We start from the raw sequence: 110416 nt of genomic DNA, 5'->3' as shown, positions 1-110416 counted from the left end.
ATGCCAATATCGAGAGGAACCGAGATCTTTGGGAGATAGACCTATATCTTAAGTTACGTCCACATGAAAATTCTGGGCGTCTAAAAATTGTTTGCCTTATTTTAACAAAAATATACTATTAAAAAAAAGTAGGGGATATTTGATTTTTAAGTGTTATTAAAGTCACCTAATGAAACTGACGAAGAAACAAATGACAAAATGAAATGAAGTTCACATTCATCGATTTATTCCAAATGATCGTTAGACTAAGTAAGGCACATACTGACCATTATAAGGGTAAAATGATACCCGGGGTCAAACAGCAAAGTTACCACAGCATCACAGCCAAGTCAGTAACGGGTAAATCCTCCTCTGTTTGCCAAACAAGCATTGATCCGACGTGGCATACTCCTAATGAGACGTCTAAGGTCATTTTGGTCCAGATTGTCCCATTCCTGTTGCAACGCAGCAGCAAGTTCTTGGACATTGGCAGGACGTTGTTGACGTTGACGTAACCTCTGGCCAAGCATGTCCCAGACATGCTCGATGGGGGAGAGGTCGGGACTCAGTGCTGGCCAAGGTAATGTGGTGATGTTCTGTTGTTGGGGGTAACCTGTAACGATCCTGGCCCTGTGACATCTTGCGTTGTCATCCTGGAAGATGAAACGGCGGCCATGACGTCGTGCGAACGGCACAACATGGACTGCCAAGATGTTGTCCCGGTAGTACTGGCCTGTAACACGCCCTGCAACAACATGTAAAGCCGTTCTTCCAGCAACAGTGATGCCTCCCCACACCATAACAGAACCACCCCCAAATCGATCATGTCTGATGACGTTAATGTCTTGGAAGCGCTCGTTTCGACGACGCCACACCCTCAGGACTACGTCTGTCCAAAAAATCAACAGTGAACCTTGACTCATCTGAAAACATCACATTGCTCCAGCGTCGATTATCCCAGTGTTGACGATCCCTACACCAACGACGTCTTGCCTGAATGTGATGATCTCTCAAACAAGGGATCACGCGAGGACGTCGGGCGCGAAGGTGACCCCTATGCAGTCGATTCCGAATCGTCTGGCCACTCACTCTCACACCAGTGTCTGTTTGAAGACGAGCGCTGATCTGATTTGCTGTGATGACACGATTTCTCAAGGCCAAGGTACGGATAAATCGATCCTGGGCTTGAGTTGTCGCCCTTGGTCGACCTGAGCGTGGTCTGTCCTGTACAGATTGTGTATCACGGTATCTGGACCATAGCCTGCTTATGACAGACTGAGAAACATTCATCGTCCGCGCCACAACCGCCTGTGTTGTGCCGATCTGTAGCATGTTTCCACCCTGGAATTCAATGCCACAATGACTGTAACATTCAAAGTCAGAGTCGTGCAAATCTTGGGTTGGACCCCCATGATGATCCCAAGCATCACCTGCATTCCATGCGGTAGCTATTGGTGCGTTTGGGCGTCACATGTAACTGGAAATGTTTCTTCTGTTAGGTTCTATAGTGACTTTTTTCGTAGTCATTTGCATATTTTAGTATTATGCCCCCAAAATCAAATATCCCCTACTTTTTTTGAATAGTATATAACTCTTTATAAAACATTTGTTCTTTTAATGTATCAAATACATCAATAAGAAACCATGTGCAAAGTTTTGTGTTACTGGATCAAAAATATTTTCCATAAACAGTGATTGAAAGTTGAGTAAATTCTTAACTTAAAACTGAGAATACTTTGTGAACTCAGGGCCTGAAGAAACTGTCTGGATTTTCAACTTGGGAATTTCCATGCTAAATAGTCGTAGTCAAGACCATTGGCAACAGTACCATCACAGTTATCTCCCTGCTTTTTGTCCCAGCACTTAATTTATGCAATTCTGTGTTTAATACCCAACTCACATGTTAGTGAGAGAGAGAGAGAAATGGGGTTTAATGTCCACTCGACACAAACTAGGTCATTTCGGGACTTACATATGGTTTAATTTTATTTACATAATTCGCTTGCGCGTAGGGGTCTTTAGCAGTGGGAGGAAACCGGAGGACCCGCAGAAAACCCACGAGGTTGGACAGGCAACCCTACTCCTTGCCACGTACAACCGGGGATTCGAAACCACGCCAGTCGACTCAATGACAGACTTTATGATACAGCGCACACACGCTAACCATTCAGCCATCCAACCCCCCAAACAACATATTAGTTCCAAATTCATATTCCAGAGCGGACACACCTGGGGCTAGAGAGAGCGAGGGGGTGGGGTGTTCTTTAGCAGTGGGAGGAAACCAGAGGAAACCCATGAGGTTCGACAGACGATCCTACTCCTTGTCACGTACAACCAGGGAATCGAAACCACGCCAGTCGACTCATTGACAGACCATATGATACAATGCACACATGCTAACCATTCGGCCATCCACCCCCACCCCCCTAACTGGGGCTAGAAGAATTTAACTTTTGCTGTCACAACAACAGTTACTTAATGAATAGGTTCATTTTCAGCTCTTTCAGAGTCTGTGAGTAAAAAGAATCGATTATCTGACTAGTCTAACGATACTCACAACAAATCGCCATTTAAATTTGTGACAGAATCTAAATCATATCTCTATAACCCTCTTCACTGGCGGATAAAACATTACATTTCACAAAAATGTCTGCCTTATATCCACATATCAAAAAGCAAGGCCGAACACCTTCAAATTTAGATTACTGTATTTATCAACTTTTAAGGTATCTAGTAATGTTTTTCCCTTTGGTTATATGGCATACAGAACTGGGAGATTAAAATAATGAAATCTTGACTCAACAATGATATAGAGAGATAAAAATTCTGACCATCAGTGACCCAACCCCAATCTACCAATTTCATTTAACCTACCAGTAAAAGGCCATCTAAGAATTTTACAATGAAACATTAGTTTTTTTAAGGGACTTCAATGAATAACTGCTGTTTAAAATGATTATGTGGACTTGATAAAAGTAAATAACTAACGGTCCAAATTTTGATCAATTATATATTATATAGAGTAAAGATTTCCTTTATAAAATTGAACAAAAGCCTTATATTGTGTGTATCTTAACAGTGTTTCTTTTTTTTTCAATTCTGAAGTATGAACATTACTGAACAATGATATAATAATATGTATGAATTTAAAACTGAACTGACAACACTGATAAAAATAATGAAATCTAAGAAATCTAAAAGATATTAAATAATGAATATGAGGAAACCATAATGTACAACTTAACATGAAGTAGATGCAACAATGAAAAAAAAAATTATTAGATATTAACAGTTTAAAAGTCGTTCGCATATCAAGCAAAATATTCTATTGTCCAATAAATAAAAAATATGTAACTATATATCATACACTTTTATACGAACTGATCAAGAAAAAAAAAGGTCATGTTGATATTCACACTGATTATTATATATGTATTTTAACAGCATTAATAAAAGTAATAATATTATTAACACAATATATATAACAGTTTTTGTAACACCTGATTTGCGTTATTTATGTCTATAGTTTTATCTACATTGTAAAGTCTGGGTCATCATCATCATCACTTTCATCATCACTACAATACTTCTTCCTCTTTTTCTTCTTCTTCTTAGATGTTGGAGTTTTGCTAATGGAATCTTTACTTGATCGATGGTGGTGGGATTTTGTGCTTGACGTAATAAGGCGGCTCTTCTTGCGCTCACTATGCGGAGTTCTCGATTTCGATATACTCAGTGTTAATGGTGGGGGATGATGCTCTTTTGGTGGAGTCGTTGTTACAACTTGATCAGATGAACTTGCCCCGGTTTCTTCTCCTTCCACAACTACAGCATTTCCTTCTTTACCCTCGTCCGTGGCAAGAAGTTTTGAGCCGGATGAACTGTGTGGTGGTGTCCCTCTTCCAGACCCCTCATCACCACTGTCATCTTCATCTGATGGATCAATACTCATCATCAAATCTTTAAACTCGAGGTAATCTTCTACAAGTTTTGTTTTGGCTTCCTCTGCATCCAAGTCCATCTTTTTTTGAGTCAAGCATTCAATGGTGTAATGTGGGTTAAACTTCAGGTTATTTTTCTTTGAGAGTGGCTTTTCATGAACCTTTGCTTGTTCACTTGGTGAGTATCGATGTATCTTGCTGTCTGTAAAACCATACATATCTTTCAGGTGTTGTTTGAGTACAAGCAATAACACACAGCCTCTTGAGAGATCTAATATTTCTTCAAGAGGTTGGATGTTTTCAGGGAAACGAGCCATTAGGGCTTCGCGATCGTCATCATCATCATCATACCTAGTTTCAGCACCTGGTTTTGGTAATAAAGCTTCTTTAAATGACTGGAGGAGATTGGAACCAGTGACTGACACTATAATATCTATTTGATGGATGATAAATAATGGTTCATCTTGGAATTGGTATGGGTAATAAGCTAGATTATCTGCTGTATATAGCTGTTCTGCTAATGATATTCTAGCCGAATCATCAAACAGGTTTAAGATGGTTGTCAAGAAACCTCTACGGTGTTGTCTGTTACCCCTGATGACTTTGTAGACATGCGAGTTAAGACCAGTTGGAATATCATCTTTTACAATTCTCATACCACGGATTGGACCATCCTTGTTGTTTGTCAGGACTTGCTGTAGTTTGTAGGAAAATTTCAGACCTTGTTGAGCTTTCATATGGGTGAATCCGGGGTATTTTTTCTCAATTTCCAACATTTGTTGATCAGCTTTTATTCTTACCGCAGCTTCCGTATCGGTTCCCATACAAATTAAATAGGGTACACACTGCACTGGATGAACAAGTCCTTGTTTTAAAATCAGTTTAATAACACCAAGTGCAGTCAGACGAACCGAAGAATTTTCGTGAAAGAATGATTCTAACACTTGTTTTAAATAAACCTGCATGATAGCACTTGCCATTCCAGACTGGATATCACCCATTTCCTTCAGATCTTCATTCTTTGACTGTTTTTTCCATTGTTGATCGGCCAGCAACATACGGTTTTCTTCTTCCACCAAATAACTTTGTAGATTTCTCAAAACCTGACATCTTAATTTAGTTGGAGCATTATTATCAGTTAAAAACATATTGTACATGTCTTTCACGGTTGGCCCTAACATGTAATCATAATGCCTGATAAGGAAAAAGCCAAGAGCATTTAAAGCCTTAAGTCTTACATCTTCGTCTTCATGGCACATAAAATATGTAAGAACATCAAAAACTTTTTCTCGCACACACACTTTTGTTTCCCCCATTTCTTTAGCGTCAAAGTCAAAATGTTTGCATAACAACCCAACAGTAAATAATGATCGTAACATAGTAGGTCGTCTACTTTTTAATGTGGGATTATCAGGATCTTCGCGATGATCAGTCATTAATTTGGAAAGCACACTGAAGAATTTCTGAAAACAGTCTTTAACAAGAGCAAAATTATAGCTAACCATATTTACAACAGCACCTAAACAACTAACACAACTTTGTAGAACCATCATGCCATGTTTTAATACAAGTTTCATCATGTCCTCTTCTAATTGGGCAAGAAAAGATTCACTTGGATGGTTCATAAGAGGAACAACTAGTTCTAATATACGTGCTACATAATGAAGCACTAAATAATCTTCCTGTGTGCTACATTTAATATCCAGATAGGGTTGAAGGGTTGTAGCATGATTTACCATAAGATCTGGTTTGATTTTACTGAAGAGAAACAGTGTAGAGAGACAGGCACATAAACGAGTTTTGGTACTTTTTGAAGCAGATGTCTCGGCTGTTCCTTCTTCTAGTTTTAAGACATTGTCAACAAGACAATCGACAATTTGACGACAAGCAGTCAGAGCAGATTTATTATAGTTGCCATCTTCGTCTTTTTTCAATAGATTTTCTAACATTTGTTCAAAGAAATCATAACCAATTTCTTTTGAAGCTGCAACAACGTCAGTAATGTTCATCACTTTTAACAAAAGTTTTCCAGAGTCTTTTTCTCGCGTACTTATGGGCGAAAACCACATTGTCTGAAACACTTCGTTAATCAGTTTTTTGATACCTTCTTCATCATTAACTCTCTGAATCATTTTAACACACATTTCAGGAATTTTGGGAAATTCAGATTCTTCTATGCAAATGTCTTTAAATATACGTATGACACGTTTACGCACGCTGATACCGGTATCAAGTATACGTTCGGACAGCATTTCGTAATATTGTGGGATTAGTTCTGGACGTATTAAAATAAACTTTCCAACTAACTCGACAGCTGCTTCACGCACAGATGTTGACTGATCTAAAAATCGACCATGAACGCCGCGTTGCATATCGTCTCTTGCTAATATGCTAGGATCTGCCTCGATAACAGCAGTAAGACATTTCATTGCCTTTGTTCTAACAGCAACGGCAGTTTCACACAACACTTTCAATATTTGAGTCAAATAAATGTCAAAACTTTGTGCAAATGGTCGTTTAGAAGACAGATACCTTGCTACTAAACATGCACTTTCATAATCTAATTTACTTGGTGTAGGTTTATATGAAGGTGCCATTGTGATGCCAGCTTGTGCGAATAGGAATTCTTTTCGTTTCTCGATGTCTTGCATTTGCTCGGTCACTCTATCCCCTTCAGATTGGTCACTGTCTGGGTCTTGAGCAGAGGACTTCATATTTTTCTCAGCTTTGACGTTTGTATCTCTGAACCATTGAGCAATATAAAACTGTCGCGCAAACATAAGGGAGGGTTCCTTTTCACCATTAAATGCTAAATATGTTAACATGGCCTCTTGTAAATTTTGTGTTACATCAGAGGTTCTTTCCCCTGTCTTGTTCTTCTCTTCGTCATTATCATCATCTTCATCATCATTACCATTAACCTTTTCCACTATTTCTTGGATAATGTCGGGATTCATTCTACTGGAAACAGCATCTTTTCTCAGCCGAGCTGCAACAATACCAAGGTATTCAAGGGAGGCAACTCGTAAAGACATGTCAGTGGATTTATTGCTAAATTGTTTTACTAATATTCCACCCAATAAACTGAGCAGTAGTTCTGAAGCAGGCCACTCTGGTTTGTTGACTGTTGATAGAAGATCTTGCACAAAATTTTCAAATAATGGTCTGTAATCTTCTTCATTTTTAGTTGTACATTTCTTCAGAAAAACAGACAGGAAATTGTAGCCTGTTCGCATTGCCGTTTCATAACTACTGATGACAAGGACTTCATTGTCGGTTTGTGCTCCCCCTTTCTTTTTTGGCCGTTCTTCAGATGGTTCTTTGGGCGTGCCATCAGATTCTAGCTGAGGTAGTTTTATAACACATTGTATTAACTGAAGAGCAAGAGCAGTTACCATTTGAATAGACTCTTCTGAATTCAACCGATAAATTCGTATATTTCTCTTACTGGAAGGAAGTCGTGCTAAACTGGCAAAAATATCTTCAAGAATAAGTTGTCGGTGTTGATCATATCTAGAAAATATGGTTGTGACTAATTTAATAGCATTTAACTGAAGTTCACTCACATTTTCTACAAAAAAAGGAGAAACACCAAGCGAGGATGCTTGAAGTATCACAGTGTCAGTCAATTCTTGTATTTCTATCAGTTCGCCAAGACAACCAACCATTTCAGATATTTTGTTGAAAAGCGCAATGGTTGATTTATGTTTCACAGATCCTGCCCGCGCTCTTTTCAATTTTATGCTACCGTGATATCCATCTTTTGAATTGGCATCTGTTTTATATACTGGATCAAATTCTGGGTAAATTGTATTATGTAACTGGAATTTACCGAAAAATAAAATCCGTTCAATAACATCTTCCAGATACACTTGTTTTGGCATATTAGGAGAAGTCATTATGAACAGGGCAGTTAATGTGGCATCCATACTTCGCATTATTCTCTCCATTGTAAGTTGGCGCCATAATTTTTGTTCGTCTTCATCTGCATCATCCTGGCTAACATTTGGGGTGACACTGCTACCGTCGCGTATATTCCACTGAAGAATTGTTAGCAATTTAACAAGTCTTTCTGGAGGCATTTGATTCATTGCACCCATTGACCGTAACTTTGCTGCCTCACCACATAAGTCTGTTAATATACCCTTTGCAATTAATGATTCTGGAGGGCATTCTGCCTGATCATCATTTGGATCAATGGCAGTAAAGTTTACCTCTTCAACACTATCAAATATATAGTCCACACAACTATTAAATTTTTTAAATGTGGGACTTTCCATGAGTTCTTCAAGCGATAAATGGGCTTGGACAGTTCTTTTATGTTTCTTTTCTGTTTTCCGTTTTTTAGATGTTTGTTGTTGCTCTTCTTCATCGTCATTCCAAGATTCGTCACTATCACTATCTTCTGCATACTTTTTTCTTGAAGTGTTCATATTATAGCGTATTCCCTCAGTAATACGTTTTCTTTTACGCGAAGCGTCGGTTTTAACTGACCCTGCAGATTTTATTTGTTGTATTGTCTTTGGGTCTAATAATTGTAGCACAACAACTGGTTCTGACTTTTGTTTTTTAGCAGATGAGGCCTCAGGCTCTTCTCTAGTTTGATGTGAATTGCTACGACATGATCTATTACTACGCACTAAATCATCCGAAAAACTAGATGGAACTGATGAAGATGGCTGTCGTATGTTTTGTTGGCTTGATAACCTTTCTGCTGATGTGGCTTGCGCTGGGGATGCAACTGCTGCCTTTTGCTGTTCGGTATTATCATTTTGTTGTTGAGAATTAATAAGGGCAGCATCTGGGAAGCCATTCACAACTGATATATTCCGATTTATCTGATTTTGAGTATGTGAGTTAATTTCTTGAGGAAGATGACCAGTACTTTGTGACTGGTAAGGGCTGTTGTATGGTTGATATGAACTGTTGTTTTGATTTTGATGTCGACTGGACGGTTGATTTGCTTGATGACCCATCTGGTGATGGTTTCCATTGAAGCCCATGGCCTCTGCTGATGGGTAGTTTGGTTGTTGAGGAGTGAAGTTTGCATGCCGTGAATTATACTGTGAGGAGCCAGGTCTATTTCCATTGAAAACCTGCGGATCACAGGTTAAAATTGTTTTCAATAGTTGTGGCATGTCATCTCCCATGGAAGTGTTTGAAAAACCATCTTTTAATTCTATGTGATCTGTAGATGTCTGCCTGATGGCTGCCACTAACTGCTGTGCTAAAGCTGGGTCCCTAGAATGAAGACGATTTTGGGCATCATCGGCAATCAGCGGGTTGTATAATAAACTTTTCTTGTGCATATTTTGAAGCAAAGGTGATGGCAAGGGCAGTTCTGGCAACATATCAGTTAAACTTGCCACCCCCGCGAGGGTAGTTATCGGTACACTTGGTATTTCCCCGTTCATCATCATTTCATAGAGATATCACTTCATCAAAATTCCTGCTACATGGATGAAAAGTCCCGTTATTATTCATGAAAATAGTTCACAAACAGCAATCATTGATAAGTTCACAAATTTCACCAAAAGTGTACAGACCATAATACTCAACTCAATTTCCCGTCAATTTTATAACCTTCCTTGCGGTTGGTCGTTTGCGATGATAGTTAACCAATCACAGAAGTCCTTACGTTAGACTAAGGTATATGTTTACAAACGAAGCGCGGTTTGCCATATTGACACTTAGGGAACTGTCAAATTTACTGCTTTTTGAACATGCTTCATTAAAATTACGTGATTTTAATCAATTTTCAGATATCCACTATTCGTACCATGTTACATAATAAGTACATTTTGGCCAAACAATCGCTAAAAAAACGTTTTCTAAAAGATGAAGAGACAAAGACTGTCCACGGACGATAAACAATAGCCATGATTGTCAAGTCTCTTCAAACTGAGAAAATAAATAGTTATTATCGGCCAACGCAGGTCGATATATTTTATAGAAATTTGTCTAATTATTGTAGATATTAATTTCAAATTATAATTTAATATAATCTAACTTGGCAATCTGCTAGGTATACCGCAATATTCTTTTATTAGCTTGTGTGTAACGAGATTTTTGTTGACACTTGCCCCTGACGTTTATATTAACTGGGCCAAGCCGAATGACTGGTCATTCGCTGCATATAATTTGTAGACTACATCATCCAGCATAGCGTTGATTCACCAGACTCGAAGCATAGACTAACTGACACGCTTTATCAGCAAAGATTTATTTTACACTTTTCACTGGGCTGGGAGAGGGGGCGAACTGCTAAGACATGATATAAGATCAACCTATTATATTTAACCTAAGTTGTGAGATGATGGACCTAAATCTAGTAAATGGGTATATAATATAAATGGAAAGGTCGGAAAAAATACCCCCCCCCCCCCCATTTGGCGTAAAAGAAGGGTGTATTCCAAGTCCTAAATTAACGATATACAATTAACGGACAAATTGTAGATGACCTGCGGGTTTCTCGCCTTCTTTTTGCTGATAATTTGATTTTAATATCCACATTATCCAGTAAATAGTTTCAATATTTTAAATCAATATTGTGCTGAAAATTAAATCTAGACCCCGAAAAATTCAAACCATGATTTTTACAAACAACTGATAACCTGAACCCCAAATCCATTTCTATTTTGGGCATGATTTGTTAAATTCCACTAATTCATACCTTATCATCTGGAAGTATTTATCAATAACAATGCCACCTTTAAAATTACAGGAACAGATCTGCGGGAAAAGACACCACGTGCCTGGTTTTCATTGTGTCATAAGCTGTTCACCGAAGGTGCCTTACCGACATAAATATATAAATGATAGAACTCTGTGGTAAAACAAATCATAAATGCTTATGATATCTGGGGAATGGAAATCTATAACCCACAGTAAATAATTGAATTATTCAAAAATGGAATATATATATTTGATAAAAACAAAATCACTAACAAAATATGTAAATCAATACTGTCCCAACCTATGAAAATTACTAATATAATATATATGATGCGTATAATCAGAACTTGGTATATTTCCAAAGCACATGGACATCTTTAAAATAATGATATATTATATACATGTATAGATAAACTATATAGGCCTACTTTTGGAGCCCAAAACTGTTCAACCAGCGCTCTTTTGGGGTTCAAACCTCAAGCCCCTGTTTATGGAATATTCTACCATTTAGTTTTAGATGTTGCACATCTCTATATTCTTTTAAAAAACAATATAAACACATTTATTTAAACAAGCTTTTAACTGTATCTGTTAACATGTCCATAATCGTCTTGTTTGTTTATGAGTGCTTTGTAAAGTGCCCCTGATATGAAAGACTTCCAATCAATAGAAACAGGTAACACAAACCAATTACAGACGGTTTGATAGGGTCAATTTTGACTAAGTCAAAATGATGCATTTGATATTCAGATAAGTTGATATACAATAATTAATAGAATACAATATCAAAAAAAACATCCCTTTATCCAACGTTTCGTCAGTAAAAATATAAACTCCTTCAGGGATTAAGAACTAAATACAAAATGACTGGAAGTCAGTTATAACATCATAGGAAGTTATGACATTATGGAGCTAGATACATAACATGAAAGGTTAGCTTATAATAATAAAGGTAAAATTTTACAAGTAAGGAAAATTATGCATGATTATGATTGATTTTGAAACCTCCTGGATTTAACACATTTAAACCGTTAGGCCAAACTGAATCAAGTCTATGAATCCACAGACTTTCTGCTGTGTTCAATTTTTATACACCCACATTTTCATGTGGACGTATATTGTCGTCGCCCCTGTCCGTCCGGACGTCCGTCCACAATTTGTTTGTGGACACTCTATATATAGAGGTCACAATTTTTATTCAATTTTGACGATTTATCTCCCAAAGATCCCGGTTCCTTTCGATATTGGCATACATCTGACCATAACTTCATGAATTATGGCCCCTGATTGTACGAAAAATCACGTTTTTAGCTTTTGTACACTCTAGAGGTCACAATTTTCATGTGATTTTGATGAAACTTGAAATGCATGTTTATAAAACAAAGATCTTGGTTCCTTTTGATATTTGCGCATATCGGATCGTAACTTCCTGATTTATGGCCCTGATTGGACGAAAAATCTTGTTTTTAGCTTGTGGTTCCTCTAGAGGTCACAATTATTATCCGATTTAAAAAATAAGTTCTTGAATATATCACCGTAACACTGTAATGACGTCTGAGTTCGAATTTCGTGAAAATCTGACCAAAATTGCCGAACAAAATGGCCGCCCCGCGTACGCAAATAGTGTAAAAATATGGTATAACAATGTTGTGGACCCGCAAGAGGTCATAATTTAGAACCGATTTTGATGAAATTTGAAATACTTGTTTATAACACAAAGATCTTGGTCCCTTTCAACATTCGCGCATATCGGATCGTAACTTCCTGAATTATAGCCCTTGATTGTACGAAAAATCACGTTTTTAGCTTGTGGTTACTCTAGAGGTAACAATTTGTATCCGGTATATAACAAATCGTTTGAATATATCACCGTTACATCCCAATGATGGCTGTGTTCTAATTTCGTGAAAATCGGACCAAACTTGCCGGACAAAATGGCCGCCCCTTGTACGCAAATAGTGTAAATATATGGTATATCAAGGTTGATGAAACTTGAAATATATCTTTATAACCCAAAGATCTTGTTTCCTGTCGATATTCGCGCATATCGAATCGTAACTTCCTGAATTATTGCCCTTAATTGTACGAAAAATGTTTAGCATTGAATCAAAATTTAACAATTACGGCAGGGCAAACATAGAACTAATGGATTAATTAAACACAGAGGAATCACTTAACCACTAAAATATCTAAAATGGATTCAGCTACCTCGAAAACGTATATTTTGACACCAAACTTTTGTCTTATGTAAGATTCGAATTTTCCCGCCAAAACTGACCGCCATCTTGAGTAACCCCCAATATTGACTCGGCGGTAACACTTAGCACAAAAGTGTATATGGAAATGGATTCAGTTACCCCGAAAACGTATATTTTGATAAATGGCGATCATTTTTGATTTTTTTTTTAATTTGACTCATTTGGGCACGGATTTCGGACTGGGACTTTTTTTGTGATAATGTAGTTTTCGACCGACCATAAACCGTGGTCGGCATTTCTATTGCAGCAAGTGCCCGCATTTACACGGGAAACTGGGATCCGAGAGAAGATGTAGGTCAATTCAAGTCCCGGGTTAAGAGAGAGAGAGAGAAAAATGGGGTTTAACGTCCACTCGACACACGAGGTTGGACAGGCGACCCTACTCCTTGCCACGTACAACCGGGGATTCGAAACCACGCCAGTCGGCTCAATGACAGACTTTATGATACAGCGCGCGCGAACGCTAACCATTCAGCCATCCAACACCCCCCTCCCGGGTTAAGATTGTGTTGTAGTGGCGTATAACTGGTGTTCTTTTTTATGCCTTAACCTGGGCCTCTTAATTTAACATTAGCGTTTACACCAGTATATACACTAGTATATACACTAGAAAAAAAATTAATAAAAAACACTAGTTTTATTTTAAATGCTCAACCTTTGTGTTTGTCCCCTGATTTAACACATTCAAATCTATTCTGATCACCATCATCGCAGATGCGAACGAATTGGAAGCTTGACAAGATTATTAATTGCATACAGACCCTAACCAGTAAGGTTGATGCATATTAGCCATAAGTCCTCAATAAGGTGGAGCCACGGTGGTTAATGAGTAAGTGTTGGCCGAGAAAGTTCATCCAGATTTTCCGGCGTTGTTTCCCCTTGTCAGTATAGTGCAGCACGGAGGGCATGACAAAGACAGCTGTCTAGTCGTTGGGATGGTATGAAAAACTGAGGTCCCGCGTGTAGATGGGAGTGGGAGTTGGAATTCGATAAAAGAGTTACACCAGTGCTGCACTGATCTAACTAGAGTTAAATCCCACAGCACCTTAACCCACTGGGTCAATTCAAGTCCTGGGTTAAGGTGGTGTAGTGTTTAACACCAGTTGATCAGTGTAGCACTTGTGTAACTCTTATATCGAATTCCAACTCCCACTCCCATCTACACGACGCTGCAAAATCCCGGGGAACTTTCAGTGTACATAATCATAGTATTGAGAGGAATATGGCTGATAACCCGACACCACGACAACCCGACATCACGACATTTTAACCCGACAATACGACATTTTTACGCGACATTATGACATTTTTAATGTAGTGGTGTCGGGGGGAAAATGTCATATTGTCGGGTGAAGCGCTATAGAAGATGAATAATAATAATGAAATTCTTAGACGGCATTTAGTAATTGAACATAATAATATGATATAAAACACAAATTTATATGGAAAACAATCACTGGGTTTATTTCACACTACTTGAGAACGACAAGATGAACTTGTTGAAACGTAGTGTGAAATAAACCCAGTGATTGTTTTCCATATAAATTTGTGTTTTATATAATAATAATAATAAAATGTTGATCGCTGACCTACTGATTTACGAGAAATTCCAGAAAGGAAATTTCGACTGAATAACAACTATCTAATAGATGAACTGTCTATTGAATATAATACATACAGACACAAGACATTCAACATAGACCCCAGTTACTTAACTTCCCGAAAGCGGTTAGAAGTGTTTTTAATTATAGTCAGCCATCCCTTGCATTTGGGATTGCAGGGAGTGCTTGTCATTTATGTACACACGAAATTGTTGATTTTTTGTTTGATATTTCGAACAGATTCATAAAATTCCTCAACATATTGAATTTGCCAACCTTAGAGGTCCAATCCATTTGGCCGATGGCAGAATTATGTTTTCAGTATTGTATATTGATAGTATAGTTGTTAAAGTACAACAACTATCTTATGCTAGAGATGCTTTCTTTTTTTGGTAAATCGTGTAATGCCCTGAACCTTCAATATATTGTAGATCTGAGAGGAGTGGTGAGACACCCTAAAAAGATCTTAAGTGGTGGCTCCCCCACTTCAATGACAAAACTGCATCAGAAATGAAATGAAATGGGGTTTAACGTCCCACTGTTCTGCTCCGACTGGGCTAATGAAGACATGAAATGAAATAGGGTTTAACGTCCTACTGTTCTGCTCCTATACTGGGCTAATGAAGACGGGCATGCGCCATACAGTGTGCTATGAGGGAAATTTTGCCCGGGCAGCGGCACTATCGCCTACTCTTGTATCGGACAGGGGATCTTTTACGTGCATTCCAATATATACACGGGACCTCGGTTTTTCGTCTCATCCGAAGGACTAGACATCTGTCCTTGTCAGGCCCTCCGTCCTGCATCACAGACAAGGGGGGACCACGCCGGAAAATCTGGAAGAACATTCTCGGCCAATGCAGGGATCGAACACCTTGTATAGATCCCAATTGTTTACATCTGCAACATGACAGTGATCAGAAAAGAGTTGAATCTGCGCCAGGACAGGAAACAAAAGGTGGAATATTTAAAACTGACACTAGTGTTATAATGTTTATTTTATATTTTCCACCAGAGCTAACACTGGTTTTAGGTATAGTGTTTATTTTTTTCATCAGAGCTAACACTGGTATTAAACTAGTGTATAGTCTGTCGGATTTAGATTATTTCCTGGAAAAAAGTCTCATCAAAGCAAACTTGGTCTCAAATGAAAGGTGCTCAGGTGGGGTCCGTAGGTACTCCAGAAAAAAATGACCTATCATGTTCGTTCAGGGAATATTTTTAGCACGAGGTCAAAGGTCAAGGTCGACCAATCAGAAAACAGCAGTCAATATCTCAAAAACTATCAATTAAATGTTAGACCTATAAATGTATTATCAAGATATAGGAACTCTATATCCCCGAGTCGAATAAAGCAGTCTGTACTAATGGACTCAAAAGCCAGTGGGGTTGTCCCAAAATGACCGAGGTAATGTGTCGACGAAACGTTTAACTCAATTCTGTTTTTTTGTTTGTTTTTTTTTAAATTTAAAGGAGCATTAGGTAAGATTATAGTAAGGGAGCTAGAAAAGACATTGGTGGAGGCTTTGGATGCTCCTTATTTCGGCGGACTAGGGTCGTTTGAATTCACCAATGTAATATTCTTTACATCTACAGTTAAGAGTGTATCCGCGAGAAGACTAGGCAAAAATCGCAAAATGTGCTAAGATAGGGGGTCGGAAGTTTTTGATCAAACTTATCGTATGACACAGCCTAGGGGCAAGAGGTGATATGCTGAAGTGGTTACAACCTGATCTCGCTATAAAGGACTGTACTGGAAATAGTTATTTTATGGGTAAAATTTTGGTTTTCACATGTGTATTTATCGCCCTTTTTAAACATAGATTGCATTCTATGGTGCAATAGCAACCTATTTTGACCCTATCTAATAAAGCGGGTGGTCAACTTCCACCCCAGTACTAATTTGAAAAAAAAACCCCAAAAAACCAGTCCATACTAATTTTTTGTGGACTTGTTTTAGGGTACCATGTTCACATTGTCACTGTAGTACAGAAAAAGACACACTGTAACTTTTTCTTTCATGGTCGCGAGTAGAATTTCTTTGGATGGTTTTGAAGTGCACATAGTATCAATAGGTGTACAGAATGACCGGAATAAAACATAAGCCTTTGTGGTACATGTTTTTGCAAATTATACAGGTTCATCATATCCATAGCCATCATTTGTACAATGTGGTACTGTATATAAGTGTATATTTGCATTTATTGTATATTTTGTATGTATTGTCGTATTGTCCCTTTAACATATTTGTTGTATTGTCTCTTTAAGGTTTTATTTTCCAACAGGTCACCGAAAATGGCTACAATATGTTCAATTTCAGAGAATATTTCCACTATTCATTTTGGGACACATCCACTGATTTCTACAATTCTGCAATACAAAAATGTGGAAGCTTAAATTTTAACGGCAACGCAGCTTTGCGTCGAAGTGGGCGACGTTGAACAGTGTAGCATGGTAGCTACGGTTCTCGAGCGCCGTCAGCTACACCTTCAGGGCCGGATTTAGAATAAGAGAGGCCCTGGGCAATCCCCTGAACAGGGCCCTCGACATGGACATTGGGGCCCTGGGACAAGCAACTCGGTGAGGGGGTGGATCGGGAGCAATCATGCGGTTGGTGGTTCGAATCTCACTTTTAGGTGAATTTTTCATTTTTGTTTGGATTATTTTATTTAAAATAATGTCTATTTGAGAGTAATGGATATGTTTTGTTAAGATCATTTCACTGAACACGTCGATACTCCAATGGAAGCTCGTGGATTGAAGCCATAGCACCTTCTGCATGGTGTTCTCGCAGTCACGATCTTAATTTGGTAGACACCGCCTTTCGGGAAGGTAGGCTTGGTTTGAGGTCAAAAATGGTTTTGGATCTTTTAGTAAACCTGGTGATAAAGCCTGCTTTTTATGCATTTGGACGATTAGATTTGTAGTAGATATGTTGGTTGATGTGTGTTAGTTTCCTGTACACTGAGGTGGTGACATTGGAGTTATCTCTTCTTACCATTTCATTAAGAAATGGGAGGCTGCAGTTTCATTCTCCAATGTGAATTTCATTCTTGGATGTTGGTTGTTCAAGTGATTCAGTAGGACAACAATATCATCTTCTTTTTGTAACATGACGAAGGTGTTATCCATCTTTCTGAACAAGAAAATAGGTTGAAAAGGAGCGGTTAGAGTGCCTTCTTCTGGTGACATCATGTAAATTTCGGAAATCAGCGAGGATAAAGGATTTCCCCTCGGTAAAGGAGCGGCTAGAGTGCCTTCTTCTGGTGACATCATGCAAATTTCGGAAATCAGCGAGGATAAAGGATTTCCCATCGGTAAACCATGAATCTGCCCATAATAGTTTTTCCCCCATGTGAAATATGTGGATTCCAGGCATTATTGCTTGATCAAAGGAATGTATCCAGTGGTGTAGAAAGTTGTCGAATACGGGTTTCAAGAACTCTGAAATCAAGGTTTCACCGTACGAGAGCAATTCAGTGGAGACCTTAATGAAAATATCACTATGTCTGGAAGAGCTAGGAATATCATGAGTATGACAAATCCTATAGATTGTATTTAGGTGAAACAGAATGGACATCGGGGACTTTTAGAGTCATCAACTAAATCAGCTCCCTTCTCCGAGAGCCGAGCTATATAAAACCCGTACTAAGCCGAAAAAATTAATGTTGTACGCGGAATTTGAATTAACTTATGTCTAAAGGGGTGTGGGACGAGGGGGGGGGGGGGTAAAGGGGGTGTTCTTAAAGGAGGAAGGATGGGTGGTGGGTCTTCTTCAGCAGTGTTTTTGATGGCATCTGAGACGAATTAAATCGTCATTTTGGTCATTTCACCCATGGGTCACCCGTTTTGTTGTTCTTATCCGGGATAGAAGGGGATTTCACGTTCTTAAGTTAGTGTTGTGTTCTAGCAGACCAATAGTGAAACTTTTAACGAAAAAATTAAATGTTGTACGCGGAAGTCGAATTAACTTCTCTCTCAAGGGGCTGTTCTTAAGAGAGGAAGGAAGGCTCGGGGTTCTTCTTAAGCAGTGTTTTTGGCGACATCTAAAGTTGGTCAGACCCCCCCCCCCCACCACCATGGGAAGGGGACCCACAACTTAAGAATCAAGGTTCAGAGTATCAGACACCGCTCCACTCTTTTTGCACTGATTGGAAACTTAATATTAACTCTGCAAAAACGAAAGTGATGCTTTTTAATAACAATAAGATAAGTCTGAAAAACAAATCCCAAGTGAAATTCTTTTTTAACAATCAACTGCTCAAAACTACTGATGAATATCTATATTTGGGAGTCTATATAACGAATAACGCATCCTTCAAAAGTGCGATAAATGAATTAAGTAAAAAGGCTAGGAGGGCATGGTTTGGTATCCGTCAGAAAGTGTGCACCGATGATCACCTGCCAACCGAAGTACTCATAAGACTGTATGAAGCAGTAGTGAAACAAATAGCTCTGTATGCCTGTGATGAATGGGGGTCGCAAATAGTAAATAGCAGAAATGTGAATTTACACAGATGGAACTATGTGGAGCATAATAAAATCACAATAAAAACTTGCAAATACATTTTACTCCAACCCCAAAAATCTTCAAACATATAGGATCATTGGCTGAACTAGGTATCTTCCCAATTCAAATTGATATTTACCAACGAATGTTGCTATTTTATAAAAGATTAAATACACCCGACATAAAACGTACAAATTCGTTACTATCCGCCGCATATGTGGAAGATGTAGAAATAGGCAAATCCAATCCCAAATTATCATGGTCAGCAGCAATATCCTCCCTCATGGACCAGTTCAACTTATCTCCCTTGCAAATTCAATACTATTTATAAAACCGAATATATTTCTGGCAATTCAAAACTTAGAACTTATGGCACTGTAAAACCTACTATAGACTATCCAGCTAATTATTTGCTTCGTGTACACAATACAAACTTAAAGTCTGCTATGACCGCACTACGATTGGGTTCCCATAAACTAGAAATAGAGAGGGCCGGTACAAGAACGTCCCCCCTGATATGAGACTATGTGCACTCTGTTCCCTCTTTAAAGTAGAAACCGAATTTCACTTTTTAATTGAATGTCCACACTATCAATCTCTTGGGCTAAATATTCTTTCTGCTACATTCAGAACTTAACACAACCGTAACCCACTGTTTAGTGACATGGTCATTAAATCGAGTAATGTCCCTTAGTCCACTCCACAAACACGTTTATGCGGCATGATATAAATATATAAATATTCTTATATTTATATGCAATAAACACCGACTGTTAGTCAAATTGTGTTGACTTCATTGATGTCAAAACTACGGTAACATTTAATTCTTTTCGTGTAGGCCGGAGATAGAAAACAAAGGTTCAATGTGATGCATTCTGAGGTATATTCTGGGCAAGTAACACATTAAATACAATAGAAATATTGAACATTTTGTGTATTAGAACATAAGTTTCAAACTTCGATTTATAGGTACAAATCCTCCATTTAGCCCCTTTAACGACAAACAGTCTATGTTAAAAGGCTATATTTATGAGAAACCATTAGCCAAAAGTCGATTAAGTTAAAAAAAAAACCTGTCAATCTATCAGAAACTTTCGTGGTGATTTTATTGTGATCTTCATATTTTAAACCAAATCGAATAAAAATTGTGACCTCTACAGTGTTCACAAGCTAAAAACATGATTTTTCGTACAATCAGGGGCCATCATCCATGAAGTTACAGTCCGATACATGTCAATATCGAAAGGAACTGAAATCGGATAAAAATTGTGACCTGTAGAGTGTTCACAAACAATTGTGGACGGACGGACAGACAGGGGCGACGACAATATACGTCCACATGAAAATGTGGGCGTATAAAAATTTTAGTGGATGTAAAAGAAAACATTAAAAAAAATTCCATCCCACAGCATGAAGTGCCTGAAATCCGGGACATTTACTGACCATTGGGTGGGGTGATGCAATTCCAAACTGGAGTTCAGAGTTTCAGAAAATCACACAATTCGTATTTGGATTCAGGGTGTCTAGTTCTCAAACTGCATATGATAATTAATAATTAAGTATGGTGATGAATAATGTGTATTATTCTAGTTCTTAGCAACCTTCACTGATTTTTGATCGGGTGCTAAAGTTATGTACCTGTAGGTTCATTTTTCTGGCAAAAATGATACAGCCCTCCCCCAAGAAAAATTGGCCTGTATGCCTATGCTTCTTTGAATATGAAGTTGACAATATCTTTCTTTATCCCCTCCTTAGAATTTGAAACCTGGGAATTCTAAGAAAATAAAGAGATAAAGTTTATGTTTGGAATTTATACATTTTATTTTGTTTTTATTACAAGTTATAACAAGTATAGTACACGACCACGTGCATATTTATTGCTATCACTTTAGTGGCTCGTTTGTTCTGGATGGTAAGTCTACCCGACTAGTAGACTAAAAAAAAACATGCTATTTTATCATTTTGTTTCATACAATCTTCATATCTATAGATTAATTTAACAAAAAAAATTTATTAAGTACAAAATTCTGTACATAATTATATGTATAAAGCATAATATATATTTTACATAAATGATGAGATATGAACACATTCAGAAGATGAATGACAATATAAACATTTTCTTGAAGAAAAAAAAAGCTAATGAGAGGAGAGTGCTTACAATTAACATGCCATGTATAAAATTATCATTGTATAATTAAATTCTTCAAATAAATTTCAGATTTTTTGAAAATATTTATTTAAAATGAGGATAATCTGCCAAAAGATACGAAAATGTCTTTGTGGATTAAATTTTAAATTGAGTTGAAATTTAGACGTAAAACCTATCTAGCAGTACTTTTTATACATAAGCCACACATACAAGAGAAATTTCTATGTTTTTCTAATTTAATTTATTTACTATATGATATGTAAATTCCTTCAAAATATCAAGAAGGAATATAAGTATATATAATGTTAATTTTCTAGATTAGCTTGTTATAACAACAAGATGGTGTCTCTTCAAAGAAAGTCTATCAACACTAGTTGAATTTTCTAAAGAACATTCATGATGAGACATTAAGTTATAAAAAAGTGAAGAAAAACAGTTACAAAGAAATTTTTGTTTTAAATACAATAGATGTATGTCTCCCATCCACTCGACCAACGTTCAAACACAGCACTCGCACTAAATAAACACTATTCACACCTTACATACATGTATATTTACATTATTACATATATTATTATCACCCCTTATACTATTTAGTTGTCATAAATGTGAGAAACATTGTCTGGTTCATTATGCTATTAACTAAGAATGTGCTACCTTTTTGAAATAATACTATATTGAATAAATAGTAATTTTATGGAACCAATCCAGATCTCATAGGAATTTATTCTACAATTTCATTTTTATAAAGAAATTAATTTTAAGAAAGAGATTTTATTAAGTACATTACACAATATGGAGACCTAATTATTGTATATTTTTTTGTAAGTAATATTAAAGTTTAAATGAAATATTCTTTAGAAATGGTATTTTTGTTGGGAGTGATAATGTTTTAATTTGGTTGAAGATGAGATATCACTTATTTTAATATGTACAAAAATAAGACACACAATATATACAAAATACATATTTTAATTAAAAAAGTCGTATCCATGGGCCAAAAAAAATCAAAAAAAATCTAACAGAATTGTCAATAATGCATCAATTTAAAACACAAGTTAAGAAATTTTGAGAAATATTTAAATTAAAACTACAATTTCATAAACAGTTGTAAAAGAATTTTTTATAAGGCTGACTACTAAGCATATATTTTAAATATATTGTAGTAGTTCACATAAAATCTAACCAAATTGAGACAAAAAGATATTTTTTTAAAATTAAAAACTTATTTTACGAAAAAAAAGTACACCAAATAAATTGTTACATCAATAAAAAGATACATTTACATGTAAAATATTTGGCTGCAAGAGTTCTTTCATACAACTGCAACATCCAGATCACCAAACATGTCCCCTTGTATAGTGTTTGTAGTACCACTAGCCAATGTGGAACCATTGCTTTTTATGTGAGGTTTTTATCAATAATGACTGCAAGTCTTTGCATAGCTCAAGGCATAGCACTGTTTGGCTGACATACTAAGATAATAATAATAATAATATACAATATCAGTAATAATATAGCCTTCTGGTGCCATTAAAAACTCTTGTTCAATAGCACTGCATATATTGCGTACACTACAATATTGCTGCTTCCACTTTGCATAATGTAACGTCTCTTGCGGTTGGATACCTTCCATATTAAACATAACACAATATGAGATTCTGCACTATAATTGTGTCTGCAGGAATACCTTTATCGTGGTTATAGACTCTTTATAACCAGTTTGTAATTTTTAAGTCTTTATCTATTATAAATAGTCTGGATCCAGACAGTTTTGAACTGGTAAAAAATCCCAATAAATACTACCTATATACATTTATGAGTTCCATACAATATTTTCAGGCTTTTATCCACACCGTTTTTTTTCTCTCTCTCTGTATATTCAAAACCTGGTCACAGACGTGCTCATGGTAGGTGGTCTATGAGGTTGTAGGATAATAAAGTCACAATACATATAAACCACCGTCCAATCAAATACTTCGTAATATATGATAAACTGAGCTCTTGTAACACAACACCTAGATTTAGAGTGAGCAGTTCGACAGTATCCAAATCCTAGCTAAGGACACTACTGTATAATTAATATATGACTTTGGAATTTTGTATCACATGACCTTGATTATCCAACCATGGTCTCTAATATATAGCTGATCAGCTGTTCGGCCAATCAAAATGTCTGTAAAAACTAATCACAGATTACGAACTATACAAGAAATCCTTCGGACATTTGTGCTCCAGCAATTTGGGCACGTAATGTTTGTATACTGTTCATTAATTTTTTCTGATGTCCTACTAATGATATTCCGAGATTAATTAAATCTTTCACTGTAACACGAGATATTTGGTCCATTGTGAAATAGTTTGCATGAACAAAATTGTCAATATATCGTTCCATTTTTATAGAGATTAACCATTCTTCAACAGTTGTAAACTGGGTCATATCAGGTACATTGGGATCTATAAAATTGTGGGGTCTGAAAAAAAAAATAAAAAAATCTAAATTAAAAAAAAAAAATGTAATATTATAAAAGTATTTTTCCATTTTGAATACATTGCGCTGACTTTATGCAGCCATATGAAATAGAAATCTGAAGAGAAAAGTTAGGTTGACCAGTAAGTTCTCTGCTAAAGATAATATATAGATAGTCTGTCTGCTCTTTGCTTGACATGATGACATATGCAGACGGGAAGCCTCTTTGAACATGTGAAGTGAATCTGTAGACTTAATATGAAGCAAACTGATCAGATTCCACCGACAAGCTCATCCAATATCATTGACAGTTTATAAATCTAAAACTGAGCAAACTAATTCAAGTGTGTATTCTTTCATTTGTAATAATAACTGCTTCCTCACCTTGGCTTAGCCATTTTTCTCAGCAGTTCAGGTGCTCTAATAAGTTTATCTAGAGTTTTGACAATGTGGTAAAACTTTGGTCTATGAGATCTTTCTCTCTGCCAGCAATCTAGCATTAATTGGTGTGTTGCTTCTGGACAATCCTGAACAATAAAAGATAGATATATGACTGACATGTATACAATAAATTTTAATTTTACCAGAAGCAAATAAGTTTTGACCAAAACTTGTCTTCACATTGATGAATGATTATAATTTGGGAAGCAGATGTTATATGTATTCTATATTAAAACAACAAATTTGTGTTGTTAGATATACTTCTGTAATGAAAATAAATTCCAATACACTTTTGTAATGAAAACAAATTCCTATGAAAGACAAATTTAAACCATATTTCAAAATATATTAGCTTACCATGGGAGGTGGAAGTCTATAACCTTTCTCTACTGCCTTAATAACATCTTGATTGGACCAATTCCAATATGGTCGTTCACCATAGGACATTATTTCCCACATGACAACACCATAACTCCATACATCAGAAGATGATGTAAACTTTCTAAAAGCAATGGCTTCAGGTGCTGTCCATCGTACCGGTATCTTACCTCCCTATAAACAAACAATAAATTTTATACCAAAAACTCAAATATTTATTTCATTTTAAGGATAACAGATAACCTTTGAATCAATAATTTGTACTACTTTAGATCATAATTTGATGTATAATCTTATTTCAATCACAAAATATTAAAAGCTTTTTATATTGTTATGCACTCTCAGAAAACCAGTGTCTCTTGCTAATTTTATCAATGAATGAAAACAATTGTTTTTATAAAAATGTATATGTTAATAAAGAGGCATTATCACTAATTAAATATAAGCAATAAGGATTGTAGTTTTAACTGAGGACATGCCTGGCACTAATAAACTAGTACCTGGCATTCTCAACTTTTCACATATATTATAAATATCATCAAAACATTGAGAAAAGACAAATCTGTACAGGCCAAAATTGCAGGCAACTGGGGGATAGTGCCTGACAAATGTGTGCCTGACTTGAAATGTGTTAATGCCTCTTTGAAAGATATCGCAGTATACAAAAAGACTCCATGCAATTAATAACACAGCAATTTAGGGAAAGATTATGAAAGCTTTTACTATAAATTAATATCATGCAATCAATATCATATATTAATAGGATGGTGTTATAATAACAGGTTAAGTCTTTGATTAATAAACATACCATGCAATGTTATAATTACTAATTACATCATGCATGTTAATTATATCACACAACATATATTAATATTTATTACTAATACTAAAATACCTATATATATATATATAGTAGAATAGTTAATTAAAGCTGCTCTTTGGTAATATATAATTGAAATTAAAGATGGCAAAATAAAACTACATTTTTATGCTAACGTTTTCACCGCGATAGCTGCTATCGCGGTGAAAACGTTAGCATAAAAATGTAGTTTTATTTTATCATCTTTAATTTCAATTATATATATATATATATATATATATATATATATATATATACGTGCACTGGATTTATAAAAGTAATTGTTAATATTAAAATTCTTACCGACAGTCAACATATTTTTCAATTATATTGTCTTTGTATACTATACCATGTTCATTTGATACACTTCAGTCATAAACTTTTTAAATTTTGTTTCATACTTTACTGTTTCTAACCCAGCCCCCTCCAAAAGTCTTCAGATAAAATTCTTCTACATGGCCAATGTGAAACATAACCAGAGTGTTTCATATTTAGGTTAAAACTTTTAATTTCACCTTACCTTTTCAAAATCTCCAGATTCCAAACGATTATTCAAAATTTTCCATTTCAAGGAATGATGTTGATAATAAATGGTTTGCTTTATAAAATTCCTTTAGTTTTCTTACCTTGTTAATCAAAACTAAAGATTTATTTTAGTGTTTAATATTAGTTATTAGATAAGTAATTAGTGTTCACCATGCCCATATGATAGTAAAAATAGAACTAAACCAAAGGAGAAAATAATAAAATAGCTACTACAAATATGTTAAAAGAAGTTTTAATCAAGACACAAACTAATATAAAAGAAGATTATATTTCTGAAAGAGGTTATATTAATTACCATTAGGAATATAATAATAGGAGAATTAGAACAACATGGAACAAGACATGCTTGAATGAAAAATTTACCTTTGTAGTGTAAGCACCATCTGTATTATCAGATTCTATTTCTCTTGACAAACCGAAATCAGCAACTTTACAAACAAGACTTTCATTAACTAGAATATTTCTTGCAGCTAAATCCTAAAAGAAATTTTTCATATCATTAAGTAGCATTCAAAATCAGTTGTGAAATTTTCTGAATAATATAACTAATTCTAATAATCTCTAGAAAGAGAAATGCATTTTATTATCCAGTGAACACAAATCATGATTAGGAGGTCATACTCCTCATTTCAATGTTTTGTACAATGATAAGACCATACCCTCCATGAGGTTTAACATCCTACTCTTTACCTTCTTCAACAGGGATAATGAAGATGGGCATATTAGCAGTAACTCAGACAGAAATATTGAATTCCAACTGTCAAGGGTTCATGGGACCTCTTTTTTTTATATATCCCATCGAAATGACAAAACATTATTCCTTGTCCGGCCCTCCTTCCTGCACCACAGGCAAGACTATGATCTGCAGTGCCCTATTTTTGGACCATTGATGATTCAGCCACCCACGCCTTGCCAAGATCTTTCCAGAATAAAACCATGTATAATCAATCATATGCTACTTACCCTGTGAACATAACCCATTTCTGATAAATATTTCATACCAGCTGAAATACCTCGCATCATACCAACTAATTGAATAATAGTAAATTTCCCATCATTATTCTACAAGAACAGAATAAATATATTGTTTATATAGGATTTGTTATGTTTAACACTTTGTTAATTTTCATTAAAAAAAAAAAAAAAAATACATTATTAAGTTGATTTATAATTAATAATTATATCTTCGCAACTAAACCTAAATAATATATTATCGAGTTGATATATAAAATTAATATAATGATTATTACTAATCATAGCGTAGCAACTTTTAAGTTAAAACCTAAATAATATATCACTAGGTTTATAAGTCATTTATATAATGTTTATTACTAATTACATCTTAGCAACATTCCTTAAATATGAAATTATTAGTCCAATATCTGATTAATTATGGTAATCACTAATAGCATCTTAGTAACTTACCCTAATTAGTATATATTATTAGGTCAAAATGTGATTATAATAGCAGTTACTAATTGTGGACTAATAACTAATTCCAAATAAGATATTATTAGGTCAGTATGTAATTAATGTAATTACTAATTATATATCAGTAACTTACCCTAAGGAAGGTATCAAGAGAACCGTTGGCCATAAATTCAGTAACAATCATAATAGGGTTGTCTGAAAAGAGAAGAAAAGGTATTTTATTAGAAAATAATTTCAAATTTTCCATACATATAAATAGGATCAAACAAACAGCTTATGAAGGCTAGCAGCATTTATAGCAACCTAACTACAGATTTAGTTGTGATAAGATATTAACAAGAGTTACCTCTCTTATATCACTATCGCACGTACACTTACTTTTAGTAATAACACCTTCTAAGAATATAACATTAGGATCGTCAAACTGCCCCATAATACTAGCTTCAGTGAGAAAATCTAAACGATTTTTTTCAGTTGCTCCTGGTTTTAAAGTCTTAATGGCTACAGTCATTTCCGGTCGCCCTGGTACCCGTAATTTACCTTTACATACATCACCAAATTCACCTAAAATTATAATATTTACTACAGTTCCAGAAAATAAAATACAAACATTAAAATATAACAGGGGACACAGTGGACATAAACTTTATGCATCATGTAATGGATAATGGAGCTTTAAACATACATTATGCAAGAGCTAAATCTGACCATTGCAAGTCTTTATTTAGGCTTCAGATTTTATACAAATTATTAATTAGACCTTTATTTACACGACAAACTCAAAATCAACTCTGTAGAGCCACGGATGGCTTGGATACAGTTTGGATTTAAACAGTCTGTCAATCAAAAAATCGCCAATTTTCACAGACAGTGAAGACACAATTGATGCCTATTTCTAGTCCAAACTTCCCAAAGTGATAATTCCGTTCAGAACAAAGTAATTTGACTGAAATTTTCAACATTTTCTTTTTTTATCATCTACTTTTGAATTATTATAGCAAGAATGGCCAACTCTTTATAAAACTCTTAACTAATGTATCTTTAACCGTTCTTCCACAGATTTGCCACAATCAATTTATTTTTAGTATAACTAGCAAGTCAACCTCTTGGTATAATTTAATTAAGTTAAAAATTATAATCCAATTGGTATGTACTGCTTGGGGAAGAGATTTAATAGCAAAGCTTTAATTAATAGTGAAAGAAAGTCAAAACAACAACTTACCACCACCCAATACAGATTCTATAGTTATATGTGATATATCAATTTCTCTGGTAAATTCTCGTACAGCTTGATTAGGGTCTTCATAAGTGTGCGGATCAATATACGTTCTGACAGAACTATGTATAGAACCAGGAGATGGGAACAATGGCATTGTTACTGAAATGAAAATATTTAATATCTATATATCACTAATGTATCAGATTATGAAGAGTTTAATGTTTAAAGACATGGCCAATCGGGTGAATATTTTAGATTATTCTAGTTCTCCTTGCAGTTTGCAGTGCAACAAATCAAAACTAGTCTAAGACCATGTGCAACAAAGTACAAATGCACAAAAGCAAAAAAGCCCTGGACTCTGAAGCTGAGAGGAAGAATCAACAAGAACAGCTAGGATACAAAAATACATAAGATAATAATCTGAACTAAAAAAAAGAGAGAAATGTTCTTTATATATCTGTCAAAAACTAGAATCAAATATTGGACAACCCAATTTTATACAGACAACCCTGACTTGAAATTTGAAACATTACCTACAAAACACAATGTCTCCTCTAAAAGACATTAGTATCCAGGATGACTATTTTGTGAATTTATATAACAAATGTTTGACTAGTGTAGCCAATTTGTTCATTAATCTATCCTCCGGTTAACTCGTAGCCCTTCAAATTCCAAATGACAACCATAAAAAAACATTTGGCACTTTAGAGTTGCTGTATCCTATTATGATTGAATATATTATATTGTTAAGCAAAAAGCAGCAAGTTTTAGATGAAACATGAGCTAATACACTATAACAGAAATAGGTGTATAATGAGTAAACTGATTCTAGTTTCAACGTTTCATGATAAAGAACAATGAATGGTGAAGAATAAAACTACTTACATCCACCATTGATATGTGGCTCCAACTGGGGATAATGGAGGACTGAGAAAAAAAAAACAAAGGCCATGATAAAAAAAAAAGGCAAGCCATAAAGCTTATATTTCTAATTATCAAATTCACTTAAGAGTGATTTTCAAAGTCAAGAGGAAGAACAGTTCAATGCAAGACATTAATTTGACTATTTTCATATTTTCTTTGTTGTATGACTAAATCAAATAAAATTTCTTCAGCCAATTTGGCGATTATTAACATCATGTTGTGAACAGACACACTGTCTGTAACTCAGATTAATGATTCCTTAAATACAAATTGAAATCATAATTATATTTAATCTCAGATTATCAATGTGCACTATTTACACTAATCAAAGATGACGTGAAGTGTCATAAGTACCGAATAACCAAACCCACAGCTTCAAAATGACATGAAAATGTGTGATGTTTTTCAAGCAGGCGTTATATGGTAATCTCTCGGAGGTATTTAATATTCTTGTAAGTGAACGTGATAATGAAGAATATTTGCATGTGAGCTAAAAGAGCATGATATGAAGTGATATTCAAATGTGGATGTATACACTAATGTTTGAATATATAATGAAAGATAAATAAAGAATTAACATAATAACAGATAAATTCTAAAAAAAATACATAATGGAAAAAACAAAAGTCATAAATTATAAATAAAACAAATAAATATTTGCAACATATGCATGCAAGCTATCGGTACTTGACAGAGTATGATGTTGATATAGGGATTAGAACTGCCATTAATCTAATTTAAATCAAGATAAAATGGCATTGATAAATTGATGTATTATTCATAAATTTTACAGCAATCGTTATCAGAATTAAGGGATCAAAGTATTAATGAAATCTGAACAAAAATTGTTTTGTCTTTTTATGTCATCTTTATGTTTGCATGTGAAAATTTTTGAATGTGGAGCAAAAGAATTTATTATGTTGTAAAATGGTGGTGCAATCAGTAATTAGAGGACAAGTTAATTGATCCGAAAGGAAATTACATTTCTCTGTCAAATATTAAGATAAATGGTTCCAATTTGGAAGACAAAACAGACAGATTAGCAGAAAAGACAATGAAAATGAATTGTTAGCGGAAAAAAGTTGAAGCAGGCCGTCGCTGGTAAAATAAAGAAGGTCGACAGCGGGTTTTAGAAAGACATAAATCTTATTAATATTGTGGAGAAATTTCATGCAGGATTAGACATGCAATGATGTTAAGTAAGAACAAAAGAAATATGAATGTTAATATTGGGTAATTCACACAAAGGGTGGCAACTTGGAGCCAAATTCATCACCAATATCACTGACACCATTTGTGATAATTGACACAACCTTCATTACAATTGTTCCATGATGCAACCGATAAGTGACTTTCATAATTTGTCACACAAAAAGTTTCACTTGGCTTCCAGTCTGGACAATAACTCTACTGTTCGGGTGTCAATAGATGACATTTATTACCCACGACAAGACTTGAAAAGCCAGTTTCTATTTGAACAAAGATTAACAAGCAACCAGTCGACAATACCTCATCAATAGAAACAGAAAGATAGTTCAACTTATTAATGCCAGAAAACAATGCTAGATGAGTCAGAATTTACAATACTTCTGACTAACAAAATTTTACAAGTCTGCAATTTTCAATAGAGGGTCCTGTATTAAGGTTTTCACCAGACCCATATGTGAAAATGACAGATTCTAGTTTACATCCAGTAGAATCATCAACCATGTGACTCAGTAACTGACACCCGCTACTTCAATACTGCTTTAATAACTCTATAGTTGAAAATTAATGATGGAAACACGTGTAGAAAAACTTAACCACAACACATCGCCTCACCTAATGTAATCAGAAACGCAGCCAAAATCACCCACTCACAAAAATGTCATTAATAAATTGAATAATGAGAAAAACTTATTGAAAAAGTGACCTTCAAATAATAAAACACAGAGCTAATTTGATAGTAATTTGGAGAAAAGAGTGTTTATGACGGATATTATGGATGTGATGATGATTAAACATCAATCATGTGTGTCAAAAACAAGTTTTCAACAATCTAATCTGAATCTGGCTCCTTAAAGCACAAAATAACCACTTAACCAAATAATCAAAAAAACCAAAAAAAACTCCAGACAAATAACCATAACATAAGCAAAGTAAAGTAAATCTTGACAAAACATATTGAAATTATAAACTCTGATGATGGTAATTGGTAAATATAGAAATCACTGATATTCATTTACTTATATATCTTTTACTTATCAAAATATCAGTCTTTTGTGTTATAAGAAATAATCAATGATCATTAATTAGTGCATGTTGTTAATTGGAAAAAGATTCTGATGTTTTAAGTAATTAATAAAGCGTGAGATTTCTTCTATAAGGATCAATTCTACTAATTTCACTTCAAACAAAATAAGTATATTTAAAGTGTGGAAAATTGTTACTAAAAAATAAAAGTCATTCCCAAAAAAAGATGTAAAATACAGTGCTGAAAGGAGTTTTTTTTCTATTCTTACCGTGGCCATAAGGTGTATCACATTCTTTCTTTTCATTACCATTTTGTCTGTTTCTGAAACAACATATAAAACTCATTTTTGCATTTCTGGAAATAGCAAAAGATAATTTGCTTTCTTTATAATAATAATCTAAGAAACTTATTTATTGAAGCATAGTTATATTTATCAACTTGTTCTTTCCCGCTGTGAAATTTTCTTCAGGTTTAACATTAGCCAGTAATGTATTTCTATTGCTTAATGATAATCGTAAGTTATTGAATTTCATATGATTGATCATTCAATCTTCAATTGATTGCAGGTCGAACATTAATGCTACCATCATGTATGTGTAGGCCTTGATTTAAAATATTATGGTATGTGAATTTGATGAATAGAAATCAATGGAAGAAACTAACAACGTGGTAATATTTGTCTCTATTGTCTTCGAGATGCCTTATTATTCACGTCACACAACAAATAAACAAGTTGTTTTAATGAATGTGTCAAGACAGCTATAAAAATCCCAACCACGACACCATCGAGAATCAATTTCTGCTAGGGCTATTGGCCCAGACGTGAAACTAATGACACTGCTTACCTTCTCAGTAGAATAATAATCATGATGGTTGCTATGGCCATACAGAGAATGACAGCAACAATAGAACCAGCAATGATTCCAATTGGTGGATCCTTCAATTCAGTGTCCACTACAGAGAAAAAGAGGAAACAAAAAAATCTAATTAAATCTAATTAAATTTGCCATCGATTTAGATTAATAATTTTGGTCCAAAGCAAAAGGTTATTGGAGTTTAAGCATGTATATAAAATGATATATTGTTTATTGCTTGTCATATGTGTAAGATATATTGAGAAGATGTCATAATAAATTACAACCACAGTTGCTGAATAATCAATATGAGCTTATTAGTCGTAGCCTCATGTGATATCGTTTCTAAGCTGTAAGTGATATAGATATTGAATTCAGAGATATAAGTATCCAGACAGGTTATTATATTGTACTACATTTGTAATGATAGGTTGCCAGGCAACTAAACATACGCACACAGCAGCTAAATCGTCCGGGCAATCAACAAGAGTTGTCGCATATTTTTACTTTTTTCGGTAAAGAAACATTTATAATAAACTAAAGTCTGATTAAGCGTAACAACTCATTAAGTAATTATCAGAAAATCATTAGAATTTGTTTGGTTTTTATAAAGTTCTGCCCCATGCTAACATTTAGTATATTAAACATTTAGTTGGTCAAATTATCAAAATTCATTGAAAATCAATATACTTGTTCATCTCAAGACCTTAAACTATGTGTATCAATCTGAAGTCAATCAGATGATAACTTTGGCCTCTAGAGCATCCACAAATTTTTTTGAAGTGATCAAGGGCCATAACTCTGGCAGTAATTATCAGAAATCTCTGAAAATCAATAGACATCTTCGTCCCAGGACCCTTAACACTGTGTATAAACTTTAGCCTCTAGAGCGTCCACAAGATTTTTTGAAGTGATCAAGGGCCATAACTCTGGTAGTAATTAAAGGAAATCACTGAAGTCAATCAGATTAAAACTTTGGCCTCTAGTGCATCCACAAGATAACTCTGGTAGTAATTAACGGAAATTGCTGAAAATCAATAGGCTTCTTTGTCTCATGACCTTAAACACTGTGTATAAATTTAAAGTCAATCAGATATTAACTTTAGCTTTGCTTGTGGACGCCGGTCCGACGGACAGATGGACGCGGGCGACGACAATATACGACCACATTTTAATGTAGGCGTATAAAAGGGAGAGAAAAAACCCTTACCATACTCTCCGCCACTACCAGTTGATACAGATAATGGTTCACTATAGATCCCCCATCCTTGGTCTGTAAGACCTCGTACCTGTAATTGAATACAACATAAACTAGAACATTCAGCCAAAAGTCTAACTAAATCAAATATTAATAATGGAGATGGCATTCAAAAGTTTATGAAAAACGACCAGAACTCTGGAATCAAAAGGCTATATCTATCTCTCATTAATAACATAGATTCAATGGACACATTATGTTACAGCAATTTGGTTCAAAATGTGATTATGGTCAATTATGATGCAGACTGCTTAAAAAAGGTTTGAATACAACTGGGAACATGAATAATGCATGGAATTATTTTATAATGCAGCCCATTTATAGCCCACTTCTCTATAACAGTAGTTGGCAAAAAATGGTGCATGTTTTCAATCATTTATTTGAGCTAATTTCTCTTTTTGATTAGAACGTCTTCAGAGCCTAATTCCTCTGCTATTTACTTTTGCAATCTAATCTCCATAAAATTGTCATTACGTCCTCATATTATGGAGTTGGCAAATGAAGGCCATACAAAAGCCGAGAGTGGGATATTAATTTCACCAGAATGATTTGATTTCTAAATACTGCATTGAGCACAGTGAATATTATCTCTGACAACACTCTCAAGATACTTTTATAGACACCATTTCAATACTGTATGTTTTCAGGGCAGTCAAACAGAAAATTTACAGTGGTCAATTCCTAAAGGGAGATTAGCCGGACGTAACGGAAGGAAAACATTCATCATCCACAGACGGGAACCTTTTGCAATCAAATACAATTCATACAGCTCTCTTGCTTCAATAAGCCCAGCCACTTTCTTTCTAAATGTACGAATTTTGCAATTCAAATTACGAGTAAATGCTTTGGGTGGTATTGGAAGTTGAATATGGGAAGTGTATGTATTGTTAACGTAAACAATGTATTTGGTTGAATGTATTGTAACACAGTGATAAATGAGGTGGAGAATGATTCACAACTCTAATTTACTATTGGTTCGTGTTGATTTGATTGGTGATCAGCTATTGCAGACCAGATCTGTAGAAATCGTCAACCTATTCACTATTTACTCTAGCTACCTCTCTATACTGACTACATGTTAAACGAGAAAAAGATTTTATCCAAAACTCATCATTAAGCAAAAACCAGGCGTGCTGATTCATTCAATGGGGTCTGAGTTGGCTTACATTGTCAGTTCCCCTTACGCTAATGAGAAAACTATCAGTCTTTTTTTAAACCTTATTGGCTAGACCTGTATTCTCTAACATCTCTTTCAACTTTTTCTTTGTGCTCATAAACAATTGTCAATATCCTATTTTAGAGTAAAAGAACTGAGAAGTTTTTTTTATTTCTGTTTTATTTTGAGAATATGAACACATCTGTTGATCAGAAGTGTAGGGAATAAACATAATGGCGGTTTACATAAATTATACTGCCACTTCGGCTGTTGACCAAGACTTTGACTCCTGCTGCATTTTCTTGTTTCAATAAACCTGCCATTTAGGTTAATATATAGCAGGAAATATGCTAACTTTATGAAAAGATATTCACATCTGCTGCTAAGTGGATAAAAAAAAGCAGAGGATACTTTTCACTGAAATGACATGCATTAGTTCTAACTGCCATAAATTATAGTAAAATATTCTTAGCTTCTATATGTATTTGTATATCTATTCAATGAGTTCAGAGTCTGCCTCTCATCAGGACATAAATTTACACAAATAACAGGTATCACGTTTACTTGCAGATTAACTTAAAACGCATCCATGAAAAAAGGCAAAGATTTTCTGTGCAAAACTTCCAATTATTGGTATAAATGTGATTTGGTTTTCAACAAACATTCAATAAATACAGCCTTACCCGAACTGAAGCAATTTAACCGACTGACATTGCATACAACTTTATACAAGATCAATTACTAGATCCATCAGTATTCCTGGAAATGTGTTCTTCTCTTTGTTACAGGTTTTTTTTTCTGTCTTGACAAAACATGCAACTACACGCACGACTCAGTATCAGCGAATATGCAATCTACATCTTCAAATTGTTAATACTTTGTTATAAATGATCAAAAACGAAAAAAAAAAAAGTAACATGAACTTTCATCGCAGAGCTGGTTGCCTGAACGTTTTTTGATTTTCAATCAGCAGAAACATGTGCCTGGAGCAATGCTGATCTAAATGGAACAAAACTCAAAGAGATCTAAGGTCAAGGTTGAATTGCAGCAACCAACTTGGTTTTTTTGTTTGGTTTTTTTTTTTAAATTTCATTCATTACTAATCTTCTAAATATTTCTACCAAATTTCTTCAAAAATTTTGGCTAATAACTTGCTCCCAAATTTTTGAGTCATCCCATTTACAGCACACAACAGAATTGCTGTCTCTGGTTAGCATCAAGCGAGCAGTTATGAGCTTTGTATTATGATCCGATTTCATCATGCATCATAAATCTACAACTTAGCTCAGAGCACAGCGATCAATTGTGACATTAAAATTCTCTTTCACGGAAAATGTAAAATGCATGCATGCTTTATAATGCATCTTTATATTGGATATGAAAAGAATAAATTGACAGAGGCAAAAAAGCGACATTAGAGTATTGACAGCTGGTGATTAGCAGGCTTTTTTCACCACCTATTCACATATTGATAATTATACATCTCTTCTTCCTTTAAGGCAAACAGTCGTATCTGAAATGCCAATATTTCTAATTCAATAATCTCTCTCTAATAGGATACAACTAATTAGATTGTGTCTTGCTGCATTACTAGTACCTCCTTGCAGAGAAAAAAACGCAAAGTCAACATTGGATAAAATTACTATTCTGATTATTCAATGTTAAGTGAAATTTATTTTTATCCTGATCGAATCACATTTTATTTCTGCTCTATTTTACACCATCGTAGTTCTTTTTATCTCTTTTCCTTCCTTCAAACCTGACATGAATTTCCATAATCATATTTATTGCAAAGTAAAGTACAATTTTTCTCTAATACAACACACTAGCAAAATTAATTTGCAGGCAATTAAAGCAAGGACTTAAAATCCTTGACAGTTTTTGTTGGTTCCGCAATCTTACAGGGATTATTCCGAAGTGCAAAAAGCAATTATAATCCACAATGGAGAAAATCTTCAATAATGCCCTACCAGTAGTTGTTACTTCTTTCAAATCTTCTTTAATATAGGAGTATTTCTAGTATTTTTTAGTAATAAGTGATTTTTAATTATCTTTTTTGATTTTCCTAATCTTAAATCCTTTATCAAAAGGATATTTTTAATGTGAAGGCCATGATACCAAAGACAACATTCCATCTTACTAGTATTCATATGCGAGTGAAATGGTAAAATTGAGTACTTGTTGCAGTAGGAAGATTTATTAAATGGCACAAGATCAACTCAAATCATAGCCCGCAAAATAATAATACAGCGTGATACAAGGTAATCCCATATAAATTTGATAACAAATTGGATATTAGAGCCAAAGATCTTGCTACAGAATGTATAAGCCTAGTGCATTAAGATTTATCTAAGCAAGCTGGTGTATCTATAAGCATCGCTTACTGTTTCTCTAAACAGGATCCATGGTCAAATCAATCATATTAATATGATTTAGTATTGATCTCTTTCGACTTGAACCATCTTCCTATCACAACACTTTAATCAGATGCCGACCACATCTCTCCAGGGAAAGGGATTGATAAAACTCAATTATTAAATGAAAAGTATTACATGTAAAGTTTTCTGTAATGATAAATGGTGCATTGTGTATTGTAAAAGATTATGATGTCTATATACAACATTATTTAGACATCATTTCTCATACAAATTCTTGCTATTTGGAACCCAGATATCGAGACTAGTTCTGGACTAATATTACAAAACCTGATAACAGTACTGACAAATTCTGTCTGTAGGCTGAGAGGAGGAGTGGTTAAGGAGTGATGAGGGAGGTTTGCTGGTTGCATTTACAGAGAGATATTCATTAAATTTTAGTGTGGCATCCGATTCCAGATCTCCTGCATCCACCATTAGAATGCCTATTTATATGTCTTTCCACTTGCTTCTGAGGCCTTTGATTGTGACTGAATCAACTTTTTATTTAATCAAAAAAAAGTTGATTCAGTATACTTTGTTTACATACTTTCAGGCAGTTACTGTTTATCTAATTATAAGATATGATATCTACAGGACTAGAACAGTAATGACCAGGAAGAAGAAGATGTCATTTTAGATATCATCTGACAAGTTGTGAGCTAGAGATATTTGTTGGCCAACAGGGACATCACCGTTCATCAGTCAAACCCCAACTAATTCACAAGACGGCTTGGAGCTTTGGCAAATATTGAACACAGTGCCACCAAATCTGACAGCTTGAAATATTACTAACAAACCAAATTAATCATCTCTCCTACATTTATTTGAACATTTCAAAATTTCAGTGAAGACTCTTAATATTTCTATTATTATTTTTGAAGCAGGGAATTAAATTCTCTGATATGTATGAAGTAGATTGAAGTGATTATTTACAGCAATGAAGTAGATCACTCACATCTATCTTTTTCACCAATTCAAGATATATGCAAATATTAGGTTCATCTTTATATTTCTACAAAAAAGTCTAAGAGTTTAACAAAGATGTAACTAATGTCTTTACAGTAGTGAAAAGTGCATGACCTTTAGGTAAAATAATTGATAGAAAGTCAAACATAGGTGGAATTTCTCTTCAATGTAATCTCCATCAACATTAGCTTTACCCAAAGGGAAAGAAAATCCAAGATGTTTGTAATATGCTAGAATTGCCTACTAGAGGTGTCAAATGTCAAATATTATATAATATTCACCAATCCCCTCAAGGTTAGTTATCTACTCTATGGCCTAATCATAATGATCTCAAGGAGTATTTATTGCAAACATTCCTAGCTCATTCATCACTGTCAGAATACATAGTGACCAATTGACCACTGTTCATTCACTCAATCCTTGAAAGGTGGTAAAAACCCTACTGAGAACAAATTACATTTCCAACCGAGCAAGCTTTGGTCACTTAAAGGTCAATACTGACAAAAAAATCCCTTCATTCAAATTAAATAATGATTTCTTATCATCTTGTGTTGATGCCGTCTGTCACTTTGAGATGTTATGTTTGCTGTTGGTTAGCATGGAGCCTTTTTTTATGATGGGATAATGTACAAGATGTATTGAAAGAATTTGAGAATGTTTGCATAAAAGAAAGAAATTTTGTATAAAAATAGTAAATCAAGTTTTCTCTCTCAACTGTTGAACACACAAGGTTATGAAAATTGAATCCTCCATGACTGGGGATTAAAAAAGTTCATCAGATAAGTTAAATAATGAAGACATTTGGATCTAAGTTAGTAACAGGCTGCTACAGATAGGCATCGTGCCATGAAAGATTTCAAAATTCACAGAATACAGCTGGTCTTGATGAAATACGGGCACCAATTAGTAATCTTAAATTGGTAAGCAACAGTATTGGTTTAAATTGGAGTTATGTCTTGAATGACAGACACCAACCACACTGTTTCTCCCATCCATCATAAATGCTGGAAGTTTTTGGGATATGTGGGCTCCTTGAGGCTAGGATAAGAATGTGCAGTAAGATACAGATATATCACTGTCATCATTTACCATTTCGGTACTTATTCATCTTAGGTGGAAGATTAACTTGTTTCTATGACAAATCATCTATCCTCACCAATTTTGAGAAAATATGATTAGTAATTAAACAGCAACACAGTATATCCTGACAAAGTATGACGAATGAGTATGTCATTAATTGAACACTATCAATTCTATCAAGGGTAAAAATATTATAATTTTTTTTATTGTTCACAAATAAATAAAACGCATTGTTTACTTTACTTTGTCACTGAAATAGTTGGAACCATTTTTTCCCGATAATCGTTCTTAAAGTCGGTGTCAATCAATAATGGTAGGTGTTTTTAAATCTTACTCATTGTAATTGTTTGTATATCAATCACTTCCAGGCAGGCCATTAAATTACAGTTTCTATTGATGTTGAGCGTCACCACCCTATCTAAAGGATCAATGTTGCCATGAAGTCCTTTTTATTTTTCATTTAATAAAGTCGTAAATATTGACAAGGCCTTGCATAAATTTAAACAAAGTTTTGTAAAAACACTTGATCAGTGAAGTAATGAGTCAACCAGAAAGGTAGTCATCTAATTTTATCGACATTTTTGTGCTTTATGGTGGATTTTTCTTTATATTAAATCCGCACCTAAAAACTGTTGAAATGTTCATTGATCCATAAATACATTTTTACAGTTTAGGTTCAATAAATGTCATAAGTGCTCAATAAGCAAGGTGTTACGCTTCTTTCTATTGGCAGCAAAAGGTCAATAATTTCTCACATCAAGCTAGAAAACACAAACTCTATCTAATAAATATGCTAAACACATGAAGAACACACAATTTTCAAACAAATGTAGAAAATATTATTTATGACTAACTTCATAACATCTAATATTTGAACTTTTCGATAAAAAAATTATGAAATCATTTTGTTCTTACAAAAGCAAACATTCATTTTGGACAATAAAATAAATTCTCACCTGGAATAAGTATTCTGTATCAAGTAAGAAATCGGTTAATGTAAAATTTGGTGATGTTGTTGGTATAACTTTGGTTTTACTTGTGTCATCACGTGGATAATACTTGACTTGAAATAACTTGATACTGCCAACACTAGCTGGTGCATCCCATGCTATTGTAATGTATTTCATACTGCGATTTATAATTCGAATGTTGATCATTTTCACTGAAAATGAAAGAAAATATTATCATTATAAATGTCTTTGGAGTCCATAAAAATGCTCAACGATAAAAAGTGACCCAAGTTTAAGACCTATTCAACTTTTTATTTCAGTTTTGTCACTACAGGTTCCAATCAAACGCTAAAACACTGGAGACTTCCCTGACATTTTGACACAAGTGTAAAACTTTATGGCATACAAAGTTCCTTTGAAGAATTCCAAAGTCTATGAAGTTTTGATTAATCAATCGGAAAGTGAATTGTATTTGGGGTTTTTAGTTAATTCAATTTAGTGGCTGTTAGCAGAAAAACTAACAGAATCGGTCGCCTCAGGACACGATTGTCCTTTAAAGCATGGAAGATAAGACAGACTGGATGACCTGGGATCGCCATCAACTATTTCAGCCCACATTCACTTCTGCTGATCAAAGAGCAGCCTGGCGAAAAATTGGATTTCACAGCATAAGAAAGTTAATCTGTGTTCTGTGTTATAGCGAGATAATCTACATCCTTTCACTAACCTCCTTCATACGACAACAATTAATATTGATTTCACCAATGTTTGTAAAATGAAGATAAAAGACCAATATGGCGGTAGGAATAAATACAACCACTTCCCTTAATCCAAATTAGATGAAAAAAAAATCAAATTTGGTAGCCAGTACAAGGCTACAGCTAGCTGCTGTAGGCAATTTATCTATTGATAGTTTCTTATAATCTAATCTACATAAATAATCATTCCTGTATAAACAGAATTTAAATATTTATCCTCCATATATTTCTTATATATAATATTTGAACAATGTTAATATTTTAATGCTAATTTGCAATATGTGCACAAAAAATAAATCAATGCTCAGAAATATGTTTTCAAAAAGATTTAGAAATTCCTGTTTTACACTTCTATAAAATAAAGAATTTTAATGTGTTTTACATCAGTAACAGAATGCACTTATTGTGAAAGAAAGACATTTAAGAATTTGCTGTATATTTATTTCCCTCATTCTCTTTTACATAAGTTATTTCTTATCTTTGATTCATTATTTCTGCCAAAACTAATTCAACTTGTAGAAAGAGAAACACCGTCTGGTGTTATAAACAAACTTGGATCTGTTCATATTTTCACACTACATAGAAATACCTCACAACACATGAAAATTGATCATGCACCCTCGTCAGACAAAAGCCGTGATTTAAACAGTACAGGGCAAGCCATGCAAATACAAATTATAAATGAGCCAGACTCAACAACACTTTTCTGAAGACATTCAAATGCATTAGGCACTTTACATGCAGGACTTTCTTTCTACCTTAAGTGCCATATTTGTCATTTATTTGAAATGGAAGACAATCTAACTTTTGGACAGAAAACAAAATTGCAATTTCAACAAAATTTCTATCTCTATAATCTACAATACTGATTCAAAGAATACTCATTATGCAAGCATATAAAATTAGAACCAGTCTTCCACTATTTCATGCAAATTGAAATACAGATTATCAGTTTCACGATATAATATCAGGAATCTGCTAAAAATGGGAATTTATCAAAAAATAACAGATGTAACCATGCAGCACTGACATGCATATTGCTGTAAACTACAGCATGTTAACCTTTCAAAATGAATCACATGCAGAAATCTTTGATGGGTCAGCCTATCAATACTAAAATATCTGCTTCATAACAAATGCTAAAACATTACAAAATTTCATTCCTGTTCTTACCAGGATTATATCTGTTATCAAACATATTTAGATTACTCGAATCCTCACCTGAAATTGAGGCGTCTTATTGAATTGATTTGATATTTTAAACATGGGAGATGTGATGATCATAAAAATAATCTATTTCTTGTTATCAATTTAAAACTAAAGATGTATGTTATTAAATTTAACTTACCATTTGAAAACGGTGTATCTGGATTACTACTTCCTCCACCTTCAATGTAAAATAAACATACATGTATTTCATATAGCTTACATAAACTATTCCCTCGTTGTACAATATCATCATTCTATATCTGTATGTTACATTAGAAAGTAAATGATAATGATGACAGCTACTGGGATCAACTTTTAGAAAATTTCTATGTGCTCCTGTTCAAACTTTACCCTGTGTGACCTCCTGAAGCTTCAAAATGATGATGTTTTTGGCATATTGGGGCAGATTTGTTTATTGTGGGCATGGAAAAGAACTGTTAGTCAGTGTTTCTACTTGTTCACATGGACAACTGCTAATTCTGGTTCCAGAGGACCTGTATCTTTAATTCAATGTGCTCATTGAAGGGGGACATCTAGACAAATTTTAAAAGTTAATCTTAATAACTGTAATTATTATCTTTACATTGTTACAAAATGGTGAACCATCTCTTTTAAACACCCATTTCTAATTATACATAACTGATCCTATGTATGTGTAAACAATTGTTGGTATTTTTAGAAAATTAGTTTAAAATACATAGAATAAGGCTATACCACAGATATTGAATTCTTTATTATTTTACTTCAAAAGAATTAATGCTTTAAGTGGATCTATTCTTTCAGTTTGATTTTTAATGATTAGAATATCTGAAATTAGGGTAATAAATGAAATATGTCAGTGTTATGGTTCTATATCTTCAGCTCCTAGACAGACAAGATTGACTGATGAAGGTGAAGGGTTGGAAAGAGAAAGTTATACGTCTTGTCAAAACTACTCAATACTAATTACTCAATGCCATCAAAATATGATTGAAAGTAGTTCAATGTCATTAAATCTGTTATATTGAAATTATAAACTTCAGTAATTGGGTTCAGATTGGAAACATTGGGGTCTGTTTAGAAGCTAAATTACTTTTATTACTTTTTGACTTATTCTTTGGAAACTCAGCATATCTGATGCTGTTCACCTGTTGTCTGGGGGATGGTGTACAAGTATTTTTATTCGGCTTTTAATGGTTAATAGAAAAGTAATCTAAATATTTATAAGTAAACCTGTTGTATACATCTGTTTAGTTTGGCCTTGCCTTCAAATCTCGGTCTTAAACATCCCTTGTAAAGAGCTGACCTTTTTCTATAGAAAACAGTTTGGGTGGAAAATAAATACAGCGGCCACTAAATGAGCTTTATTAAGTTTTTCCTGAGAAAATTAGTTGTCATCAATATTTATATTATGAACAAACTTTACACAAAATCATCTTTTGATTATCCTTGACCAACATAAGCATTTTATCAGAAATACATTTTTAATATTTAAACAGAATATTATATGGTACAATGATTTTAAGTCCTATTTGCAAACCAGTCGAACATTTTGACGCTTGTGAAAATATTATCTCTAATATTCTATATACTGGTTTGCGTGCCTTATTGTCAGTTCCATCTATTTGTCAACTAGGTCATAAACAGCCCGATTCATTTTTCTTTGCTATAATTGTTATGTCATATTTTTATTGATAAAATGTCTACAGTACATTAAGGGTGTTATGAGGTGGTTTTATTGAACATTAGTTATAGACCTACCATTAGCATCAGTAGTAATAGTGATGTCTGCGGAAGATATATGGCCACTGATTTCACTAACACCATTCTGAGCATTTATAACAATTCGATACTGATTCTGTGGCGCCAGACCGGTCAAAGTTACTCTGTGTGAAAAAGAAATAGAAATAAATTTAAATTACAAAACAAACGTCAAGACAAAATTCCATGTGCCTGGTTTTCTTGTAAAGATTTGTATTTTAAAACTGTCACCATGTCATTTTGGGACTAACATATATATATAGCATATTTCTATTTCAGTACCCATAGAAAACCCACATGGTTAGGTAGGCAACTTGTATAGATTTCAGGTTCTATGACATACAGCGCCTGTTTTATTATCATATCAAGTTAGTTAAAGACCAATGATTGAAACAATTACATCGCTGACAAGAATATATATTGTAGTTCCTATTGTTTAGTTATTTCAATTTGGTCATTAAATGGAGACCATACCTTGTTGTATTAAATCCACGCCATCCTGGATGGAATTTCACCTGACTGTTGCATTGCCGACACACTACTTCATATTGGAGATCTTCTCTTCCCCCAAGTTTTGATGGTGGCTGCCACAAAAGAGTTGCAGATGTAGCAGTCATGACCTCTAAAAGCAGGGATCTGGGGGCAGTGGGTGGTTCTGGAAATAAAAATTCAAATACAGAAATAGATAATGTTTTCACTTCTGATTTTGATCACTCTCTGGTTTGGATCTGTTGAGAGCTTGGGTTACATGAAATAGTCTGACAAATATTCCTCTACCATTTGATTGAAATCATTAAAAAAATATGACATCAAGGAAGAAAGATATGTGAAAATTGGCAAATTATCTTCAATCCAATAGAAAAGAACCATAAAAAATCTATGCTCTAATAATATCTTTCTTAATGTTCAGTTTTTATTCTTATCACATCTCTTGCACAAAATGTAGAGATTACTGTGTAGACAGACCAGCATGTGTTAGGATGATTCAATTAATTTTCATGTGTTTTTAATGGCTGTAAGGTACTTTATTCTGCCTAATCTAATGTGTTAGGGTGCTAAACTTCCTTAATAAGGTAGACGAAAAAGGTAACTTGGGTGGTAATTGCTATGTAAGTTCGACTGAAGAATTAGGAAGCTAGTCGACTCCCTTGAGTTTATCGTGGACAGTTAAACTGTCGATAGGGACTACTTGTACACAAGATTTATAGGAATTTTATGCCACAATTTCTACTGACGCCAAACTCCAATTAGCAATGGTTATACATCTTTAAGCTGATAAGAAATGGTGAATGAGTTTCTCAAGAGATCCTGCGATCTATTGGCAACTAAACATCATCAATTCTATATGAAGTGTTCCGCAATTGACAGTTACCGGCAAAAATCTGGCTTAGATTTAATTCCAGATCTTTGACTCCATCAAGAATATGTTCCCTGCCAACTCGTAACCATATGATTTTCAGTTAAAGTATATTGGTGGTAAACAAAAGGTTAAATTCTCTACAGCCATCAAGCGAGACCTATTTCCAATGATGATGTAAATATCGCTTTTCTAATTTCACCACCTCATCAATGTTCGCTTTAATGGTCGATGCCCACTTTTAAAGCAGAAGATTGTGTAATAAAGTGATCACATTAAGTGAGATAAATATTTAGAGAGTTTTATTTGATATAGTATAATCGTCAAATAAACTTACGGGTGCAAGCCATAGATTTCTCATCTTGAGGACTTCTAAAATACCCATGTTCACATGTACATTCTACTGCCCCTAGCAGTGCATAGCTATGTTGTGGACATGGTTTACAGGCACCTTTTCCTTGTGACCATTTGTAATGTCCAACAGCACAGGCTGAAATGTAGAAAAAAAATAATGTGTTAATCATTCAATATTCAAAAAAAATAAATGCACAAAAAAACTTGGAAAAAAAATAGTTATACTTGATCTGGAATACAATTTTGACACTTTATTTTCAAATATGCACAGTCACGACAAGGAAACATTTAACAATGTAGCTGCTCAAATATTGTATGTCTATAAAGTTCAAGTAGCAGGCAAAAATTGTAATTGCCACATAGCAGCTGAATAGTGAAATATTTTCGACTATTTTTATATATATATATGTATTAGATAAGATTGGTATAGTTTTGTTTAAAGAGACAAGGGAGGGAATACTATAAAACATATCTTGACCATTTCAATCACTAGATAAGATTGTCTTATATCATTTCAAATTCTAAAACAACATCTGATCTTATTTTTTTATGTCAATGAATTGAAGGAAATGTTTGACCAGGAGTAAAATTTTCTTAAACTTGGTCTAAGCATACACAGAGTCTGAACAAGCTGTTCAAACAGTAAACGAATAAACAAGTGTGGACAACAAAAGAAGCATGGCTTTGGACAAAAAGCCAGTGTCATTTGTTGATTTTTGCAGCCCTTGTCAGAAGTGTATTTGCAGGTTCCTGCAGCAGAGCTTGATCGTCATGCAACGTTTACGTGTTTACCCGTCTTTAACTACTAGAGAAACAACCTTGCCAAAACAAAGGCAACCTAACACTCTCATCTATTGTCTTAAGACAAGAAAATAAACAATAGAATTATATGACCAAACAATCTGTTCCTAGTCCTGCTTTCTCAAACAAACAATGTCCCCAGAAGTTTTTCCTTAAACCCACGAAAATGGCACAGTAAACACTGGCCTGACACATTAATAGTACCCAACAACCAATTTTACCAGGCAACTCCCCATAATAACAGGTCTAAATTCAAAAATTGAATACTATGTTTTTAATATAAATCAAGTTAGATAAATTCTGGACATAAAGATATACTGAATATGAATTGTCATACCAATACAAAGAAAGTGCAACCAAGTCCTGAATGTCGTATACTCTATTTGACAAATTTAGATCAGCTAAACTAAATATTAGAACTTTTAAGTCCCAAGATCACTAAGCTCTCTAATCTTAAGGTAACAAAAATGGCTTTTTGTGCATTGATCATGTGGAGCCGTATCAAAGAGTGGAAAATGTTCACAAATACTTGAGGAGAAATATTGGAAACAAAACAAAAGCTGAAGACAAGCGAGTGTTTTGTCTGAACAAGGGTTTGTATTGTTTCTCTCAATGACCATTGCTAAGCTACAGTTTGTTTATTATATGTTCCTCTTACAACACAAGCTTTCTATCATGCAAAACCAGTGTTGAATGACAATTCATCATTTCTAATTGCAATTTAAGGAATTAAGGAAAGTTTTTTAAAACAGATGACATGGATTAAGATATAAATTAGTGTGTGAATCAGTCACCATATTGTTCTGTTTGGGAAGATATTGAAGTTTTCTATGAACCTGGTAGCCCCTGTTATAAAAGATAAATTACCCCCTTCAAGATAGTATTTTGCAAGTAATAGGAGGATAAGTACTCTGTGTTAAAATGTTGACTACATTACTCTTAACTCAGACCTTTTCAACCAAACTCGGATCCTCTGATAATACACCTAACCATAATGAGACCACGCCTTACTGGGGTTACGTAGATCAAGAGGCTTCTACATACAATTGCCTTTGCAACGCTTCAGTCATATTCAATGTAATATATAAATCTAATAGCCCAACATAAATGAAAGAAATATCACTAATTGATAGAAAGAGTTTCTCACTAAAATCTCATTCAATTTAATGGCAGGTGGGGGAAATGCGTAAGCTTATTTATACGAATAAGTCAATTAAGACAACAACTGGTCATTCAGTAAGACGATTGCTGGGTAAAAAATATTAGCTAAATGATACTTTGTTAATGCATTAAGAAATGTGAGAAAATCATCACAGAGCAATAAACAGCAAAACCTTACAGGAGAAGACAACCGGTGTAATAAAACTTAAGACAGACCTCTACCATGATGAGACTTAGTCATTGTTGAGTTGATTGTTATTACCACACAACACGCAACTAATGTTATAGCAATCTCTTTACATCCTCTAACTTATTCATATTTCTACAAACTTAAAGAAATATTATCACCTCCCTGACAATAATATATTCCATTGTTAACATAATTATTTCCATAATTATTTTGACAAACCAATAATACAATTTTATGATCATCTAATTTAATAGTTACAGCTTTCACCTTGAAATGGTCTGGGAAGCCATTAATGATAATAAGTAAAGATAGGTTGCCAGGCAAAAAAACATACGCCCACAGCAGCTAAATTGTCCGAGCAGTCGACAAGGGTTGTCACATATCTATTCTTTTGTAGGTAATTAGGGGGATTTAATAGACAATTTCATACAGATGACATTATAATTTTTTGTCGTTTGAGGGTTCACAAGGTTCTAAAAACTAAAACAAGGGCCATAACTCTGGAAGTAATCTACTGAAATTGTTGAAATTCAACAGGCTTTTTCGTTTTACTAATTCAAATAATTCATATAAATTTCATACATATCGGATGATAACTTTTGTCGTTCGAACGTTCACAAGGAACAACAAAGTGAAACAAGGGCCGGAAATTGCTGAAATTCAATAGGCTTCTTCGTTTCACTAATTTAAATGATGCATATCAACTTCAAACAGATTGGATGAAAACTGTTGTCATTAGAGCGTTCACAAGATTCAAAAAAGTGAAACAAGGGCCACAACTCTAGATGTAATTAACGGAAATTGCTGGCATTCAATAGGCTTCTTTGTTTTACTAATTTGAATGATGCATATAAATTTCATACAGATCAGATAATAACTTTCGTCGTTAGAGCGTTCACAAGGTACAACAAAGTGAAACAAGGGCCATAACTCACGACGTAATAAACGGAAATTGCTGAAAATCAATAGGCTTCTTCGATTCCCTAATTTAAATGATGCATATCAATTTCAAACAGATTGGATGATAACTGTTGTCATTAGAGCGTTCACAAGATTCAACAAAGTGAAACAAGGGCCACAACTCTAGATGTAAATAACGGAAATTGCGAAATTCAATAGGCTTCTTTGTTTTACTAATTTGAATGATGCATATAAATTTCATACAGATCAGATAATAACTTTCGTTGTTAGAGCGTTCACAAGGTACAACAAAGTGAAACAAGGGCCATAACTCACAGCGTAATTAACGTAAATTGCTGAAAATCAATAGGCTTCTTCGTTTCCCTAATTTAAATGATGCATATAAATTTCAAACAGATTGGATGATAACTGTTGTCATTAGAGCGTTCACAAGATTCAACAAACTGCAACAAGGGCCATAACTCTAGATGTAATAAACGGAAATTGCTGAAATTCAATAGGCTTCTTTGTTTTACTAATTTGAATGATGCATATAAATTTCATACAGATCGGATGAACTTATGTCGTTCGAACGTTCACAAGATTCAACAAAGTGAAACAAGGGCCATAACTCTAGATGTAATTAACGGAAATTGCTGAAATTCAATAGACTTCTTTGTTTTACTAATTTAAATGATGCATATAAATTTCATACAGATCAGTTGATAACTTTTGTTGTTAGGGCATTCACAATGTGCAACAAAGTGAAACAAGGGCCATAACTCCAGAAGAAATTAACGGGAGTTATTGAAATTAAATAGGCTTCTTCATCTCACTAATGCAAACAACATTTATTAATTTCAAAACAATCAGATGATAAATGTAGTCTGTAGAGTGTTCACAAGAAATTGTGGACAATATACGACCACATTTCCATGTGGGCGTATAAAAACCACAGTGGTCCATTTTATAGTCAATAATTACAGAGCACATTAATGTATATAAAAGTAATATTACACTGTATGTAACAATTAAAATCCTTCATCCTTAGGGATGCTTTTATATTCAAATAAAATGTCATTAAGGGTGGTGGACAACAAGCCCGTTTTAGTTTCTCCTGTTTGAACTTGCGTATATACATGTACTTTTGCTTCTTTGATAAAATAGCAAGAAAATCTCCTTGTCGCATAAAAAAAAAACAAATAAAGAAATCTGACAATGCCTTCAAAGTCATGGAACATTAAATTCTATATTTTCTACTTATGGTCATGAATCCTGTTCAGGTGGCACTTTACTGGGTAGTTAGTGAAAATCCCTGCTAGTCATTGCTTAATATAAGTAAATCTAGTAGGATTTGATCCTTTCAGTGATGAGAGAATGGGTATACAGGTGATGCGACCTATGGTAATTTAGTTGCCAAGACTTAGTGGTGTGAAAGGAAGCTATGTGATGACCCCCTACTAACCATCCTTCAACATACTTGACTTGAACTGAAAGGATGTTCTCCCTATGCCATAATTACCTACAAAACATACTATTATATACCAGTCAATGGTCAACCCACTATTCATGGTCATTTTTGTTCGCAAATGGGGAAAAGAGAAAAGACCCTGTAAACAATATTCATCAACAATATCTACTTTCTTATCTAAAAAAATTGGTTGAAAGTCTACATGTACTTTTATGTAATTCTGTGTAAAATGCTCTTAGAACCTTTTATTATCGTCCCTAATAACTATCTGAAGTGAGTAGTACATTTTCAAGAAAGTTTCTTCACCAGCAATCATATAATTCTGAAACTATGCAGTGAAAGCTTCTGGTTAAACATTGTAATTTAAAGGGCCAATCTCGATTATATTTTGTGTTAAAAGCCCTTAAAATCCTCTAGCAACGAACTCAATATACAAAATACGTTTTCATACAACTTAAATCTGTTAGGTGAGATTTACCTTTCATTATCAAGTACAGCACGTGGGTCATGCACTGTATAGACCTCTAAAGGAACGGCAATAGATTATCAGCTCACTCAACGAAAAAATTGACCGGAAATCGTAAAAGGTTTACATGTCCAGATAAGCAGTTTTGATGTTCACGTCCGAAAGACTCAATATTTTGAGCTGAAATTTTGAGACAAGATAAATACACCATTCCTCTATATTTTGGCACTTAAATTTCATACGTACACAGACTTTTATTTCTGAGAATCTGTTAAAATAGGGATGGTCCCTTTAAGTTTTGTTTTGTTTTGCAGTGTGCAATAGTCTTTTGCAGCTTATTGCTGTGTTAAATTATCTCTGGTCAATATTTACAAATGGTATCAAACACTATTGAATAGTCATGTTTATCAGGACGCTCAATGAAAAAATTGGGGCATCTGCCATAGAAATGTTACTTAACCCCAATAAACTGTTTTAATGATCATTTCCAAACGGCTTTATATTTGAAGTGAATATTTAAGAAAGACAGACACAGTAAATAAGCTATTTCTTCACATTTTGGCATTTTATTTGAACACTTTAAAGAATATAAATTAGGCACCTACCTGTACATTTTACGGTATCTTTGTCACCTTCAAAACCAGGCATACATAAACATTGGCCTTTAGGATCCTTGTACCATGTTCCATCACTTCTACAAAGATCTGTTGGAGGTTCCATCTCTATAGCATTAGCTACACATTGTCCTTGACGATCAACTAGAGAGAATTCTGTGTCACCAGTTGGTGTTTCTGGAAAGTCTGCGAAATTCATGGTAATATTTGGACACATAACATGATACACTTTGATTGAGATTAATGTCACACAAGCTCCCTCGTCTTGGAACGCAAAATACACCCCATGTAAATTTGGCCTTAAAGCAATCCTTCTCGTCTCCGTGTTGATCTTGATTTCAGTGGGCGCTTCATATAAATGATCAGCCGCAACTTTATCCACTAACTTGTAAGCAGTTGCGTCCCACGTTGGCATCATTTCGTTTGCAATGTCTGACCCTGCTTCATAATAATATAAATTAAAGGTTTCTTTACATTGTTGCAAACTAGAAGGGTCTGTTATACGAGAACATTTTCTCATAGTGAATCTAATTTCTACGTGTAAACTGTTTGCATCACCACGTTTTATATAGGGGGTTCGTAACCAGTTATTAACATCAGCATTTTTAACGTAACACGAGGTATACACTCTATTGCTTCGACCATTGTGATTGAATGATCCAACCAGCCACTGAAAAATAGAATGCCAAAAAACATTATTATAATGGTATCAATTGATAAAAAATTTTTTAGAAAATATTTGCTGATTATTAATTTACGTAATAGAAACACACAAAGAACATTAGATAAAAATCAAGCTATCTGATTGAATCAGAGAGTGTATTATACATTATGTAATTGTTTTCAAATAAGGCAGTATAAATCATACCTTTTAAAACACACAGAATATGCTTGTATTGTGATAGAGAATGAATTGTTTTCTGTATTAAATCAATGGTTCAATTGTGTGGTTATATATTTTCTGTATTTGTGTTTATAGAATCAATACGGTTAAATTGGGATGTTTATTTTATAATTAAATAATACAATTCATTATGCGTATATATATGAATGTAGTCGAGATGTATTGTGGTGTGCTATTGTAAAGCAATGATAATGAAAGAGATGCATCTTATGATTTAATCAAAGACCAAGAGAGTTTAGAGAACACAGCATGTTAAATATTTCTGCATTGTGATATGGTATCATCACATCAAATCTAATTCTACAGATTAGTGCATTTAATTCACTGCCAAATAGTCGACAAGAGCAACACTAGGAGGAATAGGTAATCCCCAGGAAAAGACAGCCTGTCAAAATGCTATGACATTTCCTTGCAAGACTGTGATTGACTAGACCTTACTGTTATCAAAAATGACATGCCTTCTATTTATCAACGTCAATATTCCCTCACCTCACACTGCTCATGTCAAAAATTGGTAATTTTGACTGCAATAGTTATACATCTTTTTAAAGAGGTTGTCTCAGATTAATTTCGAGGCCAATACTTCAATTCCTATAACATTTTGAATACATGAGTATTTAAAGAAGACATATTAATTTCCATCTCTAGTTTGTTTTCTAAGATCATTTATCATGGTTGAGGATGCTTAAAACCTTTCAATTGACGGATGGATTGCAAAATTGGAATTTTCATGCAAACTTTAATTTGCATATGGAGGCAATCAAATTTCAGAGTTTGACATGAAATTCAATAAAAAATATAACAAAGGTTTATATTCTAATTATTTAGTCAGCTTGATGCATTTAAGTGATTCATACCTTTTTTGGCTGAAATAAAATCCTTACTCCTCACTGAGTGGGTTGAATTATATATTATTCGGTAGTTTGATAAAGTAGTTTTCAATTGTTCAATATTAGAAACTTTTTTTCTCTCTAAATAATCTTAAATTCATGATCAACTGTCATTGTTTTCTTCACTTTCTGATGACAAAATTACCCAGAATTTAAGAAATCTACATGTCACTACAGAAAGACCAATCTGTATGTAAATCTACAGTAATATAATCAATATGAGGACATTTTTTGGGGACATGTTATAAGAAGTCTTTAAAGTAGTTATCTCACTCTTCAAATCTAAAGGATGCTCCAGTAAGGTTCAGTTGAGTTCAGAGAATCATATAATTAAAACGATGAAATCACTGAAAGATTGACCACAAACACAGCTGAAGGGTCGTTTTCTTCTGACAAGAAATTCTCTAATTGAGGAAAATAAGAGGTATCATCCTCTCCTGATAACAAAAGTGGAATAGTGATGACGGGCGGACACAATACCCTCTCCTCTACACCTAGTGTGTATTATTAACAAGGCTAAAAGAATACTTGTCCAGCCAATAATATTGTTAGCAGAACATCATGCTATCATTAAATTTTTCCGATTAGACTGAGCTCTCTATTAGGGAAGTCAGGGAAGGTTTGCTTCATTTCCAAATCTGTGATCACCAGCATGAAATGAAGTTGATCAGAGTGAAAGAAGTGTAAAAATGGAATTAAAGCATTGCAACTCTATCTGTTGTTGCTTTTCTTCTAACAGTGGATTAGGTCGTGGCAGCAACGTTTTATTTCTATTGCCGTCAATCCATACTGGTCATTCCGTATTCATAGAAACTTGTAGCTGGGTATTTAGCTGTATTGTAATTCAATTTATCAGCCATGTTTGCTGCACCTGAACCAAACACGGCCATGTAACCAAATTTACCAAGTGCACTTTGACAGGATTTACAGTGATATCCCGTAAGCCGCAGTCTTTCAAGTGTCAGCTATTCCAATTGTAGGCTTAAGCAACAAATGATACCAAATTTTTGCCAATCGTCAATGCATGAAAGGAACAAATGAGATTCGAGTTAGTCTTGCAGTAAAACAAATGAAGGATTAAAAGAACAACTGTTGGATCCAAGGCAATTTTATGTGATTGAGTCAAGTCAACGAATCGTTAGGACAGGATATTCCCAGATGGTGGCAAAGAGAAGGGTTTTCATTATGAGATGGTATTAAAACATATTGAACAACGATTGGCAAGTGTTGTTTTAAATCAGCTCATAACGTTGACCAGCATGATTGTGAGTCATGGCTATTATATTAGTTAGTTGATAATGATAACTTGTCACATTTTATCAGATCATTGATCCTCAAAAAACGATCCTCTATGGCCCTTCTAATCCCATATATTAGATAATATGGGACAGTTACCACTTCTATTATCATCAAGGTTAATTACCAAAACACATGGCACAATGTCCAATAACTATAGCAAGCCATTCCGATAGTATTGTGGTAGTGACTTAGCCTCAGGAATATTATTGGATATTTAAAATACATGCAGGGAACCAATGGTTCCAGTATTTCTTCTCTGATCTCATGACTTGTCATTGTGAAGAAACATCAAAATATTTTTATAAAATTTACATTACTTGAGGCCTTACAATTTGAATTATCGGAAATTCATTTAGAATGACTAATCAATCACAAGATTGCACAAAAAATCTGCACTGCATCTAAAATTAATAGAAGCTACAGAAATTCCCAATAAACGAATTAAAAGGAAATGCATTAATTTTATACTGTCATTATGGGGCTGTTAATAATTTCTATTTACGGAGAATGATTTATTGCAGATGGTGTCAACCAATATCTACATGTATCTGCATTATCAGTTCTACTAATAAACCATTGACCTCAACATCATTAAATCAGTTTCCTGAATCCCTGTCCAAACATTTTGACCATGATTAAAGCTGAACAAATCTGCCTCCTATTTTTTCTCTCTAATAATGCTATCTTGGGAATGCTTCAAGATGCAACTGGAGACACGGCAAGTATTTAACTCAATTTTTCCACCAAAATGTGATGAAATCAATGTCAGGTTTGTCAATTGAAAAGTATTGACAATTATTTGTCAGAGCATCTCTCTCCTTCCATGTGGACTTTCTGGTTCCTACGTGTCGTATTGATTAGTAAGAAAATCAATTTCTTTTCTAAGATTTGTTCTTGGACGAACAAAATATCTTATACACGATGATGTGTACAAATGGGTGGTACTCATACCAACATGCGATAGTAAACACTCCATTGCCATATTGTAATGAACGAGTTGAAATTTAAAACCAGTCTAAACCTCATCCTTCTCTCCAACAATACCCAACCGCGACAAGGGATGAACATTTCCTATAATAATCTTAATGGTGTGCATTTTACTTCAAATCGTACGCCTACCATTCAGAGCAAACTACTCTTCATTAAACCATCTTGACAAAAATAAATATTGTGTAATCTCGAGTTACATTATCTTCTCGTATGTAGTGTAAATGAAGTGGAATATCAAATCTCGTAAAAAAATATTTTTTCAAAGTGCAATTATTTAATACTAAAGTTGCAGAAGGATAGCTTACCATAAATTACATTAGCTACTACACATAGACACTTGAATGGAGCCCTATTCAAAATGCTGTCATATATCATTTTGAAAACTAGAGCAATTTTCCCCGTCTTCCCGCAGATTATTGGGTTTTTCTCAAGAGATTTGAAAGGAGACAAATTTTCTACCATCTTCTTTCTGAGGTTAGTAATTCAAAATGATTTGTGGTGAATTACGATTATCAATAGGTTTGGACAAGTGCCATTATAATGAATCTGACTGACTGGGGAAAATGCCACCCTATGATCGTTGTCGGAGAAGTCATGCTTTTCCTAGTGTGGTAAGAGAATTTACAAGAAAATATTGCTCTGATCGCATCAAAATGTGGTCATTTGGGCAACAAACGAGATATTGCAGCCATAAAAAGGTCCTTGTATATGAATTTGGATCAAAATAAAAATCGGTGTGTTGCCTTCAAGTCTGCTACTAGTTGTAGTCCAGATCAAACCTGATACAGATTGATAGCCAATAGAAACAGCATCAATAAACAAAATCACATTAAGATTAAGTGAAGAAACGGAGTAAAAAATACAAGAACCTCCAGCAAGTCCATTCCATATTAAAACACTATTAAGAAAGAAGATTAGTTCCATCTGTATGTTTATACTTCAATAAAATACACCCCATCTAGACATCTAGCAACTAAAGCTACATGTTATGAAATTATAACCAACACAGTATGATGGTTTACAAACATACCATATCAAAGCTAGCATCCAGCTATGGAATCTTATCTCTATATGTCAATTGTATATAGAACTGTCAATTAAGTAGTAAAAAAAATCTTTAACGACATGTTGATGATTAAAGGTTATCATTCAACAGATAAAACAAACCCAGTAAGTAAATTATAATCCTTTAGAAGTAAGAATTCTATACCAAACTCCATACCTTCCCAACAGAAAGATATATATTTTTCAAAACATATGTTCTCTGCTTTTTTCCCCATGTTATCCTTTGTAGAAATGGCTGTTTAATCTCAACCTACTTTATATAATAATTCATATAATCAAAGTAAGAGTCACCATTATGCAAAGTGGTCAAATCGGGTTAAGGACGACAAACAAGGATATGAGATTTTAGCCAGAATTAATAGCCGCCGTGTCAACATCTCCATTTATCACTGGTCCACAAATGTGACTTATGTCTTTCATGTGAGCTTTTTCACACAAACCAATTCTCATGATATATTTGTGTAGATTAGACTTTTCACATATACATATATACTTATATCGCTGGCTCTTACTACTTGCACTTATTACATCCGATCAGCAATGACATATGAGGTACTTGATACAATTTAATGGATATGAAGTCATTAAGTATTTGAATTGATATATCACTAAATGATGTGCCTTGAAGCACTTGGTTTGGGATTTTTTTTGTCCATAAAATGAGCTCTTATAAATCTGTTTAAAACAATTAAAAAATTTATCTAATTAGTGGTTGCTAAGTTAAAGAAGAAAACTTAAGATTGTATATTGGCTATAAGTAGTTTAAAAATTATCAAAAAAGATAATAGCTAAAAAAAACAAACAAACTATTTTTGAAAAAAACCAATCAGAATAATGTTCTTTCTTAGATTTAATCACAAATATCTTTATCAACAACTAAAGTGAACTAGCATTTATAATGAATGATAACAGAAGTGCTCCTTAAATAGTGTGCTACAAATGTACATCATTCATCGTCATCTGTTCAATTAGATGAAAATTACTTCAAACCTCACTCATTGATAATCAACTAAAGACAGAAAATGACTACAACTTTCAATGAAAATGTAGAAAAATTTATGTAAATTTGTGTAATAACGGTAATATTTACACAATCTGTACAAGAAGGTCAGACGTAATTATTAAACCAAGAATCATAAAGTAGGCCATCTGCGTAATACGGGGAGAGCAAATCAGACATGCTTCTGATATTTTAGCTTCAATGTAACAGCAGGAATCAAAGCGTCATGCTTGAAATTACAGGAAGACCACCTACACCTTTTAAAGCATCTTTTACAATATTGTTGAAATGTTTATGTAACTCTAGTAAGTACCTAGCCTGTACTGAGTTGCCAATTTACAGAACCAAGGGTGGGGAAACCATGCTCCTATATATCTAATACATCAAAAGTAGTTTGCACGCATTCCAATACTGGTAACACTATACATATACCATGGTTCTTCTTATGCTTATAAACATATAAGTGCCTGGATTTAGTTTTGCAGGTAAATAAATACTGGCCATCTTTTTGTTTCTTTGCCAAACAAAAGGAGACAGATAACTTAATTAGAGAGAATTCACTTGTGGTGTGTGGTTCTGTTAAATCTTTAGTTCATGTTCCCATGATTTCCCTGAGTACTCATATAAGATTTTTTTTTTATAAACATTCATAGAAAACTTTGAATAGTTCTAATTAGAAGTTTAGCCCCAATCAGATTTTATAATCGCAATTCCACTTACTTTTCTATAGTGTGGATCTTGCACTTACAAATTTAAACTCTCTGTTTAAATAGGAATCAGATTTAAGAAGTCATTTAATACAAGTTTTGTTCTTTTGAGTGCTTGTTGACCTATCCATTTTTCAATTCACTACTTTAAATAATGCATATAAATTTCATACAGATTGGATGATAACCTTTGTCGTTATAGCGTTCACAGGATTCAACAAAGTGAAACAAGGGCCATAAGTCTAGATGCAATTAATGGAAATTGCTGAGATTCAATAGGCTTCTTCGTTTCACTAATTTAAATAATGCATATGAATTTCATAAAGATCGGATGATAACTTTTGTCTTTAGAGCGTTCACAAGGCCAACAAAGAGAAACAAGGGCCATAAGTCTAGAGGTAATAACAGAAATTGCTGAGATTCAATAGGATTCTTCATTTCACTAATTTCAATAATGCATATAAATTTCATACAGATCAGGGTTCTACAAAGTGAAACAAGGACCATGACTCTAGACATAATTTAGGGAAATTTGTGAAATTTAATAGGCTTCTTTGTTTCACTACTTTACACAATGCATATAAATAACTTTTGTTGTTAGAGCATTCACAGGGTTCTATAAAGTGAAACAAGGGCCATAATTCTAGAAGTAATAAACGGAAATGGCTGAAATTCAATAGGCTTCATCGTTTCACTAATTTAAATAAACTTTATACAGATCGGATGATGATTTTTGTTGTTAAAGCAGTCCCAAGGTCAAATAAAGTGAACAAGGGCCATAACTCCAGAAGAAAATAACGGAAATTATCGAAATTAAATAGGATTTTTCATCTCACTAATGTAAACAACATATATCTATTTCAAAACAATCAGATGATAATTAATGTAGTCTGTAGAGTGTTCACAAAAAAATTGTGGACAAGGACCAAAATATATGACCACATTTCCATGTGGGTGTATAAAAAAGTATTACAGGAACCGATACAAAAAAATCTGTTGACCAGATATAATATATTGGTTGTGTTAAATCTATATGTTCTGTAAACAGGTTTTGACAGTCTGCAGACTAACATCTGCGTCTGTATTCTATATTGCACTGAGTAACTATATAATATAGTAGAAATTATACATCCTATAGTAGTAATAAATAGCTCTAGTAGAATTATTACTGTAAACATATGCCAGATTTCATTCATAAATCATCTTATCTTCTGCTTATTTACTTATGATTCCCATATCATGCATGGTATAAATTATACTAGATTAATGTTTATTGTATGTGATATTTGTCAATGCATGATCTTTGGGATCCTGTAGATGTCAAATGCACTATTAACATCTAATAAAGCAGAAAAATTTTATTTCACAAAAATTTTTAAAAATATTTGAAATTTTATATTTTGTTCCTACAATAGTAAACATGTTAAAAATTACAGACAAATATAACTTCAATGATATATTATATTGAACTGTTCAAAGATTGCTAGTGAAATATGCTCTAATGGGCCATATCAGTTTAACTTAAGCTAAATCGCAAACAGCCATAACCAAATTGTCCTACAACTATTACATGCATTTAACAAAAGGCAGCAAGCCATTCTCCATCTGTTTTGATGTTCACAAAACAAGGATTTAGTTTCAATAACATGATATATTGGCAACAAAAATCTTTATTAGAAGCTGTTTTTCTACTATGGATCACATCTCCAGTTAAGACAAAATTTAAAATCTCCACAAGAGAATAAGGAAGCCAGATGTCAAAACAATATCATCTTTATTTCAAACTGTAAAGTACTTAGAGAAAGTGAATAAAATCAAGAGTAAAAAAGCTGTGTGCAAGTTAATCACGACTGATAGGAGTGATCTCTCTATTCATTTACTTTGTCTACTTGTTCTAGTTCTTAAACTGCAGCTTGTTCTTTTTAATTTGTCTATATACATGTATGGACACTCTGTCTGCATTAATGATAAATATTTCCAAAAAGGAAGCAAAAAGCTCCATACTGCTGAGAGAAATAATTATGTCTTTATTGTCATGCTCCTTTATAACAGGCAATTTATCAGGATTTTAATGATTGCAAATTATTACATGAAATATTGGTGGCTATATAGTTGTATAAAACACAGTGGGGTTATTAGGAAATATTATTGACATTTCGACAGAAAACAAACTCACCACCAACTTCAGACCTATAAAGAACACTTAAAACTGTGAAAAACTCGGCCATATTTGTCGATAGTCGCAATAACTGTCAGACGACAATTGATTGTTCACAAGCATAATATAAAAGTATGTACGTCTTCTAGAAATGTCTCGTTGGATAAGTTGTTGTACGCCAAAAATCAATATACAGAAAGCAGATAGGAAGAACTACCCTTTTACGATACAACTTATTCGATTACAAGTGAAAATTTTCTCCAATAACTATCGTAATTGGACTTGGTTTTTAGCTGCATGTGGTACTCGATTAGCACTCATAGACTATTGATAAAAACATAGAAAATACATTTGAAGATATTTCACACTATCACTGCTTGCGTTACTTTTGCAATCATCTGAGCAGAAACGTGTATTGTAAAATCCATTATAACAATTATACATGTTGCTAGCTATTTTCTAGTTAGAGAAGTTAATGCGAGCATTTGTTAAATTTCTGGTTAATAAAAGGGCAACAGAAGCAAAAGAGCCCCAAGCAAATTAATGTCAAGAAATGTTATTCAGTATCAACCTTCCTTTTGATCTTAAATAAACCCAGCATGCTGAAGGAGGTTAAATAACTGACCCTTATTTGCAAGAAATTAATAATGAAGAGTAAAAAATAATTACTAACATTCAAATCAAGACAGGCTTTTGACATCTCATGTTTCAGGTACAGACAAAAGCTAAAACTTTTGGTAATTTAACAACAATGGTCTTTGCCATTTTTTTGACTGAACAGATTTGTTAAATTGTTCTCTGTTGAAACTTGTAAATGAAAATATGTTTGTTTAGAAAGTCAGTTTAGCTTCGACTGGCCTACCAATTCATGATGTACAGGATGTTTTGACAAGTAGTTTAAAAAGGTTTCAAAATTAGACCTTCCCAATTAACAACATTTTACTACAATATGTGAGAATTTCAGAAAATTGTCCATCTGTGGTCTTTGTTGTTTTACCAGTTTCCAATAGAACGCCCTTGTTCTTCATTTTGCCTCTGGGTTTCTGATTTCTACAAGCTCTAGCTCCAACAATAGTCCTAATCTGTGTATGGCTACCATCATTCATAACCGTTCCAGTTTGAGTGATTAGCACATTTCAAGTGCATATTATTCTCAAAGAGAGAAATGACCACAGCAGTGAAAGTTCTTCAAATCGGTGCACAGTCTTTGTTTGTTCTGCAAGTTGCATTGATTGATAGCTGTCTAGACATTACCCGATTTCTTCATTTTAAAGGTTTCATGTTATTCAAGATGCATGAAGGACAGTTATTCAATCTAAACAGAGCCCTATCAAACGGTCTCAACAGACATTAATTAATTCTTGCGAAAAAATCAAGTATTAGGAAGAAAAATGAGAAAGAGGGGCGTAATCATCTTCATTAATCGGATGAAAGATGCAGAGAGAAAAAATAAACTACAAAAGGAAATTGCTTTATTTAATATTTGGGGATGAATACTGTATTTTGCATAGTTTGCCCCCTATCTTTTAAATAAATTTCAGGTTCATAATTTTTGGGGGAGATGTCAGTCAATGAAGCTGTTTATTGTTGGTAATTTTTATTTATGTTGCCAATACATACATGTATGTAAATCATATACAGATCAACACATGGGTCTTTTTATGACCTTGCAATTTGAGGCCATAACACAGTAAGGTTTCATGGTATACTAGAATTTAGTAATTCACATCCATTCTTGTTATTTTGTCATTGAAAAAAAAAAAAACTCATAACATTAACATGGCGAGTTGGCAGACAGAAGATGAAGGGATATGAAATACGCATGATGACTGATGATCCTATAAAGAAACCAGTAAATCTAAGAAATAAGTGGTTTGGGTATTAAATCCAGTTCGACTTCCATTTTATGTCTTAATTGAAAGTATTGATTGGATAACATATTAGTTAATGCGAGTATGTGGTACTGCATGGGATCTAGAAAAGACTGTTTAATTTTCTGACCATCTGACTTATATTCTTGTTAGTAGCAACCAGAACAAAGTAGAATTTAAGATTCAATTTGGGACTTGTGGACAATACATGTACATGTATATAGCCTGAAAAAAAGTAAATATCTAATATTTATCTGCCATTAGACAGCATTGTTTTCTAACTATATCATATCATATATTTATCCTGCGGAGTCTCTTAACCTTTTGTATTTTTTAACCTTTATGCTTCTTCTTTACATAATCATTAACAGAAAGGATAATTGGCTTTTCACTCTTGATTTGTTTTGCCTAATCTAATGGCTTTTGCTATGAGCTTTCATATAGAAATACAAGTAAATGGTTTACATTATATTTGACATTTGATTTGGTAACACAGTGATGCAGTCTGATGGAAGGGAAACTTTGACCCATGTGTAATATATAGACTTCAATATAGACATCTCTCTCATAAATAAAGGTCACAATTTCCATTTGGCAGATTAAGTGTTGAAATTTAGACTTCTGATCAGAATGTTGTTTAATTAATAAAACATATTAGTATTGTTCAAACAATAGTGTCTGTCAATATAGCTTACATACAATACTTTAATAATATAAATCATTATTATTAACACAAAGTAAAAGCAGACAAAATCAGAATCTTAAAAATGCTTTGAACTGAAGAAGAAACTTTGTCTGAAACCAATTGTGAGATGCTTCAAATGCTTCAGTTACATGTACAGCTAATTCCAAACCAATTATAAGGTGGACCTCATGTTAACAATTACTCAATCCAAACATCTGACTCCTAACCCACAGATTTAAAGGCGAACCAGGTTTACCCCCAAAACTATTTCTGTAATCTTTTAAATGCCTACCGTTTAACTTCCTACTTTTAAGAGAATTAAATATCAGTGAAATTATAAACACAATTTATATACAGATCTTTGCTATTTACCTTATATCAATTGTCTACATATTGTAAATAAGTATGGCAAGCTTAAATATTTACATAAGTACCTAAAACAATTCTTTAATGCTTTTAAAAACATCATTTCTCATTATTTACTTCAGAATACTCAAGAGACCATTTTTTCTAAACAGTGTTATCAATCGTTGATTTGTTCATGTGGAGTGTGAAAATTAAACACCCGAGTTGAGAAATTTAAATACAGCTGTTAAAGGGAGGACCGAGTACCCAATGACAAATATATCATCCAAATGGAGTCCTGGTTTTAAATAGATTTCTCTGCCACCAATCTAGCAGGGGGTTATTTAAAAAGCATGTGATAAAATGATTTGATTACATTAAGTTTTTTATTGCTAGGATTAAGGTGTCTGATCAAAACTGCACTAAACCACAAGATGGATGCCGGCTCCCTAGAGACGAGCTATAGGTGACTCAGCCAAGCCAATTACCCGATTGCTCAAGTCTGGGGACATGTTTGATGTGATCTTGGTATGTTGATATGTTAATGGTTGGTGCTAGAATAGAATTTGTGACCACGATCATTACTGGTGACGAGGAAGCACCTGGGTTAGTGACAATTACAACACATCATCTCTAGGGAAATCCACATGGCTCTTTTATTGCAACAAAATTCATTTATCTTATTTCCATTTGGGAAATTTGTATCTAACGGAATCCAGTGAACTGAACATCAGTCTTAAAGCACGTCATCAGTTTAATATGATAAGATTGTCTTTAACACTCAACATTTCTTCATGCTGCACAAATTTGATGATGACAAAATTCTATATGAATTCATTCTATCAACAGTAAAAAGTTAGTCCAGTATTTCAAAAGTCATCCCTGAAAGCCACAACATAATATTTGTGTTTATGATCACCTTTTAAAAGAGACCAATGTCCATAAAAATATTATTTTACTCCATCTGTAAACAATGAGTCCCATTTACACAATAGTAGAACAACAACACCATGTTTATTCAGATTGAGGAACCAAGTATACTAGCCAACAACCAAAATAGATATCTACCTAATGTATTTTCAGTATGTGACAACTTATGTGGAACCACAGGTTCAAGGAAGCACCGACAAATTCTTACTCAGCATATCTGGGATTAGAGCCAAGCTAATATGTCATAACACTAATTTCAGCTGCTTGATTTATGTAAAAATGTTAAGTCTATTTGGAAACATATCTTTAATAGCTTTCCAAGTTTGTTGTGAATTTCAGATTTCTATCACTTCTTGTACCGACACATATGAAACAGTTCCTGTAATTTTCTTCTCAAAAAAACTGTGTCTGATTCATACTGTATCTATCCTGATTGTCTCCCTTTATCACTTTAGATCTACCCAAATTTTGTTCAAGGCATCTGTAGGAGGTGTTGTTAAGATAGTAAAACATGGGCCTATCATATGTGGTCACTTGCAATCAAATTTATATTGACAAGTTACTATTTAAATGATAGAAAAATAGGCACAGAAACCTGCACTATCTACAGCATCAGAGACACTCACTATCTTAAACTCAATATTCTTATCTTAATGTCAGTAGCAGAAATACAAATTCACCAAAAGTTGCAATTAATGGCTACCCACTGATTGACATAGATAAAACAATAGCCATCTTTCATCACCCTGATTGATAGAAACATGTTGTAAATGGTATGTGTAATTTTGTGGTGCACCATTAACATGAAATCTAACGAGAAAATCAGCACTGTGTACATGTATTTTATGTTGTTTAGTTCAGATGTTTAACAGCAACTTAAAGTAAAATATGTGACTCACCAAAATAAATTATCTTTCTAGAACAAAAAAATGGGCAAAATTACTGAAAACCTTTTCTAAGAGTTTTGTTGATATAACTCATTGCCAAATTGAAATGGAAACCATATCAGATCATATATATATATGCAATGGAAAAAATTAAGATTTATTATGTATATTTGGCAGGTTTTGTGATGGGAGAAATTTTTAAGATACTGAAGTAGTTGATGCAGTGCTTGATTGTGTGTGGTATATAGGTATTGAAGATATCATATTGGTTTGTATGTCTACAGTTTCAAGGCTTGTTGTTGAAGTGATGACACAGCTAATATATACATATACATGTACCAGATTAAGACACAGATAAGCACCCCACACTGCAAGATATGATAACAATAATAAGTCAATATATTAGAGCAATCTTTCAATACTAACATGTATATTTATCTGATAAGACAGGACTCTACAAGACATACAGTTCTTTGATGTTTCAACAACACTACAGATACCAACACTTCTCAGAGGATGTTTCCAGATTGGATGGTAACAAATGAATACAAGAATCAGCATGTAACATTACAAAATTAAACAAAGTTACAAGGATGATGAGTTTATCATGCAATTCAACCATAATATTTTCTGACCAACATTTCATTCTTTTCTCAAGGAAACCTGATCAAACTGTCCATGATGGCCAACCAAAATATATCATTATATATTGTTATTCTAGTAATACCACACTTCCTTACAAAACATGACATCTTCAAAATGTTTGGACAATATGACTATGGTCACAAACCATATTATTATGATAAGAAATAAATTGTATACAAAATGGTGTCAGACTAGACATGAAATGGAAAGTAAGCCGAGTGACCTGGGTTAGTATTCAAATGGTGGTCTAAAACCTCAACAGATCTGCCATGATAGTTGATACTTCAAATTTTCCTAGCCATTCAAACAAACACACTTCTAAAATCTGTCAGTTTCTTAAAATTCTTCAGCTTAACCAACAGTTGGTCCCTGGCCATATGTTAGAAGATTGATCTACAAATAAAATTTGTGCAGACTATTGCTAACAAGGTTCAACTTTTCTACCCCATCTTCAACAAATTAACAACTTTTCTCAGAACATTCACTGATGAGTCAAACTAAATCAAATTTGAACTTCTCAATATACATGTCTTCAATGCCTTTAAACCATTTGTAGTATTAATTCAGGCCAGATTCCATATGACAGCTCAAAGATTTTTTTTCCTGATTTCAATCGCCTGTATACCAGTGGCAATATAAAAACTCATATCAATTTCATAGCCACCAGTGACACAGGCAATTTCATAATGACCACTGAATGATAGTATCAAGTTTTTATACTCTTAGCTATGTCAATGAAATGTTCAAGTAGTATGTTTACTTCATCAGAGAGTTATGAATTTTTATTGGGTTTGTCATACATACAATATCATGTTTTTAAAAATAGTAATTCGACAAATCCACATGTAAATAATAAATTGTCCAATTTGTCAGTAAATATAATGATCAAGTCAACAATTATAACTACCAGTGTCTAAACCAGCGGCTGCCAGGCAGGATACGCCCACATTTTGCAAGAAATGGATAGAGAACAATTTTTTTGTACAATCAGGGGCAATAATCCAGAAAGTTATGGTCTGAGATAAACAAATATCAAAAGGGACTGAGGTCTTTGGGATATAAAGATATGTTTTAAGTTTCATCAAAATCGGATAAAAATCGTGACCTCTAGAGGGTCCACAACCTTTGTATTACATACTTTTACACAATTTGCTTACAAATTGATGGAATGGTGATATATTTAAACATTTTTTAAAATCAGAAAAAAAATTGTGACCTCTAGAGAATCCGCAAGGTAAAAATGCGATTTTTCAAACAATCAGGGGCCATAATCCAGGAAGTTACTTTCGGATATGCGCGATTATCAAAAGGAACCAAGATCTTAGTGTGTAAAGGTGATATATTTACACGTTTTTTTTTTTAAATTGGATAAAAATTGTGACCTCTAAAGGGACCACAAGCTAAAAACGTGATTATTTGTACATTCAAGGTACATAATTCAGGAATTAATGATCTGATATGCGCGAATATTGAAAGGAACCAAGATCTTTGGGTTATAAATATGCATTTCAAGTTTCATCAAAATCGGGTAAAAATTGTGACCATTAGGTTGTCCACAAGCTAAAAACATGATTTTTCGTAAAATCAGGGGCCATAATTATGAAGTTATAGTCTGATACATGCCAATATCGAAAGGAACCAAGATCTTTGGGAGATAGAGCTATATTTTAAGTTCCGTCAAAATCGGGTAAAAATTGTATCCTGTTGAGTGTCGTCCGGAGGGACAGCGACGACGGCATAATACGTCCACATGAAAATGTGGGCGTATAAAAACAACTGGATTGTCGATGCCCACTGGGAGATTCCACAATTTTATTTCTATTTTTCTTTAATAGAGAATTGACTTCTTAATTCAACATGTTAGTCAAAATGCTTGTTGCTTGGCTCTGGGGAATCTGTTAATCCATCAGTTTTTTAACACTGCTAAAAGAATTGTAATTTGGACCATGACTAATAGAAGGAAATTCAATTATCCTTACCTTGAGATTGGTGCTTGTCATTGAAAGAAAAGCGTAAGAGGAAAAGGTGAGTAAGATGTTTTATGGCACCATCGAGTGACAAGAAAACAAGACAAGTGTGGAGAAATAAGAACAAAAAAGAAAGTGACACAAAAGGGAACCAAGTTAATTTTCTGTTTTAAGGCAAACAATAAAATCAAAGTACCTCCAGCTATGCACAAATGGTTTTAAATGCAAATGATTGAACTTTAGTCACATTTGTTGTCACATGGCAAATGATTTAACAAGCACTGCTGTTTTAACATCTGCATTTTTCCTGTTATTAAAATATTGCATGAACGTTAATTGGTCTTCCATGTATTACATACTCGATATTCATTTTGTGAGTACTATTTGTATGGGAAATATGAATCACAAAGAAGTATATACCCTATTTATAAATCTTCTACATTAGAGTACATAATAAATCTAACAACATATAATTATTCACTTCAGTATATCCCTGCAATTACCTATATAAATACCTTTCACTAATAATTTTTACATAATTTTATTTAATTATTTGTTACAAGTCTGATTTTTTTTTTCTGTGGAAGGTATAAAATGAATCTTATTGCGCAATGCTTGTAAATTAAAGAGTTCTTCATATTGGGGTAGGCTCAAAATACTTGAAATATTCACAAGAGATCCTATTTCTTTATCTGAACTAAAACTCAACAATAATGTACTCGGGCCCCACAAGACACTAAAGTAAATATGAGGTACATGAGGGTATTAAAGAGTGAGGCCTACTATTGACTGTGTCTATTCATTAACCCATGTCTCATTCTTCTCAAGTTAAACAAGACTTGGGTGGACATTCAATATTACTTGCCGTCCAATATTTTATCGAGTGTCACACCAGTGAATCGCGGAAACCATTGCCTTTGTGAAGGCCTTTACAAGTGGAGGATTAAACTCCATTAAGAAAGAAATTGGAGAGTTGAGTTAGTTTGAAAAGGATATAGAGCATGACTAGTGCTAGTGTTAGTATTTTGTATAAAAAAATCTATTAGCTAAATTTTTTTTAAACATATTATTATCATTATGAGTTAACCTTTCTATGTTAAAATCAAATTATCGACAATTCGATTTCAGTATACTTTTGAAATGCTATCCTTTTTTTTTTCTCAATTTATTGACATTTCCAATGCACAAAGATGTAAATTTAAATAATGAAAATGAATCCTAGACCTCTAAGCTATTATAAAGTGGAAATTAGCCGTTTCAGCTTTGGGTTATTCTAATTGGAACTTTTTGCATGAAGGTATACTAAGTAAATGTATGTAGGTGTCAAGTTCAGTTTCGTATATATTTTGACAGATTCCTAAACCAGTTTAAATCGTCTCAAATTTCATCAACTAAAAGTTGAAAAACTCAGTGCATTAACATACACCAGACAGTTTCTACTCCAAAATAAACACTAAATTCTTCTCAAAACAAACTTTTCGACATGTGTAAAAATCTCAGAAACAGAAGGTATCCCTAATCAATTACCGTTACTTCTTTAATGAGCTTGGAAGAAACTGCAGAATTTCTGATATTACAAGTGTTCAATTGCTATTTGTATATGTACTTGTGTCCTTTTTACAGAAACATGTACTATTCGGTAACAAAAACTCACCCAAAAACATGTCTTGAATAAACAGTGCATTGTCTTGTGCACATAGACATCTCATAGACATGTAAAGGTTTATTCTTTCCCTCCCTTATTTCAAAGGCTAATTAAACCTATATGGATGTAAAGATATATATAAATACACACACCCACACCCTACGTAATCCCTAATTGTCTGCAAAATATTGTTCCATTTCTATAAGTCTCTGTTACATAAACAATCAATATAAAGACTCAAGACAGAAAAAATAAATGTATACAATAATATGTCCTAATAGGAAAATCTAACATGGATTATCTCATTTGTAAGACACGGGAAGTCTGGATATTGAAAAAAGTGTTTTTTCTGCTTTTTATGGTCACCTTTAGATGCGAGCGACTTGAAAATCTTAAAACTCCATTTCCATTTCCATGATAGATGGTTAAAGAGCTGTGATTATAGTTCATTTAACTGGACTAATAAAAAGCTTCTATGAACCAGTACCATGTTTTTCAGCACTCGAGTTCCATCAGAACATAAGCCCTTTTACAGGTCTAACAGTTTTCCTACAGTAAATCAATAGGACAGTATAGAAACATTGAAAATCAGGCAATGTATCTGCTACCCAGTGAAAAGGATGATATCAAGTGGCAATGGCAGTGAAAGGAAGGCCTGCAGCCAAGAGGAAATATGCTGCCACTTAACCTACGTTTTCTCTACAAGAGTAGTTCAGTAAATAGCAAAGATATCACAAACTATTATTTTTTTTCAGGAATTTTTTTCTAAAAGGTTCTTGTTGTGACAAACGCTGAACCCTAATTTCACCCACACCAAAAATAGAATCCAAATACATCGAATCGGGTAAAAAGTCCAACAATTATCCACACCAAGATTTGTTTATTAATTAACTTTGGCTGTTTGAGTAAATCAAATAACAAAATGGGACAAATCTGTTAAGAGCTTCTATTTATTATTTTTAGTTCATCTTATTTCAGACAAAAGGTATTCAATCATAAAATCCATCAGCATGTTTATATTCTACCGAGATATGATATGGTTGCATTTTCATCCACAAAACAAAACACCACCAGACATCTCATTAATTTGATTAAAAACTGCATGTAATGTTAGCCAATGATTGCTGTTTGGGACTACATGCAAGTTGAACAGACAAGCTTAGTTCATCTATTTCTCTGTAAAACACATCACAAGGTATGCCAGTGAGCCAAAATAAATAGAAAGAAACAACAACTAAATTGCTTTTTGATCCTTCCAAACTGATAGTGTCAATCAGCTCCATCAAGCCTTCAAGCTCCATGACCTAGCCCTTTACTTGTAATTGTCCCTGTGGGTAGGAAATGATATCTCACCCTCAGGACCATGCACAAAATATTTCCCTATAAAACTTGGCGATCAGTTATCCTATGAAGGGTCTCTTGAGTCCGGATCAATGTATAATAGTATGCCATACTATCCTCAACTTAAGTCCCAGTATTTCACTAAATCGAGTTGTTATATCATAAAGACTAACTATTGTCATGATTTTTTTTTTCAATTATCCCCAAGAGTCACAGCTTACATCTTTATTATATTGATTAGTGTAATAGCTACTGATAAATCATGCAAACTTGCGTAAACATAACAGTGTTTAATAGTACTATCATAAACTAATACCTTGATACACAACACCACAACTCACTGAATGTTAAATTGTTTATTGATCATTTAAAAAAAATATAATAGTGTAGTTAGAATTCAAGAATAGTCACGATAAATGAGAGAAAATGAGGATGTGCATGTGATTGATGAATTATTTCATATTATAATATGAAGCAGCTTTTAATAAATGAGCCAAATATGCAAGACCAACTTTATTGGATCATTTTCCTCAGTTTAATTAACTGAATCACTTTTCTCATAATGCATATCTTTTGTTGCCAAGCAATAATTTTTCCAATGGTTGCCCTGTACTTATTTTCCACCAGAGAAAATCCTGACAGATAAATCAGTGTGAGACTACACTGTCCGCTATCAATGCTACAAGGTTGTGCTCCACCGATCATGGAAACTCCAATAAAAAACAAGATAGCACACTCTGATACATGGAACAAAATATAATCAAATATGTCGCTCCATTTCACGTATTATGATAGCCTTGGTAAACCATATGTTATCAGTAGTCAATCACTACTACCATTCTTCATTGATTGTCTTTACGCTAAATAACCACCACAAAACAAGGAATATAGAGTATATTGTTAGATTTTATTTGGTAAAAAGTCTACGGTTTAGGTACGTAGTAAAAATGTGGATATTATGAAATGAAATGAAATGGTGTTTAACGTCCTACTGTCCTGCTCCTAAACTGGGCTAATGAAGACGGGCATACGCCATACAGTGTGCTATGAGGGAAATTTTGCCTGGGCAGTGACACTACGGCCTACTCTTATATCAAATTCCAACTGACAAGGGATCTTTTACGTGCACGTCAATTCCAAACGACTAGACAGCTGTCCTTGTCAGGCTCTCCGTCCTGCATCACTGACAAGGGGAAACCACGCCGGAAAATCTGATGAACTTTCTCAGCCAATGCAGGGATCGAACACCTGACCTCCAGGCTAGACAGCTGTCCTTGTCAGGCTCTCCGTCCTGCATCACTGACAAGGGGAAACCACGCCGGAAAATCTGATGAACTTTCTCAGCCAATGCAGGGATCGAACACCTGACCTCCACGCTAGCGAGCCAGCGTCTTACCCACTTAGCCACGTAATCCCCCTGGATATTATGAAAATTTATATAATATTGACAGGTACATATATTCACTACTACTTCAGTCTCTTGATTCATCTTAGGCAGAGGTATTGGTCAAACAGTACAGTAACATAACTATGGCAAGTATTGCTTAAATGTGAGCATTTTGCTTAACCCCACATGGTCTTATTTAAAGTTTATAAGTTGCACATGTAACTCTCTTCGACTGATAGAAAAAATACATCTGAGATGACTGTAGCAGCACTTCAATAGCATTTTTTAAAAATTGCTTCAAGATAAAAAGGTCATACCTTTTTCTCTGACTGCATTGAGTTTGGGGAAAGAGAAATTGAAATTTCCTGCCACTGTAAATTCTACAATATTTCTACCAAAGTACCACAATATAAACAAAGTAGTTTGCCTTAAGTAAGAGATGAATAGGAATCTTCTAATTGACATTGTGTTCTCATCTCTCCAATGTGTAGCAATTGTGGTCTGAGAGCCCAGCAAATATTCAGTAAGAAGCAAAAGCTTGTTAGTCGACTGTGACTGGGGAATAACATGGCCAATCAATCAACCACGATGTGTCATGAACATTGCTGTATTTTGCAGACTAGTACTGTAGACCTGGGGAATCAGTATTTTTAACTTTATGCAGTTAAAATGATATGCTTTGTGTGATTAATCTATAAGCCTGTTATGTAACATTGATAATAGTATCTTACCATAAATATTATGATTTTCTCAATTCTTTGGTTTAATTATTCATCACAAAGAACAGGTAGATGGGACTGACAGTAAAATAGTCAAGATTGTGTTTCAGGTTTATTGTTATTTATAAAAATTCTTCTATAATTATTTTTCGGGTGAATGAATATTCAACACCTACTTCTGAAAATGAATTCATGTCACCGTTTAGAAATTATGACAGACAATCACGATCTTTGTAAAAGAATACAAAAGAAGTGATCAGTTTACAGTTATTATGTGTTTTGTTTATTTATTTTGGACCTCCATCTGTTTTTTAAGTGATGTATTTGTAATAGATCTCAAGGTTCACTGATCAAGTGAATTAGGCGCACATTTAAAACTTGTTTTAGATCAGCTCTGCTACCAAATAACTTTGACTGAATCACGAAGTTTCAACATTACTAGTAGTGGTTGGTATTGCTTGCACAAGTAGCAAGATTTGACAATTTTCAATGTATATATTTGATGGGATGGATTTTATTTCTTCAGCATTTAGTTGAACAAAGCTCTTTTGACGGTAATACAAAGATACCCAACGCCTGCAATACATTTGTAGATATATTAAGTTGATGCAAGGCTGAGGATCAAATTTCTTCTATTCATCACTTCTGCTTTGTAAACATTCAAATTTGGTGTAGCAAATTTCATTTAAGGACAATATCATTACTTGTAAAGAACTATACAAATGGGCAGACGGCACATGAACTTTCTTCGTGATCCCTACAAAGTAAAGGTATTCACCACAGACGTGCTGCTCTCTGATCCTATGTTTTTATTGGTTGATGATCAAGTTGTTAGCTGAACATGCTATTACCATGGTTTTGTGATTTCTCAATTGTCTTGTGAAATTTGCTTACTGAAAAGATATGGCAATCTACAGTTATTCTATATATTGTACTAAAATACATGCAGTTTGCTTAAAGCTTAGACTTGAGACCAGACATTGATTAGCGTTCTTTAAAACTGTGCCCAGTAATAGATATGTCATATCACAGACACTCAATTAAGTAAACTGTTAGTTTATCTAATTTAGGGTGGGAGGTAGCCACAGAAAAATCAAATGTACATAGACACAATGTCTTGTTATTGTACCTAACATTTATATTTCTTTCATAATAATCAAATATTATCAGCTGGCTCATTTTTTGAATTATCTTTTATTCTAACTGGAAGATAGGGCAGATAGGAAACTCGTCTTCCTGCTGAGAATTGACACAGAATGTATCTCATCACACAATAAGTATTATACTTTACAAAATTATATAGCTTATTAAATTACACACTATTTTATAAGACAGTATTCAAACAGCCCAGTTCAAGTCCTTTAATCCAGCGGGACAACAGAGACAGCACAAAACCATTAACTCTTGATCAAGGAAATGTTGAAGCCCTCCCTTATTCAGCGACCAACAGTTGAAATTTAAGTCTATTATTTGAAGCTCCAACACATTAGAGCTATTTGTGTGCCGAGATTAAATGAAGCGTTCTTCAATACCAGCCATTTATCTAATACTATTCACCACCCTACTGTTTCTACATTATTAGGTCTGCTGTCTAGATTCTACATGTACATGTATGCACTGTGACTATAATACTTTTTATATCTTTGTGAATTATGTTTTCCAGATTTTTAAATCCTTGGTATAATCAAATGTCTTTTGATGTTGAATACAAAATATGAAAATTAAAAACTAATAAATTTAATATTAAATCTTCCATTTTAAAGATTCATTTCTTTATTACAGAAATACAATCAGACTAACTTAGACATGAATAGCTATATATTTATGTAAAGAAAAAGAAAAAAAAAATTCAATTAAGCTTTCTTTTGAAAATTAATCCCTGTGAAGTGTGACTGACTCCTTTTACAATATTTTGATGGAGAAGTTAATATATAACAATATGTATCCAATGAATGCTTAACTTTTGTGTTGGGGTTAAAAATAATAATAAAAAGCCCATTCACCCCCGGACTGTAAAAATACTTTATGAACTACTACATGTATACCATAACGCCGTTTGGAATGTGGATGTAGTGACTTTAACAAATTCTGTAATGCATAACTTTGATAAATTTATAGTCTGTGATCATCATTTGAGTGATTTTTAATCACTTGCAAACTGCAAAAATAATTCAATTCCAATTCTGTTCAATATTTATAACAATATGTCAACAATGTGCATCAATTAAAGACGATGTAAACCAAATATATGGTCATAACAAGTTAGCACCACTTAAAATCTTCTCTGAAATCTTTTGATAGGCTTCTTTTGACTGAATCAAAGTCGGGAGATTGTCTAACTTTGATATTTAGATTTTGGTTTTTTTTTAACTAAATATTAAATAAGGAGTTTGAGTGTGGATTAAGCTGTGAAAACAAATTCTTGTCAGAAAATATGCAATTGACGATCAGCAACATACAGGTATCAAAAAATTGAATTCATCAACAATTCATAAGCTTTCCATTTTCTATCCAACACAGAAATCATTGTCTAAAATTTCATCTGAAAAACAATCGTTTCAATCCTTTGAGTAAAACTTGTAAAATATTTTTGTCTTTCTTTAAAGTACAGACAAAGGATAATGAAACAAATGTTTGAGAGATTTCAATTCGTTACTAGAGCCTAGTCTGATAGAAGGTGGAATGATTGTATTTGATTAAACTGGAGTTTTTCACAGACTTAAAATGAAAGAAAAGGCAACATGGCCGAACATTTGAAGACATTGTGACTACATTGTGGTTCAATCTTTTATAAAAACACTTGTGAATCTTACATAAACATGGACGTATCATGGCAAGTATTTTTACCATTTCCTCCTGCTATTTGAAGAAGAGCGCACCAATCATCAATTTTTCTTGAGAAAAACTTTCTATTGTGTGTGTACATTTACTGTGTGAGATGTTTGTGCTCCGAGTGGCTAGGGCCACAGGAAGGACAATCTCTTCATGTTTGTTTTCTACAGCCTTCAAAGGAATAGCGGCCCAACTCTCCTTCTCTTTAACCAACTGGAACATTCTTTAAGAAAAGTTCCCTCCCAGAGAACTAACACAGTCGAGTTCTAACATCTAAGCTTACCTAACATTTAGCAATAGTTGTCTTATGTCAAAGCACATTGGTCAAAGGTTTGTTTATTTGATCAATTCTGTCACAAATACAGTGAATTCTTACAGGGTTAGTGTTTATATTCATCTGTATAAGATAGGTTGCCAGGCAACGAAACATATGTCCACAGCAGCTTAATTGTCCGAGGGGTCGACAAGGGTTGTCACATATTTATTCTTTTGTAGGTACAGTAATTGGGGGCCTTCACAAGACCGTTCCATACAGATGAGATTATAATTTTATCGTTTGCGGGTTCACAAAGTTCTACAGACTGAAACAAGGGCCTAACACTGGAAGTAGTTTACAGTAATTGTTGAAATTTGACAGGCTTTTTCGTTTTACTAATTTAAATAATGCATATAAATTTCATACAGATCGGATGATCACTTTTGTCATTCAAACGTTCAAAGGTTCACAAAGTAAAACAAGGACCGTAACTCTAGAAATAATTGACAGAAATTGCTGAAATTCAATAGACCTTGTTTCACAAATTTAAATGATGCATATACATTTCATACATATCGGATGATAACTTTCATCAATCAAGCATTAACAAGGTTGAACAAAGTGAAACAAGGGCCATAACTCTAGAAGTAATTATTGTAAATTGCTGAAATTCAATAGGCTTCGTGGTTTCACTAATTAAATAATGCACATAAATTTCACAAAGTTTGGATAACTTTCGGTGTTGGAGAGTCCACAAGGTTCAACAAAGTGAAACGAGTCATAATTCTTGACGTAATACACAGAAATTGCTGAAATTCAATAGGATTCTTCTTTCTACTAACTTATGGCACATATAAATTTCATATAGATCGGCAGATAATTTTAGAAGTTTGAGCGTTCACAAAGTGCAACAAAGTGAAACAAGGACCATAACTCTAGAAGTAATAAACGGAAATTGCTGAAATTCAATAGGTTTCTTATCTTTACAAATTTAAATGACGCATATGAATTTTGATGTTAGAGCGTTCCCAAGGTGCAACAAATTGAAACAAGGGCCATACCTCTAGAAGTAATTAACGGAAATTGCTGAAATTCAATAGGCTTCTTAGTTTCACTAATTTAAATAATGCATATAAATTTCACAAAGATCGGGTGATAACTTTTGGAGTTAGATTGTTCACAAGGTTCAATAAAGTGAAACAAGGGCCATAAGTCTAGACGTAATAAACAGAAATTGCTGAAATTCAATAGGCTTCTTCATTTCACTAATTTAAATGATAACTTTTGCCATAATAGCTTTCACAAGGTTCAACAAAGTGAAACAAGGGTCATAACGCTAGATGTAATACACATAAATTATTGAAATTAAATAGGCTTCTTCGTCTCACTAATGTAAACCACATATATCAATTTTAAAACAGAGCATCCTTCCAGTCTGTCGGCACCATAAACATGGCCCTGGGTATACATTATAAGGATATGTGACTGTCTCTGTTTATTAAATCCTGTATCTGTTAAGATTGATATGAACTATCAATAATCACGCTTCATAATCGTGCTAGACTTTATGCTCTAATTCTGTCTATAGAATATAGAATCTATCTTATTTTCTGGATTTTTTAATTGCATGCTATATAAATGATGCTATAATGAGTATCAAAACCTATCTTTCTGCTAAATCTTTTTTATGACCCTACTGCTTCTATGCAAAATAATTATTTTTTTCATAAATGCACATCTGTGTGGATAAATTAGTGATATTATCATGTAAAATTCTCCTACCACTATCACAGTAAACATTTTGTACATGGTAGTAACAGGTACATTTAACTGAGGTTAATAACTCAATTATTTTAGTTATTTACAATAAAGTGTATCAGAGTGAAGTATGCATCAACATTACTTTCCAATGTAATCTGTTTATCAATGGTTTTTGGGTTTTTTTTTAAAATGAATATGTTACTTTTTTATACTAAAAAAACAGAACAACTGAACAATTCCTATAAAGCATTTCATTTCTGTTGTTTGTACTGGTTACAGAAGTTGGGCCACACCACCAGTATAAATCATTAAAATGTCAATTGTTATGAGTTTTTGTTTCATATCCTTTTAGTAATTCAATGTTTGTAATGTATGATGCAGCTATTAATGCAGAAATATGTAAACGTTTGGTTCAACTGAAAATAAATAAATAAACATCTTACCCCTTGATTAGGATTTTCTGAAGTATCTGTTGCATCTGGCTTTTTTGCTATATGAGTAGTCCAACTTAATCTCTGTAAATTTTCAGAATCCAATAAAACTACTGTAAAAGAAATAAGAAGATATCTATTATTTCACTGTTTTAATTTTCAAATGAATTTTTCTACAAATAAAGCAAAGCTCAATACAGAAACACAAGCATTTCACATATAATTATGTAGATTAAATTCTATTGAAATTGAAATTTTGACAAGGACAAGACATCCTGTTTCAATTCTAATTTCATTTCAAAACAAATTATGTTTGGAAATGGCATCATCATTTTTTTCTACATTCCTTCTAATAATTTGATAAATCAATCAATCTGATCAATAATTATAATGATCATCACAGATTACAGTTCTAATCAGTTTATAGTGTTATACTGATGGTAATGAGTGCCCAAATACATATCGTGTCACCTCAATCCTATCAATGTCAATGTTAATCAGTAGAATAAATAGACAAGTTAGTTGACCATTGGTCAACGTAATCTCATCCTATTAAATATTAATACTCTACTACAATTTGATATGGTATTACTCTTTTGTTATTGATTGTCTGTAACTGTCTGTTCTACTGATGACTATATTGTTACCTGTCACAGCCCACCTGAACTACTTCATTATACCACATGGTACCCAATATACCATGCCATGGTCACAACAACATATCATTGTTGTTTTTATTTTATTTCTTGACCTCTGGGTTCACTAGCTACTAAAGAGGTGACCTAACCCTAGCTAGGTCTATCCCTGCGACTCCCACTAACAGATTAAGATGATTTGTTCAACTTAAAGAATTTTAATCTGACAAGTGTCGTGATTTTGACAGTGGTTTTAGTATTACAATGTACATGATATTTGAGATGACCTCCACAAACTGCTGTGTAAGTTTTTCAAATCTCTGTTTACCCATATTTTTAATAACTTGGGCCTATCCCATGTGAGAAAATCCTCACCTTGCCTTTTGATCAGTTGATCTCCTACTGTCATCATTGTCACCCTGTCTTGTTAAAACTAAATGATCAGTAGGAATAAAGGCGAAGAAATGTTCATTACTTAAATATGTCCATAGTCACTGAACAATAGGCCTTCAACCATTTGCCACTGGTTGACTAGCATATAATGAAACATTATACAGTGGAGGTTGGTCAATTATTGTCTGGCGTAATCTTTCTCATCAAACAGAACCTGTCCACCAATAGTTTTCACACCTGTCGTCAAGTGTCTTTGATAACTAATTAACTTGTTATAGATACAGGTGTGGATTGCGGGTATGGGACAAATCATCCCCGGACAACTCGTTTCCGGACTATTCATCCCCAGACAATTTGTCCCCTTGGACTATTCATCCTAGGATAATTCATCCCTGAGGACAATTCGTCCCCTAGTGCTATTCGTCCCTTAATTATGATCAACAGTTAATTCTAAAGAAATTGAAGATATTGAAGAAACTAACTGATGTCCGGTCTACATTGTTTTATCATGCACACACAATAATGCATATTGATAATAAGTCAAGTGCAGTATTGACACTGGAGAATACCCACAGTGAAGGGATAAATGGATTCTTTAACTCACAAAAGGTGTCACTGATCATAGCTGATTGCTACACGCATATCATTTAATGTAAAATGATGTAAAACTAGCATCAAAACTGAGATTTAGGATAAAAAGTAAAGATTAATTCAGTTTTTGATAATGGATATTGTTGTCCTGGGACAAACTGTCCTAGGGGACAAATTGACTTGGGTGAAAATTATAAAAACAAATTATATTACAAATGACTTGGGTAGAAATTATAATTGACTTGGGTGAAAATTATAAAAAAACAAATTATATTAAAATTGACTTGGGTGAATATTATAAAAAAAACAAATTATATTACAAATGATTTGGGTGGAAATTAAAATTGACTTGGGTGAAAATTATAAAAAAACAAATTATATTAAAATTGACTTGGGTGAATATTAAAAAATATAAATGATATTATTTTCCATGTCCCTTATCAGCCACCGTAGCTAGGCAGATTCTAAAATCTTGACTAGACACAATACAAAAACCTTGAACAAGGAAATAATCATAACATTTATAACTATCAATGAATATAGATTGATTATCCAATGTCATTAATCATGTTTGTACCGAAGTTGGGAATATGCATATAAAACATTAAGACAGGTTACCAGGCAAAGAAACATAACACCCACACCAGTTGTCTGAACAGCCCACTAACGTTGTTGCATATTTTGTAGGTAAAGGGATCATTTATAAGAGTAAAAATTGAACAAGAGTAACAACCCATGAAGTAATTTTCACAAATAATAAGATTTGTATTGGCTTCTAGTTCTTCCTAGTGCTATCAAATATACACAAAACATATATAGGTAATCAGATGATACATGTAGCTTTAGCTGTTCAGATTATCGAAAATCATTAAATGTGGGCATATAAAAATTATGATATATGATTTAGCTATAGCAATATCTTAATGTAACGATATTTACACCATTGACTGATCAAAGAAATAATTCAATTTATTTACTGTCACGAGAACAAGATTAAAATTTACGAGCCATATTATTTCATTTATGACACCATTCAACGGCTTCTTGGAGACAAAAATATTTTATGACATTCGTATTCTAATATTTCCTTTATTTAAACAGTTGGTGTAAATCTTATTTAAAAGAGCTGAAGAAATTTTTATGCTTCAGAGTATTATTAATTTCTTTTAAGAGATTAAGAGGGATAAAGAAATCATGGTATGGTGGTAGCCATATTGGGGAATTAAATGGTGGTTACACCTCAATCCTTTTCACTTGTTCTCAGCTTCCATGACAATTAACTATAAAAGGGGGCACATAAAATTTTATGTGTACTGATTTATGTACAATGTATAATCTATAAACGTTCAGCATGATGGTGGACACAGAGACAAACTATTAAAATGTTTTGAAATGACAAAGGACAAAAAAACAACATGTAAATTGGTACTAAACAAACTCAATGTTCCTCGGTTTGGAACACTTTGGTTAGGTCATTTTAAGACAAAACATTGCTAGGAATGCACCATTGCCATCAGATAATGGTTTGGTTTCTTTTTATTGATTGTTTTTTATTTTGGGGGATTGGTTAGGTAATGATGGTGGGGTTTCTTTTTATTTATTTCTTTTTTTGGGGGGAGGGGGCGGGGGTTGGTTTGGGTCAAACATTCCATTAGAATAACAGATACCAGATTTTGAGTGCAGATGGTAAATTCTCTATGACTAATATTATGAATAAACTACTGCCGTGTAATCAATATCTTCACGTAACTTTATTCAATAGCCTACATTGAATAGCAGGGAAAATCATACTTTATTCTATTTATCAATTCATATTCTGATTAATGTTCAATAAATAATGAAAATAATTTGATTAGTTTGCTAGCAATTCAGTCACTTCAGTTGGCAGTTCAGTGTATGGTTCTATTATAAAGCTTACTTATTATAGAGAGCAGCCATAAAGAGAAATGGTGAACTTCACAGTAGGGTATCAGAAACTGTGTATTCATTATTCTACACTTATTTACTCTATCTCACAAAAGGCATGAAAGAAAAAGAATTCATTTAATTGGTTTAAAAAAAGGAAAGTTAGACATAATAAGGACTTGACAAATCCCTGTCGTTTCTTTCAGTGAATGTGCCAAGTTCAGAAATGTCTACCGTAAAGATAACACCTCTTTGTTCACTTTCCAAATAAATGTTCATGCTTAAATGAATAGTGAACTGGCTAACCTTCATAACTTTCTCTTATATTGAGTCAACTTTCGAAAAACATTGTGATAGTGAAGTCTAAACTTAAACCTATTTGTATCGGTTGCTCTATCTATATTATGCAATTTGTGAAGATATCCATTCACAATTTTTTATCTGTGATTTGAATGTTAAAATTTGTTGTATAGAAGAGAAGAACAAGTTGATTGTGTACATAGTGTTATTGAGTGTTCAATGTCAATAATACAAGTAAGGCCACCATAGCATTATCCATGGTCATAGATTAAGTACAATTAACAAGAAATATTTGACATACATGTCTTCTACACCATACATTAATGCTATCAGGAGAAAAGTTTATTTGATGTTAGCTACCTGTACAATCAAGATTTTAATTCAAAACAACCACAGCGATGAAAAGCTTTGGGAATATCAATTAATAGCACTTCCAATTAAAATTTTGCCATATGTACATGTATGTAAAATCATACAAAGTTACAAAATGAAATGAAATGAAATGAAATGGGGTTTAACGTCCTACTGTTTTGCTCCGAACTGGGCTAATGAAGACGGGCATACGCCATACAGTGTGCCATGAGGGAAATTTTGCCCGGACAGCGGCACTACGGCCTACACAAAGTTACAAACTACATGTCTGTGAAAGATAGGCTGCCAGGCAATGAAACATACACCCACAGCAGCTAGATTGTCTTAGCAGTCGACAAGGGTTCACATATTTATTCTTTTGTAATGGGAGCTTTAACAAGACACTGATGTCATTTTCATACCGAACGAATGATAACTTTTGTTATTTACAAGGGGTACATTAAAGTGAAACAAGGGTCACAACTCTAGAAGATAGAAACAGAAATTGCTGAAATTTGATAGGCTTTGTCCTTTCACTAATCTTAATAATGCATATTAATTGAATACAGATCGGACGATAACTTTTGTCGTTACAGCGTTCACAAGGGGTTCAACAAAGTGAAACAAGGGCCATAACTCTAGAAGTAATCAACGGAAACTGCTTCTTTGTTTTCGTGATCTAAATAATGCATATAAATTTCATAACTCTAGAAGTAATCAACGGAAATTCTTAAAATTTAATAGGCCGCTTCGTTTTACTGATCTAGATAATGCATATAATAATACAGGTCGGATGATAACTTATGTCGATAGAGTGTTCACAAGGTTCATTTAAGTGAAACAAGGACAATAACTCTAGAAATAATTAACAAAAATTGTTAAATTAAATAGGATTCTTCGTCTAACTAATGTAAACAACATACATAAATTTCAAAAGGATCAGATAATAACTGTAGTATGTAGAGTGTTCACAAGAAATTGTGGATGACGGACGAAGTCAATATACGACCACATTTCCATGTGGACATGTAAAAATATGTAAAATATATGGAAATATAGATATTCAGTCTATACATTATAAAATCTAGTCTAATCAAAAAGCATATTAATGGCCCAAAAATGATCAAAATCAATCAATCCTAATGTCATTAAGGTTAACATCCATTTTCTATCTTAGAACATCAGCCATCAATTGAAAAATAACTCATTTAATTTAATCACCTAGATTATTACATGTGATCTAAGTAACACACTGCAGTCCTTTTTTTGATTAAATTCAAGTAAATGTAAGGAGCTCTCCATTGTAACTTTAAAAAGTGTCTATTCCTCTATAACTGTAAATCAAGAGGCAGGTTTTTTTTTTTTACTTCAAGTTTTCAGTTGCATATTATACAACAGACATTTTTTAAAAACTTTATAAACTAAACCTTGTGAACAGCATGTCAACAAGATGGACTATTGACTATATTACACAGTCATCTAGCTTTAGATCAAGTTACTCACTGACTGGTGTTCAGCGATACGAAAATGTTTAGCTCTTCAAAACAGTCAAAAACCTCTTGAGAGACAATTTTCCATTTATATAAGTCATGCATTGTGTTTAAGATCATAAATATACAAAAACTTGTTTGTTCATCCTCCTAAAATTTCATTACATGCCGACAATCTTGATCAAAGCTCAACAACTTGAGCATTGTTAGACATTTTTTTTTTACATAAAGCTTTTGAGAACAATATTATTAAAGAATAGCTTTTATCTGAATTTAAATTTTACTTTCTGCATTATCTGATTTAATTTGAAAGAGACAGGTGTATAATATCTTGCTTGTTTATAAACCTCAAATAATGCAAACATGCATGTACTTTGCATATTTTATATATATATTTTTTAAAATTTCTAATACCTTTTTATATCTTTTTTTAGAATCTGTCATAACTAGTTTATTATTATCAAAGCTGGTTTTATTAAGACATATTGTTTCTTGATTATTGACAAATAAAAATATAAATTGCCATACATGAAAATATGGAAATAATGCCATATTTTCATGATCTCTGCAAGACTTGATTCCCTATTTCAACAGAATATAATAGGAATAGATAGCAAATCTATTAGAAGTGAGGTCAGACAAGGTCAAGTGTCACACTTTGACCATCACTTCATATACTACCCAGGCCATTTCTTCTGGTGGTTATAAATTACAGATGTAGGAAGCCAGTAGCATGATATTCCCTCTGCTCTATATTAATGTTAAACAGAGATATCACTTTTGTTTATTTGTGCATAAAAACATTCACGCATTCATGCTTACCTGCACTCTTGACCTTCAAAATGGTACATCCAACATTTATATTATAGGCCCAATATTCCACAAAAAGACTACACACAATAAAAACCAGTCTTCCAAAATCAAACATCAATCAGTGTTCTATTGATTTTATGGAGGCCTCTTTAATTTTATTAAATCATCTGAATGATAACTTATTTCTATCCATAATCATTGAAGCCAAATTACTATGTAAAGAATGCTTTTAAAAACTTACTTCTGTAAAATTTACAAAAGGAAAATATTGATTACCCTCCAGTGACAACTGTGTCTTTAATACAAAGGACCACCTATTATATTATTATTTTTCAATGAAATGGCATGAGAGGGAAGTTTTTATAGCACAAAAATTGTAGACAAATCCTAATATTATAGATAATATAAAAATATTTTTCCTCATGTCAAACCAAGCAAAAAGTAAAATGACTAACTATTCATTTTCAAAACTGTGTAACTCTTGGTTAATTGTCTTATTGTGTGGTGTTAAAAATAGTTCTAATTGTTTGTATTTAGTGTTTGCACAATAGTATTTACCAAGTATATCCTGTTTCCTCGGCAAACATTGTGGAAGAACAGACAGTAAGAGGGTACCTGGTACTATTGTAGTGTAATGGCCTCTTCTTTAACACTGGATAACCAACTGTGGGCTCCACTAAAACTTGCCATTTCAATCAAATACATAAAAAAATGACTGATTGTCAATTACTATTTACTCAACCAGTGATTTGTAAATAAACAATTCATGTAACAATTAACACAAGATACCTACAGACAACCTCGATAATTAAACCTCCCCCAGAGAAATTTAACCTATTAATTATACCATCACTGGCAGAATGCTGACCTTCTTACTTTACAAATACTGTTCCAGTTTTTTTTATTGTTATTGCTTGTTACTGAAGGATAGGTATCTAAATCTCAACCTATTTCTTCCATTGGCATTTAACATTTTCATATGCTAAAATCCCATAAAATGAACCATATTTTATTTTTGTCAGATCGCAATTAATCAAAATTAAACCAAACAGCAATTTATTTTTCCTATGCTCACCTTAATACAAAAGTAATACAATTTCAATGATCGATGATGTTTGTCATGGCAAAGAACGTTGATCTGACAAAGTAACACTTGATTTTTGACCAGGGGTGCAAGATTTCAGTAAGTAAGCTATATACATGTACATATAATATAAAAATTTCCTGAGCTAGCTAAATGTGTTGACCACCTGTATTGATTGTTACTGAAAGGAAAATACACCGATAGAGACAGCATTTACAAAGTAACCGGTCATATACGGGACCAGTTTTTCTTCAGGTCAAGCAAGAATAAGCTCACTACCATTAAAGTAAGTGTGTCCCCAAGGCAATGTGTGACAACACAACCATAATACATGAAAGCAGAAACACCCAAGGCAATAACATAATGTCATACAATACAGTGTCTGTAGGTTTAAGAAGAAAAAACCCAGTATTATCGTGATAAATCATTAGCACTTTGACAAGATGAAGGTTCACTAGACATATTTAATATGTCAACCAATTTGAAACAATCATTACGCTTTATAACTTCTATTCTAATTTTCAGCTAGAATTGAGTTATATCATATCATAAATAATCATGTAACGATAATTCATCCAGTCTGCCTTGACTTGGCTCAACTACACACCAGATCTCAATCACGATTTTCTTCAGAAATATTTTCCTGAGAACATGTCTGTTGAATTAAAGATCTAAAGCCAGACATGTACCAAACAGATAGTTTATTCAATGAACTCAACCAGCCCAATTAATACTGAGAAGCCCATCAACAAATATCTGTAAACTTTCCTATTCAGACTCTTCTGGATTTGCGACATCCTCATCATTTCTGGACAAACACTGGTACTGACAAATTCTACTTTATGGCAATTTTCCCCACTGTAGAGTTTCCTTATCCATGTGTTTACCTACACGTCCCCGATACTATCCATTTGCCGTTTGTCTATAATTTGTGTGGAGCAGATCGATGCTAACTACTTTATTGATTCCACCGACCCAGGAAATTTTACACAACCTAAGATTTTTTCACCACCTTTTTCAGTACAAAAGAGACTTTTATATCTAGTTATGTGACAGTTGAGGTCAAGAATAATGGTCTGGTTTTAATCTGAGCAACTCTCTTATTTCTGTTTAGTATAAAGGTACATGTATATGTTAATTGCCACAATAACACAGTGATGGTCATAACCTCAAATAATGGTTTCCAAGTAACTAGGAAGAGTTGCAACTCATAGCAACATGATTAAATCAAAAGTAATGATGGATCGTTCTGATGTATCATATTGTGTCAAAATCTGATTGATTTATTATCGTCAATTACTGAGGTCATCTTGATCATAAAAATATGAAGTTTACTAGAAGTTGAGTACAAACATGATTTGGTGTCAACTATATTCTTCATCAAACTTATAGCATCTTAAGGTTTTTTTTATCATATTCTGAAATGAATTGAACCAAATTGCAACATACTGTGTATATCAATCTAATTGAAATCATTTCCTTCAACATGTAAATGTTATATCGAAAAATCAATATGGTCATGACACTAATTCAAATGGAATGGGTAAAAAATATTCTATATTCATCAAATACATCCACAGATCTGAGATCTTACACTGTTATTATTAGGAGACTACATGAAGTTTATGATGTTAACGTAAATTGTCTCGGATAAGAAGGTGTATTATCCCATGTTAACTGTCGATGAGAGTAAAGACAAGAAAAGCAAGAACTGAATCCAGACAAAATTGGAAGTCAAAAGCAATCATGTCAGTGGCAGTTTTCGGTCTGTCAAACTGCTCGATCAATAAAGAGAACGAAAAATCCATTGAGAAGTGGTCGAAGGTTTATTACTATTCCCCTACTACTGATATAAAGGTACGCTACCCAGAACAGTAATAAGATTCTTCTGAAAATTCACCAATGTAATAAGAATCTCCTCTCAGCCAATGTCAATCATGATCAAACGCAAGCAGTTTCTTCTTTTAATTATTGGGTCTGGAGAATAGAATGATTCTTCATTATTGTTGCAAATTGCCGGTGGACAGTAGCATCCATTAGAGGACAAATTGGTGTGCTACTATGTATTTGGTGTTAATCGCAAAGATAACAACCAGACACTTTAACTAACAATAAAAAAAATCTATTTCATTTGAATAATTTCAACTTCATACATGTATACATGTACCTGTTATTGTTACTTTAAAACATCAGATTTTGTTCTTAGTTTCCAAAGCAATGGAACATAATTTTAAGGTCTGGCAACTATCTGTTGATTCAGGTTAATCTATAGAAAAAAATACTGTTAATACAACAGATAGATAACAATCAGAAAAAAATGAAGTGTAACATTATCATGACCTATTATTATTTCCTGTTATCTTTTCTTATCAATTAGAATGGAATTTGATATTCATTATATTAAATATATGTACATGTAGGTATTCAACTTAAGCCTATGTTATTTGCTGCTCTACATATTTCAATATTGTGCGAGATTGGTACTCTGTGTTTTATATTGCTACAACTTTATAAGATAGAAAATAATCATTAAATTATTCTTTTGTGATTGTGTTCAATAATATATTGATTTGTGTACGGTAAGTTAGTAATCTATTGAACACTTGGTACAATAAACCTTCCATCACCTGTTGTCCCTATATGGTGGCTCAAGATACAACTAAATGTAGGAATTCTGTTTCACCAACTCCAATCAATACTAGGCTAGTACACACAACTGTAAATCATGACTTTTTTGTAATAGTGTGCAATAAATTGATAACATCATAATTCAATTTCTGCCTGTGTGAATCCATATTAACTGTTAGGTGGGATCCAAGTTGTGAAATAACATTTTTGAACTTTTGTAGATACAGTACAATGGATTTGTTTGATACAAGATTGATAGTATTTATTGCTATTTCAATTATTTTATTTACTTAGTAAATTTTGAATAAATGTGATTAGTACATATCGAATATATTTTCAGTGTTACACTGTACATGCAGCATACTATTAAATATTGTGTTTTACGCAAGATATATTTTTTGTATATAAATAACAGACTTATATGGATATAAAAAGTGTGTTTTAATATAGACAGAAAGTATATTGCTTTCTCTATGTAAGGAAAAGTTAATCTTCTTATAGTGAGATAAGGAGAGACATTGTTACATAACCTTTTCCTTTTTTTTATCTGATGTAATACCGCGACTAATGAATTTCATTAATCCAGTTTTCATATAAATCTGTGAGTATGGCTTTACTAATACTACCCGACAGGCACACAACTGACACTTATTATAGAGGATAAATTTCATCTTTAACAAGCAGCCAAACTCGCTAAATAACAAAACCACCAGTTTTAATGGCTCCTATCTACTAATTTTGCAGCAAATTGCTTGCCAGCCACAGTGTGCAATTGTCGCTGAGAAAAGAAGATAATATGACAAATTGCTAGCAAACATGTCAATTGGGTAGCAACAGTAACACACATTGAGCATTAAGTTTGATAATAGAATTATCTTCTAACCTTTGTAAAGGCTTGCATGGTAGCCCTGTATGCAAAGATACATAATAATATATGGTCTCCTGATAACATATGTACATGTAGGACTACATGTAGTCTAATCTCAATTGTCAAAAATACTGTCAAAAAAACTGGCGTGCTATCAGAGTTTGTTGAACACTAGCAATTTATTAGCATATAAAATCAATAGAAACCATTTTAGTTCAGTATTAAATGGAAATAAAAAGACAAACCCACACCAACAAGTCAGGAAAAAAAATACATAGTAATAATAACTTTTATTCTGTTGCGAATGACCCATTTACCCCTCGCAAAAACATATTCTTGTTGAATCAAATCAAACTATTATTGGCAGTCCACAATATAGACATTATCCTCGTGAGACTTGCTGCATTTGAAAACAAATAAAGCTTGGTTTCTGTTTAATTTTCTAGCTTTGGCGTCAACCCAAGTATAAGTGTTGAAGAGAAAACCCACTTTTTCCAATATGCATGTATGTTGTATCGATGGAACGAAAACTGTAATAATAAATCACCAATCAATTAGTAAGAGAATGAAATTGGTCAATATCATTGAAAATCAAATAAAATATGCCACACACAACATACCACACTTCTTTATTATGTAGTTGTAGTAAATAATTCAGTACCTCACCATTAAATACAAGTCACATTTCAATTTCTCTATACAGTCTAACTCAAGTGCCCTACCAACATATAATAATCATTTAAGAGTATTTCTGTGTAAATGGCGCCAAGCTGTGCCTGATCTTACCGGAATTAGGCAGCCAATGAATTGCACATTCAGATAACTGATTTAGGATCATATAACATGATAAATGTGATAAGAACATGATAATGAATGTAGGCGCCTACAAATTTCAGTATTTTTTACAGTAACCGATTCAAATGTAACCTCTGCGTTTAAGAAAAAATAGAAAACCTGAAACAATGGCAACACAATAATTGTAATCATCAATGTCATCCAGTTCCAAATGGAATGCTTTTAAAATGTGTTGAGATTATTTCATCAACTGTTTTAGGCAGAAGAATAAAAAAAAACTGCTGAGAACATTTAGCTGAAATATCAGGTTTCTGCAAGTCATGTTTACACAACGCTGATGAGAAATGACTTCCCTTACTCTACATCAACAATTCTCAAACCCTACTTTATAAACTAAATCACCTCTTTCAGAGATTTGTCTTGAGAAATTGAGTATTTGGACCTAAATTACATTTATATTATTGTAACAAAAAAACCTAAGAAATGAAACTACATATTTTTTTTATGTTCTTGTACATACAGATGTTTTGTTGACACTGATGAATTCAGTTAAAATGTACAGGGTGTATATATTTCAACAGAATGAGCCACAGGAGAGGATTTATATTTAATAGTAAATCAAGTCACATACATGTATCATGAAATGTTAGTTTTAAACCTTGGTCAACAAGTTAAATACACACATAAATACTCCACTCTGGGAATAATTCATAATTCTAACCAGAGCTGTGGGAAGCTTGTCTGTCGCTTATTTTTAAGCAGCCACTGTTTATCGTACTGAAGTTATTTTCTTAATGTGCACATGTTACGTAGTATTAAAGATGGAGCTTTAAGATGATAAATAACAAAGTGTGCAGTGAGTTTTTAATTAAATTGACTTCCAGAACTCGAGAACTACACGGGAAGGAGATATTGAAAACATGATGAAAACAGATTCTGGTGGATGCTACTAATTTAATTGTTCGATGAAAGTCAGATGTACCTTAAACCATTTAGTCCTGTGGAGTAAAAATATTGCTAATTTTGCATCCTCCTTGCTCAAGTACCTTCAAGATAGCTTGCATGTCAGATGTTTTATAAAACCGTTTTTTATAGGCCTCAAACTAAAAGGGATTTTGTTTAAAACAAAGCCATAGGCACTAAAAACGGGGAAAACAGATCTAATATATTTGATGTAATGGCTAAAAACTTTCACTGCTTTTCAAAGAAGAGGAGAGCAGATTGCTGAACAGAACATTATGTTTAGATTTATATTTCCTTTATGTTGAAGTTCTTTCTGCGCTATTCTCCACGGATGAGATAGCATTTGCTTAGAAAAAGCTTTTATCATGTTGTGTATTGATTGTATCATAAAAAGCATATTACCATATTATCAATACTGATATTGAAAGACACATTCAATGCTATGTTTCACTGTGTGCCTTATGACAATGTGTACACATCCATGTACATATGCTTGTTTCATCCTAATATAATTTTATTGCCCTTTCCATCACTGTTCCACTAATATTACTCACATATTTGATCCATGAATAAATGAATCAATGTTTACTTTTTATTAAGAGATCACACCGCTTTATTAAATAAGCAAATAAACTCATAATTTCAGGTGAGCTGACAGAAAGTACTTAGGCTAAGTTTTATGACCATCATCTCTCAAGACACCTTTCTTTTGATGTTTACAGGTCTTGACTTAGACTGACAGCTCAGGTAAAATATTCTCATATCAACTCTAAATCTGGGTTTTTAAATGGGCACTTTATTAAAGGTTTCCATCATAAAGATATCAACACTGACCTTAGGGGATTATAACTGATGACAAGTGAGATTTTAGCCCTTTACACTATGCTGGACAATATCTTTAACATGGCTACCAACAGATTTGTATTCTGTACAAACAGCCATGTTAATGGTTGGATCACATAGAACTGAAGACAGACAACTATTTTTACATTACCCCCCAAACAGTTCTCTGGCCAAGAATCAAAATTCAGTGAAGGAAATCTAATGGTAGTCCACCCAGACTTTCCTTTCTTTTAAATATATCCAGACATGATGGACGTATTTCTTTTATCATGGTTATAATCTTAAATGAGAAAGGCCATCATGTCTCACTTCTGCTTGGTTGGTCAACATATGTACATTTCTACATAAATACATATAACTATGAAGTATCCCACAGTGATAAGTTTTATTGTGTAAAGATTGCTTTTAATGTCTAGTGAAATCATCTCTATTTACCATAGAGATAAATACTTTCTTTTATAGACTGAACTAAACATGACAGTATTTACATATAAGATGGTGTAGACTGATAGAACAGAGAACCTAATCAAATTAATTTTATTCTTTTCCTGCAGAATTTTACAACCCCATTCAATTTCAACTGTACAATCTAAGATGCCGACATCACTATTTCTTAAACTTACAATACAAAATAACAGTTTTAAGAGAAAAAAATGCATTTAAAATTTTTCCACAAATCTGAAAGGAGTAATCAATTGAAGTTTGTTTAAAGAACTAGCTGAACTTGGGTACAAGTTTGCTTTCCTATAAGATTTTGCACTTGAACACACATCATGACAACTGGTTTGCCAAAATATTTTGTTTGCATTGTTCAATACCATAACATAATGCTTACGTGCTGTTGACCCCATACAACCTTTTTTCATACAATATTTCTGCATTTTAAGCATTAATGTAATTATTTAATATTTTCTGTTTTAAGCAGTATGATTTTTGCTGAAATATACTTAAAGATACATTATGGGAGATTAGATAAAAAGCTGGCAGTTCTCACTATAATAGTTAAAAACTAGATAATGTAAAGGGAATTTGCTGAAAATTTCAGTCAAATTGATCCACTCTGAATCAAGATTTTAGAGATTGAATTTTCGGCCTATCCTCGATCATCATTACTAAAGTCGGTACAATAAAAAAAACATAGTCTCGATAATCCATTTCATGATTAAATCATGAATGGAAGTCGAACAGCAAATTGGAACCTAACCTAATCCAATAAACATAGGCAGGCTAGCGATGACATGGTCTGGATAAGTTAATTAATGTCTAATTAATAATTTAGATAAGATTTCAGGCCTAAAGAAAGACCAGCAAGAGGCAGATTTAGCTCTTGCATAATGTATGTTTGATTAATTTTGATATATGCTTTTTACTTTATGGTATTCCATAATACCTCATACATATCTTCTTTGATTGGTATTTAGTAATTGAACATATTACCATAAGGTACAATTTCATGGATACACAATCTAATGAAAATGATTTCATCCAATGCAGTTCAGTAACGTGATATACAATGTAATAAATGAGATATTAATACTGTTTCCGTTATGATAAGGCATGCCCGGTCCCTGTAAATCATAATGGCAGAGAAAGGTGGGGGATTGTAACAGCTTTATCTACCAGACAAGGTAAACTGACTTATTCACTGGGTAACAGTTTGACCAGGACATTGGCATGGTATATAACAGCAGCTTATCTCTGTGGACCCAACATTGGGGTCAGTAGAAGAAGATTTATTAGACTACTGAAGTAAATAATCCAACAAGTTGGGTTGTGGGAGTTTAGTCAAGTGGTGTCTTTAGTATACTTGATGGTTTTGCAACCTATATGTTTGAGGAAGGATTAGAAGAGCTTATGTAAAGGCTATATAGTTCATGAATTAGGTGTTAAAGTTATCACCAAAGGTGGACAGAATACCCTATCTGTTGTTATTATTTAATGATAACAAAACAAGGACACAGCAAATATTTTGTTACAGAAGAACAAAGTTATTCTCCAAGACGAAAACCCCAACTTAATAAATCATCCTAAAGTAATATAACAGCAGTAAAATCAGTTAGGACATAATATTTGTAGAACAGACAACATGGATTTCAATTTAATATATATGCAGAAGAACATGACACCCACAGGCTAATACTATGTTCAATAATGCATTTTCAGAAAACTGCTGCCAATAAAATTGTAATGGTAATAAGAATACACATATTAATTAAAATGTCAGTGGAAAGTATGATAATAAATCACAGATATAATACCCTAACACAAATATATATTTAAATCTGATTAATAGTCTCACTAGGACTTCCATTATTACCCATGAACAATATTATAAAGTGATGGTCAAATTGTTAAACTCAGCTGGACATAGGCAGCAGATGACCAGTCCAGATGGTCTACAATTCTATCCCCAAGTTGAGTTTGATCTAGCATATATCCATTTAATTAAAAGAATAATCCACAGAAAAAGGAACTATTTCAATAAAATTTGAATCAAAGGAGACATCCTGACTTCAAAAAGAAAATTTCACTTGTCATATTACATTACCAAGATCTTGTTACTTTTGTTAGGGTGACCATCCTACCCAACTTTAAACAATGTCAAGTGATTCTCAAGTTGTTAAGAAGATGTGTGAGTATTGGGGGAAGATAACGGGTGACTTGAAATCAAGTTATCCAGACATCTGACAAATTTTTGCTCTAAAGCAAGATAAAATTATAAGTTCATTAATTAATTTTTGATGTAATCTTCGCAATCCTGCATTTCCTAATCATTCCTCAATCCACTTCAGATTGACAGTCCATAGATACAATGATTGTCCCTATCTGATCATGCAAATTAATCCAAGCATGGTGAACATGAAACTTAAGAATGGTGAATAGTCACCAATTTACGATTTTAGGAAATGAAGGGCTTTTTTGTGATAGCAGCATCATAATTAGCATATCCATGAGGTCAAAGAGAGGAAATCATAGGCATAACTGTAGCAGGAAATGGACCAGTCTCAATAATCATTGTGATTAGCTATGGTGAAGTGGACAAACCAATGACCAAACATTGACAACTTCTAGAGGATGACCATCGTCTATTACAACTACCACCATAATTAACATATTCCATTGTCCACTATCTGCTCTCTTCATCCTTAATTTATCCGCTTCACCAGCTCAAATAATTAAGATGAATTTATTTGGTAATTAGGCAAGAGGGTTAAGGGGAGGAGACTAGAGCTATAAACAGAGGTTTCATGTTTCACAACATTTAACATACTAGGGGTCATTAACATATTAGAGCAGGGCTTGTTTAGAGAAACAATGACACCTCCATAAAATAATCTTAGTATCAAAACCCCAGTGATTTTCTCTCTTTGATCTGTAGTTATTACACAAATATAATTTTACAACAATCCCATCATGTGCATTGATGATGAAGGATGAGGCCAACCACTGGGAATTCCTTCCCGATTTGACTTGAATACTTATTGCTATCTCTTGTGTCTCTTCCAACAAATTTCCTGAACTTGTTTTTAGGTTTGATTACTGAACGTAAAACATGTGGACTCTATTTTAGCTTAAAATAATCTGACAATTATCCCTCTCTTAAACACACTATCGTCCCTGATATAAACAAATACTTGTTGAGATGAAGTGCTCTTCTACTGTATAGGGGAGTTGTTAGTTATCTACGTTTCCACACCAATCATTAGGAGGTGGAATATACATTGGATAACCTTGTGCTCAAGATGGCAGACCCCCTACTCCAGTTAAACCATTTATCTTTTCTTTTTTCTCTGGGGAGGTCAAAATCAGACTGTTTAGACAATATATCAAATAAGCCTCCCATTTTCCTTCTAATCTACCCTTGATAGTTTAACTGGGATGGAAAACAGTCTAGTGTACAGTAAGTCAAGAACATCTATTACACAATATGTACTATTCAAACTGTGTTCTAGTTTTTCTTTCATGAATTTTTAGTTTGTTTTTACTGTTTAGGAAATATTAAGTTATCAAGTTACTACAAATATCCTGTGACCCTAGCCTTCATATCACAGTCAACCAAAAAAACTTTCATTGAGCTACTGTCAAGATTTGACAGCTAAATGACATTACATGTATGGTCTATTTGTCTTCCACCTAAATCATATGAAGAGCTCCGGGGGAAGAATGATCTAAGTCACTTTTTCAACGAACCCCAGTTAATGGCGACATCTGGTAGCAAATTGTATAAGCTTTCTGTGGAACAATCAATTTCAGGAAAAAACAATTGGAGTCACATCGAACCAAGGCTCTTCTGTAATGGCCTCCCGGACAAATACAAGTCCACCGTATTTATTTGACCTTAATTTGGCTGAAAAGTGGAAGTAAGTTTCGTACAGGTAATTATGATTGGTATTAAACAACATTTTGACATTGTAATTAAACCCACTCGTTCTGTTCGCGTCAAGCATTCTCGTCCAAAAGTCTTTTTTGCCTTTTATGCAAAAAGACAAAAATGTGACTTAGATCGTTCTTCCCCTGGACTCTTCATATATATCATAAATGTACATGTAAAGTGTAGATGTGTATGATCACAGCAATACTTACTGACCATTATATAACCACTGTACAATCAGAACATCTCAATCGGGCTACATGTACATAGCCAACATGTACATTGCCCTACATGCCATATCTGATTGCAACAATTCCCCACAAAAAGACGGTGGAAATAGTAACAGCTAACTTCATCTCAATGTGGCCATTACAATTTAAGCTCATCAAAAGACACAAGAGATGACCAGAATCCATAAATCAGGATATTATTCGGCTATTCTAGGATCTCTCTATTAGAGCATCTATTACTAGAGTAAAAATATTCCACACAATCTTGGTGGAGATTGCTTCGGTAGCAATTAATGGGCAATGTCTAATTGATTTTCATTAATAATAGGCACAGACACATAAAATGACCATCATCTATCAGCTAGATAGAGAGATGGTAGAACTTAATGATGTGTTTCAAGGTCCTGTAGAGGTGAGCAATACTATTCATAATATATCCTATCTGACTGTAAATCAAATTTAATTTTTTTTTATTAAACTTCTATCTTAACCAGATTGCTGTTTTATTATTTTTAAATGGTGTTTAGGACAAAGGTTGTCAACAATAAAACTTGTTGGGTATAAAAAAAATAAAAATGGTTCTCCTACTGCCTACTCAAAAGGTCTGGTTTCAAATGTTTTTTCTGGAAATAACTGCAATTTACAGATAAATCAGAAGATGTTCTTTGATTAAAAGTTTGATAGCTACCCAATACAATAATATATGGTGGAGCCTATAATAGGCAATATTCTTAATCTACTCCATCTATCTTGCTTCACGGTGTATATCGAATACTACTGTATATTTTAAAACTCCATGTATAGCGTGTTGTTAATTTAACACTGAGTTGCCTTCTGACATGCAATGCCATCATTTTGTGTCTGAATCAGTTTGAATGCTACCTCAAATTTTGATCATAATTTCTATGTAAATTGTGATATCATGGACATGTAAATCTGTATATAATTTTTTTAATGAAGCTACATGTGCATGCCATTTAGATCCAGTCTACAATTATTGTTATAATTTCATATCTAGACAGCTTATTTATAATACATCATGTACATACATGTATCTGGTCATAATTCATTTAATATGGCTAAAAGAGATTGAGAGAATTAACCTATCTGTGTCAAAGATAAAATGGTAAATGTAATTTGAAAAAGCCAGGCAATTGTTGTAGGATAAAATCAATAACTGTACCCTGCAAACCTATCAATGATTACTTTTCATTGATAGATAACTCAATCATGCAGAAATACTTGGGCCATTTGGGATGCTATTCATTTACTGTCCAACACATCTAATCGTCCAAACTGTTACTTGGAGTATATGGCACTCAAAACAGATTGAGTATGATCATAGGCTAGCCTGAATCCGTTATAACACACGAAATTAAAGTCAGAAAAATACAGTAATCGTGGAGACCTTCTGTAATCTATAATCATTTATGTAATTGCTTGTAAAAATAAACTACAGTATATGAAATAAGCTATAGATGGATTACGTTCCCTCTATCTTGCTTTAATAACTACTATCAAACTCTATGTTAGCCTTCCAATAGAAGAAGTGATATAGGTGAGCGTTCAATATAAATAAGTTTGTTTAGTGTTATTATCTGCCATGCCAAAAAAATTCTGTAACAAAATATCGCAAAAAGCATGGATAAAATTAAATTGAAGCCAAAGGCATGCAATATTGGGTGTAAGTGCTAACTGCCAAGTATGAAAAGGGTCCTATTTACATAGATTGAACAAATTATGAGCAAATAAAGTTGAAAGTTGACAGGTTTTTTAGCAGACATGATTTAGTGCTTATCTGTTAAATTACAAAGTATTAAATCTCAACATGGTTGAAGCGTAATATGAGAGTTAATTTTTGGAAAAAGTTGCAAAAATGCCCCCCACCCCCACCCCCGAAATTCAAAATAAAGAGAAATTGTTCCAGAAATAAATTCTATTTAAGCCTACATTTTAATTTGATCAACACAGATTATTCTTTAAATAAGCATAATGATTTCAAATCGGATTTTTACATGTTTGATGATAAAAGAGATTTCAACTAGATTAGAAGTGGTTGGTGGACTGTAACTTAAAGCCCAACCTTTGTTTTAGCTAAAGATCAACACTGATGGCAAGAGGCACAAAGGGAATATTGGTTACCAAATTCAACTATGAGAGGGGGGGGGCTTATCTCTGCAGACAAGGACAATTAGTTGAGTGAGTGACAGGGGGAGAAAAGATTATCAGTAATATATCAAAGTACTATAGTCATGTCAATAGGAAGTGAAAGACGGTCTCTGGAGTAAACAGTTACACCACAATGGAAATGCATGTAATTATCAAACATGTCAAACCATGTACTGTAATTAAAAATACTTTGTTAAAACTATGGTTCATGAGAAAATGGAAACTTGAATTGTCTTATCATATTTATTATTTATGTAACATGGATGTAACTTTTCATAAAATTCATCAAGAACATATTTAGTAATTAAGGTCATGGATACATGTACCTGTCTATACAGATAAATCCTGTTTTTTTAGCTACATGTTTATTAAATCATTTGGTGTCCGCCTAAAAGAAACTGGGTAACATGGATATCATTATTTATGAACCAAGCTTTTGGGGAAGAGGTAAACTTTTGCTGACCACTGCCAGTGACCTTGAAACCCTCTTTTAATCACAGTGGGGTGCAGAATACAATACCTGTTGTCATTCATTAATAATGCTTTTCCACAGGGTAAGGTGTGGAAATTGCTTTTAAATTTATTAAAAAGAGGACAAAAAAACAACATTCTTTCATCATGAGTTGAAAACTGAAAATTGATAGTTATCATTTAATCCTTAAATAGCTTACCTATCTCCTTAACTTTTACGTTAATGTGTCTGACATTAAATCTAGTCAAGAGCTGCAATCTGATTGTTTTTAGAGTATTTTTTCCCCCAAGTAAAAAAGATCACAAGTGTTATCAAGGATACTGTATAACAAGCAAATTATAAACAGCAAATTTCACAAGAAGAAATACTGACTTTTAGATAACACTGGTAATATATTCTCATCTAAATCAAAGGTAGCCATGACAGTATATCTGATAGGCCATGATACATTCTTTATTTTCCATAATCTCTTCATCAAAAGTCCACAAGATTTATTACTTACAAAAAATATCCAGTTAAAAACATTAAGACTAACTTGATTTCATTTGCAAAGTAAACCTGAACATTTAATTGCATGGTACTAAGTACCAAATAGTGTATTAAAGTGGACAATTACTCTACTCTCAATATCAAACTATCCATAAACTCTGTAATAATTTTTATTAATGGAATGTATAAACTCTAAGCTTTCTTATTAACTGTATATTTCTAAAAAAAAAAAGGCATTTCCTTTCCTTCCACCTTTCATCTGTACTAAACCTATACCAAACAATTTAAAGGTTATTTCCGTGCAATTTGGGACACAATCTAACTTGGGTTAATACCCAAACAAAATACCAAAATCATGGATTCAGTTTTGAGACAAGATTGCATACGGATTAAAGTAATCCTTGAAATACCTTGTGCTCCTTAGTTCAAGTGAGGCTATTTATTTTGGAAGAAAATATGCAGTTGAGATAAAGTTTTGGAATGTACACATTTACTGTTATCAATTCTTTGAGTTTATTGTTTTTAGATAAAAACTTGCAAGATGGCGGACTTGACAAATATCATTATAATAACATTTCTAGATAATCCAGGTAACACATGTAATTAATCAGGAGTAAACATAACCAAACATAACAATATTGTACATTTAATAAACAAATAGGACACTTTATAGAAACACTTTTGAGTCAAGTGAAATATCTAAATATTTGCCTTATGGATCATGGAGCCAGCCAGCATGTACATGTCATTTAGTATATTTTAATATTCTTAGTTTGCAATTTTATATTGGTAAATTTTGTCTTCTGATATTGGTTTACCATTATCTGATGTATTATTGAAAATGAGATTTTACATGTATGATGATGCATATTTTGTTATATGCGCAGAGAATTGGCTACTTTTCTGAATAATATACATGTAATATATATACATTTGTAGGTCTACATGTATTGTTTTGTGTATGTAATGTTTATTAATAGACCTACATGTATATTAACTTAATGTGTATTACACATGTGGGGCCAGTTTCTAAATATCAGTACCAGTATGTGTATTCAGTGATCATATATAGCATAGAAAGAGCTCTGGAGTTTACATGTACATACTACTTGTACCAAATAAATAATCAAAATGGCAAAACTATTTTCCTGACCTATGACATCCAATTAATAATACTTATTATCATATACTGTCAATTCCATTCACATGTGTTTTGTTTTAAATTCATTAAAAATGTTGCAGTTAGGTTATTCTTATTTATAAATTAACAGATCAAAATTAGTTTAACTCTCAGAGGTAGATTCCAAATAAGTTCCATCACCCAACTTAATTTTATTTAACACATATTTAATTTGTCCAAATGAAGTGGTTAGGTGTCAGACACAAGTATAGCTTTTCATTGAAATCTAGAAAACTAATCTCCACTGTTTTGTATCTTGACATATCACATAATCATTATAAAAACTAGGGTTTCTCTTTACACACAATAAACTAATTAACAAAATGTCGTTAATTGGCTTCTTATTTTAACTGATTGTTTGATTACTTTCATCCTGATGGATTTAACTTTGATTAAATAACTAAACAGACATTTAAATTTTTAACTGTTATTTGTTAAGAAATGTTTTCAAAGATGGAAAAATAGATATTTTGGAATTCATAAATGGTTTGTTTTAAACAAGTAAATGTAGTCGTACATTTGGCTGTAGGCCTATATCAATTGAGTTTGTTGCAAATCCTGTAGATAAAAAGCTTGAAGAAATTCGTCACGTATCTAATCAATCCCATGAAAGAAAGTTTAAGACTGCTTGTAAAGTTTTAGGTTGAAAAGCAAAGAATTGGGCGAAAATCATCCGAACGCGAAATGCCCCAATGCCGTAATACTGAATTGAATTCACTGGGGAAACACGACATACATTCATACATTGTTGCTCTAATGCACAACCAAGTTGTAATTCCACAAGACTGCGGGTCTTTTTAACACGGTAAAAAATTACATCACAATTTTCATTAAAAATCGGATGTTTATATTATTACTTTACGGGTAACGGTTAAATATCATAAAGTCAAGCCGAACCAACCGTCATAGCAATGCACATGTACTATAGCAATTTAGCCCCGTATACGCAGACTGTATAGATAACACACGGCTTCATATCCCTCACTGAAAAGGGGTTGTTAACTTGGAGAAAAATAAATAATTTTTCATAATTTTTACATAGATAGTTAGAGGAATAATTTCTTGTCACTTACCGTTTTTAGCGTATGTTAAAACCGACGTAAACACAAAATATCCAAATAAAAGCGGAGCCCATATCCGCACGAAGCTACTCCGTGCCGCCATGTTTTACTTTCTACCACCAGTCACACGTCGCACATGCGCAGTTAAGAACTCATGAATATTGATGAAGGAAGTCTTGACAGGCAGCTTTCAGTTCGATTTCTTTTCTTGATACTCTATAGAAATGTCCACACACACACTTTATGAATCAATCTAATATTCGTCATTTATATTCCTTATATATCCTTATATTTCACGGAGAGTGGCAGCCGTGACTAAAAAGGAATTGAAAAATGCCACTGTGTAAAATGTTTTGACTTGAGCTGTATCCATAAGAGTTATACGTTTCACCCCTCTCTTCTGACACCCCTTACTCTCTTTTCAATATCCAATTCTGAAATCATAAAATACATAAATTATATTTATAAATATAGCACACCACCATCCACCCACGTGTAATATATTTATGTAATATGGGTAGATAGTTAAATATTCCAACTTTTGAAACTTTTTAAAAACTTTATAATTTCGACTTGACTTTAATTTATTTTTTTATTTATCTCTCCACAGGGTGTATGTGAAATTATCTGTCATTTCAATAGAAATCTAAACGCTTGTTGTTCCCTCTTCTTTGGTTTTTTTAAAAATTTATTATAATATTGTTCGCGGGGGCATTTTTTTTTTTTTTTTTTTTTTTGAGTAAGAGGATTTAATTTTTTCTTTTAACTTCCATTTGTATCAATTCGGCAAAGCTTATTGACTTGAGAAACGCCCTCCCCCCACACACAAAATAACAAAAAAAAAAAGAAAAGAAAACAATCATTTAGAAAAGTGTCATTTATATATTCATAATCCCGATTTTCAAAAAAAAAACTTGCTTGTATTTATAAGTTAAAACTATGAAAATTGTACCACAATGTACCGCTAATATTAACAACTATATTAATGGAGGACCGCTACTTACTTCATTTGTAAAAAGAAATCACTGGAGTATAAATTTCACCTTTTAATTCCAAATAATCACACATAAAATCCAGAATTCCGTGTAACAAAGTTTAAAAGACAGGTCCAATAGCTACCGCATAACTCGCACTCAATATACACACGTCCGTTCTCCCGGACCGAGACCAATATTGTGATTGTTCTTAGTTAACCGATTCATTCCCACCACCAATGAGATGAATTTGTTGCCCAAAACAATAGTCGCGATCTTTCAGCCATCAATTTGTTGATAGCTACACTGGACAACCACGGAGAACATTTTTGCCTTGGGCCAACTCAAAGTTACGCTTCGTTAAATAGAAGAGTTCGTTTCCACTTTATCCAGACCTACACCTTTTCTGATTATATAGATATTTACGCCTGGATAAAAGAGGACGTTACCTGTCCAATTTGCCTGTCAGGTAGGCTTTGAAATGTAATTAATATTGTCACCAAGCCCCCTGGCGAGGTGGGGCCATCTGTATTTTATTGGCACCACCAGGTAATTTCAAGTCATTCTAGCGGAAGGTCCCCACACCCACACAGTAATGATATCATTTACAAGATTGATTTTAAAAACAAAAGAATGTTTTAGCAACTGATGTTCTTATTCATTGAAACGTGTACCTGAAATAATAGCCTTAATTAAAAATGGAAACACAAATAAACCGAATGATATACTTCTTATATTGAATTGTATGTCCAGCATTAATTGTTGTACACAAAACTCCCAAAAAAATTAAAAAAAAAAGAAAAAAAAAAGATACATAAAAACTAAAATCATTATGTCATACATCATTTGCACGTTTAAAATATGTTGTTCAGGTATAGGAAATGATATTAAAATAATTCAATCATTTCATATCATAAGATTAGATATTATTCAGGTTCTGACCCAGTAATTCTCAAACAGTTTTCAACGGCACACTATGTACATGCGAAAAACCACGTGATCCCGATTGAGTATTTTTCTTTATTTAGTTTGAATCATGGTATGTGTCTATGACTAGTCTGTGTCTGTCGTCTATTACTTGCCATGTTTTTATTTTACAAAATTCAAATATTTTTCATATATATTTTGCCAGGCGTGCCACTATTTTTTCATGTTCCAAGGTGTGCCGTGGACAAGAAAAGGTTCAGAACCACTGGTCTGACCGTTGCTTAACATGCATTAAAAACGTTGCCCAATGTTAAAATTATTAGTTTGAAAGAATACAGTAAGTTACACACCATTTTCTCTTTTATGAATTATATTAGAAAATATGTTACGGTTTATTTGTAGCCTACTGTAAAAGTCAAAATGAAATAAAATGATTTTTATTGTGATCTTAAATATCATTTTCATCAGTATGAATATATTTCTGCAGTATCCATTATGCATGTGTTACGTGAGTCAGTTGTTATATTCATAACATTGTTAGGTCTAGACATTCACCCGCAGTTTATACTTATTGTATAGATATTATGCGATTGTATTGTATGTTTTGATTTTATTCGAAAAATACTTCAATCAATATTAAAGGGATAACATGTCTGAAATAATCTTAATCCAAGTATAATTACCACAAAAGGTAGTGTTTAACACTTAGCAAAGTGCTTTGGTTGTATATAAATCCAGTTCCTAACTGTATATTATATTGTCTTTGATAAAATAACCATTGTTGAAACGTTGCTCCTTTTAAATTCAGTAATTGTAGTCCATAACTGTTTTGTCTTTTATTTAACATGTCAGAATTAATCAAATTTAGAGTCTAAATACTCTTAAAATATTATCATTATATTTTTGATTTTGTCTTTAATAATTTAAAACAATGAAAATAAACAATTATTTATGATTAGGGTTAATTATTTTAAAACACTGATCACGAAAATGTCAAAAGGTTAGGATATTATATTATCATAATATTACCATAATACCATAACAATGATGATATCATAATGACATAATTTATAAAAATCTATTTGTATATGCGTATGTATTAATATATTCAGAAAACAGACTGAATGTATTTGATTGTTATTGTATTTTTTTTAAATCTTTATATTTTATACGTATTTAAATTGTCCAATTATTCGATATACAGTTGAGAGTTATTAACTGTTTATGTGGTGTACCTAAGATTATGATCAAAGTTTTTTTTATTGGATATTGTTATGTGTTATTGAATATTATGATCCACCCTTTTTTAATTTTATGCATCATCTTATTTTCGTATATCTGTACAGTTGTATTAAGAAATATATGTATTTATTATGTATATTTATTGATAGGCATGTTTGATTGGTTATGTACATTATATTTTTTTATTTGTAGATCATCTTATGGTCGTAAATATTTTAATTGAACTATTTGATTAGATATGTATAATTTTATTTGATTTCACGTGGTAGTTTCTAAAAAAAATTGTCTTAGATTTCCACAATTATTTGAAAGCATTTTATGAACATAACGAATAATATATGTATTCACGTAAGCATACACTTAGAATTATTAAAGAAATTGTGTCAATTTGTCGTGAAAAATCGGAAATAAGTGACAGTTTTATAAGAACGAGGTTGATGGGTCCAGTTAAGTAAAATAGCGTTAGTAGAGTGCAGTAGTAAAACTGTAATTTCCTAGGTACTTATAATAAGTAGGAGATAAGTATATAGTCGCGTGGAGTGTGCCTTGTATCTGATCTCTGCTAGAAGTATACATATTTATAGAAAGCGCGAAATAAGATCTCATTTAGCACCACCTTAACACAAATTGCTTGGCCTATCTTACTTATAGATAATTACACACAAATTATTACTTAATTGCCGACGAGCAATTATTTTCAAATAAAACCATACATTTCAAAGTCAATGTTTATCATTTAGCGTGAATGCAAATTTTCTCATCACTGATATTTATCAATAAAAGTGCAAGGATCTGATATAAATTACATACAAACTTATATAATATTTGAAGGCATATTTAAGAAAAGGGATAATTATTATCACTTTCAGCAAGAATATAATAAAAGTCTAATTAATTTTAAATCATATTTTCAAAATAACCCTATAATTATTGAAAAAAACAAACACTGGCCTTCTGAAGTTTGATTTAGAAACTGTATTATTATTCCCGATGACGATGTTTTATATGCTGCCTCTGCTCTTGTTCATTTAAAACCTGATACATGTTATATATTTTTTTCGGAGTTGTCAGATAATGAGATGGTGAATATTACCTTAGAAATAGAATCTACACATAATGTTACTTACATCAAACTAAACCTTTCGTATCTATTGCTTATTCGTTGGCCGATACACCCTTTTGTAATACTCGTTTGTTCTTGATTTCTATCCCTATACGGAAAAACACAACCTTGGATACAAGTATTTATATTCTTATGCTTGAACTTTCGACTAATTACAATACTTGCATAACGATGCTGTTTCCATGTGTTTGTTTGATTGAAAAGTTTGTGGGCTCAAATCTACCTGGTTTTAAAGAAGCAAGACACTCTTGTCTGTGATATAATTTGTGGACTCAAGTCCATCTGGTTTTGAAGAAGCAAGGCGGTCTCGCCTGTGACATCATCATGGTAAAAGTGGACGTTAAATAAATCTAGGCTATTGGCATACACTATAATCCAACATCAGGAAACATCGATCTTAATAATACAGTTTGGGAATTCAACAGATCGTTTGCTGAACTCTTTGAAAACCACTATAGACTATACATGTTTTGATCTTAAAACATCTATATCTCAGCAATGGATTGGAGATCTGTTTGAAAGTTTGCATGAAATCTGGTTTTCACCTCCTTCTCTGCAGTAAAATCATGGCAAAGCCCCATTGCCTATTTGTGAGGCGAAGTCCGACACGATCCCCAATTAAGATTATGCACATCCTTCATATCGCACGAATATCATCTTGCAGTTAGGTTATAAAAACATCCAAACGATCAAGTTAAATCCATGGGATATTAAAATTAAACTCAAATTGAACTAAATCGATGGGTTTCTGGTATAGAACAGAATAATACAAAAAAGGGCATATTTAGGTATATGGAGAGTAATTCAATAAAGTGCTCAATAAGGCAAATTACAAATGCAATATTCATTTTCCCAATATTTAATATCATGCTTGTGTAAATAATTGACTGGTTTTCAACAACCATCGAACTCATAAAAATGAGCTATAAGTGCTTTTAGTCAATAATGCAATCATCATGTCCAAATATTATACCGCTTTTAATTTGTATACCTATACGTAGACATTTCCTAGAAATAGTCCATTGACACGGTATATGGCCTCAAAATACTTGTGTAATAATTGATAACTAAAAAACCACAAATGACAAGAAAACAATTAATACAATTTATATTTTCTAAGAAAATAGCACAGATGCCAACAATTTAATTAAATTGAATAGTTTTTATGTAGCGTAGCCTGCTTGCACTGCCAAATGTATAAAGCTACTACTGTTTTTATGAGCTAGATTGTTCTCCAGACTTAATCATTTTCTCTATTCATGTGAGATGGTTGATACAATTTCAAATCAGCTTTCAATTGACGAAACGGGACAGAAGAAAATGCGCCAAAAGAATATTGAAATGTTCTGTTCCTATATTTACACAGATCAGTGTTTGTTCAATCGTTGCGTCACCTCTTTCGATCGTCTTATCAGGGTTTTAAAGAAATATTTCTTCGATTTGAGACGAAGAGATGTATAGGAAGCGACCCCGTGTCTTCTTGTCTTAATCCCCATAAGCACACAATGGCCTGGACCGGGTGCAACCCCGCCGACAAAATTAGTTCAACGTCGGTTTGTTGTAGCCTACAAACCTCATTAAAAGTACAGCAAGCCAGATCAAAAATGTACCATTCATATTATATATATGGAAAAGGTCTCTTGGAGAATGGTCGAGTCTGTAGAATTATTGGTATTTTACTTGTTTGAGACACATACAGATAGCGGTGTAAAATCAACAGAAACCCACGTAAACTTTAAACGGCTATACCTTAAGTTACAATTTGGATCACAATGTGTAAAAATAAAGGAGCTTTTATTGTGTATTATAGTCATAAACTGTCACTAAAGCCTTATTCTGGCAAGTCGGGGCATTAATTAGATGAAATATCTATCTACTGATATAATTATCCTCATATGAAGGTATAAGATAAATCTTTTGAAGAGTTGCTCTGTGGGACCGAGATAAACAGATTAAGTTAAGATACAGAATAGATAGAAAAGAATTATTGAACGCTCAAGTCAAAAATGTCTCGACTGAACATTTTCAATACGGCCTATTGTCTTCAAGATCAAATAATCTTGTTTGTCATGGATTACTTTGTGAAAACTACATGTTTAGCAGGTATGCCATTGGGCTATTTTTCCGTGACTGGCCATGTGTTCATTTTGGTAGCGAGAAATTTAGCACACAGCCAAATCAAAGCCGACCTTATTTATTCAGATCTAGGCTATGTTGACCATTGTGGTCACCAGTATTTATTTGTTGGCACAAACCTCGAACGTCGACAAGGTCATTTTCTGCCCATCGTTCTTGCCTCTGTTATATTGTCATCACGCTAAGATTACCACCCTTTACGTAATACGTTAACCCCAGTGCGATAATGTTTAGTACGCTAATGAATTTTCCTCCTTGATTGAAAATTCCCCAGCTTGTAAGGTGTTTTGTTACACAATGGAGAGCGAATGACTCGAGGAGTGAGAAATCTTTTGATTGGGAATTTCGAAAAGGCTGGGGAGTTCAAGGAATTCTTTATTTTGTTTTGAAAAGAAATTTTTAGTGTCAGTGGAATTAAATCAATAGCGACCTTTGTTAAATGGGACTATTTTATCTAAGTCTACATATCTGGCAATAAAACAACCACTACTTTATAATATAGGGGAAAGAATTACGTATTGGGATTGGTCGGTCATTTCGACAAGAAGCGTATTACGAAGGGTTCCAAGAAGGTATATACCTTCGAAATGTCCAAATGTGCCCATATAGACGTTTATCGAGGGACGGAAAGCTATTTTCAAGCTAAAGCAAGCCATATTCGAGCTAAAACAAACCATTTTCGAGTCTATAAAACCCTTTTATGGCAATAAATGCACAAAAGACCAATATTCGGGCATTTTTGTAGAGCCCCCTCCCCCAACCAACACAAGGGATGTTGTACGCCTGTGCCTGTGAATTAGGTTTTCAACAAACAGGGTTATATCTCAATAATCCAGACTAAATGGCAGCCTTTTATACCATACACAATTTCTAAATGATGTTTTAACAAAAATCATATTCGTCCCAAAATTTATAAAATGGATCAATCTTCTAGTATAGTTTAATTTCAATTAATTTAACGCCACCATCTTTCATGTTATTGAACAACTGAAGGATAATTTATTTCTATCGACGAACATTGATCTCTAGTACAGTTTAATTTCAATTGATTTAACGCCGCCATCTTTCATGTTACTGAACACCTGAAGGATAATTCATTTCTATCGACAAACATTGATCTCAAGATGGAGTCTAGCCTAGGTTTTGTTTTTGCTCTAAAAGCCTATCCAAAGAACACTTTTCTGAACTTATCATTTATCAAATTTAAATAAGGAAAATATAAGCACGGACTTATATCCAACCCGTGAAATAAATTTATACATCAATTGGATTAAAATCGATATTTTCAGTTTCAACCAATTCGCAAAGGCCATGCTATTTTTAATTTAATTAATTAATAAAAATGGCGACATGGTTCCAGTGGACACACGACCATTGACAAGAGATCTTCGAAGTTGGCTGAGTAAAAATCTCAAAGCTCTATTTGGCGCATCGTTATATGCATCAGCCAACACAATGATACTAAAAATAAACGCCTGGTAAAATAACTGACCCAATGATCTGATGAAAAGGCATCTTCATCCATTCTTCAACAACTGAGTATCTTCTCAATCTGCCTATTGCATAATGTATTTTGTTTTCGATTCACGGGGCGTTAATTTCACTGATCCGGCTGCTTGTTTGTCTTCCCCATCAAATTTAATAATAAGGTACTTTAATACTATAAACTCGTTAACTTGTGAAAACTGTTTTAATTTGATTAATTGATGGACAGTGGTGTCCGGTTTATGACATAAAAATGCCAGCGTTACGTGTCTTATGCTATTGTCACAGAATTACCAACTTGCAGAATGAAAATACCCCAATCACATCAATGCCTAATTAATATGCAAATTTAGAGCTAAAGTTGTCTGCCACGTTGTAATCTATCTGCAGCATCAATGCACCTTTCTTCCATTTTCTTTGTCCCGTTTTCCAAACGCAATAAACGGCGATGACAATTTTTTCCTAATTATGATTTTAAAGGGTGAAGGAAAATCTATCAATTTCTTATTAATCAAGTTAGCGCAGATTATGCCGTCTTCCCACCACCCTTTGCCAACAAAACAAAGTCAGGGGATCGTTTCATAACAAAAAACACCATTTCCGTCTTCATTATATTCCCGACACGATCTTAACTAATGCATTAAAATGATGCGTAAAAAATGCTCTGTTTCGGTATTCACCGACAGGTCTCGAGAAAATTATCAGCACTATAGAATTTACATCCTTGACATTTTCTTCCCTTAATATAGAATAATTGTGTCATTCAACAAATAGGCGGTTTATTTCACCGGAAGACCTGACGACTTTAATTTTATATTGAATGTCATCTCTTTCTAGGGATGGAAAACTCAAGACGGGCATCA

The 110416-nt window shown here is 33.3% G+C and overlaps 2 protein-coding genes across 5 annotated transcripts; both read right to left on the bottom strand.

Moving 5' to 3' along the window:
• Nucleotides 1-2679: 2679 nt before the first annotated feature.
• On the bottom strand, nucleotides 2680-9748 carry LOC126827216 (nipped-B-like protein). Its single transcript, XM_050556455.2, has one exon. The coding sequence runs from the start codon at nucleotides 9338-9340 to the stop codon at nucleotides 3512-3514; it is 5829 nt and encodes a 1942-aa protein (XP_050412412.1). The 5' UTR covers nucleotides 9341-9748; the 3' UTR covers nucleotides 2680-3511.
• An 11012-nt stretch (nucleotides 9749-20760) lies between these two features.
• Nucleotides 20761-102847, bottom strand: LOC126826683 (ephrin type-B receptor 1-B). Of its 4 annotated transcripts, none has more exons than XM_050555676.2 (22): nucleotides 102671-102847; nucleotides 101679-102100; nucleotides 78047-78147; nucleotides 51311-51989; nucleotides 45700-45852; nucleotides 44480-44660; nucleotides 44006-44130; nucleotides 42405-42443; nucleotides 42230-42277; nucleotides 40305-40510; nucleotides 33682-33760; nucleotides 32463-32571; nucleotides 31886-31938; nucleotides 29346-29387; nucleotides 28464-28619; nucleotides 27620-27805; nucleotides 27375-27436; nucleotides 26774-26872; nucleotides 26174-26287; nucleotides 24385-24579; nucleotides 23971-24113; nucleotides 20761-23590 (listed from the first exon to the last, which is right to left on the bottom strand). In XM_050555676.2, the coding sequence occupies exons 2-22, from the start codon at nucleotides 101767-101769 to the stop codon at nucleotides 23320-23322; spliced, it is 3132 nt and encodes a 1043-aa protein (XP_050411633.1). In that variant the 5' UTR covers nucleotides 101770-102100; nucleotides 102671-102847; the 3' UTR covers nucleotides 20761-23319. The 4 variants fall into 4 exon arrangements, with proteins under 4 accessions (XP_050411633.1, XP_050411634.1, XP_050411635.1 ...); XM_050555677.2 differs by having other exon boundaries at nucleotides 102710-102847; XM_050555678.2 differs by lacking the exon at nucleotides 29346-29387.
• Nucleotides 102848-110416: the final 7569 nt, after the last annotated feature.

The sequence above is a fragment of the Patella vulgata genome, chromosome 7 (genome assembly GCF_932274485.2).
Source record: "Patella vulgata chromosome 7, xgPatVulg1.2, whole genome shotgun sequence".
NCBI classification, from domain to species: Eukaryota; Metazoa; Mollusca; class Gastropoda; family Patellidae; genus Patella; species Patella vulgata.
The sequence above is the reverse complement of the archived record's forward strand: the minus strand, read 5'-3'. Positions and strand labels throughout refer to the sequence as shown.

Bases quoted from the DNA above. Each gene is read 5' to 3' on its own strand.
- LOC126826683 (XM_050555676.2), bottom strand. From the start codon at position 101,769: ATGGCGGCACGGAGTAGCTTCGTGCGGATATGGGCTCCGCTTTTATTT. The intron at 42,444-44,005 runs GTAGGTCTATAA...TTTACATTGAAG, and splicing joins TATTACTACTGATGCTAATG to GTGGAGGAAGTAGTAATCCA. The intron at 26,288-26,773 runs GTAAGTAGCATA...AATTTCTTTTAG, and splicing joins AAATGGGTTATGTTCACAGG to GATTTAGCTGCAAGAAATAT.
- LOC126827216 (XM_050556455.2), bottom strand. From the start codon at position 9,340: ATGATGATGAACGGGGAAATACCAAGTGTACCGATAACTACCCTCGCG.